The sequence below is a fragment of the Sciurus carolinensis genome, chromosome 7 (genome assembly GCF_902686445.1).
Source record: "Sciurus carolinensis chromosome 7, mSciCar1.2, whole genome shotgun sequence".
Lineage (NCBI taxonomy): Eukaryota > Metazoa > Chordata > Mammalia > Rodentia > Sciuridae > Sciurus > Sciurus carolinensis.
Genome location: NC_062219.1, coordinates 154,501,267 through 154,625,732, shown reverse-complemented (window position 1 = coordinate 154,625,732; position 124,466 = coordinate 154,501,267). Strand labels below are relative to the sequence as shown.

Here is a 124,466-nt window from a genome sequence, read left to right as displayed (position 1 = left end):
GACCTTCCCTCTTTCCCGCCAAGCATCAGGATGCGATGAGCACCACCTCCCTTACCTTACCCCTACCAGACCCCTTCTCTCTACCTCCAGGAAGGAAGGCCTTTTCCCTTGCCAGTGATATTGACACGAATCTCTTATCTCCCCAGTTCTCCTTTCGTTCCACGAATTCAGTGTCATTATTCTTTAGGAACTTAATATTACTTTCAATTGCTCATCATGATTGTATTCACCGGTGGAGTACGATGTGATGTTTTGATATTTGTTTGCTTGTTTTAAATGCAGATCTAATCCTGACATCAAATGCAAATGTCCTGACAGTCAACTGTGCCTAGTGGCCCAGGTCACACTGACCTTCCTCCAGGTCCTTAAGTGCTTTTGACTCCTCTCACCGCAAAGCCTTTGCCCCTGCCATTTCCTCTTTGTCCTTTGCTGCAGGAATCAGACACTCCTCTTTCAGATGACATGGAAACAAGACCCCAGTTCCTCCAAGGCAGCCTTTCTTGGGTCTCTGGGCAAGACCCTCCATTTGTGTGCTGCCTGAACTTGGCTTTCTGCTCTCCGTCACTTTTCCCTAGATCACCTACACTGTGGAAATGCACTGTCTGACCCTTGCCCACTCTGCATTAGGACTGCATGCTCAGTTAGGACTGGACAAGTCTGTGTATTTTTTTGCTACCCCTACTGCCTAACAATGTGTCTGGTACATAGAAGGCACTCAATAGTTGTGGAGAAAGGAGAGGGCAGCCTTTCCTGTGGCATTGCAAAACACCTTTAGCAAGCCAGCAGAGGTGGTGGTGCAGAGGCTGGGGCTGTAGCTCAGCGGCTGTAGCTTCCCCAGTCTGTGTGATGCTTGGGGTTTAAGCCCAAGCACCAAAAAGGGAAGGAAAGAACGGCAGCGAGGTGCAGGGTAGCGTGCTTTGCTCAGGCACAGGGGAAGCCACCTGCTGTCCAGGTCCCCTGCTCTTTCCTCCCTTTTGCTTGACATGTACCTGTGCACTGAAGGCCTCAGCCAACTTTCCTTACTAAGGACACACTCAGTGACACTGCTTTTATGTTACTTGGATCAATGAATTTGTGACATTTCTTGGCCCTGTCTTTGACCTTATAAAGAAGTGAGAAAAAAGGGTTTTATCCCCAAATGGGAAAATAGGATAATTGTCATAAAAAAAAAAATCAAGCAGGCAGTTTTTACTTTATTGTATTCCTCAAAGATATGAAGTTAGAGTTCTCTGCTAAAATTGCACACAGGCATTGAACAGTATTATTTTCTATGTCTTGTTCCACGTGGTACTGTCTCAGACTGTTAGTTTTCTAGGGCTGCCAGAATCCTGTGTGCTTGTGTCCCGATCTCATCAGTCACTGAGACAGGACTGCCCACAGACCTCATCTTACCCTTTCTGCTCTTTAAAGACCTTATCTCCAAGTACATTGCTGCATGCCAGGACTTTGGCATGTGACTCGGAGAGTGGGGAATTCAGTCCTTGCCAACAATGAGGCTGGGTGTTGCTCTGGGGTCAGGGGAGGTGATGCTGCCCAGTGAGTTACGCAGTAAGTGTGGTGCTAGCCTCTCTCCAGATTTTATGTCACTCCTCCATTTTCCAGAAAAGCTGAAGTTTGCCATAATAACTTATTCAAGGTCATATCTAAAAAAGAAATAAACCAAATGGGAACTTAGCTTTTTCTAACACCTGATCATGTGACTTTAGCAGTTACGGGTTAAAAGGAAAATACAATTCAATCATCACTTTCACACAAATACAAATGAACCTGTGTTTTATTTAATTCAATATTGAATGATTAACCCATGAAGTCCCAAATTTTCAATTCTGTATTTCAATGACATAGATGCATTATAATATGTCAGAAATCATACCAAAATCTGCAGCTTATATATCCTTTGTTATTAAAAAAATACAGATAATCGTACAAATGGGACCCTGGGACAACACAGTATTATATATATATATATATATATATATATATATATATATATATATATATACATACACATAGATACCTATATATAAAAGCTCTCCTATAATAACACATTACATAATTTACAAAGAAGTGAACTTGGGTCTGGGGATATGGTTCGGTTGGTAGAATGCTTGTCTCACATGCCCAGGGCTCTGGGTTCAATCCTAGCACCCCCCTCCCCACAAAAAGAGTCACCTTCATGACCTGTTCAGTTCCTGTTCAGTCCAATTATTTCTGGAGGAGAGGAGCAAACAGTTCAACAGAGGTTTACATTTTGACAAGATGTGTTTTTGGTTTCCCACAACTTGGCTTGTTCTGATATCCTTTTCTTGTCATTTGAAAACAATGTGCCTCCTCATGTCAAATGTGGTGTCATCTTGGACCAATAGTAGGTATGCAAATATATGCTTGCTTCCTCCTGGCAGATTTCTCATTGTATCTTTGACTGCATAAGCACATGTCTCTTTTGAAGTCCAACAAATGCACAAGATCTTTCTCGTCTTTATTCACAAGTTTGTGCATAATCCATGCATTGACAACATACATGTCAATTATTTGCGTGAACAAAGGCCAATACCACTGTTTTGCCTAACAGAAGTGTAATATTTGGAAACCATCCAATTGCATTTATCCACAACACCACTGAGATTGTTATAGGTCCCACTGTGTTTGCTTGGGGCATGATGACTCTAGTTTCTTTTCTCCACTGTTGATCTTTGCCAAGTGGTTCCACTGCCTCATAGTCCATTTAATTTAACCATTTTGCCATGAGAATTTCATTATTTATATCAGATCTGTAATTCCACAATGCCCCTGCTTGTTTTTTTCAACAGTGTTGTTGGTTTCAAAGGACACTTGTAAGTCTGTTTTCCCTGTGGTGCTGGTGGCTTGGAATCCAATATTTCAAAGGTGTATTAACGAGTCACAAACAATGAATAGACTGTCAAAAAATAAAACAAAACAAAAAACAAAAGAAACCCAGAGTGTGATTATGGATTCTCTGCCACTTTAAGCATTTGTAGAGCTACCTTACTCTCAAGGAAGAAAAGGAAAATGAATTTTGAGTTGCTAACTAGAAATATCCACCTCCACATTTGGTTTATCCTTATTTCAACGTTAGGCATGAAATGCTGTTTGCTCATGTACCTACCTTTCTGTGAGACTATTTCTCAAGCGCAGTGCACTAGCCAGGGCCTCAGCAGCAAAGAAGGGCATTCAAAGGGGGTTTAAAGAAGCAGGATACAGAATGTGTTTGAAGAGGGTGCAAAGAAGTTATTTACCAAGGTGTAGACAGGATGGTGGGACCTCACCAGAGATGGAGAAGAGCTAGGTATTGCCTCCCTCTAGAAGGTGGCGATCATTAGCACCTTGTATCAGCTGCTGGCAAAAGCAGCCAGCACTGAGGCAGGTGCTGTGGCTCTCGGCAGGGACTCGGCCTCAGCCCCTCAGATAACCTGCAGCCTGTGACATGGGGTCATGGAGAACAGACACCCTGACTCTCATCTCCTTTCTGGCTGTGCCTTCCACTGGACAAGTCCAATAGGAAACCAGACACGGGTTACAGTTCTGATTGTGTCCCTAGAGGCCAGCCTCCTAGGACTCAAGGCAGGGTAGAGGCCGGGTAGAGATGAATTTCCATGTACAGAGAGTAATGAGAGCAGGTGCCTGTCATTTCTGTAACTGGGAACATCCAGGTGGTACCCATTGCATGTCACTATACAGTATCCCCTGTTTATAGGACAGCAGTTTTCTGCTATTGATAACTTGAAATGCTATGCTTTTCTCCAAATACAATGACAACCTAGCTCTAGAAAATACTTTCATGAACGCATTTCTTATGTCAGTTGTACACATAAATATTTTCTTCAATTGGACATTTAGTATAAGTAACTTGCGCAGCAAAGTTACCACCTTCTTAAAGTCTTTAAGAATATTTTCAGGTGCTCTAATCATTCATCTATTACTTTTATCAAACGAATAGGCCTCTAAACACATGATGATTATTTCAAAGTTATAATACATGGTATATTTATTGTTCAACTTAAGTTTTTACAGATGTTTTACATCTGTGAATGATGGGACAAAATGAATTATTCATAGGCTGTTGTCACCAATTCAGAGGAGTATGGGAATGTAGAACAAATGTATAAAGAAAAATCAGACTGGCTCTTTCCCACAGGTTGACGATCACTTGCATTCCATGTGACAGCTCATTTGTATTTCTACAGAAAGGAATAGCTTGCATAACTGAACATTTTATACAACTTAGAGTTGAAGAACTGGTTAGGACAATGATGGGTACAGATTCCCAGAGAATGAAATTACCTAAATATGTGCAGGGACTACTCACACAGGTATTTTTTTTTTTCCCTTTGGTCCATTTCAAAATCTTTCACAATTTTTTCTATATCAGAGAGAACGTACAGAATGGGAGAAAATCTTTACTAGTTACTTTTTTGAAAGAGGATTAATATTCAGAATATATAAAGAATTAAAAATAATTAACTAAAAAATTAACTCAATTAAAAATAAATGAATTAAACAGACATTTCTCAAAAGAAGAAATACAAATGGCCAACAGATAGATGAAAAAATGTTCAACAACATTAACAACTAGGGAAATGCAAATCAAAACTACACTGAGATTTCATCTCACTCTACTCAGAATGGCAATTCTCCAGAATACAAATAATAAGTGTTGGTGAGGATGTGGGGGAAAAGGTGCATTCATAAATTATTGGTGAGACTGCAAATTAGTGCGACCATTCTAGAAGGCAGCATGGAGATTCCTCCAAAAACTTGGAATGGAACCACTGTATGTCCCAGGTATCCCACTCCTTGGGATTTATCCAAAAGAACTAAAATCAGCATACTACAGAGATACAGGTACATCAATGTTTGTGGCAGCACAATTCACAATAGCCAAATTGCCCAGATGCCTGTCAATAGATGAATGGACCAAGAAAATGTGATATATATATATATATATATATATATATATATATATATACACACACACACACACACACACACACGCAACAGAGTTTTACTCAGCCACAAAGAAGAAAGAAATGATGGTATTAGTCAGCATGCTCAGTAAAATAAGCCAGACTCAGAAAATCAAGGGTTGACTATTTTCTCTCCTTGGGAAAGTTAGCGCAAAGTAAGGGAAAGAGGGCAGTGGGAGGGGGACTGGATATCAGAGAGATAGAGGGAAGATGAGTGGAGTAGAAGGAGGAGGAGAGGGAGAGAGGAAGGAAAGGAAGGATACAAGGAACGGACTTAACAAAATCATGTTAGATGCATATGTGAAGGTGCCAAAGGGAAGTTCACCTTTACATATGTGCAGAAATTTCCAATCAGAGATAAATAAATAAGGGAGTAAATGGAAGATCAGTAGAGCAGAGGAAGGAGAATAGTGGGAGGGAGGAGGGGAGGAAAGCGGCGTGAGGTGGGACCCCGGCGAAATCAGATTCCAAGCACGTATGGTTTTGTCAAAATGAAGCCGACGACTATGTGTAACTATAACGCTCAGTAATAACAAAGTTTAAAAGAAACTACGCTGAGACTTCATCTCACCCTAGTCAGAATGGCAGCCATCATGAATATGAACGACAGTAAATGCTGGCGAGGACACGGAGAGAAGAGGACACTGTGACACTGTTGGAAGGACTGCAAGTTAGCACGACCACATGGCAAGCAGCGTGGAGGTCCCTCAAGAGACTAGGCATGGGGCCACCGCGTGACCAGCTTCATCTCTTCTAGTAGGCATTTACCCTGAAGAGTTAGGTCCTCATCCGAGAACGGTGCGTGAGCACCCGGGTTAGAGCAGCACAATTCACCATCGCCAAGCTGTGCAGAGGCCCAGGGGTCCATCGACAGGAGAGCAGATGAAGAACGTGTGGTGTGTAGACACAGTGGAGTTTTACTCAGCCATGAAAAGAATGGAAGGATGTCATTTGCAGGAAAAGAGATGGAACCAGAGATCCTTTTGTTAAGCGAAATAAGCCAAACTCAGAAGGTCAAGGGTCATGTGTTTCCTCTCATATGTGGACGCTAGAGAGGAAGAAGAAAAAGAAAGGTGTGTGTGTATGTGGGGGAGTCTCATAAAAATCGGAGGGAAATCAGTAGAGTAGAGGAAAGGGACTGGAGGGAGGAGCAAGAGAGGGAAAGGGAAAATACTGGGTATGGTGCTGAGCACGTTATGTTGATATATTGTATGCTTATATGAACATGTGACAACAAATTCTACTATTAGGTACAGCAATAAAAATTTGGGAAAAAAGATAAACAAAACACAATTTTTTTTGTCAATATTGAATTTTTGCAACACAATACAGATTAACATGTAGGAATCACCTTTTTAGAAATCAACTCGGTCATCAACCTTTATCATATTTGGATGAAATATCCATCAGGATGACCTATTTTCTTTTCCTCTGATGACACATTAGACACTTTAAAAATGGCAAGGATACTTCACTCAAGTGACTGCAATCAGGGGAGAGACTTGGCACACACCTGAGCACACCTCCACTCCTTTTTTTTTTTCTTGTGACCCTGGGGACCAAGCCCAGGGCTTCATGCATGTCAGGCAACTGCTCTGCCACTAAGCTGCACCTCTGTCATGAACACAACTCCAAATAATGGATTTCAAGAGATGGAACCCAATTTCCCTCCCTTGAGTGTGGGCTGGGCTTAGTGACCTGCTTCCAGAGGACAGAACAATGAAGTCACACTAAGTCTCTTGAGGCCTTGGCATCCTTGCGGCCCCTCGATCGCTGGATCTGCTGCATGTCAGCAGCCCATTCAGGATTTGTTGGGGGACCATGTAGAGAACACTGTGGTTTCTGTCCAGAAGTCAAGGGACTGAGCTTGAAGAGAAATTCTGCAGATTCAGGTGACTTCCACTCCATCAACAGCATCTCCTTTCAACCTAGGGAGAGACCTCTGCCCAGGGAGGCCACCCCTGAATTCCAACTCCCAGGAGCTGTGATGGCAAATGTTTGTTGTGTTTTCACACACTAAGGTTTAGGACCATTCATTACACAGCAACAGACAACAAGTACGGCAGTGCATCTCAAATTCCTCTCCTGGCTATGTCTACAATCCTAAAATATATTATGATCCTTACCAATCATACCAAAATGCCTACTTTGACTCACCAAAACCCAGATTTCAGAAAGTTCAGTCAAAAGCTCAACTCCTACGGGTCCACATTGTTAAGATTCCTGAGTTAATGTTCTCCTTTGCCTAGTAAACTCAACTCTGTTCTTTCTGTGGGACTTTTGGTAATGTTTTGGAGCCGGTATTTGATAAATAGCAATAAAATCTGGGGAAGTAGAGTGAACATTTTAAAGATTAATTTTATATCATTCACAAAGAATATACTTTGAATATTTGTTCTGGAATAGTCTGCATTATGCCATCAGTTGAATACAACCAATAAGAGTGCCCACTATGTACATTATAATGAAGAGTTCTGTAGAAACAAGGGGAACTACCTGACTTCCAGAGTTTCATTAAAGAGTGACATAAAGAAAGCGTTGGCAGCTAATATTATCTGTTGCCTTGATGCCATTTTCCAGACACTTTTGATTCACTTTTATAGCTGGCTCCCTGAAGAGCGCAGGTCAACTACTCCAAGTTCCATTTACAAACAAGTGAATGAGAAGTAACACATGCGACTTGACCAATTTTGGGGATGTTTCTTACTCTGTCCGGTTCTTCTGTTGGTAGGATTCAGAGAATCCTAGTTTATCGCCCAAATTCTTCTTTCAGGAAAACCAGTCGTCGCCTCTTTAATTTGCTCTGGCAGCGTCCTGCCTCCCTGCAAGGCTTCCAGTCACAGCTGCAGACCAGTCCCCTCCCACGGTGGCTCCGTTCTGAAGTGACCCAACCGCGAGGCCCGAGTGAGAGGCGGGGAAGCCTCCGGGCCTTCACACGCTGTCCTCGACGGTCCGAGACCACTGGACTTCTGAAATCCAAGCCCTGGACTTCTAGTAGAAAGAATCTGGTTTTCATGGTTGGCCAATGGCTTCCTTCCAACCAGCTGGACAATCTTCATGAACAGGGGCCGCGTTTCTTTTGGATTTGTCATTTTCGGCAGTTCAGGCCAGCAGGGTGTCTGGACGTTTGAGCGGAGCCTGCCTCGCCCTCTCCAGGACCCCGTTCACTGGCCCTGCGTGGTGGACGCAGGCCGGTCACGGCCGATCACTCTCTGAGCCGCGTCGGTGGATTTCCAGGCGCCGCTGGGCTCCGGGGCGGGGCGGACGCCTGCCGCGCCCCCCGGGGCGGTGCTCCAGGGCCCCGCCGGCCATCCTGGCTGCCCGGCCGGCTCGCCGGGAGTCCCTGGACCTGGCGCGGCGGCGGGTCGGCCGCTCCCTGCACGGGAGGTTCCCGACTGCGCCAGGGAAGGGCTGGGGTGGGACGGGAGACCTGCTGCTCGGTGTTCCTGGCGCTGTCCTCTTGTCGGCAGGTTCCTCGTCTGTCCACAGGGTTTCTGAGGTTCGAGTTCAGGGTTTTTAAAACCGGATCTGGGAAAACAAACAAAAAACCCCAACATTCCGAAAACAAAACGGAGGCCCCCGCGCCTCTCTGCCGCCATAGGAGCGCCCGGTAAAGAGGCCGCCATGAGCATTGGTGGTTCAGTGGTAGAATTCTCGCCTGCCACGCGGGAGGCCCGGGTTCGATTCCCGGCCAATGCACGTCCCTTTTTCCGTCTGGCCGTCACCTTCAGGTGATGATTTCTGCTAACGCCGACGCATCCCTCCCGGCGGACCGCGGGCGACTCCGGGCGCTCCAAGCGCTGCCTTTTTAAGTCCGTGTGGTCGGCCTGCCTCTGGTTATCCGCTAGCCCTAAGGAGTCTCCGCCCTGCTCGCCAGGCCACCTCTGCCCCTGGGTCTCCTCCCTACCAGCCTTAAGCCCCAGCCCGGAAGGTGCCCACGGGGAGCAGAGTGGCGCAGCGGGAGCGTGCTGGGCCCATAACCCAGAGGTCGATGGATCGAAACCATCCTCTGCTAGACCTGCGGCTTTGTTTTGACCGAAGCGCAGGCATGAGGGAAACGGCCGAGTTACGACACTAAACACCTGTTTTTCAGAGTTTTGGGGGCCGGAGGTGAAGGCGGAGAGTCCCGAAGGAAGACTGAGAAGAACCGTCCTCTTCTGCGGTGGCGCCCCCGGCTTGGCGGTCGGCAGCGCGTCCTGAGCCCTGCTGCCCTTGGCGGTCCCTCCTCCGAGCGCGCCCCGCTCTTGGGCCTGTCATTCTCACCGCGGTGACAGGCACTTGTGTCGCCAAGGCACCCTGGAAGCCGGGGAGGAAGATACTACTCCTCAGGGGAACAGTGTCGCGGCCGCAGCGAGTAGTCGTGGCCGAGTGGTTAAGGCGATGGACTTGAAATCCATTGGGGTCTCCCCGCGCAGGTTCGAATCCTGCCGACTACGCAGGCGCGTTTTCTTGGCTGGCCGCCCGCGTGTGCGCGGCTCTTGTTTTCTCCTCCCGCTCGGAAGCGAGACTTCTGTCCCTCTCCTGCTGGACGCGCAGCAGCCTTCCCGCGGCGCCCCAGGAAGTCACCGGGAACCGGGAACGCGGAGGCGGCCCGGCTCCGACCCGCCTGGGGCTCTCACGCTCCGAGCTCCCTCCCTCCGCCCCGCTGCCCCGCGGCTCCCCAGAGACCCGACGCGCCTGCGCGCTGTGGGCTCAGCGAGCTCTACCGCCCGGACCGCATCGCGGGCGGGCGTCCAGCCTCCACCCGCCCGGCCTCCGCCCTCCCCGGGGTTTGCAGAGGAAATGAGGGGGAGTTTTCAAAACGGCTCCTAGGTTTCCGCTGTCCTCTCTAAGAGACCGTTTTGCTATCCTAACCCTTACTGTTCCCGACACAGTTGGCGTAATGTGAACGGTGTAATGTGAACGACTGTTGGTGTGATGTGAATGATTGTGTAATAACTGTTGGTGCAATGTAGATAACTGTTGGTGCAATGTGGGTAACTGTTGGTGCAATGTGGATAACTTGGTGCAATGTGGGTAACTGTTGGTGCAATGTGAATATCTTGGTGCAATGTGGATAAGCGTGGAACAAATACGATCGAGCCATCGGGAAAGGCGGAGGAGGAAGGGAAGGAAGTGAAGACGACTAAAAGCCTCCCCTTGTGCTCGGCGCGGCGTGGCCAGTCGGGCCCTCTCTGCTTCGCGCTCACCCTTCCTGCGCCCGGGGCCCTGAGAGGCTGGTCGGCGCTGACACCGTGCTCGCCAGCTCGCAGGCAGACAAGCTCCGGTTGCCCAGGGAGCGCATCTAACAAGTGCGCGCTTGTGGTCTTGCAAGGGTCTGCTGTGCTTGTCCTCCCGGGCGACGCCTGGAATCCCGGACCGTGTTTGCGGAGAACTTGGACTAGACAACCTCTCGACCAAGGCGATGCGACGCGCTGCTGCTTGCTGTCAAAGATCAGCCGGGAAAGGTTCCTCTCGCGGGCCCCATGGTGTAATGGTTAGCACTCTGGACTTTGAATCCAGCGATCCGAGTTCAAATCTCGGTGGGACCTTCCCAGCTTTTGGCGCTTTCCCTCCCTCCCCGTCCACCCTGCGTACGTGAGCCGACACCTGAGCACGGTGCCTCCTCCCTCCCCTACAGGACGGCTCCGGTTCCCGACTTCGCGGGAAGTCGCTCGGCCACTTTTGTTCCTCCTGCCTTTGGGTGTAAGCGTTGCCCAGGTCTTGAAGACTGGCCTCCCCTTGTGAAGACCACTCATTGGCTTCCAGTTCAAAGAACGTGCGGCAGGATCCTGGTCCCGAGGAATTGGTAGCACAGGAGAACCCGGCGTCTGCTGTCCGGGATGCAGTCAATATCTATGGATTATCTAGACCAGGGTTCCCCAGACTGGACAGAATAACGCGCCTCACCATTTTTGGTGTGGATATCCCCGGACAGACCTGTGGGAGCTGGCCCCATGGTGTAATGGTTAGCACTCTGGACTTTGAATCCAGCGATCCGAGTTCAAATCTCGGTGGGACCTTCTGTGGTTTTGGTGACCTGTCCTTCACGCTTATTTCTAACTGTCCCCGAATCTGGATCCATAGACTCGTCTTCTCCCTAGCCCTTCCTTCCCCAGAGGGGTGCAACTCCTTAGTTTCGCTTTTGGTATAGGGAAATTATCTCTGTGGCCTGGTTCTTAATGGTTCATGGGACAGAATTTTTTCTTCTTTGGATCCCCCTTCAAATATATTTTTTGAATGCAAGACTAACATAAGAATTGCAGTAGTAAGCTCATCACTTACATGGACTTCATGGGTTGATGGTTGGTCACTGGCTTCTGGATTCAGGAAGCTGAATCCCATCTCCTGGGAACCTCAGAAACATCTGGTGACCTCCCTCTTGTGATTCTCCTAAATTCTTTGCCCACTTTCCAGCTGCATGTGCCTGGCTCTAAGTGCTGTCAATTACTTTCTCCAAATCAACCTGGATTCTTTGGCCCGGTGGAAACTGTCTTGATCTACTTCTGGATTTCAAGCCCAGTCCCACTTTCACTTGATGTCCATTTTTGCCTTTTTGCCCAGAGTTCTTCAGATTCTGGTAATTTCAACTCTGGGTAATTTTTTGTTTTACAGTCTCCAATTTTCGTTTTCTCCTTTCCTGGAGCCTACTGGCCTGTAAGCACTAACACTGGCCTGGGAAAGTCCCAGCTGCAATAGCTGTACAGCTGTGTATATGTTAGTTTCTCTACTGACTGTATCCAGTGTGAGCTCCATTCAAACACTTTAAGCTAATGTGTGGCTCCCATTATTTGGAAGATTAACTGTTCTTTTAAAAGTACATATAATGAGATAAATTGGCTCATATTTTAATGGCTATCACCTGGATTTCAAGTCTCAATGGACCTGGATCAGCTCTGGAGACCTTGTCCTTAAGCTTGCCCAAACCGGGAATACCCCTGGCATGTATAGACATCCCCTCAGACTCGCACCTCCTCTCCTCGAGCAACACCCAGCTCCTGCTCTTTCCTCTGGTCACTGAACGTTGACTGTCCCTGTCTCCTATAATTCCTCCTTCTGATGTCTGTTTGCTTTGCTGGTGGATCGAGTCCATCAAGTTGTGAATCGTATGCTGGGATGATGGCGTGTCCTAGTTTAGAAGCCCCACCTGTCTTTTCTTCTCTGGAGCTTTGTAGGTCAATTCTGGACAGAGACATTAAAATGATAGAATGAAATCCCAGCCATCATAGTCGCCTGAGAGCTTATGTGCTCTCCACACACGACTCTCTGCCAATGCTCCTTGAATTGAATCTGTGCCAGAAATATTCTAGAGATCTACAGAGCAGATGCAAGAATAGACATGTTTTACTGTGAAGGTTTGTTATGCAGAGATCCCAGCACGTAACAGTTAACATTCTGGACTCTGAAAACAGCGATCCTGATTTCTTCTCTTGACTCTGCATACTTCAAAACATTTTCTGGTGCTCTCAATGACAGCAAAGGATCCCCAGGAGTTACTCTGGCCCCTAAACTTTGTTCTAGAAAAGGCCCTGTAGGGTTGTAACTCAGTGGTAGAGTGCTTGCCTCACGTGCGTAAGGCACTGGGTTTGACCCTCAGCACCTCACAAAAAGGTATGGATAGATGTATCCAGCTACAAAAAAGAAAAGACCCTGTAAGCTCCCTTCTGCTTATTTATCTTCAACCATGGATGAGGACCCATTTGGGGGCCATCGTTCAGCTAACACAGCTTCTATTGGTCCCAGCATGACCACTAGATCAAATCTAAAGCCCGTTAACAGCAAGTTAACCGGGTCTACCTCAAGCCTCCCAGTCTGCCGTCCTGGTGCTGGCTGGACTGCAGCTGTCCCCAGGCTTGGCAGGGGAAGGACTCACTTTCAAACTCCTGCCTTCAATGGCAGGATTCCATCCCTTAGCAGTTATTGGGTTGAGTTACTTGCTGCCCATTGACTGCTGCTCATCTTTTGTTCCTGGCCACAGGGGCAGGCCTTCTCAGCATGCCAGGTCATTTTATCAAAGCACAAAGATGGAAGAGGCAGGAGTTCAAATCTGCAGGTTAGGCGGGAGTCACAGTCTTTTCTAACCTAACCCTTACAGTGACATCATATTTTTGGCATTCTGTAGGGTAGAAGCAAGTCACTAGGGCCAGCCCACACTAAAACAAGGGGATTGCACAAGAAATGTGGCCACCACACTGGGTTTTGAACACCCTACAGAGCCTGAGGCAGAATGAGCACAGCTGACTGACTTTTTGCAGGTCTATCCTCATACTTAGTCAAGATTGGCTGTATGGAATCTGATTGCCAAGGCTCCAATTGGAAAATGATCTTGTGCCTCGTTTTTTTTTTTTTTTTTTTAACTGCTTTGTTTGTTTGTTTTCCTTTATTAATTAAGTCAGCACTGAAGAGCTTGTCTTTTGCTATTCTAATATCAGTCCTGGACAAGTGAAACAGAATTTCTAGGGATGATGGCCTGACATGAATACTTCTCAAAAATGCCCCATGGTGGGCTGGGGTTGTGGCTCTGTGCTACAGTGTCTGCTAGCAAGTGTGAGTCCCTGGGTTCCATCCTCAGCACCACATAAAAATAAAATATCGGGATTGTGTCCACCTACACCTAAAGCAAAAACATGAAAAAAAATCCCTCATGGATTTAAATGTGCAGCATGGAGTGGGAACCACCCACCATCCCTTCCAAGGCACTTACTGCCTTCTGACACATTCTATATTTTGATTTTTAAGTTATTAACTGTGTATCTCTACATAACAAGGTATCACCATGGTAGGGAATTTTGTGTGTGGTATATACTCCTGTCCTTAGAACAGTGTACTTTAAAACATGCAGCTTTGTATAATTTACCTGTTTTAGTTTGATATGTTCTGATACAGATTGATATTTAATAGTTAATATTTATTAAATCATCTTTTGATATGACCTTTGATCCCTGATCATTTTCCACATTTCATCTTTTTTTTTCTTCATTGTTATGTCATGTTACAACATACTCATGCATCACTTTTTTTTTTTTTATTCAAATAATGATATTGAACGTAAGTGAGAAAGAGAAAAGCGGTCCCTGGCATCTGGGAGCCAGACTGACAATTCTCAAGGCCTGCGTGTTGTAGGAACTGGCCTGGTGCTCACCGTTCTTCTGTTGCAGTTGAACAATCTCACACAGAACAGCTACAACAGATTGACCTTTCTGATTGTGATGAAATGAGATAAAACAACCAAACATCAAGTGTTTCACAGTCTCTACTAAGTACATAGTGAAATAGTCATGGTGCAGTCCACAACACCAAACTGCCCCCCGCCTACCCACCAGTTAGTATGAGAGGTCACTGCTTTTACAGCTTCAACTTCATTGTATTTTGCCTTCTAGAAAAAATTCATTCAGGTACCCAATTACTAAATTTTGCCCTCTCTTCTTGAAGGCATCCAATACAGTGCAGAGCCCTGCTTCCTTGTACCCTCCCCCAATCACCCAACACAAGCACAATTCTATAGTAAGTTCTCTTAAAACACCTCCTTATGGGATCCTCCAAGGTTTCCCATGTGCATTCTTTCTAGTTACAGTAGCAACAAAAACAACTTATTCAACTGCAGCTGTATTCCTGGTGGTCTTTGGCTGGAGGGCATAGAAATACACAGTAGTAACACAAAATGGCAATGCCACATTATCATTTTTGTTACATTTAGTTGTACAAAATAAACAATGTAAAGTCCCCTCCGTTAGCCCTGCAATTTTGCAAGGTAAAGTCCAAATTCTTCCGTCTTATTTGAACCAGTGACAATTCGACCTTCATGCACCACTCCAGCTTCACTAGTCACCACCTGGTATTCTCGGAGAGGTGATGATTATTTCTTCCCAGCACTAATGGCAGGTGGTAGCATCATTTTGAGAATATTATCTAGCAGCTTCCAGGTAGGCGACATGAACTGGTTTAATTATGGTGTTAATATATGTGGCTTTGCAGAAGGGACAAAATCCAATTTGATTTAAAAAGCAAAAGTGGTTATAAACTCCATTCTTCCTCATTAACTTCTCCATGTCCCCTGTAGGAAGTGTACTTTGTTATCTTTATTCAGGTCCAGCTCTCCTCTTCTTCGCTTTTCCCTTCATTTGTCAAAGGGAGTCATTTCTGAGAGCAAAGGCATCGTTTGCATCCAGGAAGTCATAGGTTGAAACGATAGAACCTGAGAAATGAAACTGTACCCCTAGAAAAATAAGGGCGGGAAACAAAAGGGTAACAGAGACGTCCATAAAGAAATAAGAGACCTAAGCAATCTTGAGCAGGTGACGAGGTGGCCGAGTGGTTAAGGCGATGGACTGCTAATCCATTGTGCTCTGCACGCGTGGGTTCGAATCCCACCCTCGTCGGCTCCGCGGAGCTGAGGTTTTATCTACGGTGAGCTTCGGAGCGACTCCGCACTGTACCTATGAGCTCCAGAGCACCCCCCATTTTATACAGGATGCACGTGATTTAAGCCCAGCCGCCCTCCCGGGGGCCTCGGCCTCTCTCCAGCACCCACGAAGCTCTCCCCGGCTGCGCAGCCCCTCTCCTTCCCCAGGTGGAGAGCCGCCCTCCGCGCTCGCGATCCGGGTCTCTGCGCCTCGCCACCCATCTCGCCCCTCCGCCGGGTCATTTCTCCCGCGCTTGATGGTCTTTGCGCCAAGAGTTTCAGCTGCCTTCTGGCGAAGTCCTCCCCACCCCAGATCAGATGTACCCCTCACCGCGAATCCCCACTCTGTGTTCTAGTCGAATTACTTCAGTCGAAGACCTTTTCCAAGCACTGCAGCTTCTACTCATTTCTCCCTCCTACTAAAGAGCAAAATAAACACACGAACGGGGAAAGAGGTGAGCCTCTTGTTCCCTCTATAAAATGTCCAGAAGCAGATCACTTCTCACTGAGGCAGGAGGAAGGGCTCAAGTGGACAGGCAGGAAACCTGGGCTCTTTCAAGGTCAGGGCTGAGAAAATGCAGACACGAGCCAGGCCTCACCAGGGTCAGGCTGACTCCTGTGGAAGCAGAAAAAACCGTCAGTGAGACACCTGCTGTCTGGTACCCAGACTCCCATCAAAACTGGGGCGAGGTAACCTGATGGGACCCAAGAGTGCACGAATTGCTAGTGGACAGAGTGCCTCACGTGGGATGCTGAGCGGATGGGGACTCGCTCCGTTAGCCCTGCAGTCTCTTGCAAGTCCCCAGACAACAGACACGTCTGGTATCCCTTTTCTGGGGACCCCTCTCCATCAGCAGCTCTGCTTTCTTTCTACTACTCTAATAAACCCTCTTGCCCTGCTGGCACCCTTGGGTCCCTGGATTTCACTCTTCAAATTTGCCAACAAACCCAATTCCACTCCATCACTACTTCTACCGCTGTGACTGTCAGGGAGGCCCAGTTGCCCTTCAGGCCACTGTGACCTGGCCTCTTGTTCCTCTCTGAACGTCCCACCCTGTTCTCTCATAATCCATCCTCAACCCAAAATCACAGTCTACAGGGATGCACCACTGCACCCAGCTAACAGGATGGTCTTTTATCAAGGACATAGTGTATATGCAGGTATTTACTGGCTACAGGAACATATAACAGCACTCTATCTCATAATAGTCAGCAACATCATATGTGTGTGCTCATAAGGGACTAGTTACACATACTATATTGCTCCTGAATGAGAAAAGATCTTGAGATCTTAATATTTCTATTGAATAAAGAAATAATACAGGAAAAGATTGATAAAGCTACTAAATAAAAATTAAAGGCTGTCATTTGGCTCCCAACATCCCATATCTAAACAAAAATGTAGCAATATAGTAAATTGCAAACTGAAAAAAATTTGCTATACTGAGGGCATGCAAAGATGGTCTTCAACTTTTTTTTTTTTTTTTTTTTTTTTTTTTTTTGTGATGCTGGGGATTAAACCCAGGGCCTTGGGTTTTGTAAGGAAAGGACTCTACCAACTGAGCTACCTCCCAGCCCTGGTCCTCAACTTTTTAACTCGTCTCCTCTTGATTTGGTTTAGTGATGGATAAAGGGGAGGTATTATAAAAAAGTTAGCTGCCTCTTTTTCTGTGATGAAAATTCGAGATTGTTGGTGATCTGTGGCCAAAGAACAGCAGACACACAGCGAAAGCTGAGTAAAGTTGTGCTTGTTGACAAATCGCAGTGAGAGAGACAGAATGTCATGGTGTGCCACGAGTTGACTCGGTCTCCCTGATCGGTCATCCTGATAATCATTACCTAACAGGTGAGAGGACAAAGCAAAACTGCAGCTAAAATTGGTATAGAAGCAGGCATCACGGGTGTGATCCCGGAAGGAGGCGATGTTGGTCATTTGAACCATCTTGTTTCCATCTTGCTTCATCATGATCGGAGTGTGGCCTTACCTGTTAGTGGTGACCAGTTCTCTGAGATTGGCTCCATCTCAGGAGATGGCCGGGCCTTAGCGTGAGTCGTTGGCCAGCTCCAGCTGCACCAGGGCCTAGTCATTAATGCCAGGCCAGGTCCTGGTTGTCAGGACTGCTTTTGCCTTCTTCAAGATACATATTAATTTGTAAATTTGATGAATTATTTATAATATGAAATGCAGCAAGGTTTAACATAATGGAAGGGGATTCAGAATTTCTAAAGTACATAAATCTGTATTGACTCATGTGATTAAAATACAAACCTGAGTTTTTAATTCCCTCTGTAGCTTTCCTAATAACTTTACAATGCTTCCCTAGAGATGGGGTCTCCCTCCCTTTTCCTTAACTTTGGGTTTGGGCATGAGGATGTTCTTGGTCAATGTGGTGTCAGTTGGCCTTGGTTGCCTAGGCCTTTGACTCTTCCTGCATGAGTTTTCCTCTGACTGACTTTGTCCTTTACCCCTTGTCCGATATAAAGAACGTACTTCAAGTCCACCAGAGCTCTGTGTGAGGAGCAGAGGCAGCTGACCAGAGGGCTTACCCTAGACCTCAGGCCTTTAGCCACACATGCAGGTGATTACCCTCCCACGGTTTTAAGTGTTTGTTTCCTTGTATGTTATGGAGTAATAGCAGGTGTAAGCACAAGTCTTTGTCCCTTCCAAGACATAATGAAATGCCTAATATTTTTGCATCATAACAGGGGCAAAATTTTGCCTCTATCTTTTTAGAGTTTTTGCCTCACTGGGCCTGAGAGTTCAACTGAAAGGAGAAAAAAATCTTAAGAATAAGATGAATATTCCAAGGTGAAGTTAGAGTGAACACTTTCAGTGTGAACTGGACAGGGAATTGTCAATTACAACAACGTGGCAAGGCAGAGGGGCTTGGCTGAGGTAGTTACTTTGGTGGAGAATCAGCCAGGAGCACAAGGAGGAGTGGAACAGGTGGGTTTGTACAGATGTCCCTCAACCTTGACCTTTCTCCTTGATGGGAATGACACTTGTCCTTCTGCTTGCGGGAAGTGGGTGGGGCGCTTTTCAAATTTGAATTTCATCTCTGGCCCTTGAGAAACACGTTCAGAGTGACCGTCTGGCGCGAGCTGTGTTGACAGTGCCCCTAACTCAAGCCCGTTAATAGGCCAGAGCCTCGTCCTTGTGGCGCCTCCGGACCGCCCTCTTCGAAGCTGTCATGTCGTCGCTTGCTCATTTTGTTTTCCGTCTTGCCTCCCTCCTCCACGCCCTGCCCCCAAGCCTTTCAGGAGCTAGAGTGTTGCTTATCTGCTGTGATCCTAGATGTCTAGGTCGGCGGGGCGCGGGCACGGCCGGCCGCAGGGACCCTTCAGCAGGTGCCTTCTCTGCAGAGCAGGGCGGAGATGCAAAAAGGACAGTGGAAGAACCAGGGAAGGGCGATGGCTTGCTTCTTGGTCGGTTTGCTTTGTGTTCGGTTTTAAGAATACAAGGTACTGTTATTTTTCAGGAGTGTTCAGGATCCGGAGGGAAAACCTCCAGGAAAAGCAACTAACCACGAAGGGATTCGAACCCTCAATCTTCTGATCCGAAGTCAGACGCCTTATCCGTTAGGCCACGTGGTCCCCTCTGGGTGCTGCCAGCGGTGACGCTTAGGGAGTGTGGCGGACTCTTGCCCAAGTCCAGAGGCGCCGCCCAGGACTCGCTCCCTGGAGAGTGGAAATGGCCCGCCTGGGGTCGCCCGTAGGCGGCTCTCGTCGTACGTGGCTGCTCCGGGGAGGACGCTGCCGGCGGCTCCCCGCAGGGGAACTGGTTCACGGCCCGGCGCGCCGGCCTCTGCGGCGGCCCTGGCGCCCCGCGACCGCCCGGCTTGGCCTCGGCCCGCAGCGCCTTCTCGGCGGCGGCGCGGGCCGGGCGCTTCCCGCAGCGCGTGCGCGTCTGAAGAGCAGCTTCTCGGGGCGTCGGAGATCCAGGCGCGGCTTCGGGCCTTCTGTGCATCCGTCCAGGACCTTCACCGTTTCTGGAGGTGCGAAGGCGCAGGAGGGGCGTAGGAGAATTCCGACTGCGGACACGTCTACGTTATAAGATCAGAGCGGTCCGGCCTTGCGGTGGAGGAGGCCGTTCCCGGGTCTGTGACCTTCTGGAGCGCGCAGCCCCGCGGCAGGCTGCAGGCTGAAGCCACGCTGCGGGCGGCTTCTGCCCGGACTGGTCGGGGTCTCTGTGTCCACGTTCCAACACCAGGACTCTCCTAGATCCAGGCCCTGGCCGACCGTGATGGAAGGGACTGTTCTGAGTCCAGTGTGGGTGAGGATCTATTCGTTTAAGCGTTTTTCCCCCCTTTTGGCACTGGGGATTGAATCCAGGGTGCCTTAAAAATCACATTCCCAGCCCTTTTTATTTTGAGACAGGATCTACCAAGTTGCTTAGTGCCTTGCTAAGTCGTTGAGGCAGGCTTTATGAGCTTGTGGTCCTTTTGCTTCAGTCTCTCCAGCCACTGGGATTACGGGCTTGCAACATCTACAGCGCACCTGGCCGGTTAAGTTTGAATTATTTATTAAACGGTAAGTGGAGATGACCAATGTGAGGTGGTCAGACTTAGGTGAATATAGGTCTCATAGTTTAGGAGGGAATTGTTTGCTGACGAATAAACTAATCGAAGGCTAAATCAAAACCATAAAAATTCCAGAGATTTTTTTTTTCAAACAAGAGAATCCTGTCATATTCTTTGATCACAACTGGTAAGTGGTTTCCTGTCGCCTATAGAAAATAGAAGTTAAACCATCTGCATTGGACAGTGACTCCCTCTGTGACCTGCCCTTTCTCTATCTGCTCTGCCATAGCTCTAGAGTGCATTGTAATTCTAAAAATTCAAGAGCTTCCTTGACATTTTTGACCCTTACAGAGCCCCTGAAGACCTAACCACAAGTTCCGGGTCTTGCTAGATATGACCCCATGAACAGGAGAGTCTCGCCATTGGTCCTGTTCCCTTATTAGTGTCCCTTTCAGTTTCTGACATAATGGATTTGGTTCTCTTGCCAGCTCCCTCTGCTGTAAAGCCTGCCTATCACAATCCTGCTGGCTCCTGCTTCTGAGAAAACCTCTCAGAGGTGCTGGGTGGTGTGTAGGGCCTTTGTCTTCTAACTTGTACTTGTGACCAGTACATTGTTACCAGTCTCATCTATCATGTGTCATGTGTTTGACCATTTCATATATTTAGGGCAAGGACCCTCCTTCACCAGTGGGTGAACTGGAGGTGATTCCAACACAGCCACTTCACTACTCTCCAACTCCCTCTCCCTCACTGCCATAATCTGTTACGCTGACTTATTAATGGTTCCTAGCAACTCTTCATTATCATGCCTCCTTGGTTTTTTTTTTTCCTGTTGCCTACAGTGCTCTTTCTGACTGTCTAACAAGGACTTATCCAAGTTTCAGCTCAAAACCTGCCACCATTCCTGAAGCAGATCATTGCCAGGGCAAAGTTACACAGCAAAAGTGTTTTATTCAATTTTCATTCAACTTGTAGTAAGTGCCTTCGTCACACTCTGAAAATAAATACTGGAATGTCCACATCGTCACTGGGTTATGATGTTATTCTATATCCCTGAAGCAGTGAATCACTATGAACCAGGTTGTCAGTGTATTTAAAGCAGACATGAAGATTCATGATGTGCACGGTGGCTGGTGCTGTAGCTAGGTGACCAGCTCCCACTAACAACTTTGATTCCATATTCAAGTGGACTTTGCTTGGCAGGTGCAATTGACAAATGTCCTTGCAGTTCACAGCCGGAGAGAAACCCACAAGTGTGATCACTGACTGACAACAGAGAACAGGAAACCTTCTCCAGCCTTCAAAGTGTGCATTTCCCCCATGATTTTCCTGCATTCTATCCTTTGTTATAATACAGCTCAATTGTTAATCTGTTAATGCTGTTTTAGAAGTACTTCCCCCCAAAACCCTGAACTAGTGGATGGCCATGAGTCTGCAATCATGTTTCCCTTGTTCCCACTGCACTCAGCACATGATCGTTTTAAATAAAAGATGTTATAATAAAAATATTTCTTTCTTTAAAAGTAGATCTAGGCTGTAGGCTACTTAAAGTGTTTGAACTTCTAGAATAGTATTTGACACAAATATCTGAACAGGAATCCTTTCTGAAAGAGAGAAAAATAAAACAACACATGTGCTTAAAAACAAAAAAAGCACAGAGAATGACTGTACAAGAGATATTACAGGAAAGAAGAGATTAGAGACACATTTACCAGCGTCAGGGGCAGAAATAATTTTCTTAGGACAGAGTTCAATGGTAGCTATCCAAACTCCACACCTGTTTCAAAGTGCCACTCACTCCTAAGAATGGCTCTTGTAGTTGCAAAGAACCCGCACAGTGACTATCCACTGAATGTACAGTCTATCATCCTAACCACTCGGCAAGAAAGGCTTCCTAATTATTTATGAAAAAACAAAACCAAAAAACCCCAAAACCCAAAACAACCACAAAAACCCCTACATTCCTGTGTTCCTACTCTGTTCTTGTCCTTAGCATTCAGTTTATTTCAGCATTTTCCTGGCTTCAGAGGCAACACAGAATTGTCCTGGCTGACAACTATGGCACTGCCATTTTGGCAGCCAGAAGAAATCGGATTCATCGTGAGAGGACATATTATAATGACCCTTGGGTGTCCATGAAAGATGTTCTGTTGATCTGCAAAGGTGGTAAAACAGTTGTATGCTTTTTTTCCTAGAAATCTTTTTAATCTCAGGACTTTGCCCCCTAAAACTATGGATTCAGCTTTCCTTTTTTTTTTTTTTTCCAATTATCGTGAAACTAATCTACAATATTTTTGTGTTAAAAAAAAAAAAAATGCAAACTAGCAGAGGATGGTTTCGATCCATCGACCTCTGGGTTATGGGCCCAGCACGCTTCCGCTGCGCCACTCTGCTGCACGTCGGTAGCCTCCTAGTAACCCTCTTAACGCTGCCCGCCAGCGGTGTGCTCCGGCCTTCCACAAGGAAAACCCTGTAGGAAATCGCCTGCACATAGCTTTCGCGCCTCAGACAGTAGTTTGTTTGGAGCAGCGCTGTTACCAGAACCAGAGCCCGAACTCAAAAGGGAAGAGCAAACGTGGGCTCGCCGGGGTCACTGGGCGCAGACCCGAAGCAGGGCCAGGCTTTAACAATCAGCACTTTCGTAAACAGGGGGACAAGCAAGCCGGGGATGGACTCCGGCCTCCGCACCGTGGGCGTTACACCACCAGCCGAGGACCAGCCACGTCTCTTCCTTCGGAAAAAGACGCTTTTGTTCAGGTTTTCGTTGGAGCCGTGACGTAGCGGCCTCGCTGTTTCCCGCCTCTAACGGAGGACAAAGCCGGCCACCTGCAGTTTTGTGGCGAAAGAAGCTGCGCGACCGTTCCGAAGCCCACGATCACCATTCAATGGTGTACATTTCTTTAGTTTGGCAGTTGCTGAAAGGTCGTAAACTTCCCCTTTCGGGACAAAGGACCCGCCGGAAAGACCTGCGCAGGGAGCATGCGCAGACGGGCGCACTCGGTTGTCAGTGACGTCATTCGGGTGGAGCCCTGAGGGGCGGGAGGAAAGCGTGCGCGGTTTCAGTCTTCAATCAGGTCCGAAATCCGTGCATATAAGGGAATTGCTCCTGTGCTCCTTCGCTTTTCTGAGGCTTTTCTGCAGCTCGTTCAGCATGTCTGGTCGCGGCAAAGGAGGCAAAGGCCTGGGTAAGGGTGGCGCTAAGCGCCACCGCAAGGTGCTGCGTGACAACATCCAGGGCATCACCAAGCCCGCCATCCGCCGCCTGGCCCGCCGCGGCGGCGTCAAACGTATTTCCGGCCTCATCTACGAGGAGACGCGCGGGGTACTCAAGGTCTTTTTGGAGAACGTGATCCGCGACGCCGTCACCTACACGGAGCACGCCAAGCGCAAGACGGTCACGGCCATGGACGTGGTCTACGCGCTCAAGCGCCAGGGCCGCACGCTCTACGGCTTCGGCGGCTGAGCGTCCAGGTTTTCATCTTCGCTTAAAATCTCAACCAAAGGCCCTTTTCAGGGCCGCCCATGGCTTTCCTTAAAAGAGCTGCCGTACCAGTTAAAACTAGGCATTCGTCGTGTGTGTACCGTGACGCCGGCCTGTCACTTAGACTAACTACAGGCTTGCGGTAGAGTGTCTCGTAGTGATCGCGATTCTGTCGCTTGCAAGCGATCGGTTTTGGGGGCTTGGGGCTCAATGTGACTCAACGTACCCAGCGGGTGGAGGCTTCCCGGCCTAGGGGTGAGCAGTCTCTTGCCGAGCGGCCTGTGCCGGGCAGCAAGGCTGGCGAGTGTTCCGCATGGAACTTAAGGTTTACGCCAGGATGCAGTGTGGAGAGAGTGTCGGTGAGCAGGAGCAAACGAGGTAAATCTAAGTGGGCATTTTTAAGTTTAAGTACAGGCATCAGTGGACTCACCTAGCTCATGAACTATTTCACTCCTACAACTTCATGCTGGTAACTAGTTGAAAACCAGATCCTCTCATCGCTACTCAATTTGCGTAGGAAACAACCCAGTTAAGGTTTGCTTAGAACTAGAACCACGTTTCTGGTTCTGTCTCCGATCTTAAGTCCGTCCTCTCGCTTTTCTTTACTGATTTGTTTAAGACCAGTTCTATAGAAAGTTCGTGAGTTTTTGATGGGAATATTTTCTATATCTGTCATGTGAAGTAAAAGTGATCTTGTACATGCTTGCATCTATCTCATCAGGGGCACATCATGTTTGCTTTATCCAAATGCAAGATAATAGGTCAATTGTTGGCTTAAGGCAATAGTTCCATTGTAAAATAAGGCCTTTTCCCAAGCAAGCAATCTGTAGGGTAATACTGTGAAGTCAGGAAAGCCAACAAAGTTATTTTGAACCTCATCTTTTAAAAGATATGGATTCTTGTGTATAAATATGAAAGAATCATTTTACTGGAGCTAAGGCACTGATTTGAGGAGAAACCTCCAAAAAGATGTTAAGGCAAAAATTAAGCACATGGGCATTCTGTGTTCTGATATAGCATTGCGTGGCAGTGAAAAAAACCAATATTCCTATGTTCATTCCTGGAGTTTGTTGGGTGTGGACATGCAAACAGGTAAAACTGTTAGGTGGTGTTAGGTGCTATGAGATTACTGAAATGGAGGAAGGCACAAGGAGTGAAGAAGAAGGTGACGTTTAAATGACAGGGACATAGAAATTTTTTGACAAAGTGATGGGAAAGAAAGACATTGGGAAAGTGAGGTGGTGTTCCAAATAGCACTGCCTGGGGTGCAGAGGAGGGGCTAAGGCCTGGGAAGCAAATGGAAGTGAATAGTCCCATCTGGCCTCAGGCTGTTGTGCAACTACTTTCACTTTGACTTTGAATGAGGTGGGAACCACTGTACAGTTTTGAGCAGAAGATTGACAAAATCTGGTTTATCTTTCAAAATGATCTGTCTGCATGTCTGGTGGAGAATCGACTGATAGGTCTAGGATAGAAGCAAGAAGACAAGTTAGGCTACTACAATAAGTCAGATGAGCGATGACAGTACCCTGGGCCAACGTGTTCGTGGTGGAGGCTGTGAATAGAGGTCAGAGTTTATATATTTTAAAACGTTAAGGTCTTTTTATCCACACCTCTGCCCCCAGCCTAAGCTGTTGATATAGGGGATCAGAGAAAGAAAATTCACAGTCAGTTCTGCTAGGTCCTTAGGCCAAAGTAACTGCAGTTTGAAAATCAGCACCTGCCCACCCAGGCATGACCTTACTGGTAGCCCCAACTCCAAGAATCCCTAAGTACCGAAACCACAGCAAAGATGCCAAATAACAGTCACGGGGTCAGACCAGTTATTTTTTAACCACTCCATTGTACAGGACTATATAGTTTAGAAGTTTTTCCTGGAGGCTGCTGTGCCTTGCAGAGGGCAGCCTGCACACTCTCTGTCAATCAGCCTTTGCTGGAACTCAGAGCTGTGTCTCTTGTGGATATTCATGCCAGCTATCCTAACAATTCCAATGATTTTTAGCCATAGCAACTAGGATGGATATACCAATTACTAAGATGGGGAAGAATGAAAAAGAAAGGAGTTTCAGAGACAATTACAGTCTTAGTTTTGAATATTCAGACAGTTTGAAATGCCGTTGCATATCTACGAGGAAGATATGAAATAGGCAGTTGGACATACGAATCTGGAGTTTAGGGTAAAGGTCTGAGTTGGAAACGACATTGACAGCTGTAAGAGTATCAGTGCCATGGAAACTGAAAAGCCACAAGATCAGATGGAACTTATTAGGAAAGAAGGTTGATAATGAATAGCAATTCAAGGGCTGAGCCCTGGTTAAAAGACATGAGTGCTTGCTCTGTTTGTGACATGTGAATTCCTAACTTCTGGTTTTGCAGGTACTTTCTCCATTGAGTCTCTCTTTCTCCTTCTCAGAACAGAATACATATTATCTCCATTTTGTAGATGTGGAAGAATGCCCTCAAGTTATAAATACAGGTAATTAAATTGGAAATTATACTCAAATAATCTATTAAATTTAGAGCTATGCAGTGATTATTGAGGATTCGATACATATGCACACCCTTTTCAAAGTGCACCTGCTCTCCTTACATATTTTGCAAACAACTCTAGGGAGTTCTTGGGTTTCCTGAAACCCTATTGTGACACTCAGCTCAAGAGTCCTATATCTAACGCCTTTTCTCTTAGCTTTGTTAATCTTTATAGTCCTGTGAAGATGGATATTGAGAATGAAAATCTGTGTTGAACTGATGTCTCCTTGTTGCCATGGAAATATTATCTGCATGTTGATGATTTGGAAATTAAACCACAGCCTGCAGATTTCCCTTGAACTCCAATATCAGAAACCATGGTACCTATTTAGCATCTATGCTTGAAGTCCAGTTAATAGCCACCTCCAACTTAACAGTCCTCAGAAAGCATTTCTGACATGACTTCTGCAGAGCAGCTCCTCTGTCTTGGATTTGGTGAATGGTGATTCTAATCTTTCAGCTAGAGTCATATATATATTTTTTTTTTCTTTTTTTTCCAAAATTCTGCACCCAATCCATCAGCAAGTCTTAAAAGCTCTACTTTGAAAATACGAACAGAATCCAACTGTTTTTCATTCTGGTTGTTGAGGCCTGGTCCAGCCCCACTGCCCTCTCTCACTACTTATTGCAGCACCCTCACCACCTGGGTCTGTTCTTGTTCTCTTTGCCACAGCAGCCAGATGGATTGCAGTAAAGGGCAAACTGGACCAGGTTACTTCTTTGCTGGAAAACTTCCAATGACTCTCGTTCCAATGTAAAATCCCAAGTCCTTTCATTGACCCACCGAGGCCTTGTTGCTCATGTGACTGCAAATCCCAATACTTTTCCCAGCTTCATTGCCCCTGGAGCTCTCTTGAAGCAATGTCTCTGTCTGTTTCAGGGACTGTGCACTGACAGTCCCCGCTGCCAGGGCCACTCCACTCCAGATCTCTGAATTACTCCCTCACTTCCTTCAGGTTTGCATTTAAACCTCACCCTGTGGGTGAGGCCGTGCAGCACTGCGATTTCTCTGTCTGCCTCCACTCCCTGCTCTCATTTTCTTTGTGGCTGAGGAGCTGACAGTCTACTAGGAAAGCAAAGCACACCCCTGTGGAAAGCAAAAGGGGTGGACTACCCTGCAGGAAGTCAGAAGAGGGTAATTCAGGTCACTCTTTCCTCTTTCTGGAGGAAAAGGGAGATTTCATGAAGAATCTTTTAAAAGTCAGGTATGGTACATGCCTGTAATTCCAGCGACTTGGGAGGCTGAGGCAGCAGGATCACAGGAGCCCAAGTTTGAGGCCAACCTGGGTAATCTAACGATATCCTGTCTCAGCAAACAAACAAACAAACAAACAAACAAAAAAGGCTGGTGATGTAGCTCAGTGGTAAAGCACCCTGGGTTCAATCCCAGGTACCACACAAAAAGAAAGGGAGGAAAAAAAAAAAAAGAATCCTTTAAAATAAGTCTATTTTAGCAGCAGTTTTTGCAAAGTTAAGTTGTGATTTTCTTATAACCAAATTTCATAGGTCATGCAGGTTCTGCCTTTTTATGGAAAGGAGTTGACTTTCCCAGTAATATACTTGTATGTTCTTATATCTTTGTTAGCATCACAATTATAATTCTAGATCCATACACAAGAGTACATTAAACACATAGACAGGTTGTAAAGGATAATATGATGACCACGTTTGAAGCCAGTTGACAGGAGTAACATAATACCAATGGTTGCTTTGACCTCATCTCATCTTTCTGCTACTCATCAGAGGAAACCACAGCTCAGAATTTTGAATTTCCATCTTTTTTGTCTTAAAAATTCCTGTTTTTCTGCCCCTTATATCCATACTACACAAAGTTTTGCTTAACTCTCTCCTTTGTTCCTCTTCAACTAAGGTGGAGCATTCTTTTATAAATAAGAACCATATGCTTAGCATTGCAGAGCTATGTGGTTTGCAAATTCTCAGTGTTTTTTCCTTTTGTGCTAGACACTTTATTTTTCCTTAATAATTTAAAATTGTCATTCATTTTTGTATATTGATATAGCATAACACTTGGTACTGAACTGTTACTCAATAATTATTTGAATACATTTTCTTTTTAAAATAGGACAAAGAGACTTGAAGAAGAAAGATCTGAAATAGAACATTATCTGTTACACACACAAATGGAAGTTTTGGAGAGCGTCAAATGGAGAACATTCTCTTCAGAGGAGTTAATCCTTTTACCTGGAAAAAATGCGACAGTACTATTCACATTTTGGGATGGATTCTTCTAATGCATCCCACCCCTGTTCTGGACTGTATTTTGTGTGTGAATAAAATATAAATGAGAAGACACTTTTTGGCAACTTTTCTTATCCCTATACTACCCCACAAACATTCTGTGTTTATTTTTGTCACAATGATTTTAATGGTTGTTACAGTATTTTATTACAGACAAAATTCATTTTTAGCCAAATTCTCAATTTCTAGTTTTTACAAAATTTGGCAGAAGCATAGAGCATGTTTAAAAAATTAGAAGATCAATAGGATTTTATATATTTTTAACTATATGAACAAAACGAAAGGGAATATTCTAGAATAAGGCCAAGATTTCAAACTTGAATATGTATGAAGAGAGTATAATGAAACCACTCTGGGTAGTATCAAGAAGCATTATCATTATACTTTTTTTTTTGGTACCAGGGATTGAACCCAGGGGTACTTCACCATTGAGTCACATCCTTAGCCTTTTTAAAAAAAAAAAAAAAAAAAAAAAAAAAAAATTTTGTCGATAGACCTTTATTTTATTCCTTTTTTTAATATGTGGTGTTGAGAATAGAACCCAGTGCCTCACACATTTACACATGCTGGGCAAGCGCTCACCACTGAGCCTCAGCCCCAGCCCTCACATACCCGCCCTTCTTTATTTTATTTTTTGTTTTGAGACAGGGTCTTGATAAATTGCTTAGGGCCATGCTAAGTTGCTGAGACTTGCTTGGAACTTGTGCTCCTCCTGTCTCAGCCTCTGAGTGTCTGGGATGACAGGCGAGGGTCACTGCCCTGCATCACTATATGTCTCCTTATGGGTGGAATTTTATCTGTCCCAAATTCATATATTGAAGTTCTAACGACCTTGGAAAGGCAGGAGATAGCCTTCTACAAGCGAAGAGAGAATGCAGAAGAAAACTGCTGCAGGGTTGATCTCAGGCTTTACTTTCAGAATTGTGAGAAAATGTGTCTTAAGGCACCATCCTGTGGGACTTTGCTATGGCAGCCTTAGTCAACCAGAATGCTTCTTAAACATTTTCATTCTGATTGTTTTTCTCCGGATCTTTTTAAAGTTCTGCCTGCTTCTCGTCCTAGAAAGAAAAGCACATACAACACAGATCCAACCCTAAGTTGTTGTACAGAGGAAACTATCTTCTCCAGTAAGAAAAGGTAAACAAGAGAAACACATGCACACTCATTTAAGTTTTACATGACATGAGAGCCTTCATAAGGAAATAAGAACCTGAAGAAGCTGTTAAGCCTGTTTTCATGCTGGGGTCGATAAAGTGGACAGTCTTGGAGAAATGTGGCAGGACACAAAGAAGATGACAACATTAAACTAGGGGACAACTATCAAGGCCTGCTGAGTCCTATTGGGGCCTGCAGGTCTCATGAGTCTTAGGATGATGTGCTTCAGAGGAGAAAACTGGGACAAGGTCGGAGTAAATTCTTTTATCTTAAAAAAGTCAGTATACCAGGGTTCTACATTTTGAGGTAGTGCATTCTGAACTTCACTTATGTATATGCTGTTGAGGGTAGATGGGAGAGTGACTTTTGTTATTATTACCATAAGAAGGACAGAAAGGTAGCAACTACCTGAAAGAGATTAAATATGTTACCTTTACTTTGAGGGTGAGGGGTTCTAGAGTTCCTCATCATTTTAGGTACAGGAATTTGCACGTTTCCTCTTAAGTGACCACTGTCAGTGGGTTCAGGTAAGCTAGGTCTCCTCAGGCAGTGGTTCTGTTTCAATTAAAGAATATACTTGTAATGCTGCATAAATCCACCTAACAAGCAGGTATATGAGGTTTGTGGGAATATGAGGGAGACCTGGTATATAAATGGAAGGGAAGCATACGTAATGAGGTTAATAAATAGAGCAATAGGCAGGGGAAGAGAAAAAGATTCTAAAAAATTACAAAGCAATTCTTACATGAATCTCCAGATCTTTTCTTAAACAACCTGACCCATCTGAATGTGATGAACTTAAGATGAATTCCCAAGAAGGGGCCCAAGTGGTTAGCTGGGTCCAAATTCAAAATGCAGCCTAGCAGACGTTGACTAGAATAACACACCTATTTTGTGCTCTTGTAAGAACTACACTTTGAGCTTTGAAAACTTGCCAGAAGCATTTCCTTTGAGCTGCTAGGATCAACAGTCTCTGGATATTCATTTTGTAGCCCAGATTACCAATGAATGCTGTCCTGCAATCAGCCAATCAGATCTGTGTCATTCATACTCCTTTAACCCCTCATTTGCATAGAGGACCTGAGTGGGAACCTGAGCGGGAACTCTGTGTACGTCCATCCCTTTGTTCTTTCAAAGGGCTCGGCTAAGGAGCACCATACAAATGTGAAGATCTTGAAACCTACTTCTCTTAAAATGCAATCTCAGGGCACTGAAGTTGTTTTAGAAATGATCCATATCAGGTTAGGAGTTCTTGGAGACCAAATCAAGAGGCTCATGGGGGCAGGGGTCCTTTTGGACTACCTGTCCATCACGTTGCACACATTCACTACCTAGCGCTGGAAATGTTCACCTTTCCTTCCCATAGGTGTTCTTAGTTGCCTGTCCCTAAAATCAAGTGTCAAGCTGGGTAGAAAATCCTAGCGGACATTAGAACTACCTACAAGAGTTGCTTTTGTGGCCAAGAGGTAATGTTTATATAAGATCATTAATGGTCACATTTTACTTCTCTGTCCAGTTACAAGATACAGGAAAACATACCAAAATCACTATCACCTTGTCCTAACGATTTCTTTCACTCTTTCCAGTTACAGCTCTTTAAAAGATAAAGTTGGTGGCTCTGAAAAGAGCCTTTGGGTTTAGTCAACGCAGCCTTTAGGACGTTTTACTTGGAACTGGTGTACTTGGTGACGGCCTTGGTGCCCTCGGACACGGCGTGCTTGGCCAGCTCCCCGGGCAGCAGCAGGCGAACGGCTGTCTGGATCTCCCGCGACGTGATGGTCGAGCGCTTGTTGTAGTGCGCCAAGCGCGACGCCTCGCCCGCGATGCGCTCGAAGATGTCGTTGACGAACGAGTTCATGATGCCCATGGCCTTGGACGAGATGCCGGTGTCGGGGTGCACCTGCTTCAGCACCTTGTACACGTAGACCGAGTAGCTCTCCTTGCGGCTGCGCTTGCGCTTCTTGCCGTCCTTCTTCTGCGCCTTGGTCACTGCCTTCTTGGAGCCCTTTTTCGGGGCGGGAGCGGACTTAGCTGGCTCAGGCATAGCTGCACCGCAACCACCACAGACCAACCTTGGTAAACTGCTAGTAGAGCGCTAAAACACTCTTAATATTTGCTTCCGTGTATGCAAATTAAGGATTGCAAAATGACATTTATGATTGGCTCTCTTAGTATCTTAACCTCCCATAGGCTATTTTTCAAATCGAACTCTTATTGGCTCCTCTGGTAGCTCCACCTTACTTTGAACTTTCATCTAGCCACAGTTCATGTAAATTAGAGGCGGTCTTTTTTTTGTGATCTGCTTTTTAATTGGCTAAAATTTCTCCTCAACGCAAATCATAGGTTCTTGTACAAAACTTCCAGAGAGTATAAAAAGGTACCTGCTTGTGCGTTTGCAGGCTGTTTTTGCTTACTATTGCTTTCTTTGGTAGTTGGGCATGTCTGGACGCGGCAAACAGGGAGGCAAGGCGCGTGCCAAGGCCAAGACGCGCTCTTCCCGAGCCGGGCTGCAGTTCCCGGTGGGCCGGGTGCACCGCCTGTTGCGCAAGGGCAACTACGCCGAGCGCGTTGGGGCAGGCGCGCCAGTGTATTTGGCTGCGGTGCTGGAGTACCTGACCGCAGAGATTTTAGAGCTTGCTGGCAACGCAGCCCGCGACAACAAGAAGACGCGCATCATCCCGCGCCACCTGCAGCTGGCCATCCGCAACGACGAGGAGCTCAACAAGCTGCTGGGCCGCGTGACCATCGCGCAGGGCGGTGTCCTGCCCAACATCCAGGCCGTGTTGCTGCCCAAGAAGACTGAGAGCCACCATAAGGCAAAGGCCAAGTGAAGTAGCCTTATATCAGTCTGTGTAGTAACCTTTCTTAAGACCCAAAGGCTCTTTTCAGAGCCATCCACGTTTTCATTTAAAGAGCTTTGCAACAGGCTGCAAGCATAACTTTTGCTTAGCACAGATCAGCCTTGTGAGTTTTACACGACCATAACCCCTTAAACTCACTCAGTACTGAAAGAATGAGACGTCCTGGAAACTATGAGGAAAGGTCAGCATTGCTTTCAATTAACGGTGGGGACATGAAAAGTAAGTCAAAAATTTCCAAAGTCATACAGGTTTTCCAGACAAGCTCACTCATTTTCCTTTTAGTGCTTTATTTCTTTAGAGAGGGAAATCAAAAGTGAAGGAATGGTTTGAATTTGTGGAAAACGATCCCGAAGACGTTACCCGGAGTGGTATTCGTGTACTATTAGCTCTGAAAGCAGCGCACGGTAGGATTCTTGGAAAGTGAGTCCGGGCTTTCACATTAACCTAGAATACCCGGCAAAGCTCCATTCCATTTGAGCCAACTTTCGCAAGTCGATTTACATTTGCCCAGTCACTTTGGGGTATGCACTTGCTGGTAATATCCCAGGTACTCCACCCAAGAATCTCATTTATAAAAACCAAAGGTTTCACGAGATGAAAGTAGTCCAGGTGCGTCAAGAGACCCACCACTAACCAACAAATGCGTCCGTCCTTAAAGCGTGTTCTTCGGTATCTAGCTCCGCCATACAACTAAATGAGAAGTAGCACCTTCAAGACCTTCTAAAGCGGTTCGTTATGAATAGTAGTTTGAGAAGAGCGGAACTGGATATCTAGGACATTAACTCCCTTGGTCCCAAGCAACAGCGGAGATGAGGAATTGGAAGGCTAAGTAATTCATCCTATCAGATGAATTACTTGAGAATTCAATCAGAGCATTCAGCAATTTACCAATCACCTTGTTGAGTTGCCAGCCAATGGCTTTATCGCGCGCGAGTTTTGAAAAGCAGTAAGACCAATCAGAATGTTTCTGAGTGTATATAAAGATAATCTCTTGGCGCTCAGCTTCTAAGCCTTTGCTGTTCTCTTTTGTCTATTAGCATGGCCCGCACCAAGCAGACCGCCCGCAAGTCCACCGGCGGCAAGGCGCCGCGCAAGCAGCTGGCCACCAAGGCTGCCCGCAAGAGCGCGCCGGCCACCGGCGGCGTCAAGAAGCCGCACCGCTACCGGCCCGGCACCGTGGCGCTGCGCGAGATCCGCCGCTACCAGAAGTCCACCGAGCTGCTAATCCGCAAGCTGCCGTTCCAGCGCCTGGTGCGCGAGATCGCGCAGGACTTCAAGACCGACCTGCGCTTCCAGAGCTCGGCTGTCATGGCGCTGCAGGAGGCCTGCGAGGCCTACCTGGTGGGACTGTTCGAGGACACCAACCTGTGCGCCATCCACGCCAAGCGCGTCACCATCATGCCCAAGGACATCCAGCTGGCGCGCCGCATCCGCGGGGAGAGGGCGTAAAAACTTTCTTGTCTTTCAAATCTAACAAAACGCAAAGGCTCTTCTAAGAGCCACCCACTTTGCTAAAAATGGCTGCGATTACCTTGGCTCCTTAGTCCTTGCATAGTTAATGTGCTAAAAAACCTGGTTCCCAAATTGCTTGACAATGTCTTTTGACCACAGTGCTTTAGATGATTAAGTACATTAAAATAACCATCACTGTTAACTTGTCTGAACTCAAATCAGACCCCCAAGGTCTGTACATTTTCAATCCTGTGTTTCTCCACTCGCCACATGTTTATGCTTTGGTATTTAGAATACCAACCCCCTCCAGACTAATCTGCTCCATGAGTTCTACGTATATAGCAGGTTTACATGAGAACGAGTTTACCATGTCAAAGGCAGCCTACCAAAGAACCCCAGGAGTGACCTGTCAGCTGAAGTTTTATAGAACAATACTATCTGGTGCACATGAGACCCTGAAGATCGATTTCATTATAGCTTGGTCTCAATGTGACATTAGTCATTTGGAACTTTTATGAAAATGCCTTTGGCCTCCCCACTTAGAATTAATTTCACTGAGGAGTGTTGGATAGGCTTAGGCAGTTGCACATTAAAACTTCGGCTCTACTCAGTTGGTACGGCTGAGACAATGCTGAACAAATTGCAATAATGTGAGTAGTTTCTGTTTTGACTTCAGTAGCAAGGGCCTAGCCAATTGAAGCCAGTTTTCCTATAGTTTTTCCTCTGAGAAATTCTGGTCTCCAAGAGCACGGACTGTCAGGTTTAGGTGACAATTGCTTACCTCACTGCAACAGTCAAATAGCACTGAATTTTACAGCAATTTTTAAGGAAAGCTAATGCGTCTTGGGAGACATAGTCCTTTTCAGTGATTGGCAGTTTCAGGTTTTCAGGAATGTTAGAAGGAGGGACAGACACCATGGTCCAGAACATCTTTCTGTTTTGCATGGGACTTTTTCTGTACAAAGTTCCTGTTTGGGTTATCCAACTGCTTCCTACTTTATGACCTTTATTTATTAATTTTTTCCCAGATATTTCCATTTTAGAAAATGTATTGTGGACATTTCAGAGGTATGGAAAGCAGGTAAGAAATGCATAACATTAAACAGATGAATCTTAAAATTTAATCCAATGTTTTTAAAATGTATGCATTGGGAACACATCTGGAAAACAAAATTTTTACAGTTGTGGGCTCTTGTTGGATAGACAACAAATAAAGCAGGTAAGTGAGTATCACATGTAATGTGTAAGTGATGAGGAGAGGGAAAAAGCATGAACAAGGAGTGAAATTGGGAGCCCAAATTTACACAAGGTGACCAATGAACACCTCATTAAAATATTTCACCATGAGCTGAAAAGTGAGAGAGCAATCCCTGCAGATGTCTTCAGGGAGGAGAGAATTGACAGAGGTAGCAGGTGGGGCTGCAGTGAATGAACTGGGGACCAGGGGAGAGGAAGGCTGAGAACAGAAGAAAGCCAGATCTGCAGAGACTTGTGGATGGAGGGCAAAATAAGTTTTTCTTCAACACCCCTATAGGTTTGTAGTTGGAAAAGACCCCATAACAAGATAGATTAAAAGAAAATCAAACAAGTTTATTTCACATATACATGGGAGACATCCAGAGAATTAGTAGTTCTTAAAGAGTTGGTTTTGATTTCAGGTTTATACAGCACCTTTAACAAAGAACAATAAATTTTTAGAGAAGTGACAAAGTAACCAGAAGTCCTGGAATAGGAGACCTCGAGACTCAGGATGAGTGGGGTTCTTGGGGAATGCTTGAACTTTGAGGAATCCTGCCTGGGAATATTATCCTAGAAATGAATTTAAGGTTGTGTCAGACACAGATTATTTAGGAAAGCAGCCTCACATTCAAGGGAGAATGTGATCCATCTCCAGAGTGAGACATAGATTTGGGGTCCTAGGCTGTTCTTTTAAAGGAAACTTGGTGAGGGGCAGGTATGGGAAGCTATTATGATTTAGATAATTTTTGTCCTCCAAAAGATCATGTTTGAGAATGTAATAAAGTTCAAAGGCAAATGATTGGGTTAAGAGAGCCTTAACCTAATCAGTACGTTAATCCCCTGATAGGAACTGACTGGGTGGTAACTTTAGGCAGGAAGGGTGTATCTAGAGGAGGTGGGTCATTGAGGGTGTGCCTTTGTGGTTTATATCTTGTCCTTGGGGAGGAGAGCTCTCTCTGCTTCGAGACTGTCATGTCCTGAGTTGCTTTCTTCTACCACACCCTTCCGCCAGGTGTTCTGCCTCATCTAGCGCATAGAGCAATAGAATCAGCTTTCTATGAACTGATACCTCTGAAACTGAGTGCCAAATAAAACTTTTATTCCTCTAAAATTACTCCTGTCAGGAATTTTAGATACAGCTATAAAAAAGTTTACTAAAGCAGAATGTACCTGAGAATGACCTCAGTCTGGTAACCACAAGAGGGTTCACAGTCGTCTGGTCATCCTCAGGATCCTTAGGCTGATGTGGTTTCTATTAACTGAATAGTAGGTGATGTTGGAAAGTACTTGAATATTGCATCACTTTTTGCTTAGCCTATTTATTATGTGTACTAATTGATGGTGTGCAAGGTAATTTTCATAAATGGGCATATTTACAGTAATTCTAAGATTTACAGATTGCCCATAAATTTGGGAGTGACAGGTGTGGGAGAGAGAACTGGCTTGGTAAATGACAGGCCTTGGTGAGTGACAGACCTGGGAGGAAAAGGATGCAGAGCATCCTTTTAGTTAAGCATAATGTTTTTAGATGAAAATTATATTCTCCTTTTTCTTCCTTTTTGACTCTTTCTACCTATTTTTTTTTTTTTTAAATCTCTTATATCTTAATAAGACCAAAGGAAAAAGACTGTGTCCCTAGGGGTTGACAACTAAGAGAAAGGCCAATAAATGACAGATAAATAAATAACAGATAAAGGCAGGTTAGCAGAGATTGGTGAAGTCTATTGTTGGGTGAATCTCTGTGCCATCCAGAGTGAGAGTTGTCTTCAGTGGTTAGCCTCTGTTTTCCCTGGTGGAAGGATGTGGGGTGTGGGGGCACAAGGGGACTTCCTTATTATATTGGCAAATCTGTGCCTTTTACAGAAATAGAGAGGGCTGAGTGGTCTTGTTTCCTTCTACTCCTCCCCCTCCTCCTCCTCATTCTTTCTTTCTTTATTTTTGGTACTGGGGATTAGACCCAGGTATGTTCTACCACTGAGCTATATCCCCAGACTATTTTATGTTTTTATTTTGAAACAGAGTCTCTCTAAGTTGCTTAGGGCAATGGCTAAAAATTGCTGAGGCTGGCCTTGAACTTGGAATCCTCTTGCCTCAGCCATTGGAGTTGCTGGGATTATAGGTATGTGCCACTGCACTGGACCAGTATCTGCTTCTTCATTTATTTAATTTAACAACCTTGCATATTTGCAAATGGCATATTCTGATCTTCACGTCGGCTGCTATCAGGGATCTGACTTTTGCTGAAATTGATATTCAAGGTCCTGAAATGAGTCAAACTCAAGGGTCTCTGTATCTGTCTCTCATTTAAGCAGCTTCTTTATTTTTAGTCTCAATTGTACTCCAGTGTAAAAAGTAGGACTTTGCTTCATTTTGTGTTTTTCGGATTTTGAAAAAGAAAGCTGATCTGGAACTCTTTTATAGTACGGGAGACCAGAATATGCCATTCTAAAAATATGTTCCTTTGGCATAAGTATTGTTGATATGAAGGCAATTGAGAAGCAGCAGATGAAGGAAATTCTGCTGCAGCAGATGCGGAAAAATTCTGCTGCTCCCTTTTTTCTTGTTTTGGCACTTCTCTAAAAATTTACTATTCTTTGTTGAAGGTGCTAGATAAGCCTGAATTCAAAGCTACTTCCTTAAAAACTACTGAATCTCTGGGTGTTTTCCATGCATATGTGAAACACGTAAATTAGACTTCTGTATTTTTTTCTATTTGTAATCTGACTTTTGTTATGGGTCTGTTCCAGCTAAAAATTTGAGAGTTAAGGAAAACAGTATTTTTCCTTCCCTAAAAAAATAGGGATAAAGCTAACGCCTATAAAAGTTAGTATTGGGTTATATTTCATTCACATTGATAGTATTTCAGATTGCCAGATTTATAGTCACAGCCAAATTCTTTGACCCTAGCAAGACACTGGATTTATATGACTTGCACACATAATGTCTTCAGGGTTCAGGTAAGCATTCATTGAATAGGGACAGTGGTGAGCCACCAAGCTCTATTTCACTGGGTCTCAGTCAGTAAAAGATCTGGTTGAATCCAAGATAGATCCCTGATTATCACTTACAAGCTCTGTGTAGCTGTTTGCTCAGTCTATTTGTTGACAGCCTCCTTGTAAATCATCCAACGTGGTCAAGAATTAATAATTTAATTGTTCAAAGTTATGTAACTTAGTGTCTATTGGAGGGTTTCATATGGATTATTTTATTAATCTGCACAGTATCTCCTTGGATTGGAGGTCATTATTAGACCCACTCTAAAGATGAAGAAGGGGAATCATTGTGCACTGAAGGGCCTCACATAGGGACTCATTTGGATGATTAAGTCATGGTCTTTATTTCAGGGGTAAGAAAGATGGACATTATGTTCTGTGCATTTTTATTTTCCTTAATTAATCCATGCACTGAACAAAGATCTGCCATACCACTGAGCTATACCCACAGACAGCAGAAACATTTTGAGTACTTCCCCTGTGTGCAGTATTGCTCTAGGTGCTGGAGGTAGAGATATCAGCAAAGCCCCTCTGCGTGGAGAGTTCTTGGTATTGTGGGAGACAGAAAATAGACCACCCCCCCAAAAATGTGTGTGTGTGTGTGTGTGTGTGTGTGTGTATGTGTGTGTATTAGTAGGTGAAGAAGATGAGGAATGCATATAAAGGATAGGGGGAACAAGGACAGTTGGAGGTGCAGTTAGGTGGTAGACAACTGCAATTCTAATCAGAGTGCGTGGAGAAGATCTCATAATGAAGAGGAAACTGGGTAGAGGCCTGAGATCTGGAAGGGAGCAAGGTCTTCACACTTCTGTAGATGATTAGTCCAGGAAAGAGAGACCTCACAGAGGCCAAGATGGGAGCAGTGGTCTCAGTTTTTATAACCTACTGCATAAAACTGGGGTCCTATTCCATTTTTTTTTCCAAGATGGAGTTTATGGGTAACTCAACTCTGATTTATACATGTTAATTTTCAACTATTGTTCCAGGTGCCCGAGGACCCACAGTTAAGATAAGCAGCAGAAGCACAAGCAGCAGCACAAGCAGCACAAGCAGGACCCACAGTTAAGATAAGCAGCAGAAGCACAGTGAACCAAGCAGCAGAAGCAGGAAAAGAGGAGTGTTATTCCCATGGAGAACTTTCTGATTCAGGGATGCCAGCAGTTTGGGAGACAATATTAATTAGGTGATAATTGATTGAAAATAGAAAAGAGATATCTGAGGTTCCACAAAGTTAGCATTATTATTTTCTCAGAAGAAAATCTAAATGTAATATTTCTAAAAAGGTTTCATGAACAAATGAATTTTGAGAATCATACTAAATATGTTTGAGTTTCCAAGTACAAATAAAATCTGCTCATTCTATTACCATTAGAACTCTATAGTAAAAGTTTCTCAAGGTTATAATATGATGGCCAAATACATAATTATTGAAATAAAGCAAAAATAAATTAAAAAATTATTTCTGATGAAGATGATACATATTTCTCAACAGCTGATCTTGATTCCCAGTCAAATCTTGGCAGAGGCCACCTCCCTTCTGACCCCTTCATATTGGGTGAGACTGCAGTCCAACATGAGATACAGGCATTTCCATTACAGTGTGTGGAATATCAGTTATTTCCACTTTTCTTGTAAGTGGTATTGCAAGAACAGGAGCCTGTGAGCCTTCAGGATTTGTCTAGATAATTCTTGAGAGTTTTGTGGTACACTGTTAATTCCCTAGAATTTCCATATTCTTTTCTTGAACTTTTCTAATTGAGTCTAAGCAGTAACATATTTAAAACTCTGCCTATCTTTATGGTATCATACAGTTTCCAAAGATCATGGGACCTATTGCTGATGGAGGCCAATACAGTTTCATCTTCTTTAGTTAATTTTTGAGGAAAAATTCGGTCACATTTTGTTTTGTTTCTGTGAAGGTTAATTTGAGGTCTTAGCCTCACTGAACTAAGGAATACTTACGCAACTGATAAAACATATTTGGGTGTGTCTGTGACAGTGTTTCTAGAGGAAATCGGTGTGTGAGTCTGAGAGGAATAAGTGGTGAAGATTTGTCCCACAATGTGGGTGGGCACCATTCAATCATCTGGGGGCCCAGGTAGAACAAAAGAAGAGGAAATGTGAACTCATTTTTTCTCTCCTGGAGCCAGGACACTGCCGCGTCTGGGCATCAGAAACCTAGGATCTTGGGCCTTTGAACTCCAGGACTTATACCAGTGACCCCTGAAGTCCTTAGGACTAAGTTGAGCCATCCCAGCATCCAGGGTCTCCAGCTCGCAGACAGCCTATTGTAGGACTTCTCAGTCTCCATAACCACATGAGTCAATCTCCCTATAAATCCTCTGCCATCTGTTTCTACATATCCTTAGTATGGTTTCTCTGTGACACCTGAAAACTTATCTTTCTTCTACAGATGGAGCTTCTTGACCTGAAGATGCATCTGGCAATAAGTGACTACATTTTCTTTTAGAAACTAAGGATCTGGACTCTGTTTTGATACAGGATATATTATTAAGAAAATCCTCAAGCCTTAGTAACAAAATACAAGCCTATTTTCTGCTGAAAATGAGGTTCACAATGGGTGCTGTACTGCAAGCTGCTCTTTCTTCCATGCAGTGGGTATGGAGTGCAAGGGATTTCTGTCTTTGTGGTTTAGTCAAGGCATCCCTATTTTTGCTGGGAGGGGGAAGAGTATGAAAAATCCTTAATGGAAGGTTATTATGCCCAGGCCTAGAAATGTTAAGTTTTATTTTGATTTACATTTTATAGGGGTAAATGCAGAGGAAAGGCCACAACTAACTATAAAGGAGGCTGGGAAGTGAGCTCTAATAAGGAAGAAAGAGATCAGCAGCCAGTGAACCTGTATGTCTGAAGGTTTATAGAGTTTACTTGGGGCCAAGTGAGGGCCAAGATTTAATGTCATATATCTGTCATTTTAGATAGCCTCTCTTACTCTAAATTCCTTTCCAGATTTCTAGGAAACCCTGTCTTCTATAATCTGTATGCCAAAAGTCCTGTTCTTTCTTGAGCAGTGAAACAGAAGTCGGTACTCTGTCAGACCTAGCTGTAAATGAGCCTGAACAAGTCACCTCATCACTATGAACATCACTGTAGTATCTTACTTAGCAAATGAAGAAACCAGCGGCATGGTTTGCATGTCTAAGGCCACCTGATGGCAAATGTGATACAATGTTCAACTTGGGCTACAGACTTCAAAACTCTGCAACTTTAAGTACATTCCATTGCTGTCCTATAGTTGCATTCATTATCAGTTTCCCAATGGGACCATGTTTCATGTTGTAGATAACAGGGACTGTGGGGGGGTCCTCTCTGCCACATCCTGAGTGGAGAAGGAAAGGATTGACTTTCAGAGGAGAATGTTGGCTGTTTTTCTCTATCTATTACCCCAAAACTTATCTACTCAGTAAACACTCTTTTTATGAGAGGGGGTGTGACAGGTCCAGCCATACCAACTCTGGCCTCTTTACAACAATCGAGTCACCCAACTCTCCTTTATTATAATATGCAGGTAAAAGGGGGCAAGGAAGGACTGGGAGGTGCTTCTTCTGTAATGGACAGGATAGGGTAGAGTTAGGGGAGCCATCCTCTTAGAGGGAAAATTCCAGAAGGAGACAGGGAACCACTCCCATGCAGCGCCACATACTTCTCAGCAGTTCCTAGAAGCCAGGTCTCTGCATCACATGGCTCAGCCTCGTCTGCTGAATAAGGACGGCTTCCCACAGGGACCATACCTGGATCATCTCTATGATTTGACAGAATGATAGACATTTGAGTGAGGTGGGCAATTCAGATGTGGATAACTTTGAGAGTCATGGAAGAGTATCTTAAAATGAGAGAACTGAGTATTTAGTGCAAAAAACAAGGCTGCACATTATGGGAGATGGTCAGTGCAATCAGGGTTCCCTGGAGGAACAGAACTGATAGGGACCCCCATACCCCCGCCACACACACACACACACACACACACATGCATTTATTAGAGTGGCTTACACTACCAGAGGTTGGATAGTCTCATAATGGCTGTCTGCAGGCTAGAGAACTGGAAACCCATAGCTGCTCTGTCCAAGAAGCTGAAGCCTTCAGAACAAGACGGAGAAAAGATGCAGCCCCAGTCTGAGGTTTAAGATCTGGAAACTCCCTAGAGAATTGCTGAGGTGAGTCCATGTGAAAGATGGAGGAAGCTGGAGTTGGGTGTCCTCAGGCATCAGCAGCTGCAATGCAAAGCCTGCTTACAGGGACTGGCAGGCTTCCTCCTTCATCCAATTTTGTTCCGTCTGGGCCCCCAGATTGTTGGAAGGTACTGCCCTCAGTTTGCTGTCGCACACACATACCGATGGTGTCTAGAAACACCCTCACAGACACGCTCAGAAGTGCTTCACTAGTTTCCTAGGCATCTCTCAACCCAGTCATGTTGGTAATTACGATTGGCTATGACAAGCCCAACTCTTGTCACCTTGTGACCCAACTACATACCTCTCCTTAAACTGTACTCAATCTCCAAATCAACACAATTCTGCCCAACATGATACAACTATCCTTAATATACCAAAAATGCATTAGATTGTTCCCCAGAATAGGAGGAAAAGTTTTTTTTTTTTTTTTTGAGTGATGTTTACTATTCTCAACATTCCATAACTTGGAGTATAAAGTAGATTTAATGACAGATAAGTATAATAATAAATAAGTAAAGGTTAAATGACAAAAGAATGAGAGGAAAGATCACAAAGATATCAGTTCACTATATTTATAGACATGCACAAACATATGCCTAACAAAATAGGAAATATTTTTTATAATATCATTTGTATAACTGGCTATGTTGTAGCTGTTATTTATAGTCACCTTCTTTACTACCCTTACTACCTTCAGCAAAACAGTAGGTATTGGTTCTTTACCTGGAATGGTGACCCCAGCTACATTCCTGAAGGGACTCGGCCATTTCTCAATCTGCCTGGATTGGGTTGTCGTAGTTTCCCATTGACCTTAATAAGAGGACATGGTAATACCGAGACACCCTAAGGGATCTCTGGCACTCCAGGAGTACTCTTCCTTATCTCAATTATGGAATAATAGTCCAATTTCCCTGTGGTAATCTGGATCAATCACTCCTGCCAACACCATAATTCCCTTCTTAGCCTGTTACTCAGGAAGTCCCTCCTGGTGGAAGTATTTCCAGTTCCAGAACTAAGGCTGCCAGGCTAGCAGAGCATAAGGGTGTGGGGACAGGAAGCAAATATTTTGCTTGAGGGTCATTTGGGGTCACAGTAAGTGGTCCCATTCTGATTCCCATCCCTTGATGTGAAGCCATCCTTATTGAACAGAATCAGATGTGGTTGAGCCATGGGACACAGAGGCCTGACTTCTAGGAACTGGCAGCCACAGAGGACTGTCCCAGATCGCCAGGGCATATGGGGTGCTGTGTGGGAGGGTTTCCCTGTCTGGTTCTATGCTTGTTTCCCTGAGCAAATGGTCCCCCTAACTCCACCCCATCCTGTTCATCACAGAAGAAGCCCCTTGTGGTCTGGGCCCCTTTACCTGTGTGACTATACATAAAGAAGAGGTGAAGAACTCAATGTGGTTAGAGGCCAGATCTGGTATGGCCCAATCCATCACACCCCTCTCATTTAAAAAGAGTAGGGGTTCTTGTGTGTTTATTTATTAGATAAGTTTTAGGGGTGAGTGATTGATTTATAACCAACATCATCCTCTGGCAGTTAACCCTTTCTCATCCACCCGGGATGTGGTAGAACCCCCCCCCCCCACCTCGAACCTGGATCTGTGAATCTATAAGCTATATAAGAGAAACAGTACCATATTACAGTAGGTGTTGGTTTAGAGCATGTGCACTCTTCTGGAGAATCCTGCCCATCCCTGCAAGGTATGGCTGCCTCCTGGAGTCGTAACCATGTCTTAACAGGGCCATTGCACTAGTCCTGTTGAACCAGTTTCTTCAGAATGATGAGGAACATGGAAAGACCAGTGAAGCCCATGAACACAAGTCTATTGCCACGCTTCTTTGTGAAGAGTTTCTTGTCAAAAGCAATGTTGTCGAACACCATGAGAGTGGCTAAGCCTTCTGTGATCCACAGATGGTCGTGTTGCCAGAAATGTCATATGCAGGTGAAGCAAATCCATATTCAGCATAAGTGCCTATCCTGGGTGGGACACAGTGCTGCCCCTCTGATGGAAGTAGTCCAAAGAAATCAACCTTCTGCCACGTCACTGGCTAATCACCCTGGGGAATGATTTCATATTAGGAGCTTAGTGTTAGTGTCTCTGCTGGCAGATTGGACACTCAGTAGTGGCCATAGCCAAGTCTGTGTTGGTGAGTGGAAGTCCATGCGGCTGAACCCATGCATAACCTTCACCCCTGCCATCATGGCCACTTTGTTCAAGAGTGCATTGGGCAATAACAGGGGTGACTGGGGGAAGGTTGACTGCTATCCAGACTGAGTCATCCTATGCACTGGATTATTAGTCTTCCTCTGCTGAGGTCACCTTTTGATGAATATTCACATGGGACACAAAAGTCTTCACATCCTTCTTCATATGAAGAGATCAGTTTACATATCTCTTCCCCAAATGTCTTTGTCACTCATTTTCCAGTCATGTTCTTTCCAGTCCTAAACCATTGGCAACAGCCCATCAACCAGTGTATAGGGGCACATCTGGTCATTTTTCTTTCCAAGCCAAATGTACTCAGGTGCCTTTTTTAAACATGCTTCACAGTCTCCTCATTTGTGATTCATATTCAACATATGAATTTTGAATTTTGCTACATCTCAAACTTCTTGCTTACCCATTTACACTTCTTATAAGTTTCCTAGTTTGTGTAAATTGCTTCACAATTATGTCTCATCCATCCCATTGGTTGTAGTGTTGATTCCCCATGAAAGAACTCAAAAGCAGAATACATCTGAGAAAAATTCAATAATAAAAAATACACTCCTTTTTAAAAAATTGGGTCCTTCTAGTTATACATGATGTTAGAATACATTTTTATATAAACATACAAGCATGGGATACACGTTTGCATAGGAGATGAGTTCCCTGAGGATACCATGGTCCCCATCCCAGGCCTGAGTTAGGTAACTTTATATGAGAAATACACTTTTATTTTTATTGATTAGTATCCATTTTACATAATCACTTCCAGGGGGTATCTGAAACTTAAACAGGTTCACATTAAAACAAATTTTAAAAATAAATTAAGATGAATAAGGGACAAGACTAGTCTTTATTATATTATATTCTATACTTAACGTTAGGCACTAAACTAAGGACCTCTGTGAACTTTGTTGATCAAACATGGCCCTATTACAGCATAGATGGGTGGACCTTGGCTGTAGTCTTGGGCCTTGAACTCTGGCCGTACTTGCTCACTCTCTCTAAAAAAAGCAAATCAGTATAGTCTCGCTGCCTCTTCTTCCCTTGTCTCTCTTGCTCTATTCTCATTCTAGAATTACTTCCAGAACTGAAATTTTTTGGGTTTGTCATTTTGGATTTTGACATTTTAAATTCAGCAATATTAAAAGCCAATACTTTTTCTTTTAAGTGACTTTTAGACTGATATTTCCCCCTTATTAGTTTGTGAGATTATTATTTATGTATTTTAGACTGCAATCCTTGTTAAAGATTGGGGTTAAAATAGCCCTTGCTCTATGGTCACATCCATTTCCTCGACATTTACCAAAACAAAGGCTTACAGTTGTAAATATGCATCATTTGCAGCTCAGAAGCATCTTTCAACTGAAGAGACATTGTTAGTTCAAACAGTTCCCAAGGAATAACAAGAAATGCTATTTCTGACAATTACTAGATAGTAATCTCACCTGGGCTAGTCCCATACACAAACGATGTGCAGTTTTAGTTCTTTGACCTTGTTCCTTTCCTTGCTTTTAGTTGATTTAAAAAAAATCACCTATTTTGGAGGTCACATGGTCAAGTATTAGCTTTGCTGTAGATGATCTTAAGGTAACATCCTTAGGTTACTTCACTTTTTATAGAAACCACCTACTTTCTTGCACAGGGGTCTGGTAAATGACCTTTTTGTAAGGCTAAAAACTCCACCCTCATCTTGCTGACACCATCTTTGAATTTGAAGATTTACGTAAAACCCACGAAGGCTGTTTATCCCTATGCAAAACACTTAATATTAGCCCTTCATAAACTCCACATAAATACCAAAAAGCCCTCCTTTGCTAGGAGTAAGATTTAAAAGTTTGAGAACACAAACAGACTAGGATGTCTTGCTAACATTATTTTGCAAGTTATTTAAGCTTTGGTAGCGACAGGTCTCGTTAATGTACACCTCACTCGATCAGTGAATCAAATTCCAGCCCACCCAAACAACAATTCCTTGTAGGGTGAAAGAGCAGTCAAGTATTAAAGCTCTCATTTGAGATGTGAGTGGCTCTGAAAAGAGCCTTTGGATTTGATAATGCCTCTGAAATCTTACTTGGAGCTGGTGTACTTGGTGACGGCCTTGGTGCCCTCGGACACGGCGTGCTTGGCCAGCTCCCCGGGCAGCAGCAGGCGCACAGCCGTCTGGATCTCCCGTGAGGTGATGGTCGAGCGCTTGTTGTAGTGCGCCAGGCGCGACGCCTCGCCCGCGATACGCTCGAAGATGTCATTGACGAACGAATTCATGATGCCCATGGCCTTGGACGAGATGCCAGTGTCCGGGTGCACCTGCTTCAGCACCTTATACACGTAGACCGAGTAGCTCTCCTTGCGGCTGCGCTTGCGCTTCTTGCCGTCCTTCTTCTGCGCCTTGGTGACCGCCTTCTTGGAGCCCTTCTTCGGGGCCGGGGCGGACTTCGCTGGCTCAGGCATGACGGATATCTGTTCAGAAAAGAAGACAATGCTGAGTACCTAGCACCGAGCGCCTATTTTTGTAGGTTGTGTATGCAAATGAAGTACAATCTCCCACCATCCGTGATTGGACCAAATCAGCCAATAGAAGGTTTTATACAAATAAGGAAAAAATTCAAATTTGCTTTCTGATTGGTTAGCTATTTGAAACCTGTCCTAAATTATTTAAAACACTATCAATAAAGTTTTCATTTTCAAAATACTTTAAAACGAATGAATTTGCAGTAGTATGTATTTGGGAACTCTGTCTCCCAGGCTCCACGTCTGAACATGCACGCAGGATAGATAAAATCCATACGCATAATACTTGTACAATACGAGTAAAGTCCGCAGCAATCTTAAAGGCTTTTCAAAAAGCGGAGTCAGCACGTTCCAACACTGGTGTGATTTTAATGTCCCTTAACAGTTTCCGGAAGTGATGCCAGGGTTGGAAGGCTGAGAAGTACGAAATAGAATGCTTGTGTTGATAAGACATTTCTGTAAAGTCTGGAGTTTTTATAAAAGATCAAAGGTCACATTAGTTGGATCAGGCAGGTTCAAAAGCGAACTTGTTTAAACCTCCCAGGAACTGCCGAATGTAAATTTCCGGGGGTTCTCATTCTCAAAGGAAGGTTCAAATAACAAGGCACGTAATACAGGCTGCCGCGTAACATAATTAAGGCCAGGAAAAACAGTATCGCTGACTGAGCACCTTTCAATAGGTCGATGATTTCTAAATCGAGACTCGGTAGCCAATCACAAGTCCGATGGAGTTATTTAATTCATGGCGCGGAATTTGAAGAATCCGACCAATCAGGAGGACGTTACCTTTATAAATAGGAGCAACAACAACAGCATGTCCAGTTGCAATTTCCTTTCCCCATGGCTCGCACCAAGCAGACGGCTCGCAAGTCCACCGGCGGCAAGGCGCCGCGCAAGCAGCTGGCCACCAAGGCCGCCCGCAAGAGCGCGCCGGCCACCGGCGGCGTCAAGAAGCCGCACCGCTACCGACCCGGCACCGTGGCGCTGCGCGAGATCCGCCGCTACCAGAAGTCCACCGAGCTGCTGATCCGCAAGCTGCCGTTCCAGCGCCTGGTGCGCGAGATCGCGCAGGACTTCAAGACCGACCTGCGCTTCCAGAGCTCGGCCGTCATGGCGCTGCAGGAGGCGAGCGAGGCCTACCTGGTGGGGCTGTTCGAGGACACCAACCTGTGCGCCATCCACGCCAAGCGCGTCACCATCATGCCCAAGGACATCCAGCTGGCGCGCCGCATCCGCGGGGAGAGGGCGTAAAGCATTCTTAGCAGCATATGAAACCCAAAGGCTCTTTTCAGAGCCACTTTCACTTTCGCCTTAAAAGAGCTGTTCTCCAGTGACTTGTTTTCATTGCAAAAAGGGTTGTGAGCCCTTGATTTGAATCCAGCTGCAAATTTTTACCGTACTCGGCATGCCGAACTTTCTACCTTGCACTGCGTACAACGTGTTGCTTTCCGTTTTACATCTTTATTCCAGGCTTTTCCCTGCATCCTGCCTTTTACCTATTTTCAGCCTCTTGCCAATTTGTGAAAGCCCTGGCCCCAGTATGGTGCCGCTGGTGAACCCGTTCTTGCTAGTGCATGTGGTTCCTTTGCCAAGGCCGTTTGTGACCATCTAGATTAGACATCCTTGTTGGAACCATTTCAGGTTTTAAGTGGACTAACTGCACCCATTCCAACTGTACTGTTAGTACATTTCTTTTTCATGCTTGACTTGAACATAGGAGTCTTCAGGGTGGCAAAGCCTGACAAACGGCTACCTGTGGTACATTTACAAACTTTTGGAGAATGTCACGTCGTGTGCTTTTTCCCTGTGTTTAAGCATTTTGCAAGAACAGTCCATCGTAAGAACTTAAAATGACAGGTGTCATTTTGCTTACGACTCAAAGCATATTTTCTCCCGATACGGTCATTGCGCCTCTGATAAGCAGGCTTATCATAAAAATTTAGAGCAGCCACGCAGATTCCACAAAGCTTGGTTTTCCCGTTTGGCTCTATGAATGAGTTCCTTAGTTTCTTGGAATTTGGGTCTGTTTCCATTTTAGTACTGCGAACAGAGACTGCACATGAAATTAATTTTTACGTGCATTAAAGAAGCGACGTACTTTCCTTACTGTTGACACTTTAGTGATTCCTTAAATATCAATAATTCTACCATCCCATTTTTAGTACGTGGCCTGTTCAGATACAAAAGGGAGGGGACTCGATAGCGTTTCCCGCCTCTTCCGGTCTTTCAGTTTTCAAATAGGTCCGCATCGTTCTTCTAAAAGAGGCTAGAACTTGCAGTATTTTCGATAGTTGTCTCCTTTGTGTGTATTACTATGTCGGGTCGCGGGAAAGGAGGCAAAGGCCTGGGCAAGGGCGGCGCTAAGCGCCACCGCAAGGTGCTGCGCGACAACATCCAGGGTATCACCAAGCCCGCCATCCGCCGCCTGGCCCGCCGCGGCGGCGTCAAGCGCATCTCCGGCCTCATCTACGAGGAGACGCGCGGGGTGCTCAAGGTTTTCCTGGAGAACGTCATCCGCGACGCGGTCACCTACACGGAGCACGCCAAGCGCAAGACGGTCACGGCCATGGACGTGGTCTACGCGCTCAAGCGCCAGGGCCGCACGCTCTACGGCTTCGGCGGCTGAGTGACTGTCCTTTCCCTCAGCTTTTCCCAAAGGTCCTTTTCAGGGCCAATTACTTTTTCTCTGGAGCAGTTGCGCACTTTGGCAAAGTATTCACTATTGTTTTAACTTTGGATGTTTTCGCTTAATACTGTTCCTTAGGAAATGTTTGCTATTTTTATTCCCTGTGCTTACTAGGCTAGTCACGCCGGTGTCTCTAGGTCCATGGATTAGTCTCATGTTGGCTGCCTTTAGATACCATGCAGATTTAAATAGGTGCACTGCCTTCAACCCTAAGCCTCTAAAATCTAGTTCGGCTTATGGTACCCATTGCATTCTTAACCTTTTACTGGTAAATTTTCCTCCCTTTGACCCTGTTTTTTATAAAACTATGCAAAAACCTAAAATGGTGATTCGGGTGCGAATTGTCAGTGAAAGGAGAAAAACTGGAGAGCGAAAGTTTGTAAGTGATATCCTAAGATGGTGCTAACATGTTCCCATGTATTGCTGTTTACCAAGGGTCAAAGGTGTGTCCCTTGTAACCTGAAGTCCGCCAACTTTACACTATTAAAAAGTAATCGGTCTGCAAATGGGTGCTTCTGTCTGTGGTCCCTCAGAAGACCCACTTTGATAAAGGTGTAACTGGAATCTAATGATATCAATGTGCTGTTCTGAGTACTGAGGATAAAAAGAGCAGTTAAATACAACAGGAGAAAAAACCTGGAAGCTAGAATGTGGAATATTGTGTAAAACAATTGGATTGCTTGTTAAAAAAAAAAATTCAGTTTAAAAAAGGGAAGATTGTAGAAGATTGAAAGAGACTAAACCAATATAGCAAATGTTATAGTTCAGTAGAGTTAAACAATGTTGATGAGGCTTTGACTCTGAGGAAAAAACTAGTGAGTATTGTGACAATTGAGGAATCTGGAATGTGCACTGCTTATTAACTCATTTTAGGGACCATCTTTATATTTTTATTTTTAGATTTTATATATTGAGATTACATGTATAATTGCTTTATTCTTAGGAGTTATATTCTGAAGTTTCAGATGTCTGACACTTTCAAATGGTTCAGGCCTGGAACAAAAAGACATACACAATAATCGTACAAAAAGACATACACAATAATCGTACAATTGTATTGAGGTGGGAGATGATTGATAAACCTACCTTTCATTCATTTTCATTGAATAGTGTTATAATGAAATTTTTAGAAAAATCAAACAAATGACACAGTATGTTAAAAACTGCTCTGCTACCATCATGAGACAGGTTCCCCCAACAGTGAACGTCAACCCCTGTCTGCTATTACAGAGGTGGAAGCAGCAGGACCAAGATGCTCATCATTAGCATGTGTAGAATTCCCCTGCTCTAGATTCTTACACTGAAGTTAGCCAAAGGGAAAAGATGTTGAAATAGGCATTTCAAGCAATTTTGGCAAAGGTTCAAAGTGTAAGATACAAGGGCCAAGAGGTAGTAATGCCAGAGACTGGGAACAGATACAGGAAGAAAGAAACAGGTATGGCAGTTGTCTGTAAGGAGGGTACCATGTACACTGGAAAACTCAGAATTCACTTCACGTGGTGATATGTGTGCCAGCCAGGTGTGACATGATGCAGGAGTGTCACGTCTACTGCTAGCAATCATGAAAGATTTACAGGTTAACTTAGTATCTTGTAAGTAAGGTAGGATTCCAGAGTCTTCACAGATCCTCATTGTCACCAAAGATGGCAGAACGAGACCTGCATTTTATTCCAAGTCAATCTTCACTTGCTGCCTGTGTCTCATGTTGACATTATCAGGCCCAGTTTGAATGTTATGCTTTTCAGTCTCTGAATCTTTTGTGTTTTAGTCCTGTGCAGTTGTTCAATCTCTTAGGAAATAGTCACCCACACTTTGAAGAATTTATGAACAAGAATACTAATGTGTTGACAATAAAATGGATGTATATCTGGAATTGTGGACTTGGAGCCGAGGATTTCAGAGACTTGACCAGAGGTACAGAGAAAGATTGACTTGTTTTAGGTCATCTTGCTGCACAGTAATGAAGTTCAGGTGTTCTGAGAAAAGATTGGGTTCTTTCTACTAAATGTGTGCTTAGCTGGTAACTGTACCTTTGCTCACAGATTAGGGTTAAGTCTAAGCAGACTCAGGATTTGAGAGCTCATGATTTTGCTTTTAACTGCTACACTGTATCAACATTTTTAGTCAAATACTGGATCCAACCTGATTATGGCATTGTAGTAGGAGAGATTCAGGAGAAAAGATTTGGGTGTCCTTTGGGAATATTTTCCCTATTTTAATTCACACACATCTGCCTTTAATACCCACTTTGTGTTAGTACTCTGTTTGGCACTGGTGTTTCAGTGACCAGCTGGAAAGGGGCCTTGTTATAAAGAGTTTGTTCACATGAAAGAAGATTGAAGATAGAAAATAGATGCATAGAGTTGGTAATTTCAGTTGGTGAACAATGGTGTGAAGAAATACACAATATGATACAAGGTTGTGTCATACTCAGTAACTGGGGAGTGAGTGGGCTGTCATATTAGACAGGGACAGAGGAGCTGGCATTGGATTCAAGATTTGAGGTAACGTAGGGAGCCAGGACAAAGATATCCCAGGATATAGGACGTACAAAACAAAGTTGAGGTGAGAGAATATGTTTTTGTTTCAGGAACAAAAGGCAGCCAGTATAGCCTCTTCCTATATTTCCAAAATGCATTACAATCTGTGTTTACCTTGTCACATCTTCAGACTGACCCTGCAGCCATCTTGACCAAGATGTTTATGATTATTCTGACCTACTCAGGCAATAGAGAATCATCTCCTACTCTTCAAATTCTTAATTCAATCACATCCCCAAATCCCTTTTAACACACAGGGAAACTTTCTCAACGTCTGGAGATTAGGACATGAGCATCTTTAGAGAGAAAGAGACATTATTCTGTCTACAACTATTATGGGGCATAAAACCTTTTATCATCACTGTTCAGACAATTCTGAATTCGTCAAGTACACAATCCTCTACCAGAAAGCAGTTAAAACTTTTTTCTAAAAAAGGCTCTGTATCCTTAGTTGTAGGCTGACTCTGATTATCATATGTTAGAAGAAAATGTTTAAAGGCATACTGATATTTAAAGTTAGTAGTATTCTTAGGAAAGTCATAGATCCATGTCTGAAGGTACTTCCAGAATAAAATTCAAAAGGGTGCTGCAGAAGTGGCCTGCTGCTGCTGTGTCACACTTGACCACTTGGAAGTCAGCACTGCTGCCACTGCCCCAAGCTGGCTTTTCTCCCAGGAGAAGCAGAGGCTCTAAGGAGCATGCTCCAAAGAGGTATTTTAGAAGTGTGAATGATTAGTGGAGTTTATGACACATATCAGCACTTTTGCTTCATGGGAGATTGACAACTGGAGTTCTAACAAGGTTTTTGACACAGAGTACCTCACCTGGGAGTTTCACCAATTTATATTGAAGATATATGGACCAGTATTTTTCAAATATTTGTCCTCCAGATTCTACAAAGGGAACAAACAAAAGTGTATGCACTTAAAATTTTATTTTCTGAAAAAATATTTTCATTTATATGAAATGTTTGATAATTTATTTCATTTTTTTAATGCTAGTTGAGACCCATTAAACTGTTTTCATTTCCCGTAAGTTTACAACCTGCATTTAAAGACATTTGCATTTGATGGTTGGCAGTCTAAAACCTGACGTGTAAAAAGAAATGGTAGAGAAGAAAATGCTAGGGGAAGAGTCATTGTTGAAGGGAAGTGATCTGTGAAAGTTCGTTAGTGGCCAGATGCTTAACTTCATTGATTCATTCAGTCATTGCATTAACATGTATGAAATGAATGGTATGTGCTACATAATTGTTTTTCAGTCCTGAAGACAGTAAAATGAAGACATTGTTCAAGGCTTCAAGAAATCTTGAGACAAAAGGAGCAATAATCACCCTGTGTCCTTAGTGTGCCATGCCTCTGTTCCTAAGTGAATTGTGAAGTTGGCCCAGGGACAAGTGTGCAGTGCAGTTTGTAGAGTAGAAGAAAACTTTGGGTACTGATTGCACCTGGGAGAAACAGGTAAAGGAAAGGTCTCCTGAAGGAAACTCTTAAAGAAACCCCCAAAGAGTTGAGGGCTATGTGTGGAAAAAGGAATTGTACATAAAAAGGATTCCTTTTGATAAGCATTCCAAGTAGTCTGGTACATTTAGCGGCAGAATCCATGGCTGGGGACGAGATTGTGGAGGTAGGCAGATGTCAGATAAGGTAGTTATAGAACCTGTGAAACTTATTTTTGCACAGATGAGTTTGTAAGTTGCATGAGCTTCTGATTGCAAGGTGGTTAGAATGCAGGTGATCTATAAGGACTGGTCACTCCAGGGAACTGCCTAACCGGGTTCTAAGGGTGCATGCATGAAAACCCCACCTTTTATACAACAGCACACTCTGGAAGATATATAGTACAAAGTGTTAAGGTGACTTCAGTTCAAAAACCAATAGGATCCAGAAGACCAAACAGAATTGAGAAAAATAAGATCTAAGTTGGTAAGAAGAGTATTACACGATCTTAATTAAGGTAAAGGTACTAAACAGCCAGATACAGCAGAGGTTAAATCCTTAGCCTAAATTCTTAGTGGACCTTTGGACTTGATAATTTGCTGACTCGCAACCAAGGGTAAGGATATTTCAGTTGAGTGGTTTATGACTTGGAAATGGGTAGAACACAGGAGGCAGGCCATTTATACCTTAAGCTAGACCTGTTAACGCTGACCTGTATGAACGCTTTGTAGTAGTCGTGGCAAACACCTCAATGCCAGGCTTATGAGGTACGGGAGCAGCAAAGGAATCAAACTCTTGCAAGCTGCAGCCAGGAAACGCAAGCGCTCTTGCTCTTCTCAGCCCCTCCCAAAGTTTAAGCAGAGCGCTTTTCAACCTAACTTATCAAGTCATTATCCAAAGCCGGTCAGTTGTCTAACAGCTCTGCTTGTGACGATATGGGTGGCCCTGAAAAGGGCCTTTTCTGAGCTTTGGTTGACTACTAAGGTTCAACCTCCAAAGCCATAGAGCGTGCGGCCCTGGCGCTTAAGCGCGTAGACCACGTCCATAGCCGTGACCGTCTTGCGCTTGGCGTGCTCCGTGTAGGTGACCGCGTCGCGGATGACGTTCTCCAGGAAGACCTTGAGCACCCCGCGCGTCTCCTCGTAGATGAGGCCGGAGATGCGCTTGACGCCGCCGCGGCGGGCCAGGCGGCGGATGGCGGGCTTGGTGATGCCCTGGATGTTGTCGCGCAGCACCTTGCGGTGGCGCTTGGCGCCGCCCTTGCCCAGGCCTTTGCCTCCCTTACCGCGACCCGACATGTTACCAGCAGGCTGTCTTTGGAACTGTGCCGCTGGCGCCCCCTGCAGCCCCTTATGTAGCTCCTCTGCGGACCTTTGAGGAAACTGAAAGGGCGCGGGCGGGAATACCGGCCTCTGTTGCCGCCTCTTTTCTGGCCCTTGAAGGAGACAAAGGGGCTTTGAGCGGAGCGGCAACGCAGCTGTGTCCGCGTCCTGTTTTTGTTAGTGCCGGTGCAGAGTCGTCCAGGATTGTGCCTGTATAGGTTCTAAGATGTGATGTGCAAGTCCAGACTTAAGATTTGTAAAGAGGCGCCTCTAGCCCTGAACTTGAATACACAATGAGAGTTGCCAGAATAAAATTAATTTTTCAATGGAAAGTTTCTTTAAAAAATTTTAACTACTAGTTTAAAAATGGTTTTTCTTTGACGGTACTGGGGATTGGGATTGAATTCAGGGATGCTGTTCCTCTGAGCTACATCCACAGCTCTTTTTTTATGTTTTTTTTTAATTTTGAGACGGTCTAGCCAAGTTGCCAAGGCTGTCCTCAAATGTGCAATACTCCTTCCTGTCTTGGACTCCTATGTCGCTGGGATTACAAGTGTGTGCCACTGTGCCTGGCAATAACTGTTAACTTTTATACTCCACTGATGGTCATTACTAAACTTGGTCAACACGGTATGTTACATTTATCAGAGTATACATTATATATTCTTACATTGTTTTCAGTACTCCTGCTAGGCAGCTCTAGGACAGGGAGCCAGCGGTGTCTGCATTTCCATTCTTTGCCATTTTGTGAAGTGATGTCAGCTTTATAAAGATGAGGGGTCCCAGGCTTGGAAATCTGATCCTCTTTGCCTTAAGTGGTTTTGCAGGGTCTGATTCGTGAATCTCCTGACCTTCGAGCCTTCTACACCAGGAGAAACATCTAATAGTATGCCATGATGAGTGACACTTGCAAATTAATATTTAAAGTAAATAATGTTAATAAGTTGTGTGGAATACCGTCCAAATATAAATTGACCACAGTCTGTTCTAGTCAGATCATAGTTTTGTATGTATTGTAGGCAAATTCTAACATTTGCTTCCACATTGGTCCCATTCACATTCGGTGACTTTCATACAGTGGAGATGTGATCTGTAAAAATTCCTTCTCTGTGGGTGTTACTTTATAAACAGACCAATGGTCATCTCCTGAACCCAAGAGTCTACTTGGAATTAGGCTCGGTTATCTACAGGGTTAGGCAGGAAGTATAGGCAGGACTCTATGCTCTCCCTTTCTATATAGTCACCGAAATATATTATTCATGAAGGTCCTGTTACTTGTCAGGAATGGCTTGCAAATACCAGGTTAAACAGACAATCACACTTCCCTTCTGTCAAAGAACTCCAAGTCTATATAAGAAAAACGCTCAAGTTGAGGGATGAGGAGTCAATTCAGCATATTCCTAGTAGCTTTGTGGTCTGAATAGGTCAAACAGCTATATTCCAATGGCTCTGACATCACTCTGAAACTTGTTAGAGAATTCAATCCCAACCCCAATACTCTTGAATTTTTGTGACATTTTTAGCAATATCTCAATGCTAGTGGTATGTTCATTCAAATTTGAAAAGTAGTGTTCTGAACTGTGATATTCTTACCCTCTTGCTTTATGTATTCCTGTAAATTTAAATTAAAAAATTTTTAGCTACTGTATCCACTATTTATTACACAGTGTAGATAGAGAATATTTTCTCTTTGCTGAAACTTCTTCTGGTCTGTGGCTTGGGTGATAAGTGATTTCTTGAGCGGAGCTTCAGTTGTAGCCTAGGAGAATGGTGTTTGACAATGGGTCTCAGCGCAGGAAGTGAGGAGGTAGAGTATTTCCTCAAGTGTAATAGACATAAGCCAGTTTTGGGATGCATCATACAAAACAGGTTGGAAAGATAGACATAAAAAGGATTTGAGAATTTGAAAACAGTAGTGCTATCTTTAGAAAATAAAATTAATATACTATATTTAAGCTTGCAGGGGAGTTTCTAGTGGCCAGCATCCTCATGTAAGATCATCTGATAAGAAGTTACATTAGACTTGATTTAACATTTTCCTATAGACCTTTTGAGCACATTTTATTCTAATAATGCCGTATCTTCCTTGTATTCCTTGTTTTGCTCCTTTTGGTATTCATTCTATAGAATAACTGACATCTTGAAATCTCTGATGTTCATTGACTTTTGGAATGTGTAAGCATAACCCCTGTGGACTAACCTAATAAGCAATACTTTAGCAATTCACCATGGCAGTGACTGGTAGTGGTGAAATTAATATAAAGTTGAGACAACAAGAAGCCATGAATTTGACACCTATAGCTACAATTTATATCTATAAAAATTAAAGTTAGTGTAAAGAATAATCCATCTTTTTAGGATCTGTCAACCTACTGAGATAAAAAAAATACATATGTAGATTTTGGTTTCAGAATAGAAAACACAATTAAAAAAATTTTTTTTTTTCTTTTTTGAGGCCTACCCTATTAAAGTAATAGGTGAAACGTTTTTTGACTTCAAGTTTATAATCCCGTGTGTGATTCAGCATTCAGGAAACCTGTCCATGCTACAGTTAGAGAGAAGCAACTATGTCCTATGCAATAATAGAGCAACTATATTCCATACAATATCAACCTTCTATAAACATGTGGATAGGACCTTTGCTAGTGAAATCAATTCTCCATGAAGGGCAGAGATTATGTACCAAAAAATAAAGAACTGTCCCTTAACCCCAATGTTTTCTCATTTATAAGGAATCTAAATAACCACAAGAACCAGTAAGAGTTGCACAAAAATGAAATGGTGATATGTGCTCATTGTTAAGTTCTTAGGTCAAAGTAACTCCAGTTTGAAAATCAGCACCTGCCCATCAGTCATGATCTTCCCCATAGGTGCACCCCCAAAAAGTCCCTAACTACCAGAACCACAGCAAAGATGTCAAGTAACAAACTCAGGGCCAGACAGGTTATTTTTAACCACTTCATTGTACATGACTATATAGTTAAGAAGTTTTTTCCTATAGGCCGCTGCACCTTGCAGAGGGGCAGCCTGGCAGACTCTCTCCATCAATAAACCTTCACTGGAACTCAGAGAAGTGTCTCTGGTGGATATTTTTGCCAGTTATCCTAACACTCATGGAATATGTGAAAAATTCCAGTATTTATTAGACAAATCCTGTTATGACTACACGAATGATCTGAATTTTATTAGTGTTGAACTCTGCATAATATAAATCACTGTATCTAAGAAGAAAAGTGCATATGTAATATCTCTGCCTATTGCTGTTGATGAAAGATGCTACAGATGGTGACAAATAGCCCCTTTTCCCATACATCCATAAAATATTTCCTAGAAGCATTATTGACTGCTGCTGATCCAGTCTTATTAGCTGGCATCCTTTAGAAGCAGTATTTGTATTTTATGTTATACACTATGGTCTTAGGGTCCCAGAGATTTGGTTCCAGTCAATAAAGTCTAAAAGGAAGACAAGTTATTTTTATGGAATTGGTTAAGTGTGAAGCCGTGGTGTCTGCAAAGTCGATTATTCTGTGTTGGATTTACAGAAGGAAATCTTCAAATGATCATTGAATATAGGACAGAATGACTTGGGTGTTGGAAATATGAATGTTTATTAAATTAAACAGAACACTAAAATAGTTTTCCTATTTATTTAACAAACAAGGGATTTCATTTTGATGACTATTTGATGGAAGCATTGCTTTTGTGCTCAAATAATGACCTATTTATATCAGCTCTATTGTATTGTCATCTAAAGAGATTCATCAGTATAATCACTCATGTTCGCATTTAAATATTTGTCCAATACCTCAGGTGGACACACATTCAGTTATTTAAAATTAAATTAGTTGTGGCAGCCTAATTATGAAATTTCACAAAGTGCCTTTTCTAGTCCTCGGTGCTCATATTTTCAATGCTGAAATTCGAAGTAGCATATTTTGAAAAATAGGAAATGTGTACATTCTATTTTAAAGATCAGAAGAGAAAGTTGTATGACAAGGTGCATGTCATTTGATTATATTCTAGAAGTGGGACAGGGCATAAATAATGTGTTGGTAAACCATGTAGAACCGTCATTCTACTACTTCATGATTCAGTTTTCTATTTCTGTGGATGGGTGGTCTTTAATGTTCATTGTATTTGAAAACTCTATTTAGAAATGTATACCTAGAAGACGAAGGGAGGTGCCTCGCCCCCATGTTTGGAAACTGTTTAAATCACTAAAACAGATTCATCAGCTCAACTTATACACAGGTTTTTAACTTGCTTAAAAAAATCTATTTTATTTTCCTAAAATAATCTTCCCTGTTGTATGTAGAACTTTCTATCCCAGTGCCAATTCCTAGAGCTTGATGCAAACAGCTCGCGGGAGTGCCTGTGCTATTGCTTCGGCGAAAAAACCGAATTTCCCTATATAGCTGAGTAAAAATTAGTTTATTTATATAATCTTGAGAAGATGAAAATGCGCAGAACAATGCTCAGAAAAAAAGATTTGCAAATGAAGCCGGGAGAAATAGTATTTTTGAGGAAAACCTGAAAGTTGTCTCAATTTGAGTGAAGTTAGAAAGAGAGTTGGGGGAATCAGGAAAGTTTCATGGTGTCGGTTTTGAGAGTACTAGTAGAAAATAAGGCAGGAATGAAGGCTGAAACCTCTGGGATCCGTTTCCCCCAAATCCCTAATTGTTTCGTGCCCAGGTTTCTTTTATTTTTATTCTTTTTTGAGGGGCAACAAACACAGCTGCCCGGCAGAGCGGAGGAACCCTCTCCACTGCGCGGCGCACGGCACTGGGAACCAATCACCACGCAGCTTCTCTCTATATAAACCCCAGCCGCCGGCGCCCAGCACTCGCCGTTCTGACAGTTTGAGCTTACTTTTAGCTTTTTCTGGCTAGACAGGAACATGTCAGAGACCGCTCCCGTTGCTCCCGCCGCGCCCGCACCTGCGGAAAAGACACCTGTAAAGAAGAAGGCGAAAAAGGCTGGCGCCGCCGCTGGAAAACGCAAGGCGTCTGGCCCTCCGGTGTCCGAGCTCATCACCAAGGCCGTGGCCGCCTCCAAGGAGCGCAGCGGCGTATCTCTGGCCGCGCTCAAGAAGGCGCTGGCGGCCGCGGGCTACGACGTGGAGAAGAACAACAGCCGCATCAAGCTGGGCCTCAAGAGCCTGGTGAGCAAGGGCACCCTGGTGCAGACCAAGGGCACCGGCGCCTCGGGCTCCTTCAAGCTCAACAAGAAGGCGGCCTCCGGGGAGGCCAAGCCCAAAGCTAAAAAGGCGGGCGCTGCTAAGGCCAAGAAGCCTGCCGGAGCTGCGAAAAAACCTAAGAAGGCGACAGGCACGGCCACCCCGAAGAAGACCGCCAAGAAGACGCCGAAGAAGGCCAAGAAGCCCGCGGCACCTGCAGGGGCCAAGAAGGTGGCCAAGAGCCCTAAGAAGGTGAAAGCGGCCAAGCCAAAGAAGGCTGCCAAGAGTCCATCTAAGGCCAAAGCCCCCAAGCCGAAGGCAGCCAAACCCAAGACGGCTAAGCCCAAGGTTTCAAAGGCCAAGAAGGCGGCCCCCAGGAAGAAGTAAGATTGGAGCGGGACGTCCTGCTTTAAAAGTCTCAACGGCTCTTTTCAGAGCCACCCACAGATCTCACTTTAAAGAGCTGAGCTGATTTTAACTTTGTTAGTAATGTGTTAAATTTTGATATCAACTTAAAATCTGCAATTGAATTGAGTTCCCGCCTTGCCGTGTGATTGGCTATTTAGTTCCCTGGCCAATACGCACGGCGCGTGCGCAAGCGCGCATGCCTAGACTTCCAAGATGGTGCAGCCTGTTTGCCTTGCTAATAAGGGCTTATGTGTGCGTCGGGTTGTGCACTTAATGGCCTGTGCTTTTCGCCATATCTGTGATGTTTATGGTCATGTAACATCTTGTAACTTCGCTGCTAGACGGAATTGGTTTCCACGACTCGAGGACGCCTGATGAGGGTATCGAGCGCCGCTACCAAGGGCTCTGGCAAGCGATAGCGTCTGCTCCCAGCAGGAATGCAAGCATTATGCGGGACCAGGAAACCTAGGCTTCAGCGCTGTTTTGTCCCTTGCACCCAGGTTTGTTCAGAAAGCAATAAGAGAAAGTAGTGTGGCAGTCGCGTAGAATTTGATTTCCTTTTTGTGTTGCTGGGCTGTTCCGAGATTTATCCAATCAGAACGTGCCTTTTGTCATGCCCGGGCGCGCAATGGAAAGTGCACCAATGAGGTCTAGAATCTACTTGGTGCATGTAAACTAGGGGTCTGTGGAAGAACCTGAGGTAAAGATGAAATTCTAAAGACTGCTTAGTGTGGTCATTTTGTTTATGTCATCAATTATTGCACTCATAATGATGCTAAAGTTTAGTAGAAATAATAAAGAGCATCTCTTGTTCAGAATCTACTCTTTTCGTTCCTAGATTGCTTCCTCACTGGTCGTTGAGAATCTAGGAAGCCAGGGATAGCTTATTTGGTTAGTAGACAAGGAAACAGGAGAGCAACACAGCAGAAACCTTTGAGCAGGTGGTACAGTTTGGAATTGCTGCTGTGGTCTTCACGCATTTAGAAAATAGGCTGTAGGAAGATGAGTTGACCTGGATGGTCCATTTCTGTTTTATTCCCATGCTTTAAAACTTTTAGAAAATTCACTTATAAAACCTGTCAATACCAGTATGCCATAGATGTTTTTGTGCTTCTGGTAGGGAGCAGCTACATTTTTATTTTTACAAACCCTGGGTTCATTTTACTAATTCCTTCAATTATGAATATAGATAATAGTGGATCTTGAAGTACCTGTGACATTTTCAACATTGTTAATCGTAAATATTTTCATGTCATTTCAAAGTTGTAGCAGGTACTGGCTTGCATTCATTTTGAGTTCTTCAAGCTCACATTCGGTGTTTTGCCTGATTCTAGACTTTATAATTTGATATGTTATCAAACATTAAAGTTTTGATGGTTAAAGTCACTAACTCTCATTCTGTATTTATTATTATTATTATTATTATTATTATTATTATTATTGCTATTATAGTAGTCGTACTGGGGATTGAACCCAGGGGTACTTAACCACTGAGGAACATTCCCCCCCTTTTTATCTTTTATTCTGAGATAGGATCTGGCTACATTCCTTAGTGCCTTGCTAAGTTGCTTTGGCTGGCTTTGAACTAGTGATCCTCCTGCCTCAGCCTTTCAAGCTACAGGGTTTATAGGCGTCTGCCACTGTGCCCAGCAACATTCTGTAGCAGGTCCAGAATGTTAAATTGGCGGGACTAAATCTCACAAACCCCTCATGATTAAAATGCCCTCTTAGTCTTATTGTTTATATTCCCATATTTGTGAATACCTTATTAAACTTTACAATCTATTTAAACTTCTCAATTAAAAGTTAAGGATATAAAGTGTATCTTTCTATTATTTTAAATCTGGAGTTAACCTTTTTTTTTTTTTTGAACCCAGTCTGCATCATATAATTTCTTTTTTCAGAAGAAAGTTAAAAATCCCTGTCCCTTCATGACAGTGGCTTGGTTGAGATTTGAATCAATGGAGACTGTGAAATATTAAAAAGCAAATATGAAGATGGGATGTCACATTAAATGAAGGCAGTGAAAACAGGTATAACAGATCTCTGGTTCATCAAGGTTTATAAAGAACTCTGTAGTTGCTTCCCTTGGGTTTTACTATAGTGCACTGATATTAGGTAGAGTTAAAATTCTTGTTTGAAAGTTAAGAAAATTGTGCCTTGGATGGAAGTAATCACCATAAGTGAGCATTTGTTGTCAGTAAATGAAATGAACCTGGGTCTGACAAGTTCTGTAATCCTACTGTCATTCTTTCTCTGATCACCATCTATGACAGAAAGAGTAGAATTTTTTGTTTTTGTTTTTCTTATACTGTTTAAGCTGAGAAAAAAGTAAGTTCACATATTTCTATTATAGGTTCATTGGAAATTATTCGAGTCACAATCCATTTGGAATGCAACTGAAGCAATTCAACATGACCTTTGATTTATGCCAATTTGTGTCCTATTCCTAGGTCTTGGAAAGTGTCTTGTTTGTAAGGTAGTGAGAACCTGATTATGTCTTCTTCCATTTCCCAATGTTTCAGAAGTAGTTTAAGTTGGCTACAAGAAGCATCTTAGAATAGATGCATAAAGAAGACCAAAGTAGGCTTAGTATGGAAAGCATGAGGGGTATTTTGATAATTTTGATATTACCTTAGATGATGGAGGATTCTGATGAATGTGTTGGAAGTCTGACAAAGTGATTTTTAGGACCATTCTGAAGTTAGCACTTCCTCTCTTCTGCTTAGTAACTGCTGGTTTCTTTAACTATGGGGAGGCAAAGTTACTATATAATAACTGTGGAGGCCTTGATTATCCCTCCCTGTTGGTCATTAAGTCAAGGTAATTTTTAAAGATTTCTCAGTGTCTCTTAAATTTTTTTCCCCATATTTTCTCTTAATCTTCATACAGGGCTGGGGAGATAGCTCAGCTGGTAGAGTACTTGCCTCACAAACACAAGGCCCTGAGTTCGATCCCCAGGACCGCAAAAAAAAAGAAAGAAAAGAAGAATCTTCACACAGATGGGATGATTTCATTGTTTCCTAGTTTCCTTACTCTAGTTTCTCCTGCTCCAATTCCTAAATTCTGGTTGCTTATGGGCAAAAAGAAATCCAAAGTGTACTTGATGAAATGATCACTGGCTCCTAGCTGCCTTTTGTTGAAGTGAAAGTGTGGTAGTCTTTCATAAGAGTATCTTCTGCTCAGACCAAAGTGCCCTCCTAAGCACTCCAATTAGATTATCCCTTCGCCCGCAGCTGTGTTCACCTGTGAGTTCCTCTATTCTTTACTGGGAGAGACTTTTTAATACTTCCAATTCCATCTCAAGCTCTGTCTCCATGAAAAAAAATCTGGTTACTAGGTGGAATGGTAAGTTATACCTTTAATTCCAGTTATTTGGAAAATGGGGTCATGAGGAGGTTAAGTTTAAGGTCAGATTGGAAAACAGAGAAATCCTGTTAAAAAAATTAAAGGAAAACAATCTTTCTCTATGTTCTCTTGTGAAAATTGAATAGTTGGGTACCATGATTATCAACAGAAAAAATTTAATGTGACTCTTCTTTCATTACCACATTCTAGGGCATTAATCTTTGTTTTGTTTTCCTCTGCTTTGTGTTTCTATTTTAAATTGACTGAGTCTCAAAAAGGCCATCAACTGGGTTAAATTATTTCCAGAAGTTAATCATATTCAGTGTTTTTTTTTTTTTTTTTTTTTTTTTTAATACAAGAATCTAAGAGTACTATAATTCTCTTGTTTTTTATGACACTTTTATTCATGGCCTGATTTTCTGCTTCTCTTCTAATGTAAACTATTCCAAGATTTTGGGGTTAGGGTTACTACAAAAACAAACAAAGTATAACAACAACAATAACAACAAAGAAACAAAAAATATTTTGGTATATGCAGTAAAAATCTGCAGACGTAAAATAGTAATAGTTTTGGGGGGCTAATGAGGCAGGAAATATATGGAAAATTAATGAAATAAAATTTCTGAATTGTCTTGAGTTTTACCTATTATTTCCATAAGTCAAAGCTACTGGTCATTCGGATTACATATTTCTTTTTCTGTCTTTTTTTCCCTTTTTTCAGTGATACTGGAGTTTGAACCCAGGTGAATTTACCACTGACCTATATCTCTAGTCCTTTTTATTTTTTATTTTGAGGTAGAGTCTTGAGAATTTGCTGAGGTGGGCCTTGAATTTACAATTCTCCTGTCTCAGCCTCCAGAATCACTGGGATGACACGCATGCACCACTGTCTGGCTATTTGTTTTTTAAATTACATGTACTGTAGGGGAAGAAAGGTGTGATATCTTTCGTTGTCCATCATAGTCATTATTGATATCACAATGACAAAGATAGGTAAATAAAAAAGATAATTAATTTATTGGATCATAGTTTACATGACATAGGAATTTTCAGAATGAAGTTCCAGAACATAAGGTAAACTATTTAAAGCATGGACAGACATGTAGAAATATAAATGGACAAAGGGTATGATTTAATGATAATAGAGTATGTGGGGAAACCCAGCAAGGCTCATCCAGATTCTTCCTGACCTCCCCGTGGGACAAGACTTGCCCCTTGTTGAGGAGCAGGGATCCTTCTGAACTTGGTGAAATCTTATGAAAAATCTTGTGATACACTATCACACAAGGCAAGTTAGAGAAGTTTATAATGACCAGAACCAAGACAAAGAAAGGTGAGGGGTTATCAGAATGGTATTTTTAAGCTTCATGGCTTTGCTTTAGGGAAAAGTGGCTCTAGTTTTTATTCCATTGGTGAAGAGAATCTAGTTTCAGTGACTTCCTGGGGGTGGGGGAAAGAGGACAGTTGAAGGTCAGGAAGAAATTTTGGTTTTGAAACCATCGCTTTGGGGTATTGCTTTCTATGCTACAACAGTACTTATAGAAGGCCCTGGAATGAATGTGTAGTGTAATGTACCAACAGGTATGTGTAAAATATTATTACTAGAATTTGTGATATTCCCCAAGCAAAATCACAATTCATTTGAAAACCATCTGCTATTAACCACTACTGTATTTGTGTAAGCCTTTTAAAATTAAAAATGTACAATTCCTTGTGTGTGTGTGTGTATATGTATGTACCTAACACATTTAGAGTATTAATGACATATTAGGCACTGTTGGTTTTTGACATAAAATCTAAAACCTGCCAATGTTATTTTTTATGTGCATGTATCAGTTACATTTTGGGACAGTTTTCTATATTATGACACAACAGAACTTCATTCTCACATAGAAACCTGTTATTTTCAAAATTCATGCATTTATTTTAAAATATGCAATATGAAATAATTAAAATTCTACCAATGAAAACATGCCAATCTTCCTTTGACAGCGTTTCCAGGTGAGATCTCATCCTGAATTTTCCAATTAGCCTTAGGGAACTGACGATAATTATGCTGATGCTGTTTTAAAAATTGAAATTCTTAATGGGAAATTTTGATTTTATCACTTATCTGAAATTTTCTTAGTTTTCTCTTCATTTTAGTACTTGTATAATTGTCATTATTTGTATAAACTAGTAGTGAACTGTTGAACTCATAGTTTTGAAGATTTCATGTAATGATGCATGACTTCTGTCACATTGAAAACACCCAATAAATGTTCATTTTTCTTATTTAGTTTAACAAAAGTATACATTGAAATTACATAAGCCCTATTTAATTTTCTTATAAGCAGGAATTCACTCAATGGTAATTTTGATTGCTGAATAATCTTTTATTTTAAATGTTAATTTGATTAAAATGTTTTCTGAGGGATTGTTTTAGGCAAAAGGCCTTGTTAGGTGTTTTAGTGGATTTAATGGCATGTTTTATGTGCCAACTAGATCCTCATGCCTCCAAATCCAACATTGTGACAGACAGTTGAACAAATATATAGCATAAAGACATTCAAACATGGACTTCCAACATGGTAGGGGTCACTGTATTATAAATATCTAAGATTCTAGTATTTTAAGTATGGACTGTTAATGTTTCTTCCAAAGATATTCAAATGCCTTGCGTTCACAGCACCCCAATTTTAATGTATGGCAGACTTTTCATGATTATAAATGTCTTTTATAAAACTGCCAGTATTTACCATGATTAACTTTGCCTGTGTATCTCTAGAATATTGCCAATACTGATTTTTTCACACAATAGCATATCTTAATAACACTTTATTCTTAAATATTTATTTACTGTGATATTGGGCATTCAACCCAGCGAGTTCTCTACCATAAGCTACATCTCCAGCCCTCCTACCTTATTTGAAGAATATATATTTTGAGACAGGGTCTCATAAAGTTGACTAGGTTGGACTGGAACATGAGATCTCATCCTGAATTTTCCAATTAGCCTGCCTGTCTCAGAACAGTATTCCTACATCCCTTCAGAACCAGTTTAGACATAAGTTTTTTTTCCATAAGACCCGAATAAAGGGCTTTGTGATATAACGAATATTGCAAACCAAGAGAATTGGCTGGCTGGACTACATCCAAAATCAAGCCAGAATTCTGAGGGGAAGCAAGAATTTAAATTGCTGTGGAGTGCAAAAAGCCAGAAAAAAAAGTTGGCCAAAATAAATCTCTATCAATCAGAAAGCCCAAGCTAAATTTGTGTATTTATAACCAGGGCAGAAAACCAGCAACAGCACAGAGAAAGCTCTTGGTTTAAAAGGGTAAAAAAGGACACATGCATACGCATTATTAATTGCACTTCAAAAGACGTCCAGAAACCTTTAGGCAGTGCAAACTCAGCTCCCGGTTATATGTAGTCAATTCCTTTTGCAAGTACTACAGCATGTTCCATTAAGAAAGTAGTTGGCCCTGAAAAGAGCCCGAGTTTAGACAAGCACTCGGAAAAAAATTTATGCCCTCTCCCCGCGGATGCGGCGCGCCAGCTGGATGTCCTTGGGCATGATGGTGACGCGCTTGGCGTGGATGGCGCACAGGTTGGTGTCCTCGAACAGCCCCACCAGGTAGGCCTCGCTCGCCTCCTGCAGCGCCATGACGGCCGAGCTCTGGAAGCGCAGGTCGGTCTTGAAGTCCTGCGCGATCTCGCGCACCAGGCGCTGGAACGGCAGCTTGCGGATTAGCAGCTCGGTGGACTTCTGGTAGCGGCGGATCTCGCGCAGCGCCACGGTGCCGGGCCGGTAGCGGTGCGGCTTCTTGACGCCGCCGGTGGCCGGCGCGCTCTTGCGGGCGGCCTTGGTGGCCAGCTGCTTACGCGGCGCCTTGCCGCGGGTGGACTTGCGCGCCGTCTGCTGGGAGCTGGCCGGGGCCTACGGGCAGCTCGTCCGAGCCCGAAGTTCTGCGGGCTTCCTCCCTTTGTGGAACCGAACCGCCCCGATTGGGTTGTGGACAATGCGACGTCTGCATTCCGGAAGTGCTCGAAGCAGTTCACTCTGGGTTCATCCTTTCAGTGCAGGTTTTGATCGGTAATTTTAGTTAAATACCCCTTAAAAATCATTTTCTAAACAGCCAATTTCTTTGAAAATGCGTCACATCCTCTAGCACTATAGATAAACAATCACGTAACAGTGGTCTTGAACTTTTATTGTTTGGCTCTACAAAACAATAAATTGCTTTAGAATTCCAGTTTTCAGAGATACTGTTTTTTCCCTTCATTTCTGTTGCATTCGGGCGTCCTTATCCTCCTATTTAAAAGTGTCAGCGAGTGGCACAGTGCTTACCTATCATGCGCGAAGACTCTGGGTTCAATCCAGCACCGGTTTAAAAAACAACAAAAAAGCACAAAAAACCCAAACCCATTATTTACTGTTTATGTACCTTTCTCTGAGTCTTAGTTCCATCATATTTGCTACAAGTACCTAAACCGCTTAGGCATAGTCTTCTATGATGTTCGGTTTCAATGTGAAGAATTTCGTCTCCTACAGGTACACGCAGCACGATCCCCACTCCTGAGATCCATGGCCCTTTGACATCGGCACTGACCGTGACAAGGTGATTATGGCAAGGCTCCTCGTGTCTAGGCAGCAGGGACGTAGGCTCTTAGGATTCCTGCTGGAGAGGCCTGAGGTGTCCTACACAATTTAGGACATCAGTGAAGCTGTCAGAACTGGATCGATCCAGATAACAGAATGTCTTTCTTTGGTTTTTCACATTCAAATGCCACAGCCGGTATTTTTTTTCAAAAAGGACATTAACCGGGAAAAATTCTTAGTACATAAAATTATGATATGACAAGAAAACCAGCTTGTTGGGTTCCCAGCAAATTCGTTTTTCAGCCAATTAAAAGAAAGCAGATTTGAAATTCCTAATTTACCTACTCTTAGTCTACTGGCTAATTTGGTTCATGCAGAGTGTAGCCTTGGAAGTTCAGGTTTGCATATGACTGCTATGTAAGAGAAGTTTGAGTGCCTGTTAGTGGAACTTCATTTGTCCGTGCTACTGATTTCTTGTAATGCCAGTTTGCAAAGCCCAGACCAGTTTCCAAAATGTCTGCAGCTAAGACATAGAGGAAGGATTGCAGTGCACCCCAAATCAAAAACAAAACCCTACAGAAAGGACTGCTATTCCATGTAGGTATATAAGGTGCTGAAACAGGTCTACCCTGATTGTGGCATTCAGTACAACTCATGGGCATCCTGAATGTGTTTGAGAGTATGGTAGACACCTCCTGGCACTTTATTAGAAGTGCTCACCCATCACCTCTAAGGAGGGTCAAATGTCTGTGTGCCTACTGTTGCCAGGGGAGTTTACCAAATACAGGGTGTTTAAAGTTGTCTCCAAGTTTACCAGCTACAAATAATTGTTTTGTTTTTGTTTTACATCTTACCAAGTAATTTTATCAGAGCCACTCACTTCTGCATGTTGAGTTGCCATATTAAGATATTTCTACTGTGCTTTGTAAATATATATATTTTTGTTTTCAGATTAGACCTGTTCTAAAGAAGCAAGAAACACCATATCTGTGTGTGTAGTTTACTTGGATTTAGATCATCTTGAATAATATGGAGCAAGGGCTGTGTTCTGCATCCACAGAGCACACAACGATGTGAATGGAAATCCATTGGTGGCATATGGCTCATGTCTGGAACGTTGACCATTTGTTTTTGTGCTGGTCAAAGTGAAATGACCTTGATAAATTACATTTGAGCACATGCCAAGGATGAAATACTTTCTATTAGAATAAACCACCAAGCCATGACAGATGTCTGCACTTGTCCTTAACTTGATACTTGATATATATGTATAAATGGTGGCATACTATTGAAACAGAATATTCATGATAGGTTAGTATTTTTTTTTTAAGTGAAAGTCTTCCATTACATAAAAATCATAGGTTCTGTTCACATTCAAGGGTAGAGGCCACCTTAAGAATTACTTCACTTCAGTACTGTCAGGAAAAATAAAAGGCATCTTAAGAACAAAAAGAAGTTTGCCTGTAGGATTGCATCCAGTCCATGGTAATGTGATTGGTGCAATTAGCCTGTAGGCAGGAATCTGGTGTAGAGGTGAGATGAAGGGCACCAGGAAGTCTTTAGGTGTCTGTAGATGGGCTACTGCCAGTGACCTCTTGTGAAAACTAGGACAGGAGAAAAAAGAAAAGGAAAACAACAAAACAAAACAAAACTAAACAAAACAAAAAAACCCCAGAGAAACCCATTTTATTTTTAAACTTCTCTTTTCATGGCTAAAGTCCATGTAATGAAGGGTTGTCAGGAGGAAGGTGCACATTTATTACATGACAAGGGACACCTCATTAAAATCAAGACCCATAGGTGCAGGTAGAATTGAATGCTTAAATATTGAACTTGACAGGATAGAAAATTGCGAAGACATGACAAGGAGGTTTGTGCTAAGGCTGTTAATAGTGGAACAGTACTTTGGATGTTCAGTGTTAGTTCAATAAGGTTTGTTTGTACAGATTTCTCTTCACCAGGCCTGTCCAGCTCTGGTGACAAGAATGATACCATCATTCTGGCATAGGGAGGGCATCTTACATAGGGAGGGCATCTTACATATGGAGGTTTAAAACTAAAGGTGAGGTCAGGGTGCCTAACACCTGGTTTTGTGTGTGTGTGTGTGCGCGCGCGCACGTGTGTTTCCAAATTTATTCTAAATAATCCTTGTGTGTGCGTCCAAATTTATTCTAAACAATTTTGTACCCACATGGCATATTTTGGGGTGGCATAGTCTGCTGCCCTTCAAAACCAAGACACAGAAGACAAACTACCTGGTTCTTCTCTGGGAATATTTTAAAAAATTTCAGGTACTGATTACACTGCATTAAACTTGTGCTATGGCCTAGTACCTAAAATATGTTATGTATTGTTCCCTTTCTGCTTTTATAGGTGATTAAAAAAACCCACAAAAGCCCCAAAAGAGATGAAATCAAAGCTGTTGCCTGTATTATATAATAGCACGGAGCCAACGTGAAACAACCTGTGGATTAATAATCTAGGTCATTCAGATCTAATTCTTGAAGGATCAGGTAAGGATGTTAGGGGAGGTAAGCTCCACGCTTCCTAAACCGTGGAACTCCACAGTTAACCTGAACCTTCTACTGGTATTATCAGGAAGTTCATACAATATTGGATCACCTATAGACCAATTCCATTCTGAGACTGATTAGCCAGGGAATCACTCCCGAAAGTGAGTGCTCATAACAATGAGAAAATAGTGTGCTGAATTTTAAACGGACAGGTTTAAGTACGAAGTGTATCGCCAAATATACCAAAAAGCAGGAAATGGGTGCTGGGAACCACAGGTGTTTCCAATTGCAGACCAAGAAAGAGTAGTTTACTAGCCCTTCATAGTGAAAAGATAAGTGGCCCTGAAAAGGGCCTTTGACGGAAACTTATTCTGGACAGTGGGTAATGAAGCTCAGCCTCCGAAGCCGTAGAGCGTGCGGCCCTGGCGCTTGAGCGCGTAGACCACGTCCATGGCCGTGACCGTCTTGCGCTTGGCGTGCTCCGTGTAGGTGACCGCGTCGCGGATGACGTTCTCCAGGAAGACCTTGAGCACCCCGCGTGTCTCCTCGTAGATGAGGCCGGAGATGCGCTTGACGCCGCCGCGGCGGGCCAGGCGGCGGATGGCGGGCTTGGTGATGCCCTGGATGTTGTCACGCAGCACCTTGCGGTGGCGCTTGGCGCCGCCCTTGCCCAGGCCTTTGCCTCCTTTGCCGCGACCAGACATGGCTAAAACAGACCGATGTATGACCCAGACAAACGTGAATCTTATATTTATAATTCTCAGGCGGACCTTATTGAAAACCACAGAGGAGGGCGGGAAAGAATCAGAGGAGGGTTCCAAAGCCAGTAGTCGCCGCCCACAAGTGTCTCTGAAAACCCTTAGGCAGAGGGAGGGGAAGACAAAGACTGCAGTGTTTTCCTTCTTGTTCCCTGATTTCAGTCATCTTTTAGGGCGGTTTACACATTTCGGGGTACCCACAGGATCGAAGACACCTACCAAATTCGCACATATCTTGAAAATTTGAGTTGCTTAGGATTGTGGATGAATTTTTGAAATATACTTGGTCTTGCATTTAAAACGCATCCCCAAAATGCATGATTTGGTTGCTTCTCTCCCATTCAAAAGGATTTGTGCGCTCTGAATTACAGTGGGAGGGTTAGTGACATTGGTAGAATGCTCTAGGAGTGAGGACAGAACTGAAATCCACCTGGTAATAGAACAGGAGTCTTCGGGCCCACAGATAAACTTCCCCTGCAGTGCGCTTGAACCTCTGCCTATGCAGTTTTGCAGCCTGGGCCTTCAGTTGCTATTATAATTCTCATCTCTGTGTTTGTGTAAGATTTTTACACAATAAAAATGGATGTTAAATATATTTCTATGAGATTTAATTTGACTGGAGTAAAGACAGAATGAAACATAAAAATTACTCATGTGGTAAAAGTGAGGTTTGTCAAATGTACCATTACTCATCAAGGCAAGGAAAATTGACAACCAGATAAATTATTAATATTTGAATTTTTCAAAGGAAGTGTGTTAGTTGGAGTGTACTTGGAATTCTGTGCTTTTCCCCTTGAAAGTATTTTTTTGAGGGAGATCATCCAAAACTGATTCTTTAAACAATTGGTGTCTGTGAAAGTTTAATATGTCCATTATATTGTATGTTCTGTTGGTTAGAAGTTGTCCTTTTGGAAGTACAAAGGCATTTGAAGAAACAACAAACAAACAAACAATGCCTGAAACTTTGTACTATTCCTGAAAGCCAGATAATGGCCAAGAATGAGATAAGAAAACCAAGTCAATTTCTCAGGAGTCTAGAAAGAATGAAAATTTAAATATTGTGCTGTGTGCTGAATGAGTATAGTAAGAATATCAAGGTGCTATACCATGAGGATCCATAGAAATCTGTATTGCAGGTGTTCCATCTTATTTTTTTTTTTCTAGTAAAGATTCAGTGTGAAAAAAAAATATTAGACTTGAAAGTAAGTAAATGAAGGTACCATGATGTTCAGTATCATAAAAATGTCACATAAGAGTTGCAGGAAAATGACTTCCCTCATTTTTCTATTTAATATAGATTGAAAAAAATCGAACAGTGAAGTTACTTATTATATACTGGATTTTATCTGGTAGTAATGCACATTTCTATTTAGAGGAACAGATGTAACTGCAAAGATTGATGGATTTTTGGACAGTAATCGATTTTGTTTTGATGAAGTTCTGCAATCTTATCTTAAAAAGTTCTTTGTAAAAATGGGTATATGGGCAGGGATATAGCTCAGTTGGTGGAGTGTTTGCCTTGCCAAGCACAAGGCCCTGGGTCATATCCCCAGCATTGAAAAAAAAAAAAAAAAAAAAAAAAAGACTATAAAACATTTCATCTTCTTAATTATTCTGAGATTATATACCATTCATTGTTAAATTTAGTTCTTTGCTACTTGTTCATTTTATATTTTCTAAGTCATGGTTTTACAGTTTTAAAATAGTTGACGGTGCTGGGAGTGTTGTTCAGTGGTGTCTAGCATATGAGAGACTCTGCAGCTTTACCTGCCCCCTTGCCCCGCCCCCCAAAAATCAAGAAGTATCATGTGAATTAACTGGCGATAAAGAGATGTTCAAATTTGTACTGATCCTTTCACATTCTCAACATGGGAACACTTTTTCTGAAGATTATGTGAAGACATCAGTGGTAAGAATGTGATGGGAAGATGAAAGTGAAACTAGGAATCAGGTTTCTCAGCAGGAGTGGCTCATTAAATATGTGAATGTAAGGACTGATCCAGTGAGAACAACTCTGAACCCTTTTTAGAAATAATCAAACCATGGGATTAAGGCGAAGAGATGGATTGCATTTCCTTTCATAGTCATATGAGTGCATAGGCTAAAAGGCCTTCCTAAGGGTTTAAAAAAGTCTTCTGGTGGAATGTGCTTCTGTTTGACTGTTTATTACGGTCCCATATCTGTGCATTTAATTGTTAACGTGTAGGATATTGATGACTGTAGTGATTTTTGCCCATTACAGTGCAAACTTATGTGTGTGCAGTACAAAATAACTCAAATATACACCCCCCCTAAAAAAAACCTCTATTCATTATATATTGTCTTATTATTTTAAATTTTACACCTTGATAACTGTCATAACGATATAAAAGATCACTTTTTTTCCTTATGAAAAATAGAAGTACTTGCTTGTTAGTTTTCTGTGGCATATGCCGAAGTTTCTAGGTCTATCAAGAATTATGTCCCTCTGATTTCCACAGTTATTAACCACAATGATTTGAAATTATTGTACATGTTACATATTTTTTTCCATCGTATGTAAAGATGTCAGGTACAATGCCTTCTTGTCAGCAATAGAAACCTTTCTTTAATAATTAATGCTTAGAAACCATCACACACATCACTGAGCATTCATCTTCAAATTCAGCTAATTTGAAAGAGAAATCTTCCAAAGTAAAAAATATAGATTTCCTAAATATATTTGCACACCATCACACTGTGGACTCATAAACAGGAGCCCATCCTAGAAAACCAATGTATATATTTATCATTGCAGTTTGTAAAACTTCATGTAATTTAAAAAAAATTTTCCCCCACCATAGGAGGTAAAATCGGCAAATGTTACAAGTTTTCACTGTCAAACAGGGATGTCTCTGAAGAACTTTTTAGATTTTAATTATATTTAATTATGATAGATTTTAATTATTCTCTCTTTTCAACAGATGCAGCAAGCATTCTAGATGTCCTTGGGTATGACTGTACATGCTTGGAGTAAATAGTACACAGATTTGTGTCCTGGATGAAACCTACCAGATAGGGAGCATGAGGAATTGGCGCCCTCTTCTTGACAATTCAAAAAGCCCGCCCTGCAATGCGATTGGACACCTTTTCTCTTTGTTCTCCCTCTTCTTGTGTGCGTATTTTGGGTTTTTTAATTTCTTCTCTAACAATAAGGCTTTGACTCTGAATGTATACACATCCCCATCCTGGGCAAAACAATTTGTCAACAACCTGATGCACCGTGGACCTAATTCACACCACCATTCATAACATTGTCTTTTTGCACTGATAAAGAACTGCAATTGCCCTGAAGCCTCAAATCCTCCTGTGCATTCATAAAGACCCTTCTCTATAGGAATAGGGAGCACAATTTGCTTTTTATGGTGCACAAAGTAAAAGCAACGTTTTCAAAGAAGCAGTAGATTCAAAAATGAACCTCTTTCCTTTCAAATGCTTAAAACTTGTCTGCTAATGTTCAGAAAATTTTGAAACTCGCATGTTTAAACATCTAGACAACGTATTCCAGCACTTTAGGGAAACAGTGGGTGGCTCTGAAAAGAGCCTTTGATTTCAGAGAATAAGGGTCACTGTAGGCCTTCCAGTCTTCTCACTTTCCCTTGGCCTTGTGGTGGCTCTCGGTCTTCTTGGGCAGCAGTACGGCCTGGATGTTGGGCAGGACACCGCCCTGCGCGATGGTCACGCGGCCCAGCAGCTTGTTGAGCTCCTCGTCGTTGCGGATGGCCAGCTGCAGGTGGCGCGGGATGATGCGCGTCTTCTTGTTGTCGCGGGCTGCGTTGCCCGCCAGCTCCAGGATCTCGGCCGTCAAGTACTCCAGCACCGCCGCCAGGTAGACCGGCGCGCCAGCCCCGACCCGCTCGGAGTAGTTTCCTTTGCGTAGGAGCCGATGCACACGGCCCACTGGGAACTGCAGCCCGGCGCGAGAAGAGCGAGTCTTGGCCTTGGCGCGCGCCTTGCCTCCCTGCTTTCCTCGTCCAGACATTATGGTTTGGCAGCTACAGAGCAAGAAACAATCACGGAAAAAGCAAGTCTAAAATGGCCTAGAGAGAGGGACAAGAAGCTACTTATAGTCGTAAGTGGAATTGCAAATCGCGAATTTGGATTGGTTAAAATTATCTTTTGTTTTTTAGCCAATAAGAAAGGAGATATGATGTAATCAAATTTGCATATATTCCGTCACCAATGCAGTTTCAAATCAGATCTGAAAGTTCTTGAATCCCTTATTTGCATATAAGCCCTATAAAAGAAGAGGTTCCAAACAAACACCATCAGTTTGCATCTGTTATTTTTTTCTTAGTGAAATTAGTTCCAGAACAAATGCCTGAGCCAGCGAAATCCGCCCCGGCCCCGAAGAAGGGCTCCAAGAAGGCGGTCACCAAGGCGCAGAAGAAGGACGGCAAGAAGCGCAAGCGCAGCCGCAAGGAGAGTTACTCGGTCTACGTGTACAAGGTGCTGAAGCAGGTGCACCCCGACACCGGCATCTCCTCCAAGGCCATGGGCATCATGAACTCGTTCGTCAACGACATCTTTGAGCGCATCGCGGGCGAGGCGTCGCGCCTGGCGCACTACAACAAGCGCTCCACCATCACGTCGCGGGAGATCCAGACAGCCGTGCGCCTGCTGCTGCCCGGGGAGCTGGCCAAGCACGCCGTGTCCGAGGGCACCAAGGCCGTTACCAAGTACACTAGCTCCAAGTGAGCAAGCTACTTGCTTCAGAAACCAAAGGCTCTTTTCAGAGCCACATATGTCTTCACTCAAAGAGCTGTAATGTGTTTAGCTTTCCAACTTTGAGGCTTGTCATGTTAAAAAAAGATCTAACCATGGTTTTACAGGACTCAAGTGTTGCAGTCTGTAGTATGTGGAATGCGCTTGTCTTCACTCCTTAATGCTTGGTAACAATTATTTTCATATCCCCAGACAACCCAATTAACAGATTTTTCCTGTTCTTATTCAACCCTTGCAATTTTTTTGGTGAAGATGACGTTGCTTGGCACAAAACACGAATCCATATTTATTTTGCATGTGTGTATTAAGACATAATGTCTTTTATTGCTAAGGGGAATCTAATAATTGTTTCATCATTTCTGAAGAATCAATTATCCAAGTATGTGTAGTTGTAGAGATTGTTTCATTGCCCTGTTTTTTATGCTAATCCCAGGTTGTCATGAATATTGCATCTTTTAAGTATGGGTCTACTGTTGTCTTAAGACCATTATTTCCCCCATCACCTTCCTCTCTTGCTATTGCTTTTAATGTGTTTGTAGCCATCCTCATGGTTTTAGATATAACTTCAATATTGATATGTCATGTCTAATGTCCCAGGCCCCAAATGCCTTTGTGTGTTTGCATGGGTGTGTGTGTGAGAGCTGGGTTTGGGGGTTGGAGATAACAGTCATCTGCTTACTCCCAAATCTTGTTGTTTTCACCTAAAATTGTCATCATCCACTATGACATAAATAAATTCATACATAGGATAAAAGTTCTTTTAAAACTTTTCCCTGCCCCTTTGATATATAGGTCAGCAGACCACACTGGTTATTTGCCCCAGTGGCCTATACACAGGACACCTTGAATGACAGCAGTGAGTAGTAAAGGGAATCAACAGTTTTGAAAGAGTCCTAAAATGGCATTGACCACTTCCACTGCATTTTATACACTAGGGAACATCAAGGGAATTGTGCAATATGAGCCTTAATATCAGGAAACAGATTTTCCACAGATACATATGAGGCTGTTGACACAGTGATGAGCAGAATGAAATAAAAATACTGGCATGCTGTTTCCAAGATTAGGTTGGAAAAGACATGACCCTTTTTGTTGGTCCCCTCCCTGTCTGGAATCACAAGCTGTGGGGAGACAAGCTACCTTGTGAGCAGTGGACAGAAAGCCCATGTGTCGGTAACTTAGATCTATTTCTCTGCTTCTACATTCTCCCACCTTTTTACAATAGCTGTATGGTGAATACACTGTGCACTGCAACTGTACCCCCCATCTGAGTATTCGTTCAGGGTTTTTTGTTGGTGGTGTTGTTGTTTTAAGATGGATGCTTCCTAGGCTATGAAAATAAGCTGCTGAAAATGGGCAGGTGAGAGAGGGAACTCTATCATGATGACCCTTTCAGTGGCATCAGTAACTGGTCTCAGCCCCCAGGTTTGTTCTCTATACTCCTAGGCTTAGCATTCAACTTTTTACTGTTACCTCTTACGTGTGGCTTCTGCCATTGCCAAATGTGTGGAATACCTCGTCAGCTTTTGCCTTTCATTCTTCAAATACCTGTAAGTTTTCGTATATTTACTTCATGGAAATAACATAAGAACTGGGTAATCTTGACTAGTTGTTTGCTAATACACAGCAAGGATTTCCTTGATTTAAAAGGTCATTCTACTTTACATTTTAATGTAATGCCTCTGAACTTTTTAAAAAAATAATCATAATCATAATAATCGTCTTCCCTGTCTTAAGGAAGTAATTTAGGATAAAGGTTTGTCACTACCAGTTTTTTACAGACCCATAAAAATATTCTAATAACTACGGACTGCAAAATTGACTTCTGTACAACCATGGTTAGATCCTTTTTCACATGACAAGCCTCAAAGTTGGAAAGCTAAACACATTACAGCTCTTTGAGTGAAGACATATGTGGCTCTGAAAAGAGCCTTTGGTTTCTGAAGCAAGTAGCTTGCTCACTTGGAGCTAGTGTACTTGGTGACGGCCTTGGTGCCCTCGGACACGGCGTGCTTGGCCAGCTCCCCGGGCAGCAGCAGGCGCACGGCCGTCTGGATCTCCCGCGACGTGATGGTGGAGCGCTTGTTGTAGTGCGCCAGGCGCGACGCCTCGCCCGCGATGCGCTCAAAGATGTCGTTGACGAACGAGTTCATGATGCCCATGGCCTTGGAGGAGATGCCGGTGTCGGGGTGCACCTGCTTCAGCACCTTGTACACGTAGACCGAGTAACTCTCCTTGCGGCTGCGCTTGCGCTTCTTGCCATCCTTCTTCTGCGCCTTGGTGACCGCCTTCTTGGATCCCTTCTTCGGGGCGGGAGCGGACTTGGCGGGCTCGGGCATAACAGATAAAAGATGTGTTCTCAGGTTAAAGAGAAAAAATGAACCTTTCCTGCGTTGGCGGTAGTAGTTGTAGTGTTCTATGCAAACATGGATTTTAAAGCGTCAAGGTTTGATTGGATAACTTTCCTGAGCAGTTTGGTCGTATGCAAATGAAGGGAATTCTATTCCAACGTTCCAATTGGTTAAAAGTATACACATTGTGTTAACCAATCAAAACGCGTGAATTATAATCCGGTTTACAAGTATAAGAGATTCTCAGTTGCCATGAAATTGAAAGCAAGTGTTTCTTTTTCTAATTGAACAGTTTTGTTGAGAGATTGAATATGTCTGGACGCGGAAAGCAGGGCGGCAAGGCGCGCGCCAAAGCCAAGACTCGCTCTTCTCGCGCCGGGCTTCAGTTCCCGGTGGGCCGTGTGCATCGGCTCCTACGCAAAGGAAACTACTCCGAGCGGGTCGGGGCCGGCGCGCCGGTCTACCTGGCGGCAGTGCTGGAGTACCTGACGGCCGAGATCCTGGAGCTGGCGGGCAACGCGGCCCGCGACAACAAGAAGACTCGCATCATCCCGCGCCACCTGCAGCTGGCCATCCGCAACGACGAGGAGCTCAACAAGCTGCTGGGCCGCGTGACCATCGCGCAGGGTGGTGTTCTGCCCAACATCCAGGCCGTGCTGCTGCCCAAGAAGACCGAGAGCCATCATAAAGCCAAGGGCAAGTAAACAGAAAGCTGGAAAGTTCGATCTCGAGGCAGTAATAACCAAAGGCTCTTTTCAGAGCCACTTATGTATTCATTCAAAGGGCTTCCACTTTACTTTGAATAAGTAATCCTGAATCTAGTTTGTTGGTTGACACATAAAGAAAAAAGGCATTCATTTTGACGTTGCAAGTGAATTTCAGTAGTCCAAAGTATTGGAGGTAGTTAAATTATAGGTAGTTAAGTCCTCTTCGTGCAAGATTAAATAGCCACATTACTCGTTTCGTCGTCATTTAGATGTCTGTTTCGTGACAGCAATAAAGGTGCAGTTCCAATGCTGTTTTAGAACAGCAGGAGACAGTCACCTTTAGTCAATTTGGTGCCCTTGGCTGTTAAAATTGGAATAGAATGTTTCATTTTCAGTGGTTACCTTAAAACCAAACTTCAGACTGATTAAAAAACTACATGTAAATTTGAATTTAGGGTGTTTAAAAATGTTTGCATAGGTCTTGACTGAAATCGTGGGTGCTATTAATGAAAATAGTGAAGTTATGGTACTGTTAAACTCCCAAGCTCACATACAGAATTTTTATGAAAAAAAATTTTTCTAAAAGATATACTAAATTGTCTTGAAAATCACATGTGCGCGCCTTTTCAAAAAGTTGATTGAAAGAGTTTCTGGCGCTAAAATTTTACAATTTTGTTCAGTAATACGCCGTCCTAATGCCGAGAAAAGTGAAATCATCTTTTTAAAAAAAGTTGTAAGGACAGTATAGGGGAGCAAGAGTTGAAAATAGGAAGAAGTTAATATTGGGTTAAACGCTTAGGTTGTTCATGTGATCAGGAAGTGAATGTCGCCACCAATACCTTTGCCGCTAGCTGCAAGGTAAAGACAGCGTGGCCCAATCAGAAGGTGCCTCTCCTTATATATACACAGGTAGCCAGTCGCAAGCATTCAGTTTCCTATTAAGTCTGTACGTTTGCGTTTGTAATGGCGCGTACCAAGCAAACAGCCCGCAAGTCCACCGGCGGCAAGGCGCCGCGCAAGCAGTTGGCTACCAAAGCCGCCCGCAAGAGTGCGCCGGCCACCGGCGGCGTCAAGAAGCCGCACCGCTACCGGCCCGGCACCGTGGCGCTGCGCGAGATCCGCCGCTACCAGAAGTCCACCGAGCTGCTGATCCGCAAGCTGCCGTTCCAGCGCCTGGTGCGCGAGATCGCGCAGGACTTCAAGACCGACCTGCGCTTCCAGAGCTCGGCCGTCATGGCGCTGCAGGAGGCGAGCGAGGCCTACCTGGTGGGGCTGTTCGAGGACACCAACCTGTGCGCCATCCACGCCAAGCGCGTCACCATCATGCCCAAGGACATCCAGCTGGCGCGCCGCATCCGCGGGGAGAGGGCGTAAATTTTGTTCCATACAAGTTCTAAGCCGAACCCAAAGGCTCTTTTCAGAGCCACCCACCTTTTTCCTGGAAGAGCTGAGCAATGGTCTTAAATGTTCCCTCAAATTCTTAACCCACGAAAGTTATAGTTAAATGTCTTCACTTTTTTCTTTTTAGTAAATGCTTACAAGGTTATCCTGACCTTTTCTAGAGGTTTCAGAGGCAGAGTTGTGGGCAGGGGGCGTGTCGGAAATTTTAAATTTGACATATGTCAAGAGAACCCAAGACTTGAAGCGGATAGGCCTGGAATAGGAAAATGCATAGAATACCTTTAAGTAGATTGGTTCCTATCCCAAGGTTGCAGCTTCTCAGAAGGAACCTCGAATTTTATATTAAGGTACAGTGTGATTACTAAGGCTTTGATTGTTTGTTTTTGCGTTTCCTCTTTTATGCTCCGTTGTCTTGTTGCTGGGAATTCAATGCAAGACCTTGTGCATGGTAGACCATCCTATCAACACCGATCCAAAACGCCAATCCTAGATTATATTTCTCTCCCTTTTTAAATTTTTTATTTTTGGAAATCTTGTCCTATGAGTTTGTCAAGACTCTTCACATTATCAGCTCCAAGAGACTACATCTTTGTTTAAAATCTAAAATATCTTTTTGTATTTTCAATTGATTTCAATCTAATTATATCCTCTTCTTGACTTCTCATGAATTCAACTGCTTGATTCTTTTGATCTTATCCAGGAAATCTGTTGCATATTATGGGCAGGGACAGGCTGTTTTGGGATTTCTCCATTAGAACAACAGTAGCAGATGTTTGGAACAATAGTTCATCAGTTCAAGTGAGTCTTTTTTTTAGGCCCAAAAATCAACATAGTGGTGTTTTTGGGACGTTAATTTTGGGAGTTCAAGTGTTCATTTCTGTAAGGAAATGGGAAAGGGAATTGCCAGTAATCTTCCTGAGATTATTGTTGAAACAGTAGTTGATTTCAGGGGCAATTAAGTGGAAACCATAAAGGAAAGAGGAACTTTTATGAGTTCAAAAATAATTCTTTAAATTGATTTTGTTTGGGAGAATTAGCTAGTGAAATGTTTACGACCCTTTGCAGATCAAGATCTGTAATGTTTGACATGTGGAAGAGACCTTGACAAGGTGTTCAGGTATAGGATTAAGAATTCCTCGGCATACACACACACACACACACACACACACACACACACACCTTTAAAAACAACTCCTTTATACTCAGTACATTTCCAACTAATCCAAATTTTGAGGGAATGTGTTACAATTTAGCTTCAGCAGAAAGTTGTCTAATTTTATTCATTTTCTTCACCTCTTATATGATTGTTTTTTTCCCTCCCCATAATGTTTATTTTGAAGTAAGTACAAGTCTGTGTTTCATTAGGAGTGTGAAGGGAGGAGCTAAGCAACTCAGTGAGACCCTGTCTCTAAATAAAATACAAAAGTAAGGGTGGGAATGTGACTCAGTTGTCAGAGTGCCCCTGAGTTCAATCGCTGGTACCCCTCCAAAAAAATGCTGGGTACAAAGTTCAAGAAAGTGAGGGTTTCATGCTTGTCCTTGATCCCATCTAAATCAACAAATGTCTGAATACTTCAGGTAGCTGACCCAAATTGGACTAGGGAAAAAATAAATTTTAATAAAAATTCAAAGCAATTTAAGTGGTTGAGATGAGAAATCAGCTCATTACAAATCACTTTTTGAGAATTTATTCACTTGTTGTGGAGCTTATGTTTTCCCATTGTAAACTGATTTAACTCATGAGAATTGATTTTCTTCTGCAGCAACAAAGGAAGAGTTGTCCCTTCCCAAAGCAGGAATTATCCAGTGGCCTACCCTCCTTACCTTCCTTTGATTCATATATAAGTTGTATGTGGAGACTATAGAAGTCTCTTCCTGCAGTCCTGTCCTCTTTCCTAATGCTGGTTGATTTCTGAGTACCTGTTTCTTCATCTACATATATCAGACTCCCAAGATCACCAATTTTATCTAAGGAATAATATTATAATTGGCTTCCCTAAAAGTTCTGCTAGGCATACATTTGTTTTCTTTAATTGGCACTTCAGTTCCTCAATTCTTCCCCTTCCTTTGTTACCACAAGAAGCCTGTCACCATGTTTGATGAATTCTGTCTGAATTCATCTTCTTTCATTTTCCCCATCATGGTTCTGATTCTGGCTCTTTTATTTTGTAACTGAGTATTTTCTTAGCCTCCTTTTTTGGCTTCTACGTCTCATCTCTATGGACTTTTATTCATCCTGTTCATTGCTATGGGACAGCTTCAAATTTATATGACCCATATTCCTGTAGTTTTAGGATTTAAGAATTTCACTTTTGTAAGGCATTCAAAGTCTATTCATGTGGCCTCGAATTGCCATTCTGGCACTGTTGTTTAGAATGATCATGGAATTTATAAAAACACTGACCTGTATTTGAGTATGGATTTGCCTCTTAAGAGCTACATGGTGTTGGTCATATCTCCTAAAGTTTCACTGTATATTTTCTTCAGTTCTTTCTTCCTTTTTTGCTCCCCACGCTAATTTAAAGTATATTTCAAACGAATCTAAAAACATACTTTGAAATGTTTATATACGTCATTTCCCATCTCTCAGGATTTAGTCATACCACTTTGAATTCCTACACTGACCAGTTTAATGACCATTATAATCTAGTTCACAGTATCTGCATATTGGGTCACTTTTACATCTTCCTAGGTGATTGTAAACAACCAAATATGAACTTGGTCATATGAATCTGGCGTACAATTATGGATATGAAAATGTTTTCCATATGCAGAATCTGGATTCGAACAGAAGTTATGAGTCTCCTGAAGCCCTGTTTGTTGCTTCTTCTGCCTCCATGGCTACTTCCCAAATGCTCGTTTCTGCACAGTTTGCCTGTGCAGCACTGCTGACATAGAAGAGCTTCATTCTTGCTATTTCTTTTTCACTGAATGAAACTCTCATCTGTTGGGGCCTTTACACCTTTGAAGATAAAGAGCAATTATGAAAGAAGTAGTTTTTTCCAGTTTCTACCATAACTCTGAAATAACCCATACTGTCTTTTTTTCTAAGACTTTTAATCCAAATATTAATCCTGACATATAATTCAGGTTCAATAACCATATAACTACTTAAAATCAGATGAGATCGGGCACGTTCAGGGTAGTATGGCCATAGACAATAACTACTTAAAATCAAATAAAGTAAGATGAACCCTATGGGACTTTCACATTTTGGAGAAATAATTCTGGTAATGAAGTGATACATCTGTATCAAATAGAAGGGAGAAAACACACCACTTATTATTGAGTAAGCATGAACTGATTTACATATATGTAAGGAAGTACAAAAGAACTATACATTTGGGACAAAAATCACACACATCTTAGCACAGTAAAATGCACAACTTCTTGTATCCTCAATAGATGAGCGCTGCAACTTCAATCTCCTGTATAAATTGTGAAATTTATGAACAAATTTCAGAGGTGCATATAATCATACCCAGAGGTTATTTGGCCCATGACTTTGTAAATTGCCAGCTGCAGGGTCTCTGGCACAGTGGGTCCTTTAGCTCATACAGATCAAAAATTGAATATCCCTAATTAAGAGAGGGTTACCAAGAATTATTTATTATGTTAATTTACATAGCTGGTCGCTACTCCCAATTCAGAGTAACAAGGGAATCAAGGGGTGAAATTTTATACAATTTGTATGAAAAATGAGCATTCTTAAAATATATAGCAATCTCTCATGGATCCTATGCCAATTTCCAAAGGATCAAAAATTTTCATCTCTACCCCCTGAGAAAATCTTTAAACATGAAAATATATTTAAATGACCGTGTCCTTTACTTTTGGGCCAGCTGTTGTAGTCAGATCTGCCTGCACAGATTTCATGCTCCTCTTGCTCCTCTTGAATAATGACTATGGTAGGGAAGTTCCTTTTGCCATTCACAGACTTAGGAGTCCTTTTCTTTCCACAATTCCTGCCTTTAGATTTAGCTCTTTACTCCTGCCTCACCATCCCAACTGCAATCCCAGCTATTTGGGGGACTGACACAGGAAGATTGCAAATTCCAAGCCAGTTTGGGCAATTTAGTCACACTGTGTCTCAAAACAAAAGGAAATAATTTTGTGAATGAGGACTTGCCTACCAACCTGTGTGAGGCCTTGGGTTCAATCCCAGGTACATCCCTATCTTCAAAAGGGAAAAATGGAAACTGACTTTAATCCCTCAGACAGTTTTTCTCTGTTTCAACTGGTTAAGAACAGACTATTTTTCAAAGAAAACTCTGTAAGATTGGAGGGAGGGAAAATAATATTTTTTTCTTTTATTAAGAAGAAAGGCATTGCTGTTTACCCTTACATATTTCTATCAGATTATTCTGCAAACACTGTTTTTATTCAATCGTTCATAGAATTTAATACTCCTTTCTGAACATTTGTGAAGCTCAGACACTTTCACTCTTGTAGGATCCTCTAGAGGAGGAATTCTTAACTCTTTAAAAGTCAGGAATTTATTTTGTTGTCTTAATCTTTTGGGTCCCTTCCTGGAATGTTTTTAAATGCTTAAGAGATTATACATGGAAATACAAAGGGAACTGATGGATTTATCAAATTATAGAACAATCCAAGGTAGAGAAATATTAACATTTGCCTCTTTATTAATATATTTAATCCTAATCAACCCATATGTTCCAGAATTACTAGTGCAAGATTGATGTGTTTAAATGCTCTTTTGGGATATTGACAACTGCAATATGATATGACGAGTAATACATATCCTGCTAATTTTGTTCACAGGTGGAGAAAATGCTAAAGTTCAATTGGAAAAATAGTAAAAATAAAGATGGAAAATTTCTTGTGGTTTTATTTTCGAGTCCCCTTATCCTGTGATTCTGTAGCCATCACACAGTTTTATTTCCCTCAGTCGGTCTGCCTGCTAAACAGCCCTGCTTAGGTGTGCAGGCATCCATAAGTCAATAAAAAATCATCCCAGAATGTTAAACAACAAATATGTGAACTGATTAAAATTACATTTAAATCTACTTATAAGGAATAACAGCATGTATTTTTTCATACTGCTGGAAATCTGAGGGGCAAGTGTCAGCTTTCTCTGTGGAAAGTATGTAGGTACATCACACTCACACACACACACACACACACACACACACACACACACACGAAAAAGCATAAAGGAAGTTGCATTTTCATATTCTGCAGATGCCTCAGGCTCTTCCTGGTCGGGTCTTGAGAGCCAGAGCTACGATTGCGCAGAAGGGCGGGTACTGACTGTAGTTCCCGCCCCTGCTCTTCCTGTTTTCAAATAGGTCCGCCTCGTTATTATAAATGCCTTGTGGCTCTTCGTCGATTGCATTTTGGTGAGAATTCGCCTTTGTTTTCGCCATGTCTGGTCGTGGTAAAGGAGGCAAAGGCCTGGGCAAGGGCGGCGCCAAGCGCCACCGCAAAGTGCTGCGCGACAACATCCAGGGCATCACCAAGCCCGCCATTCGCCGCCTGGCCCGCCGCGGCGGCGTCAAGCGCATTTCTGGCCTCATCTACGAGGAGACGCGCGGGGTGCTCAAGGTCTTCCTGGAGAACGTCATCCGCGACGCGGTCACCTACACCGAGCACGCCAAGCGCAAGACGGTCACGGCCATGGACGTGGTCTACGCGCTCAAGCGCCAGGGTCGCACGCTCTACGGCTTCGGCGGCTGAGCGTCCAAGTTTTCACCTTCGCTTACGAATCTCAACCAAAGGCCCTTTTCAGGGCCACCTACCTTCTCGCTCGAAAGGGTTGCAGTACTTTCCAGTAGCAATTTTGTTCTGTCTTGAAACACGCGTTGTCTTCTGTCTCCATGTTCGTATGAGGCCTTGCGGTGTTTCCTGGGGCTAATGGGGAGTTTGGGCTCAGGATCTATACGAATGCTGGGAGGGCCCCGTAGAGAAGCGGTTTTGCAGACCGTTTGGACTGATAATTAGCTCTGCCGCTGTGCTTTTGCAGGAAGGAGCAAGTGGAGACTGTTCCTTTAGAGAACGTGAGAGCAAAAGTTGTGGCGTGTCGCAGCCTCGTGTTCAGCAGTTGGGCCACCTAGTGTAATGAGGTGCTGCCACGGGTCTTCGCCACCTGGGTCTTCACTCATCTCACGTTTCCTCCCGAGTCAGGAAGTGAGATGTGCATTAAGTGTACGCCTACTGTTAACTTTGCAGTCTGGGACTGTGGCGCTGTCTGCCATAGTAGTCTTTCTTGTCTTACAGGTGGGCTTGTCCCGTTAGAACTCTTGTACTGCTATGTAGGTGGCATTTTCCCAGTGAAATTTGCCTGTTTATTCAGAAAAGTGTGGATTATATACCCAGAGGCAACGTTTTCTGGCGACATGAGGCTAGATTATTCCTGAGAAATGTGAGAAATAAGTCACTCAGATATGGACTTTAAAAGTCTTGAGGGTTGTCTCTTCAGCCTTCCACCAGCTATAGTGCTGAATCTTCTGATCTAGCAGGGAACATGAGTCAAATGATTGGACACTGAATTGAAAGGAACAAGATCTCCAGGTGGTGGATCATTAGTTGAGTTGCTTTACAGAGCTGGGTAATCGAAGTAGATCTGTTCCATGGGACTAAAAAGTCTTCAAGCTCATTTATCATCAAGTCTCTGTGTAGTAAGTTAACTTTACCATAAAACGTGGTTTCGTTTTCTCACTGTTTATCCGTGTGCAATGTCTTTCCATTGGCATAAGAGCTCTTTTAAGTAAAGTTGATGCCATGGGAGTTTTTCTTGGTAACTTCTGTGGTTAAATTACAGGAAGGGCACATTGAAGCCTGTTGTGTGTTAGAGATTAAATGAGAGATATTTTAAGTTTATAATCTGGGTGTTTCAAAGTATTCTCTCCCCTTAGAAGAGTAGTTCTTAATATATGAATCAAAAACTCTGCTGAAAAGAATGTGTTTAAAAATACATGTATAGATATATACATTTCATGAGCTTCTTTTATCCTTTGAGTCTCAAGGGACTCTCACAGCTCCATAGATTTCCTGTTAACAACCTGGGTTCTATGATGTTAGGGCGTAAGATCTGGAGATTTAAGGATAGAGAGAAAAGGGGAGACATAATATTGGAAAACATCTTGAATAAGAGTGAGTTTATTTTGTCATTTTTCTGAGTATGGATGACCTATATATTCTTAAGTAGTTAGATGAATTCTTAATAGTTTATAATTCAGAATGTAACAGCATCCATTCTGAAAAAAAATTCTCACAGACCTGAAGGCCTGAACTGAATCTCACAATATTATTTTTAGTCTGATTTAAGAAAGACGACTTTAAAATGCTTTTTATCTTGAGGCCCTTTTGAATTTTTCTTGTATTGATTGATCTTCTTAGTAATTATATTTAATAATTCGTAAATAGTAGTCTATGTAATTAAGCAAACCATATATTAAGTTGTTAGGAAACAGTCTCAAAACTCTTTAAGGTTTGGGAAACTTTGTACCAAGGAGTTCTCTTGTTCAAGTTTCTTAACCTCTCTGAGCCTGTTACCTCATTTATGAATAAGAGTACTACCTATCTTATAGGTTTGATATTGAATAAGATTAAATATTTGTTAAGCATTTGGACCAGTGCATGGGACACGATAAACCTAATGTCTGTTATTGTTATTATTGCTATAACTGTTTTCACTTCTCATGACATTTGAGAGTCCTACAGAAAAAGAAGTTGGCATTGGAACCATAAAGACACGTACTGCTATTTTTTATCATTGTGATCTGTGGTGATTTACTAGGTACTGTTGTTCCTGGGTCCATAATCCAGGGTAACTTTAGGTTGAGTTCATCCCCCTTTCTCTTTTGCCCTGTCATCTTTTGACTTGAGAAGGTACAACAGATGGCCCTCGCCAGATGTCACTTCCTAGCTTGTAGACCTATGAGGAATAACTTTGTGTTCATTATCCATTACCTACTCTCCGTTATTCTGTTTCATAGAATAAGACACATAATCCCTTATCCATATAAAGGGCTCAATAAATTCAGCCACTTGATTCTTCATCTATACAAGTCAATTCATCAATTATTTTGGTTTTCTCCTGAATCTAACTGTAATAATTTCACCCTGATTATTTCCAGTAACCTCTCAATTTTTTTCCTTCATTTCTTGCTACTTTCAATTTTATTGAACACATAGCAACTTAAAAAGTGTTTAAAATTCCGATAGTGTGCTATGACAAAACAAGTAGGTCTTCTTTTGGCATGTTTATTTTCCACATGATCAGTTTCTTGTTTCGCTCACAGTCTCATAGTTTAATGCTTCTTTTGAGCACTAACGTCCAGTACATAAACCTTTTATTACTTTAGCACAAATTCCTTTCTCTTTAGAAATTTTTTTGTATCAAGAGTTACCTTGTTGCAGGACTTTTACTTCCTAGATTTTTGGTTCCTTTCTCTAGAGTGCCACCTAATCACTCTCATGACACTTGGTTCTATTTTATTTCCTCATAGAACTCAGAACTATTTGAATTACCTTGCTCAGTTGTCCACTTGTTTACTATCTCTCTTCTTCTGGGACTGTTAGCCTCGTCCCAGGAGAGCTGTTGTTTGTATGTCTTGCTTGATGTTGAATCTTAACACCTGGCACAGAGAAATTACAACAAAAACCTGATAAAATACTCAATGGGAACTGTTAAACTGCTCTCGGATGTATTTGCTGTATCCACTGCCCTATTTCTGCATCTATTTCTGTAGTTTGAGCATTTATCCTCTTTCACCAATATTTCTCTTCAATCCATATAATATCCTGCTACTGAAAGCAAGCTGATCATGTTATTATCTGCTCAGCATCTTTCAGTAGCATTTTAATTTCTGAAAAATCAATCTAAACTTCACTGTTTGACATGTAGACTTTGCTCTATTTATTTATTTTCAGTACTGGGGATGAAACCCAAGGTGCTGTATCATGGAGCTACATCCCCAGCCCTTTTTTATTTTGTATTTTGGAACAGAGTCTAGCTAGGTTGCTTCTAGCCTTGCTAATTTAGTGAGTTTGGCCTTGAAATTGCCATACGTCTGCCTCAGTCTCTGGAGTTGCTGGGATTATAGCTGTGCATCACCACATCTTGCTAGATTTGTGAAAAGCCATTACTTCATCTTGACTGCCAGGGAAGCTCCAGCTGGACAGGGGCCTTGTTAAGATTGCTCTTCTCTATATCCGCTATTCTCAAATGTACTCCCAAATAAGCACATTTGTATCCCCTGGGACATTTTTAGAGAGGTGTAAATTTCCAGATACTGCCCCTGGTCTAACAAAATAGAAACTCTGGGATTGGGACCAGCAATTCATTCTTTAACAAGCTCTTCCACTGGATTCTAATATAAACTCAAGTTTGATAATCACTCTTTTATATTCTACATAACTCTGTTCTTGGTCCTTGAAAGTTTGGTCAGCCTTTAGTCTGCTGGATGCGCCTTCTGTCTGCTGGGAATGTCTTCGAAGAAGACTGCGTAATGCCTCAAGAAAGCCATTTCCCTCTTTCCTTCTAATGCAACTTTCATTTTGTACAATTATCCCTTTGACTTCTGCCTAGTGCTCCCAAGAAGGGAGAGTTCCTCCAAGACTTAGGTATCTGATCCTGATTCAGTCCCACCAATCCTGAATGTCCATTGGTTTGGGATTGGGTATTAAAATCAGTTTGGGGCTATGAGAACCTGTGACACTGGAGACCACATTCTCCAATAATAACGATAATTTAGCTAAGATGGGAGTGTTTGATCAACCAAATAATGTGTGTGTGGTTGGGGAGGTGTGTACAACCAGGGGCAATTGGAGAAAGAAAAATTGCAAAGGGCTAGAGGCTGGGGCATCATGGGAATTTCAAAATCTGGAAAAAGAAAGAAGAGAAAAAGGAGAAACAAAAAACAGAAAAATAATATTCTGAGGTTGGGTTACATAGATGAGGCCACATTTTGTGGAGGTGGAGGCCACAGCAGAGTTCTGATTTTATGCTTAGAGCACAGAGGCTCAGGGTAGGGGTGACACATGATCATATGTCCTTTTAAAATGACATCTGTGACTCTGAAATGACAATCAGATTCACTATTGACCAGGGAGTTTCAGTACTACCTGAAATTAAAACCTAAATGAGTAGTATGGAAATGCACTTGCATTTTGGCAAATTTAAAATACTTGCTCAGTCAGAGAAAGAAGTTGTGTTCCATTTGTGTAAAATGTGTCTAAATGCATTCTACTGTCATGTAAAAGCAATTAGAACAAGTTTTAAAAAATTTTAAAAAGGCCTACATACAAGACTATGAAACATAATATTGAAATAATGGAAGCAACTCAAATATCCATGAGTTTGTAACTGAACAAACGAGTTGGAAATCCATATTAGGGAATGCTGCTTAATGAAGGGGAACAAATTACTGATCCTTGGAGTAAATGGGTGAATCACAAAAAATAAAATATATTTGTTAATCTTTGCATTTACTTTATCTTGGAAAAATAAAAGGCAAAATGGTTAGGAAGGCTGACTAGGAGTGTTTCTCAAGGTCCTTCCATAGGTAGCAAAAGTGTTCTTAGGTGGACGTGGTATTGCCACTAAGAGCTCCCAGCAAAACTTTTTTTGCCTACCTCACCCTCCATAGCCTCTACCCCACAGTGACTTGAGAAATGAGGAAGGGAAGCTCATCTATTTCCTGGGGTTTAGTCTGTTGTATATTAAGTGATCACAGATTTGTAGACTTGCAGACCTCAAGGTCCAGAAAGTGCACCTTAAGAAGCTACACCTCATGACTGGGAGTGTAACTCAGTAAGAGCACATGCAACCCCCCTCAAAAAAGAAACAAAGAACAAGAACACTACTTCTACAATTATTCTTTTTACACTATGACCTGCAGAGGGCCCTAGGTCCCTCCTGTTCACCTCACAATGAGAGGTCATTGGGAGGCAGAGATCGAATAGGAACTTGCTACTAAGTAAGTGACTTAGAGGTTAGGGAGTCATTCCTATAACCCTCCACCACACTGATTTGGAAACTAGTGATTTGGAACTAGTTTGTTCTAGCAGGGAAGACAGCCGTCCCCAACCTGTTAGTTGGTTAATTAAAAAACATTCTCAAAGGAATCCGAAGGCAGAGAGCAGAGCAGCAAAGAAGAAAATGGGAGCGAAGGCATGCGCCTTCACATGGAGGAACTTCCACTTCCAATGTTCTGCTACTGGTATCCAGATGTTTGCCATTTTCTATTAAGAGGACCAGTTTCATGAAGAGCTGACACTGGCCCAGTACTACCTACGCGGATATTAAAAGCTCAAATTCATATTCGGATAAGTGCTTTGATCACCTACACAGCTTAGTCACTCACAAAAATAGCACCCCCCAAACCACAGCTAGTTGCCACTCGAGACGGGACTGAAAAACTGCATGCGGCCCGGAACCCATCCCCCATCAGTGCACAACTCATTGAGAACAGTTGAGTGGCTCTGAAAAGAGCCTTTGGGTTTAATCGGTAATGGCAGGGACCAGTTATTTGGAGCTGGTGTACTTGGTGACGGCCTTGGTGCCCTCGGACACGGCGTGCTTGGCCAGCTCCCCGGGCAGCAGCAGGCGCACGGCCGTCTGGATCTCCCGCGACGTGATGGTGGAGCGCTTGTTGTAGTGCGCCAGGCGCGACGCCTCGCCCGCGATGCGCTCGAAGATGTCGTTGACGAACGAGTTCATGATGCCCATGGCCTTGGAGGAGATGCCGGTGTCGGGATGCACTTGCTTCAGCACCTTATAGACATAGACTGAGTAGCTCTCCTTGCGGCTGCGCTTGCGCTTCTTGCCATCCTTCTTCTGCGCCTTAGTGACCGCCTTCTTGGAGCCCTTCTTCGGGGCTGGGGCGGACTTCGCTGGCTCAGGCATCTTCGCTTCAGCTGCTCAGAGAAGAAAATGAGACTCCAGCGTTCTGACTCTGCTTATTTGTAGACAATCCTATGCAAATGAGGCATTATTGTCGCGAACTCTGGTTGGCTCACTTATGTTGGCCTGTAAGCAAGGAAAGATTCTAGACCTAGTCTCCCATTGGTCAAATTCTGAGAGCAGTTTTTCAGCAATCTGAGCAGCTCCTTTAACCTAATGAACATTTCAGGCAGTAGATTTTTTTTATTGGAAACAATCTGGAGGTGGCACATGCCTGTAATTGCAACGGCTCCAGAGACTGTAGAATGGATAGTTCAAAGCCAGCCTCGGCAAAAGCGGGGCGGTAAGCAACTAAATGAGGTCCTGTCTCTAATAATACAGAACGGGGCTGTCGATGTTTTTCAGTGATCAAGTTCCATTCGTGGCACACAGCCCCCTACCAAAAAAATAAAATGAAATAAGAAATATATTTCTCTCTCAAGAGATGCCACAGCAGCGAAGCTGGTTGTACAGTTAACTACGAATTTACAGACCCATTTAAGAGCCTCTGGAAATGCTGTATTTTCTATTTATACTTGTATTTCATTTTAGACTTGCCTCATTCACTTTACTTCAGATTTGTGTTTGTAATTTGGATTTATTTCATTTTTAATTTTCGATTTATATTTTTATATTTTTAGATTCTAGACTGGTGGGAGGGAAAGGAGGAATGGTGAAGAGCTAGGGGATAGGCAGTCTCTGAAGACAAGGTGGCCTACAGTTGAAGGAGTGCACAAATAAAGCGGGAAAACTACGGGAGCGGGAGACATTCCAGCGAGTGAGAAACCTAGCACTGCTTAAAGGGAGGTAACACCGAAGAACTTTTTAGCTACTATGGCCAAATCCTTCCTGTTGGAAAACAAGTAACCTAGTCTAGCCACAGAGTGAAGAACAGAAATCAAGTGACTGAACGCAATTAGTGAAAAGATGAAAAGGAACAAGACTGAAATGGAACAACCTGGCGTTTAACAAGTTTGCTTTCAGTTCATTATTGTTTTCTTTTCCTGAATTTGGTGATTGTCGCGAGTAGTAAGAGAGGAATCAAGTTTGGTTCCAACAGGTGGATTTTATTCATGCAATGCACACTCAACTTAACATTCCTAATAATAGCAAGTCACAAATACATTGAAGATTCACTCCCTTGTTCACCTAGAGTCCAATCCCCATGGACTTACTGAATGCAACGTCTCTTAAGACAAGAAGTCAGTCTGCAAGACCGAGGGGATTATTCTCAGCTGTAGCCTCTCTCAGTTCCTCGGATGTCTTTGGATGTACTTGAGTGTCCAATAAGCCGAAAGCTGGGTGTCAGCCGTCTGGCCTCGGTGACAATGGTTGATCAGCAATCAGTGATGGAGTGGACAGCAGCCGGGGCAGTCAAGAGACAGAGCGACATGGAGTCCTCAGGTTACGGTGTTGCTGACAGTTTGCTTCAAAAGTCCAGGGGTTTAAGTAGTGATTTTCAGCCCAGTCATGCTCTGGTCTTCATTGGTAAAGACCAGAACATGACTAGACTAGGAGCCACCACTCAAACCATAGATAAAGGTTCATATCGGCATTGCTCAGGAGTGTCATCCTGCCACACAGCAAGTTTGTCACTAAGCACCTTTATTTTAGTTTTACAAGTCCAGGTAAAGACCAAATACAGCTTATTATTACTGTATAACACACAACGATAGCAATTCCTATTATTTCCTTGTCTCAGTACAGCGATGTGCTAATTCTCTCCTTCCTGCAGGGTGCTTCCCAACTCTCAGTGCTGAGTTAAACCTTCCAGCAGTGCTGCCCTTGCCATAGTCCTGGGGTGGGCAGCAGGGCTCTTATCACTGCGCCTTCCCCTGTGAAGCAGGATGGCACCTAATGGCGGAGCACTGGGAATTTAATCAGTCTCCTCTTTTTGTCTCCACAAAATAATTCATTTTTCTCACTTAAGTGAAGGAAAACTTCTTGAAGATGTATTCACGTCTTTACTTCCTTCTTACAGAAAGGGTATTTGGTTCTCAGTGTGAGATCTTTTGCCTCAATTACTATAGCTTGTAAGCCGTAGTGAGAATGTCAATTTAGGCAGAGAGAATGCTTGTGTTGTTCTCAGTTTAAAAAAATTTAAAAAGTAAAAAAAAAGATTATTATACAGTATACTTATCAGACAAAAAAAGAAAAATGAGACTAAATTAAAACTGGATTAAGGGGAAAATGGCAGGAAGACAGAAAATGACAATTGGAAATGCAGAGGAAAATAATGTAAAAGACTAAAGAAATTCACCCAGAGAAGATGAGCTAATATTTTTAGTCACAAAGTGTACTTTTATAAAGGTACTGAGAGAGAAGGGTCCAGTGATACATGTTTCAATTGTAGAAGAACAGAGATAGGAGTGCAGAAGTGTGACCAAAGCACCCACATTGGAGTTCTGACTAACAGGACTAAGAACTTTTTTCTCCCCTACAGTGCTGGGAATTGAACCCAGGGCTTCAGCACATGCTGCGTGAGCACTCTAGCATGGAGCAACATCCCCAGCCCTTGGATTTTATCTCGGATAGGACTTGCTGAATTGCCCACGCTGGGCTTGCACTTGCAGTTCTCCTGCTTCAGACTTCTAAGTAGCTGGGGTTACAGGCTTAGCCCCCTAACCCAGTAAGACCCATTGACTGACTTTGTTTGATGAAGTAAGATTGGCATTTGCGATTTTAAGAGTTACAGTTGAAGACTTTCAAAGTTCTGTACTTTTATATGTTTGAATAAAAATGGTGATATGGTACATAGAAAAAGATATTGGATATTTAAAAAATGGCAAGAACTATCAAGTAGCCTTGAGATTATTTAACTGATTGAAGTGGTTTGTAAAATTTTTATAGAAAAATATCTATACAAAAGTTATTCAACATAAACAAGAATTTTAAAACAAATACCTGGTTTTGAAAAACCCTCTCAAGAATATCATTAAACTTTGCTGGGTGGCCCACAACCATGATCCCAACTCCAGAGGCTGAGGCAGGAGGACTGAAAATACAAAACCAGCCTTAGCAACTCCCACAAGACCCTTCCTCCATATAAAAAATAAAAGGTGCTGAGATTTGGTTCAATGGTTAAGCACCCTTGGGCCCAATCATAAAACAAAACAAACAAAAAAATTGTGTATTTAAAAATATTTACTTTTTGTCCTGTAGTTTGAATCCAGGGCAGTCTCCCACTGAACAGTATACACAACCCTTCTTATTTTTGAGACAGGGTTCCACCAAGTTTACCCAGACTAGCTTTGAACTTGAGATCCTCTTTCCTCAGCCTACTGGTGGCTGGGATTATCGGTACACACCACCATGTCCAGCATTTGCTGTTTTTCTTTATATTTCCAGCCTCTACATATAGACCTATATATTGTACACTGCTTCATTTTGCCTATTTTTGTTGTCACCTAAGTAGAATCATATGCTGCATATGAATTTGATTTTTTCACTCCATCTGAAGTTTTTGAGATCTGTTGATATTTACTACAGTACCACCATTATGTAGCTTTGGTTTGCTCGATTTATTGTAATAGTTTGGGATTACTGAGGTCAGTTTTGCTGTGAACACTCTTCCATGTTTCCTGGTGTAGATATAAAAACATTTTTCTATGGTGTATGCAAAAGGTGCTTACATTTCCCCCGCTCTTATCAGTTGATTCATAGTGTTCTTATGTTCATAGGAGAAGAGGTGTCTTTGAAGGGTCCCAGAAGTTCCAGGAGAGAAGGGGAAACTGGACTCAGCACAGCAGGGTACTGGCTTATGTGACAGAAAAGAATTTCAGTACACACTCGTAGGAGGTATAGACAGATGTTTATTTAGAAACTGGATACCTACTCAAGGGAGAATGCAGGTGATCTGAGAGACACACGCTTATGAGGTAAAGTAAGGAATACTCATTCCAGGAAGATTGTAGGCCCACTCTAGAGTGAGACATGTTTTGGAGTTCCAGGCTCCTCTTGTACAGGAACCCTGGTGAGTGGCATATGGAAAGGTATGTGGGGATGACACGTAAGGTAGTCTGGTCATTCTCAAGATCCTGAGGCTAATGTAGTCTTTATTATGGTCTTTTTACTCAATCTGATCAGTAGGTCATGCCAGAAAGTCCCCCAAATTATAGGTTCTTAAAATATTGTCTCTCTTTAATGAATTTATTGGGAGTTTAATTAACAGTACACAGATAGAGTTATAGATTTCTCTGGAATGTGGGAGTTATAGGCCTGAAAGGGAGATAGCCTTCAAAAGTGACAGCCTGAAAACCGTATATGGAACTTCTAAATTAAAATCCTATTTTCTCGTCTGTCGTCTATGTCTTTCTACCCATTATTTCTTCAATCGTATTAACATATACTTTCTTGTGTTTTAATCATTGGGCTTTTTTAAAGACCCTTTCTCTTTGTCTGCAAATATACCTTGTATGGTGCTGAGACACAAGGATGCCCGAGTCCAGGAGTTGCAGAAACCCTGTCAAAAAAAAGGCAGCTTTTAAACTGGCAGTTAGTATTCACTTAGCAAAAAAATCAATGGGTAACTCAGTGAATCAAAGGAATACAATTAGCTACAAGGAGAATCTGCATTGAGGGAAAGGTGTCTACCTGATCTGAACCAGAGGAGCTAGTGGGAACATTTTCAACCTGTCCTATAATTCCACCCTTTCTTCTTTTTTTTTTTTTTTTTTTTAAGAAAACAAGGGTTGCTGTGTTGCCTAGGCTGATCTATAACCCCTGAGCTCCTCTGGAATAGTTAAGACAATAGCTGCTGGGTAACTACCTATGCTGATAAACTTGATAAATTAGATGACTTGCTTGAGTTACACTGCCTAAATTGATCTCCATTATTTGCATTCTGAGTTTTCCTCAATTCCCCGGTAACCAATAAACCCCTAGAAAATTCAATATCTTCTCTTCCCTGTTTTTCTCCACTACTCTAATAGAATCTATTTTTTGATTTTGAAAGTTAACAATCTAATTTTTCTCACCCATGTAAGGTAGGTATTTGAGGTTTTCTTAGTAATTATTTTAGTATATTTCACATGCCTATTTAACAAACTTATTAAAAAGTCTCCTAGGTATTGGAGAAACAAAGGAGGAACGGTTCATGAATTTGAGTCTATAGATTAGAGGTGGGTCATCACAATGCTTCCCACTAGTCACATGAAGCTACTGAGCACTTCCGGGTGAATACAGCTACAACAAAGCTAAATTTCAAAATACTGTTTAGTTTTTAAATTAAAAAAAATTTTGATGCAATTGAAAAACATTAGTAGTACAACCTAGATATGTAATTTGATTGTAAATTTTTATGTATGTACATACAGATCAAGTATTTCCAATGAAAATTAAACATTAAAAGAAATGTGGCTGGGTGACAGTAACACCAATGACTCAGGAGGCTGAGGCAGAAACAGTACACGTTTGTGGTCAGCCTGGAAAACTTAGATCCTGTCTAAAAAAAATAACAAAAATGGGTGGGATTTAGTTCAGTGCTAGACTGGTACCCTGGGTTCAATTCCCAGTACCACAGAAGAAAATCAAAAAACTAAAAACACCAAAAACTGAGGTGCATTTTAAGTCTAAATTACATAGCAGATCTCAGCAATTTAGTATTAAAAAAGGACATAAAACTATCATTAATTTCTTTATGGGTCACATGTTCAAATCATAAAATTTTAGCCCTATCAGAATAAAAGTATTATTAAATTGAATTACCAGTCTCATATGATTTTAAAGTGTATTCACCAAAGGGTTTAAAACCTCCATGTGTGGCTCATATTGATACCGCCGTTTACCGGTGACGAGTTCTGCTTCTTCTAATGTTGAAGATTAAGCACTAGAGAAGCACGCCAAGGCAAGCATATTAAGCAGGTTTATTTAAAGGGAATAATACAGACTTCTCCCGGCAGGGAGAAGGGGGCCATGGCTGATGTTCTAAAGTCCCAAGAAGTGAGCGCACCCTACATCTTTTATAGGTTAAAGTCTCTTTTGTTCTCCAGTTCTCTCCCCCCTTATCTCTCTCTCCTTCCTGCCTACGTGACTAGGCCCGGTTTTGCATAAGTGAGAAGCCAAGGGCAGGGGGAGGGCCAAGGTGATTCAGGCAGGTAAGGGCCAGGGGGCATTAATTAGCAGCTCCTTGTTTGCAGTCCTTGATAAAGGCAGGTAAATTTGGTAATCAATGGGCTCTGGAGATCTTTGACATTCCATTCTTCCAGGGGCAGTCTCCAACTTCCAAAGGCAGATGGCTTCATGGCTTCATTCCCTCGAATTGACCCGATTCCCTATTTCTACACTAACTACCTGTCCTTAATTCTGGCTTCAATATTACATACCTCAAGAACGGTGCTGACCTTGGGTGTGCTTCCTGCTTTCCCGCAGACCTGCTGGATGTGAGGAGGGAGGGTGGCCGTTTTGAGTAAGGGGAGGGGAAGACTCTTCCAGGGTCAGGCTCTGGAGTGATGTGTTGACTCCAAACAGGGTGAGGTTGGCTGAGACACTTTTAGGGAGCAGCCCAGGGGGAATTTTCCACTCATCAACACATCTAGAGCTGAAGGTCAAGGTCCGGCATACCAAAAGACAGGGCACCATTCACCTCATGACACTTTGTTGTGGAAAGCTTGTGCCTGATGCCAATTCAATAACAAGGACATGGTTTTGCCAAAAAGAAAAAAGAAGGTTTATTATCACTTCGCTAGCAAGAGAGAAACACAGGGGACTCTTGTCCCAAAGACTGTGATTCTGCCCATCAGGAGGAACAGGGAGATTTGAAAGGAGCTCTTCAAAGGCTACCAGAGGGGTGCCCTGAAGGTGTGTTTACATTCGCTTGTTAATTTGGGAGACAGTCATCTCCCAGATCCTCAGCAGGTATCTCCTTCCTGTGGAGAACAGAGAGTTCAGGGTAAGCTTGTCCCCAGCCCCCAGGTGAGGGAGGGGGAGAAAAGGAAAACTTGTTTCTTTTAAAAAATAAGCCCCCGATCTATATTCAAAAGGGCTAGTGGACCACTGTTACACATTGACTTGTCCCCAAGTTTTAAAAACTGTTCTTAACCCTCTTGCCTATCTTGATGAAAGGCCACTTTTCTGCCAAGTGCTCAGACCACCTTCAAAACTTTGAAACTATCCTTGACTTCTTATTTCCTCTTATGTCTCACATCTAGTCCAAAAATCAAGTAAAAAAATGAATGAACAGCTACTTCAACAAGAAAACTGAACTCAAAGAACAGTGGTAAAGGCAAGAAGACAGGGCTGCAAAGAAATTAGTAAAATAAATGCTTCCAATATCAATATAGTGCAAAAGAGATGTGTACCCAAATTTGCATTGAATACACATTTTCCAATGCCTGAGAAATTTTCCTTGAAGAAAGGAATCAACTCAGCTTTATGGTGAAGGGTAGTTCCTTGCAGGAAGACATTTGTAGAACCGAAAATGGTGGCAGTTTTCCAGGCTCACAGGACTCAGATTGTAACAGTGGTTTATTTGCCCTTTTGAATACAGCTCTGAGGCTTATTTTTAAAAGGGACAAGTTTTCTTTTTTCTCTTCTCCCTCTCCCTCCCTAACCTGGGGGCAGGGAGGGGGAGAGGAAGGTCTGTGCTCCACAGGAAGGCGATGCCTGCTGAGGACTATCTCTCAAATTAACGAGTGAATCCTAACCCTGGAACCACAGCACACCTGGAATGTAAACCTTGAAGAATTCCTTAAAACCCGCCCCGTTCCTCCTGAGGGGCAGAACAGTCTTTGCCTGTTTCTCCTTTGGTAGCAAAGCAATAAACCCTGTTCCTTTTTTTCCAAAACCGTGCCCTCATTATTGAATTGGTATTGGGGACAAGGACCTAGGTTTTTGGCAACAAGATGGTGGTTAATATCATCAGCTGTAATCAGGAAAATCTCATTTAAATCTTGCTGGGTCTGATATTTACAGGGAGGAAGGAAAGAGAAGTGCTGATCACATTTATTATTTTAAAGTGATCTAGTATATTGAAATATATCAGCTACTTGTAGCATATATATTGCATACCAAGAAGATGGTCCAAATAAAGCTCCTGAATTCAGATTGTTCTAAACTCTTCTGAGTCAGTTATTATTTGATAATGAGCTAAAGGTTATTATCTACATCAAAAGAATACTAGCTTAAAAACAAAACTGGCTGTTATATTTATAAATAAGTAGATTTATCTTACAGTTCTTTTTTCCAAAACAATTCTCTCCAGATCAAAAAACTGATATTTTAAAATTCAGGTTTGCATAAAATAGAACTCTAAAATAATGGTATATATTAAATTAAATGTAATATCCTAAGGTATATTGATGCTTGTGAAATCATTTGCCTTTCTCAGAAAAGTATTACTGCTCTGGAATATGAGCAGTATTTGGTTCTTTTATGACATTTCTATTTTTAAATAGAGCCATTAAGTGTATGCAATAAAATGTTTCTCATGGCTCCTCTTGTTTCAGAACAGATTACTGAAATTATATTTTAACAAATATATTGGTCTGAAAACAAATCCTGCATGGATTTAAAAAATAATAAAGCTGTAATTCCAGTGGCTGGGGACGATGAAGTAGAAGAATTCCAAGTTCAAAGTCAGCCTCAGCAACTTAGTGAGACCCTGTCTCAAAATAATAAAGATAAAAAAGGTCTGGGATGTGGCTTCAATTCCAGGTGTAAGAAAAATGCGGCTCTGCTCGGTCCCAAGGCAACTCAGACCCTTAAATCCAGGGGAGCAGGCACTCTGGGTGCCCAGTTTGAGTCGCTGTCCAGCGACAGCACCCAGAAAGCCACTAGGACACGGGAACTCACACCAGAGATTTTATTGGGCGGACGACTAGAGCATCTGCTCGGGGCTGGAAAGAAAGGAAAAGGAGAAAAATGGCGCAGGAGCTTTTCCTAAATATTGGAATTCCATGGGCTAACAAGGGACCAAAAATGGAGAAGGAGACTTGCAGGCTGACTGATGAACCAGTGGCTAGCTAGGATGTTCACAGACTGACATCTAGGTTGTAAGATGGGAGGCAGGAAATGACTGCAATGTAAAGGGCCGGGAGCAACTTTATATTATACCTGGTACCAAAAAATAAATCAATCAAGCAATTAAAACAAAACATAAAGATGAAGGAAAAATATGCCTGGACAATGTTTAGCAAGAGAATGTAAGTAAAGCAGTATTAATATCAGACAAAAAATTTAAAGCTAAAAGTATTACTAGGAATAGAAAGGGACATAGTAAAGGTGTCTATCTGCAATGTGGAAAAGTAGGTAGCCTTCAATGTTCATCTAAAGACAAATATGCAACAAATATGAGTACATCCTTGCCCTGCTAACAAATAGAACAAAACAAACAGAAACCAAGGAAAATTCCCTGGAACTGCCCAGAATAAAAAAAAAACAAAAACAAAAAACAAAAAACAAAACAAAAAATCGTAGAATTTGAAGCTAGATAGATATACAAACCACTTAGGGTTTTCTGGATTTAATATCATTATCAGAAGTTTCTCAGTTCTTAGAATTAACGTATGTGTCTTGGGAAAGAGAATTCTAGGCTTTTAAATAGAACTAAGATATCTCCCATTAAGCCAACACTCTGGGAAAGAACAAGATGGAGGGGGATAAACCAGCAAAAAGTTCTGAGGAACAAAATTTGTCTCTACAAGGTTCTGCAGAGGACAGCAGAGGAAATCTGACCCAAAATTTAACTAAATTCACTTGGTCTGGGGATTTCATTAAAAGTGACCTGGAATTAAGGTGATTCAGGTGAACAGCGCCATCTACTGCCTTACCAAGAAAACTCCTCCCTTCAGAAATCCATTCAAAGCGGTTTATAGATCATTATTCCCCAGGTAGGAACAATCTGGAACCCAAGTTCTCTAGGTTTACACAGGCTATTTATTTATTTATTAAGCAGTTATTCACTGAGCTCCTATTATGTGCAGGACACATCATCAGGAACTTTGAACAAATACAAACATCATAATAAATGTTGCCAAATTGAAGAGAAAAAAATGAACAGTATGGAGAATCAGGCTTCCCAGCAAACAAGAACTATCAGAGACTACAAAATATCTATTTACTAAATGTTCAAAGAAATAAAACCTGAAATATTCAGTCAAGGAATGAGACCATCAAATTCAGAAAATGAACATAACAGAACTTCCAGAAAACATAAACAACTGTTGACACAAAATACAGCTCCTCCCCAAAGGAAAGAAGGGATTCTTTATTCCGAGTCAGATATGATTGACCAGTTCTGGTATCATGGCATGACGCCACCTTGAACAACATGCTTCACCGAAGAAGAGGGTACATGAACTTTTAGAGAAACAGGAAAGACATACATCAAAGCATTCAGCATACACATTGGTGAGGGCTTCAGGTAGGGATTGTTGCAGCAGAGTGGGGAAACTTCTTCTACAGGTTTCAGAAGGTACAGCATTTTTTAGCTTTCCAGTAGGTAGAAGTTAGAATTCTGCTAAGCTTAAAACTACACTCCCAGAGTTTTACTTAGTAGCCACGAGAATATCAGGTCTGATACAAAAGTTGGTAATAAATGGCTATTAAAAGGGACTAAAGATAGTCCAAGATCATTTTAGCTCTTGATCTGCAACATTCCATCTTTTCACAACCAGGATGCTCTAGTCAGCAAACAGACTGCAGGATCGTCAATATGAAGATCAGAGAACTTTGGTTCACAGAGTTATGTCTCATAAGGATAAAATAAATATCCACCAATAAGTTGTAACACTTATGACCTTAGATGTTCCTGACCACAAAACTACTATCTAAGGCAACTGGCAGAATTAGGAGAATGTCAAATGTCAAATTTACAATTGTAGGATAACCTTTTAATACACTACTCTTAGATATTCATATAGCAAGAAAGAATGCTTATGGTTACAGATGTGAACAACAGCATAAACAAACTCAATCTATGACTCTTGTTCTCACAGAACATCCAATTTTTTTTTTTCCAAAGCACACTCTAAAACTTTTGAAAAATTAAATCCTGGCTTCAGAGAATGTGATAACATATGCCAAAGAATACATTTCATATACACTGCACTAGCACTATTTTATTATGATTTAACCAAAGAGCAATAGAATTTTTTTGTTAAGATAGGAAAATGTCAATCTTCCCATACACTTGGAACGAATAACATGGATAACTGGAAATCACAAGGAAATAAACATGAATCAACAATATATATGAAGACTGCAAGATGTACCTGAAGTGGTACTAAAAGGAAAAAATATAGCAGAAAATACAGTATAATGTTAAATATATAACAATAAAAACATGCATTAGGAAAAAGAAATGCCTAAGATACACAACTACATATTCTTAAAAGGAAGAAGTGGCAGTAAGATACAATGTAGTAATAAGGAAATGTAACAACAAAAAGGGAGACACACAGACAAAAAAGAGAAAGCTACAGATAACTTTACAAATTAAAGAACAATACAAAACAATAAGAAAAAGGAAGAAAAAGGAGGAAGGAGGGAAGGGAAAGGGAGAAACTTAAAAAAAATATGAAAAAAAAAAATGAAGGCAGAAACAGAAGGACAAGAAACAAAACTAGTCTCCTCTCACTTATCTGAAAAAAGACCTCTTTAAAACATGAGAAAATAGAAACCAATAGGCAGTATTATTAAAAAAAAAAAAAAAAAAAAGAAAGCACAACATATAGAGTTCATTCCAAGAATACAAGAAAGTTTACCATTATAAATCTTCTGATGTAGGAGAATAACAGAAGAAAAATTCTATGGTCATCTACATAAATGCTGAAAAAGCATTTGATAAAATACAACATTTATTCATCATAAACATTTTCAACAGCCTACAATGACTTCGAAAAAAGTAGCCTCAGTGAGCATAACACTTACTGGTGCAAGTTTGGGAGTATTCTCATAGAGCCAGGAGCAAGAGGACTGTGGCACTGCGCCTACTGAACATGACACTGGAGTATGGCCAACACCATGAGACTAGGACAGGAAGACAGAACAGTAAGAACTCAACAGGAAAAGACAATTATCTTTGTTTTGGAAAATAATGTACTTGTCAATGAAAAGGTCCATGAGAATCTATATGATTAAAAGAGACACCTCTGGAGACAACCTGTGTCAGAATGCCTTGTCATTTAACTGTGTGACACTGGGCAAGTTATTTTAAGCTTCATTTGATATACTCACGAGTAAAACCGGGATAACAGTCCACAAGTGTGCTGGGAGAAATTAACACATGGAAAGCAACTAAAATGTGTCTAGGTGTTATGTTAGTTAAAAAAAAAAAAAAGTATACGAATAAAAGCCTTTTGGAAGAGATGTCTGCTATGCACATCTGTGGTTGCATTATATTCTGATCCTGGGCACTCTTGTCTTCGTGGGCCCCTTTTGTTAAAATAACGGAAATTTATTGAAAGATTAAATACATATGTTATATATTCTAAGGTTTTCTTCTACCTGAAATGTTATTTTTCTGATTTTAAAAGAAATCAATGCCTTCGTGTGCTTCTAAAAGTACTGCGGGCTTAGGCACTGTTGTCCACTCTGCTTGGTGGATGTCGGCGCGTGCAGGTGAAGAGGTTGTCAGGAGCACACTGCTGTCCACCTGGGAAGCAACCAGCCGCACACGCACACGCGTCCCCGCGCCAGGGCCTCCTTGCAGTCTCCGCCGCGGAGAGGAGCGGCTTGGCCCTACTCCTCGATCTTCAAATGTCGCAGTCAGTTTTTACTTGCCAATCCCGACGACGGAGAGTTCAGACTCACCGGAGGGTTAGCATGGAACCGGAGCCACTGCCAGCAATCGGTAGATAAAGCGCGGGAGAGCAAGGCAACCAGACTGCACGAAGATGCTCGAGCCTAATGGCGGACTGTGGGCAAGGAGCGAGGGGTGTGGCGAGCCGGCAGTACCACAGACCCGGCGTGGGGGCGTGGTGAACGGGATGTACGACAGAACAGGCGTGAGGGGCGTGGCAAGCCGGCCGTAGAGGAGAGCCGCTGTGAGGGGCGTGGCGATACTGCCGTAAGACAGAACGGGCGTGGGAGGCGTGGCGAGACGGCCGTACGACGGATTCGGCGTGGGTGGCATGGCGAACAGGCAGTACGACAGTAGTGGGGGGCGTGGCGAGCCGGCCGTTAGAGATAACCGACGCGGGGGGCGTGGCGAGCGGGCCCTAGGACAGAAGTGGGGGGCGTGGCGAACCGGCCCTGATACGACCCGGTGTCGGGGCAAGTGGCGAGAGGGACGTATGTATGACAGAGCCGGTGCGGAAGGAGAGGTGGGCTTGAGATTTGCTGCTCCTTGAAGAGCCGTGTCCAGAGTACCGCCTTTTCGGTTTTTCAGGATCTCTTCCCCGCCAGCTAAAAACAATTTGGGGTTTTGTGTGGCTGTTTGGTGGTAGCGGTTCAGGGTAGTTCCGTGACCTTTGAAACAAAGTTATCCAGGTGTGGTTCCGGGACAACCAGCATCAGCGTCACTTGGATAATTTACAAGTACTTTCAAGTCTAATATTAGACCTGACAAATCAAAAACTGTGAGGGTGGCGCCCAGCAATTTGTTATTAAATGTGTCAGGTGGTTTTGGTAAACCCTGAAGTTTTAGACTGCTTCAAAGTATTGTTTCCTATAATTCAGATACAGGTGTGAGCTAAACTGTTTACCTTCATGTTTGTCACCAAAGCCAAAACAATGCTTAAGGCTTCATCTATTCAGACCTTGGAGCTGAAAAGTCGTGAAGATAGGTAAGCAGATAGGTGGGTAATGGGAAGATAGATATCTAGAAAGGAGACCTTCAGAGAAATATTTGAATAAAATGAATGCAGAATTCCAATTCTCCACAGGTTTTATTGTGTTGTTTCTTTTATAGACTATCTGCCATCCTCTGACTTCCAGCAAAGGCAGTCCATGATAGTGAATTACCAATAACTAGTCCTGTAACAGAAGTAAATTGTTTTTAATAAATCAAACGAAAAAGAAAAACGAGAATCTAAAACATCTTGTTTAATCTCTTTGGCTTAGGCAGTGATCTTTTGATGATTTATTGAGTGGTAAATCAGGATGGGTTGTATTTGCAAGTCAGTCATTCTCAGGCAGATCAAACTTTTCATACTTCATACCTTATGGACAGATTCATGTTTTCATTTACTTTATGCATTCATTTCTTCTCTGCATTCATCTCTCTCCCTTGATTGAAGAAATAAAAAGATTATATTTGTTAGGTGTCATTTTGCCAACAGCATTAATATTTGCTATATAAAGAAGAGGGTTCTTTTTACATGTGCTTGTATAATGTTCTATTAGGAACTCCTGTTCAAAGTTACCTGCTTAATAATCAGCATTAACAAATTATAGCTCAAATCACGTTTTGTCAAGAGAAATATCTGATTATGATTTCAGTTTCACATACCTCAACCACTCTTCTTGGGTGGGAATCTGATAGTTCAAAAGCTCTTAATCCTTCCCTTTAGGTTCTGAAACAATTTGACCACTTTGATTTTCATTTTAACTCAGAAAGGTAAAATAATTGCCAACAATTGTGAAGGCCTTACCAAAAGGCCACCACTGTTTTAAGAGCTTTACTGTTTTATCTCACTTTATCCTAAGATAACTCTAAGTGGTCCACACTTATTCTCTTTGTAGAGCTAAGAAAAGTTAGAACCCTTTACTGGGTCACTCATTCCATTGAACCTCTGTGACAAAACTCAACCTTGTCTTCTACCCTTGTCGTTACATACATATATACACTTAAATAACGTAATTTATTATGTCAACTTGCAGATACTTTTTTTGAGTTTGTTACGTGTAGAAGAACCTTAAACATGAAGGAGTCACCAGCAAAAAATATGAAGTCCCTACCCTTATGGATCTTGCAATCTTGAGCAAGAGAAGTGGGAATCAAACAAAAATAAAAAGTTCTGTTAGTAATAACTATAATGGAGAAGAATGAATAGGGGAAGTTAAGGATGAAGATAGAAGGGTGCCAGTTTACATTTGAATGTTAGAGAAATCCTCACAGATGTAGTGCCATTTTAATCAATTCTCTCAACCCCCAACCCAAGAAATATGGGGAGTAGTTTGGTTAGTATAAAACAGGTATTATTCCCAGCTAGACACCAACTATGTGACAAGGTTTGTCTACACAGCTCACTCTTTTCTCTCTGCCTTTCTCCTTCCACATTCTTTTGTAGGCTTTTCTTTGGATTTCTAATCTCTTTCTTCTCTGTTTATGGTTGGTTTACTTTTTTCATTCTTTTTCTGAGTCCTTAATTTCTGCCACCATTCTTTTTCTCCCTATATTCTTTCTTTCGCAAAATTTAGTTGACTGGATATTTATATTGTTTGATATTTATAAATTACAGGTAAACACTGTCAAACTTTTAAACAAATCCTAAAACAGTTTCTATTTTTCTACAGTTCTTGTTCCTTGTCATGGTTTACAGGAGAAAAAATATTCAAGTTATGGCTGCTCATGTAAAGAAAAGTTCCCCCCACATCTTTCTATTTAGCAATGAACATGCATACTACCACCAGAATGAAGTCCAAGAACTCCAATCAAAGTTGATATCTATCCCTGAATATTCATTTCTTGTAGTCAGCATCCAGAGGGGAATTTGGGAGTGTGTAAATCAAGGAGGATACTGCTAAGGTTGTTCATCTGAGTAAAGTAGAAAACATTCTTCAATGAGAAATCTTATAATTTCTGGGTCTCCAGTTGATTTAAATATCTAAAACAATGTAAGAGAATAATCAGAAAAATCAAATACATGTGGAACTCAAGATATGCTTAATGATAGATCTCTAATTAAAATTTTTAATTTAAACATGTTTTTCCTATGGGAGAAAAAAAAAAAAAAAAAAAAAAAAAAGAACTAAAGTTACTTTTGCTCACCTGAAAAGGGCAGTAAAACGTATAGTAAAGAAATAACATTGTCCAAAGAGTGGTATGACCTTGTCCTAGGTGATCTCTAGGAATGTCAGGTCCATTAGCTTATTTTTATTGCCAGGGGTAGTTTTATTGTCTGGGCTAGTCCAGACAGTTTAAAGATGTTGGACCTTGCCACATCTGCCCTACCTCTGAAGACTGAGACTAAAGGTCAGTCAGCATATTATCTCTGTTAATGTGACCAAGGCCATATTAAACAGTCTGGGCACCAAGACAGGTTTTCCAGTTGTTACTCCTCCTTGTGTTGATAATGTATTTGGAACAACTTACATTTTGCTCTTTGTTTCTTGCCTGATTTTAATCTCTGTCCTTTTGCTGAAATAAATGTAATATTGTGTATAATAGCTTTTATTGGTGTCCTGCAAGTTCCTACTAGTGAATTATCAAATCTGAGGGTGGTTTTAGACATGCCTGAGCATTGAATTCGGTGTCAGATGTAAGGGTAGTTGAGACTGTTTTTAACTTCACAATATGGCACAATGGTGTTACTATTACTAGATTTCGACTAAAGTTGAGATGAATACTTTAATGAGTTTGGCACTCTGAGTGGGAGCCAAAATCCTTTGACTTCCTCTAGATTTTCAAAGTCTGAGAAACACTTTTTTTTTAAGACAGATGAAGATGAAAGTAATGATCTTTAAGTCTTTCTGAAGGCTCGCAGGTCAAGGACAACCTTATCTCTTTATCTCCAGTGCTAAGGCTGGTGACTTGCCCAAAGACATTCAATGACACCTCTTGAGTCAACCGATTATATAAGTTAACACTCTGGAATGATAGTTATACTTCAATTTGCCGGAGAATTTGGACACACTTCAGGAATCTTTATAATCCTCAAACTCTTAATCTTTTATATTTTACATATAGAACTTAAAAAAAATCAGTCTTAAAATCTATGTTAATTAAATTAGCTTTAATTTCTTGTCCAATTTTAAATTTCATTTGTTTTATCAGAATATTTTCTTGTTTTCATATTCCACAGTACTGAGATTTTAATCTTTTACTTTTAGTATTTTTTTCTTTAAAAAGTTCAAAACTATTTGTTGAACATTCCAACAACAGTCACATGCCAGAGATTTGTTTTACAGATTGCAGTTTGGAATTTTACAGATGAATTAATTAAAAATATGTAATACTTTTTTTTTAAGTTCCTGTGATGGGCCAATACTGTATAGTAAATACAAAGGCATTTTATCTTTTATAATCTCAGGGAAATGTCCATCAGGAAAATCATGTGGGGAATTTATTGACCTTTCTGGACAGTGGTAACTGTAACCTAAGTTATAATTCTGAAAGGTGATAAAGACCTGATATCTTTATTAGGTATAGGTGACATTACAGCTGATTACTATGTGGTTATTAAAGCACAAATATTTTTACACTTTAGTACTTAAAAGCGTAAAACATGATGTGATTTTAAAAATGTTAATAAGATCTTTTTCTATTCTTACCTTAAAAAGCGGAACATAATTTCCCTTCTGAGTATGCATTAGATTTAAGTGACTTGCTTATAATGAATAGACTTGCAAAAGTAATATGTATGGCTTTTGAAACTTGGTTACAAAAGACGTGTTGCTTATTCTCTTTTTGAGGAAAAGCAGCTACCATACTTTGAAGATGGTCACTAAGACTTCTGGAGAGGTTGTGTGGCAAAGAACTGAGGCATTTGATCAACAACCATTTGAAGCTTGCCTGACATTCTGGCATGTCATCAAGGTTTTGGATGACCACTGTCTAAACTTGACCTTAAGCTCAGGAGAGAACCTGAGCTGTAACCACTTGTTCAGCTCCTGACCCACAGAAACCAAAAGATAGTAAGTGTTATATGTTCATTGATGTAAGCTAGCTGCTCAATTTTGGGATGATTTGTTACATAGTAATTTGCTAATAGATGGAGAGCCCCACAAGTTCATGGAGATACCAGACTCATAATGAAAACAGTGAAGTTAAACCCAAAAGGGAAAAATCAGGGAATGTTTTTATGTATGCACAGAAATGGGGGAAAAAAAAAACATAGAGTTAACAGAACTTATCCTGCCCATATTTAAGATAATAATACAACATGAACAAATAAGATGTGGCCTACAAATGCAAGTGTGGATCAATCCTGGGAAAGCCATCTTGGCTCCACTGTAGTGTTTACAGGAGGAAAACCCCATGATTTCATCAGATGCCAAAAACGCATGGGAGAAATCATTCCTAACAAAAGGTTTAAATAGAGGCAGAAGGAAAATACATCAACACAGTAAGTACTACACATATGCAGAAAAAAAATATTATAAATCATGAACTACTATAGTCAATTCTTTGAAAAGGAGGAAAAAGATGACTGTTAATGTTTCTAATGTGGGATATTGCTTTTGACTGTAATTGACATAGAATAAAAGCAATTAAAATAGTTACTGGAAAGAAAATACTTTTATCTGCTAATAATATCAAATGAAATAAAGCACTCCATTAAATATTGAATGAAATTAGCAGAATTCGATAAAGTTAGCTAGATGTAAAATACAGATAAATCCATTGTTTCATAATATAACATGCAGAATTTAAACAGGGTTTAGTTTGATGCATCTGTCAGTATGGAACAGAAGGCACAAACTGAAGAACAACAATATTGTATCTGTTAAGAATTTATAAAACTTAATTCACAGCAGCACATAGTAACCCCCTTTTTGTTATAACATTTTTCAGTTCACTTATTTTTAATTGTACTTGAGTCCATCAATTGTAAAATTCTCACACATGATCTTTTAAATCTTACATCTGCCTCATTCTGATACCATAGTATTACAATTACATGGCAATTGTATTTGTTTGCTTTTCAAACATGATCAGCTATCACTAAATTACAAGCCAAACGTCAGATCATTTTGCTATAAATCTAGATATCAAAAAACTTGCTTTTATATTTTCTCTACGCACTCTGGATGATTTCTTTATATAATTTTACATAACCTGGCTATATAGTTCATTAAATTTCTTTTGTTGGGTTCATTGAGCTTTTAAACCTGTCCATTAAACTTTTAATTTTAATCTTATTATAACTCATTATAAATTTGTTTATTTTCTAAAATTCCTATTTGGTTCTTTTCTCAATTCTGTTATCTTTGTATTTTCTTAATTCGTCAACATGTTTTGAGATGTTCTTTTAAAGACATTAAAGCTTTTTTGCTTTAATACATGAAAGTCTGCTTATTTCACCTTTTAGTCCTTTTGTTCCCATTGTTTGTTGCTCCTTTCTGGTCATACTTCTTTGTTTCATGGTGTGTTTTACTAATTTTTCTTGCGAAGCTCTGTTTTTTTGTTTTTTGTTTTTTTAAAGAATATTTTCTGTGGGGATTTGTTGAGGACTAACATGAAACTTGTTCCTGCAGAGATGATTGATATTTACTTCTACCACATGGTCAGGGGCATACAAACAGCCTGGCTACCCCCAGGGTAAATTCTGTCTAACTACTTTGAATTCTGGTGCACATGCTGAGGATAAGCAGGCAAGGCTGGCTGTGACCCGCATTGGTGGAAGGATGGATTCTGCTGAGCACTGAGTCTGGAATTGACTTTCTTACCTTGCAGTCACCCATGGGAGGCTTATGTGCTGTGACAGTGAATATGGTTTCAGTTCCTCCTTCTACACTGACAATAAAGGGGTCCACTTCATGCTTTGAGTACGAGCCCTGCAAGTGACTTATTTTAAAACTGACTCCCCCACCCCTTTTCTTCTTTCCCAGCTCCTCTTCTGTAACAGCCTGGGAAACACGACTAACATTTTTCCCATCATAGGCTAAGTTAAGCTATCATGTCCTTCACTGCCCTGAAGAATGTCACTGCCTGCAAAAATAAAGAAACTCCAAACCTAGGAACTGGAGCAAGGACTCTCTCAAGGACACTAATTTTATCTACTGATAATATTTATCTCCAGACTATGGTATTTCTCTTTAAAAACCACTTTGTTCCCTCTGGCAGAGAGAATCACAGCCTCTGGGGCAAGAGTCCCCTGTGTTTCTCCTTTGCTAGAAAATCAATAAAACTTTTTCCTTTTCCTTAAAAACCTTGTTCTTGTTATTAAGAGGAGGTAGGCTTTAGTTTGATGTCTCGGCTTCCCAGATGATGATTTCTTATCAGGCCCCACACCATGATCAAGCCCCATAGAACACCCTAAAAAGCAAAATTCAGGTTTGGGTGAAGGGCAACTGTAGTGCTTGGACTGGTTTTCACATGGACCATGTTCCTGGGCCTGAGTTTGTTACTTTCATAGCTAATTTACACTGCTTTTTAAAAAAATTTAAAATTTTATTTAGACTTTTCATTATACATCCAAGTACCAAGCTTGCAATATAATACAAAATCTATCACCATAATTTATAAATACATTTGTTTGTGAGGACACCAGTTTCTAGATTCATACTTCCTTCTTCCAGTACCATCTTCCTAAATTCTCTATCCTGAAGACCCTTCACTCCAAGGTCACCTCACCTGTGTCACACATCCTGTCCCCTCCTGGCCCCCCTTCTATCTCTGCTCCTCCTCCACAAGTGGGAACACCCAGGAAAGGGTGAACCATGCTGAAAAGGGAATCTCATTGCTGAGGTTACTCTTGTCCATCAGTGGCAAGGCACCTTAACAGGTTGACTTAGGTTTCTCCTGTCACCCAGAGGACTTTTAATCTGTTGCCAAAAGATAACAAACTAAATAATTTTCTGAGACGGTATAGTACTGACAAATGGAAAGTGTTTCAAAGATTGCCTCCCTTGATCTCCTTTGGCACCTTTTAGAGAGGTTTCCCTTCTTGCTCCACCACTTGCCAGCTAAGTCACAAACACAAATTTAGCTCCAATGCACAGAAAGCATACCCGGAAAACCTTCATATTTTTACTAAGATTTAAGTAATCGGGTCTTTTCCAGGGTCAGGTTATCTAGATGGTAAGATTTTAAGGAAAAGGGGGAAGGGGTAAGCTCTGAGCAGAACGAGGTCGTCAGAGCATGCTCTTTTGTGGCCAGAGCCAAGTCATCACCGAGTCATGGATCACTTCACAAATTGGAGACCTTTGTATTCAAAACGGAGAACTGCATACTTAGCGTGATTTTCCGTTCTTATTAGTATGCGGTTGTGATTCTTTAACTACACTGAACTTGTTCGTGCATAGAGTACTTAATTTCTGGTAGCTATTGTTACCCCTCGTACATTGTAAGTATTTCCTATGCAGCACTGATGTAACCTTAAAGATGGGTAAGGTAGCTTTCCGTCTAGTACCACAAATCCAAGAATTGTTTGGAATTTAAGAATCACAACTCATTTGTGGAATTATGTGTGGCTCTTAGAAGAGCCTTTGGGGTTAGGTGTAAAAACGCTTACTTGGCAAGTTCACTTGGAGCTGGTGTACTTGGTGACGGCCTTGGTGCCCTCGGACACGGCGTGCTTGGCCAGCTCCCCGGGCAGCAGCAGGCGCACGGCTGTCTGGATCTCCCGCGACGTGATGGTGGAGCGCTTGTTGTAGTGCGCCAGGCGCGACGCCTCGCCCGCGATGCGCTCGAAGATGTCGTTGACAAACGAGTTCATGATGCCCATGGCCTTGGAGGAGATGCCGGTGTCGGGGTGCACCTGCTTCAGCACCTTGTACACGTAGACCGAGTAGCTCTCCTTGCGGCTGCGCTTGCGCTTCTTGCCGTCCTTCTTCTGCGCCTTGGTGACCGCCTTCTTGGAGCCCTTCTTTGCGGCGGGAGCGGACTTGGTGGGCTCAGGCATTACGGCTTAAAAAAGAAAAAAAAAAAAAAAAAAAAAAAAAAGCCCAAAACCAAAAACCAGAACACTGATGCAAATACCTAGGAAAATAATCACTCCCCGTTAGGTTACCTACATTTATAGATTCGGTATTTAAATGAGGTTAATAAGTTTTCGTTTATGATTGGATTAATTTTAGTATGTCGTCACAAATGCCAATGTTAACGACACTGAAATTCTCTCTTTTCATTGGCTATTGTGTTATTTCACTTTCACCCAATCAGAAAGCCCAAACTGGATACCCAAAGCTACTATAAATAGGTCTCTTCCAGCACGAACGTTACATATTTCGCGGAGCACAGTGAACTTTTCTTTGGGTACTTACATTAGGCTGGCGAGTCAACCTTCGAAGTCGCACTTAAGTCCGCAAAGATGGACACACACGAAGTAAAGCAAGCACACTTCTCGCTCAGCGCCCCCCACGGCGAAGACTTATCACTAGAAACCTCCGCAAGGTGCTGAGAAATCAACTTTTAGAAACGTCTAGTGTGGAAATTACACTTATTACCCACCACCAGTAGAAAATGGGGACGTAATCTCCAAGAACATAGCTGTGTACCTTAACCAGACGGGACAAGGCCAAGCGAAATGAGCTTTTGACCCCGTAAAGAACGTGTGTACGACCACCTCCTCCAAACACGCCCTAGGCAGTGCAGTCTTCCTGGCACGCGGGAGCCTAGTTACCTCCCAGGACCTTTCCTGCTTTAAACTTCCGAAGTTTCCATCAAGCAGGCAAGGAGCGCCCCAGAAACCCACCTCTCCCCCGCCTCTCCGAGGAGAGCCCCGCCTTCCCTGTGGCGTTCCCACCCTGGCCACGCCCCCAGAGTGTGCAACAGCTCTTTTACTGAGATCTGTGGGTGGCTCTGAAAAGAGCCTTTGGGTTGTGTCGAGGTTCTAAGCAGTTGGCCGAAGGAACTTCCTATTTCTTCTTGGCTGCCGCCTTCTTTGGCTTGGCTGCCTTAGGCTTGGCGGTCTTTGGTTTAGCCGCCTTGGGCTTCACCGCTTTCGCTTTTGCTGGGCTCTTGGGCGCCTTCTTCGGCTTGGCCGCTTTTGCCTTCTTGGGGCTCTTCGCTTTTTTGGCTCCCGCAGCTGCAGCCGGCTTCTTCGCCTTCTTTGGGGTCTTCTTGGCGGTCTTCTTCGGGGTGGCCGTGCCTGTCGCCTTCTTAGGCTTTTTCGCAGCTCCGGCAGGCTTCTTGGCCTTGGCAGCGCCCGCCTTTTTAGCTTTGGGCTTGGCCTCCCCGGAGGCCGCCTTCTTGTTGAGCTTGAAGGAGCCCGAGGCGCCGGTGCCCTTGGTCTGCACCAGGGTGCCCTTGCTCACCAGGCTCTTGAGGCCCAGCTTGATGCGGCTGTTGTTCTTCTCCACGTCGTAGCCCGCGGCCGCCAGCGCCTTCTTGAGCGCGGCCAGGGACACGCCGCTGCGCTCCTTGGAGGCGGCCACGGCCTTGGTGATGAGCTCGGACACCGGGGGCCCAGACGCCTTGCGCTTCGCGGCACCTGCGGACTTGCGGGCCTTCTTCTTCACCGGTGTCTTCTCGGCGGGGGCCGGAGCTGCGGGCGCGGCGGGCGCAGTCTCGGACATGTTGAAGGCGGGCGTGGGGAGAGCAATTCGAGCCGGAAGCAGAGGCACTGGCCGGGACTCGGGCCGCGGCGCTGCGCCCGCCCGTTTATATAGGGCGGAGCTGCGCCGTGATTGGTGCGCTGTCCAGCCCGCCTCGCTGGCAGCCGCAGAGTGTCCTCTCGGATCCCGAGTTGTGTTTGTTACACCTCAAAAAAAGCCAAAAATTTCAAAATTCTCTACATCGAATTGTCCGATTTTTCTCACATAATGATCCTCGAAGCCTCAGGCTTCATGCAGATCTCAAATAATGAGGATAGCACAAATCCTTGTGCCAAAAACTAGCAATAGTTCCCGCCGTGCTCGGCAAATTTCAACTCGGAGAAACAAAACTTTCTATTTTCTTCGTAAATTATAAACTGATCTTTCACGGTGGAGTTTTCTGACCTCCCAAATATGATTCTCCAAGTGGTTAGCTTCTTATGTATCCAAAAAGCATGCTACTGGCATTAAGATTTTTATTACAAATCTGCGCTTAAGTGAGGGAAGTAACACAGGCTCCTCGGAGAGTCCTGCCTATTGAGCCGAGGGCATTTGAGTTCATCAAACTGGTTTAGTTTAACGCCAAACAAATTATTCCTCATTTGGGGTTAAAATTTGGACCCCTGGGACATCAATCTATGCAACCATAGTTTTATTTCTGTTCGCTGCACCTGGGTTTTAAAATAATTCCTTAGGATAATTTTCCTTTTTGCTCCCAAGGGTTGGGGGCGGGGCTGTTGCTTCTCTCTTCCTCTGGACAACTGCTCCATGTATTGAAATACCTTGAATTCAGGGTATTTGGGAAACAAGGGACAGTCTAAAACACACCCAGGGTACAAGCATGAAAAAGGATTAATTTTCAAATAGCACACAAAGGACGTCAATAAAGTCGCTGAAGTGGAGATGCATTTCTCTTGGAAGAATTTGCCTTAACCTCGCTCACTTCTTTTGGCATGTTTCTGAACCAGATTGTAATATACTAGTTAGATCTAAAATTCAATCATTGATCGTGAGAGAAATATAAACAAGACGTGTAGATTGGAACATCATTATTTCTATTGTTAGAGAAACCCAGACCCTGTTATTACTGAATATCTGATGAATGACTAGTCTACCCACCATGGATGGTTTCAATTTTACTGAAGTTTATGGCCTAATGCTTCCCAGAGCTCCCTGAAAAGAAAGTAATACATGGAAACTGGATGACAAGTTCAAATTTCAACTTCAGAAACACAGCTTTGAGAAGTTATATAATCCAACTCCTTACCTTCCAAAGACATCCTTTGCAAGGTGCCAAAAGAATAGATTTTCTTAGCTAGTTACCCACTCAAGGAAAAGTTTCAGTGAAAGCCCAGTGAAAAGAATGATTTCTTGGAAGGTCTGGCTGAAGTTGTCTTTTAAACATTGGAAGACACCTTCTAGAGTGACAAGATATAGTATTGCCCAGTGCTATAAGGGGATATGATAGTATCCTGTGGGTATAACTGTGGATTTGGTATTGAACATAACTTTAATTTTTAATTCCATTTCTCAAGTCTTCTCCACACACACAACTCAATAACAATGACTCAAAGATAACATTAATGAAATGTTTTATGTACTACAGTTTAAATTAATGCTGAATTTGGTATAAAAGTGATGTGCATTATCAGTATTTCTTAAGTCTTAATGTGTAAATATTTTCAATGAAATTCGTGAATGTTAGTGTAAAATGAATGTGTCCTTTGGTATATAGTAAAATAAAAAAGAAGCCAGGTGTAGGTGGTACACCTGTAATTCCAGCTACTCAGGATGCTGAGGCAGGAGGATCATGAGTTTGAGGTCAACCTGGGCAACGTAGACCCTGTCTCTAAATAAATAAGCAAATAAATGAATGAATAAAATTAAAAAATACAAGGGGGAAAGATAAAAAGAGAATAAAGCTATAAACACAGAAGAGAAATTGTGACTATGGGCATTTGGGGACAGAAGTGTGGGATGATGGCCCATTTTTTAAACGATAATTAAGACTACTGTAAATGATGGAAACTTGCAGAACATATTGAAGTTTGCTCTCAGGTGCCTTTGTTTATTCTCTGTACATGCACTGCTTCAAACTTGGATGAACTTAAACTCTGTGATCTTTCAAATTGCCTCTCCTTGTCCCTTGTGGTGTAGCGTGCTTCCTGATGAATAAAACTGCTTTACTAAAGAAGAAGGCATTGAAGCTGGGCCAATATTAAATCAAGTATTTGAGATTTTATGTGATGAAATAGGAGCGATACCAGAAGATTCCCTTTCTCATTGATCTTCCAACAATACAAATGTACCAGAAGTATCTTTATCCATGTGTTTTAAGTATAAATTCCAAGACCTTGTTCCAGATGATTCTGATATAATAAATCTCCAGTGGGTTCTCAAGAACCGAATATTTAGCAAGTTTCTTATGCCACTCTTATGCCCAGGTAAGTGTAGAAATCACTGCTGCTCTCTTTGGAATTGACTGACAGAATAAAAGTATTTCCTTTCATGTGAGTGTTTTTGTGGATTGCTGGGCTTGCCTGTGAAACCTCAGAAGAGACACCTAGGCTGGATGTGACCATATGCAGTAAGGGTGGGGATAGCAATCCAATATCATGACTTGTTTGAATTCACACTTGCCTAGTCTCTATAGTGGTTTTAAGAAGGAGAAAGAAGAGTAAAGTGTCTTCTGGTTCCTTACTTTCCCTCCACAGAAGGTAGCCTGAAGCTTCTGCCCATGGACTGCTTGAATTCCTTCGTACAGCACCTCACTCCTGACCCCTCTCATTGGTGTGCTCCCTGCAGACTCTTTGTACATATGACAATCCTCTACTGTAGCTGCTAGCACCATTTTACCCTGGAGGAAACAGACTTGCAAAGGTTCAGGATTTTCCAGAGAAGACGATTAGTAAAAGGTACCATGCCAATTCTAGGTTATAGTGGTCTGGCTTTGAAGCACGCACTCCTATCAAACAGTGTTTCTCAGATTGCAAGTTTTGAATAAACATTAAAAGTTGCAAAATTATTGTAGTAGTTGCAAGGCCAATTTTAAAAAAATGAATTAGAATAAAAAAATAAGATACCAGAGCATAGTGGATGTAGTTTACTATATATACATTCCTTTGTGTGCTGAGCTTCTCACATAAATGGCATTTTCCTAACTTGCTGTCTCATACATCCAATATGTCCAGTATGCCCTTCTTGTGTGATCCCTTGAGCTCTCACAACCATGAAATATTCTCAGGTATGCTATATCTTTAATGAGTCAAGAAAGTCATTTCCTATTACTGACATTTTAAGCCTCTAGGAAACCCTGAGTGATAGAAGTGGAGACACTGATCATTTCCATCTTGGACAAGGAAACCGCTTTACCCAAAAGTGTAATGTGATTTGTAGAAAAGGTAAAAGGAAAGAATCTCACACTTGGTTCCTTTAACTCCACAATCAGGATTCTAAATATTTAATTCTGGAATTCTCTATCTTATCATGATGTTACCATGAGTTTGGGGAGAGATGTTTCATGCAAGAGAAAATGCCAACTTCCTATCTTAGATATTGTTTTTCTTTTTATTTATGTCAACAGCTGAAACAGGGTTGCATGCCCAGGGTTATTCATTGCAAACTGTTTGGAATCATGAAATAGTGCAAGCAATCTTAATGTGCATGGAAAACAGAGTGGTTGAATAATATTCACACAATGGAGTAACATGCAGCTGCAAAAATGACTGGGGAAGCTCTCTATGCATGAGTGTGGAGTGAATTCCAGGAAATAAGGCAAAGCACACAAGAATGCCCATACCTTGATACTCGTGGTGTGAGAAAGAAGGGATACAGGAAAGCATACTTCTGCTCATTTTTAAAGAGAATGCTTGCCTATAGGAGGTAGGTGAGAAAGAGGTAGAAAGAAGGAACAAAAGGAAGAGGCATAGCATAGCAAGGATGAGAGCAGTGGCTTTTTTTTTTTTTTTTTTTTTTTGAGTAGACCTTAGCATATAACCCTGACCCTTAAAGCTCTAGTGATATTTTAATGTGAACAAAATAAACTGTTACACAAACAAACTCTTACAATGCACAGAAAGCCACATACCGTGCTGTGTACCTGTAGGCCCCGCTACTTGGGAGGCTGAGGTAGGAGCATGGTGGGAGTCCCGAAGTTCTAGGTTGCTGGCAACACAGACTCTGAAAAAATACAAGCCAGTTAAGCCTGCAGGGTGGCATACTTTCATAATCCCTGTGATTTAGGAGGCCGAGGCAGGGGGATGGCAAACTCAAGGCCAGCCTGGTCTCAAAATAAAAATAAATAAATAAAAAGGGCTGGGGCATAGCACAGCGGTAGGCCATCCCTAAGTTCAAATCTCAGTACCACAAAACAAACCAACAAAAAACCCAAACCCCAACAACAGCAAAACAAACAAAAAAGCCAATAAGAATGAGTGGGGAAATACAACATAGAATACAAGCACTAACAAAGGAATCAAATTGTATGAAATTAGCAACATAATAACACTGAAAGGAAGATAAAAGTTAGCTTAAGTAACTGTGCAAAACAATATTGATTGGATACTGTAAGGCTGAAGACACAAAAGATACACACATACATGTAAATATTTACTGTTATCTAGTAAAAGAGTTTCTTCAGGGATGTGAGTTATCCATTTTGAAACTATGTGTACATTAGAACTGAACAAGTAATTACAATTATCTGTGTTGTGGATAATGAGTTCCAGTGTTCTCACTGACAGAAGTATTCTGATAAACAAACCTCATAGTCTTGAATTAGAATCAGAGGTATTAATATTAATTCATATTTTAAAGTATCCGTACAGTTACATAGAGCATAGATCTGGGTGTGTATTCTCATGGGTCAGTATTTATATCTCCTTGCTATGCCAACTGAGAGAATCTAGAAGTAGTTAAACACAGTAGCTATTTGCATACTGGCACACCCAGTCTGTACTTTTTAGGCAGGATTCCCCTGGAAAAAGAACCCAGAGTTCTTTAGAGAAGTAGTTTTTCCCAAGGCCTAGGTAGGGAAAATACAGGATGGTCCTGGAACATCTTATGGTGTCAGAAAACAAGGAGATGGTTTAAATCTCCTAAGGAAACTTGTTGGAGAAACTAACTAGCCAGTCTCAAGGAACTCCTAATGGAGAAAGCTGGTAGTATTTAAACAAAATAAAAAGTGATAGTAATGGATTTTAACTAATAGAATAAAAAATGTATAAATAAACGAAACTAGATAACTCTTCTTTATAGTATAATTCCAATTAGTAAATTTGGAAGAAAAGAGAGAAATAGAAAATGACTGGAGTCAACACTATTGTAATTTTACAGACAAAATCCACTAATGAATGCGAAAATCAGAGGACAAAAGTTCAAGAAGAGGTGCCTTTGTATAGTCTTGATTATCCTCCCCCCAAACACCTGCCAAGTATAAAGGGAAAGACAATAAGTATGTGTGAAGCACCAGGTAGACACTGCCAGCAAGGTAACTCAGCCAGCAAGGGGAACACTGGAAGGGGTGACAAGTGTGAGCTCCTGGCTGGGAGAAGATCCTTCATCATTTTGGTGGCATTTCCTGATGAAAATGCATAGGCTCACTCTAGACAAATTCAAATTGAGGGGTGTTCTTGAAAATAACTGATAAGCACTCTAAAAGTGTGAAAATCATAAAAGACAAAGATAGATTGGAATCTACTCTAGACTGGCAGAGACTAAGGAAAAATAAGAACCAAATTCAATGTAAGATCCTGAATAGGATACTGGAACAGTAAAAGAACACTAGCGGAAAAGTTTGTGAAAGTTGAGTAAGATCTGAAATTTAGTTAATGTTTTATCAATACCTATTTCCTAGTCTTTGTATATTGTTAAGTAAAACATTACAAGGAGAACAAGGTGAGGGAAATAAGGGACTTTTTGAGCTACCTTTTGGAATAAGAAGCATCCTAAAATGTTTTCTCTTTCTATTTCACCATGTTGTAGCATTTTCCATTGATAAAACATAAAACATGATGTAGATTCCATAGTGGTGGAAGCATAGATGACTTTTATTGTTGTATCTAAATTCATAAGTATTTTTGACATTTCTATCCAAAGTCTGGAGGTTTTATTTTTGGTAAGTAACATGTTTCCCTTAAAAACATGATAAAGATTGTTTTTTAAAAGATATGTGCTGTTTTCCAGGCATTCAGATACTGTCCCCCTTTTTCTCTCCTGCCTATTATCTGGACTTTCATTGAAATTACTTTCTCACAGATGTTCCACCTACATATGTATTATAATGTGCTGTAATTTTTCTAATTTTTGAAATTATATATATGAAATCACAGAGTATTTATTATTTTGTGTTTAGCCTTCCCCCTCAACCAGATTCTTCGCTGTGCTATTATATTGCTGAAGCTCAAGTTTGTACATTTACATTGCTGTTTGATATCAGAACTGTGCCTTGCATATTTGTTTATCTAGACTGATCCTCATGACCTGCCTTATGATTATACAATGTGGCAAATCTAATTTTGCTGAAATTCTCAGGCTTGGACTTCTGTACAATCTCAGAAGAATTTTAATTATTTTTAGGCCATCATACTCTGAGAAAGACAAGCTTCCTGTGGAGACCATGCTTGGTTGCTCTGCTTAGCAATTCTAGGTTTTGAACCATCCAGTTCAAGGACCATGATATGAAAGAAGGGGTATCCTCGTGTTTTCTACTTCCAGTGGTCAGGTCTTCTTGGCTGAAGTCTGGAACATCATGGTGCAGAGACAAGCTAACTCCACTCTGCCTTCTGTGATTCCTGATGCACAGAATCTGTGGGCATAGTAAAACAGGTGTTCCCAGACACTAGGTTCTGGGGCACTTTGTGAGCACGAATAACCTAAATAGTAATAGTTTAAATTTATTTTCATGAGCTTATTTGCTGACTAGGCATTATTTTTTTTCAGAAATAGTTTTGGCTATAACCTAAATAAATGTTTACAAAATATGCTCACTCACACTTATGAATGCATACCATTAATTAAAACAGAAGTTTTAGAAAGTATAGCTATTACTTTTTAATGCAATTTGATCTACCATTTTCTCCTCTCTCCCACTCTTTCTTCTCTTCTCTACTTCAATAAAACTGATAACAACCAACTCAATCTGTTTCATGAGTGATGGGTCTCAGTGTGCTGCAGAAACATTATACTATAGACTTCATTTTAAGAGGTTATCCTCCTCTGTTTTTATATTTTATGCCTATATTTTTTATACCTTATGCATATGTGTATATACATACATATCTTAAGTTCTAATCTCAGAGTTAAAATCTTCTATATCTAAATAAAGTAGCTAAAGCCAAATAAATAAATAAAGGTAGAAATTTGAAAAGAGTGAATGTAGTAAATAATTCTTAAATTTAATGTGACTTTTGAAGCATATGAAAATCCAAGATCCATTATTACTTCAAGGTGGAAGTCTGACCAGGACTAAGTGACCTTCCCTCTGAGCTGTCAGGAGGAAAATACTGTGGAATCTGGAGGCAGGCTGTGTTCTTGAAAAAGATGCAGGTGGAGAGTGGTTGGGGTTGGGGATGAGATGAAGGATCAATACAGAATTTCTTGGGACAGGAGATCTTAAGAATATAAAAAACAAGTGCACACATACATGTTTTTAAGAGGTAAAGCACAGATCTCTTAATCCTGTCAAGAGAAAAGGAATATTCTCTTCCATTGGAAAGGAAACCCCATGAAAAACAATATTTCCAAAGATACCATTTTTCTACTAATCTTAATATTGAACCATGATCATTTCATAAGCAAATATTTTTAGCATCTACATCTGTTTATTCAAATGTCTTTCTAGTGTCTTCAGCAGAGATAGTACAATGTTGCATTGGACTTCTGTGTACTTTTGTTATTCAATTCTCTCTACTAGTTAGCCTTAGGTTATTGTACTAAAATACCTGAGGCAATCGATTTATAAGAAGAATACATTTTGTCTCACAGGTTGGAGGGTGCAGTCTGGAATTCGTTGGCACCTTTGCTTTTGGGCTTGTGACAAGATAGTATATTACAGTGGAAGCCAGTGGCAGAGCAAGCTACTCACCTCATGGCAGCTGGGAAGCAAAGAGAAAGAGAAAGCAAGAGAAGGGACTGAATTCCTAGTATCACCTTCGTGGGCACATCCTAAGAACCTAACTTCATGGGCACAGTAGACCCTACCTGATAATGGTTCCACCACCTTCCAATAGCTCCATGGGCTGGGGACCAGGATTTCAATACATGCTCTGTTGGGGGACATTCAAGATCCAAACCACAGCATTACCATACTACCCATTATTACTTTTTCTATTTTCCCTTACATTTCCCTTTCCACTTCCCCTACATTGCATGAGTTTGCTGGTTTCTGAATGTAAAGATTATCTATTAAGGAGGATCATTACTTCATATGTCATGGTGGTTTTGCATATTGGTTAAGCAGGTAGACTCTTGTACAGTTATCTATTGTTGCAAAACAAATTGTCCCCAAACTTA

General features: G+C 42.1%; 15 protein-coding genes, 8 non-coding genes and 1 pseudogene across 34 annotated transcripts; 14 read left to right on the top strand and 10 right to left on the bottom strand.

Moving 5' to 3' along the window:
• The first annotated feature begins 8,613 nt into the window (after positions 1–8,613).
• Positions 8,614–8,684, top strand: Trnag-gcc (transfer RNA glycine (anticodon GCC)). Its single transcript has one exon. It is a non-coding gene; the product is annotated as a tRNA-Gly (tRNA).
• Positions 8,685–8,928: 244 nt separating this feature from the next.
• Positions 8,929–9,000, top strand: Trnam-cau (transfer RNA methionine (anticodon CAU)). The gene has a single exon. It is a non-coding gene; the product is annotated as a tRNA-Met (tRNA).
• Positions 9,001–9,339: 339 nt separating this feature from the next.
• Positions 9,340–9,421, top strand: Trnas-uga (transfer RNA serine (anticodon UGA)). The gene has a single exon. It is a non-coding gene; the product is annotated as a tRNA-Ser (tRNA).
• A 1,023-nt stretch (positions 9,422–10,444) lies between these two features.
• Trnaq-uug (transfer RNA glutamine (anticodon UUG)) lies at positions 10,445–10,516 on the top strand. The gene has a single exon. It is a non-coding gene; the product is annotated as a tRNA-Gln (tRNA).
• Positions 10,517–10,915: 399 nt separating this feature from the next.
• Trnaq-uug (transfer RNA glutamine (anticodon UUG)) lies at positions 10,916–10,987 on the top strand. Its single transcript has one exon. It is a non-coding gene; the product is annotated as a tRNA-Gln (tRNA).
• A 4,274-nt stretch (positions 10,988–15,261) lies between these two features.
• On the top strand, positions 15,262–15,343 carry Trnas-gcu (transfer RNA serine (anticodon GCU)). Its single transcript has one exon. It is a non-coding gene; the product is annotated as a tRNA-Ser (tRNA).
• Positions 15,344–18,887: 3,544 nt separating this feature from the next.
• Trnar-ucg (transfer RNA arginine (anticodon UCG)) lies at positions 18,888–18,960 on the bottom strand. The gene has a single exon. It is a non-coding gene; the product is annotated as a tRNA-Arg (tRNA).
• A 3,248-nt stretch (positions 18,961–22,208) lies between these two features.
• Positions 22,209–22,280, bottom strand: Trnam-cau (transfer RNA methionine (anticodon CAU)). Its single transcript has one exon. It is a non-coding gene; the product is annotated as a tRNA-Met (tRNA).
• A 661-nt stretch (positions 22,281–22,941) lies between these two features.
• LOC124988127 (histone H4) lies at positions 22,942–28,200 on the top strand. 9 transcript variants are annotated; one of them, XR_007109367.1, is made up of 3 exons: positions 22,942–23,357; positions 25,786–25,843; positions 27,980–28,200. XR_007109367.1 is itself a non-coding variant. In XM_047557307.1 (3 exons), exon 1 carries the CDS (start codon positions 23,038–23,040, stop codon positions 23,347–23,349), a length of 312 nt encoding a protein of 103 aa, XP_047413263.1. In that variant the 5' UTR covers positions 22,943–23,037; the 3' UTR covers positions 23,350–23,357; positions 25,811–25,843; positions 27,980–28,200. The 9 variants fall into 9 exon arrangements, 1 of the variants encoding a protein (XP_047413263.1); XM_047557307.1 differs by having other exon boundaries at positions 22,943–23,357; positions 25,811–25,843; XR_007109363.1 differs by having other exon boundaries at positions 22,948–23,357; positions 25,744–25,843.
• Positions 28,201–30,924: 2,724 nt separating this feature from the next.
• Positions 30,925–31,376, bottom strand: LOC124988125 (histone H2B type 1-C/E/F/G/I). Its single transcript, XM_047557306.1, has one exon. The coding sequence runs from the start codon at positions 31,352–31,354 to the stop codon at positions 30,974–30,976; it is 381 nt and encodes a 126-aa protein (XP_047413262.1). The 5' UTR covers positions 31,355–31,376; the 3' UTR covers positions 30,925–30,973.
• A 372-nt stretch (positions 31,377–31,748) lies between these two features.
• Positions 31,749–32,141, top strand: LOC124988124 (histone H2A type 1-H-like). The gene has a single exon (XM_047557305.1). The coding sequence runs from the start codon at positions 31,749–31,751 to the stop codon at positions 32,139–32,141; it is 393 nt and encodes a 130-aa protein (XP_047413261.1).
• Positions 32,142–33,200: 1,059 nt separating this feature from the next.
• Positions 33,201–49,868, top strand: LOC124988128 (histone H3.1-like). Its single transcript, XM_047557309.1, has 2 exons — positions 33,201–33,538; positions 49,037–49,868. Exons 1-2 carry the CDS (start codon positions 33,210–33,212, stop codon positions 49,395–49,397), a joined length of 690 nt encoding a protein of 229 aa, XP_047413265.1. The 5' UTR covers positions 33,201–33,209; the 3' UTR covers positions 49,398–49,868.
• Positions 40,377–48,008, bottom strand: LOC124988123 (histone H2B type 1-C/E/F/G/I-like). 2 transcript variants are annotated; one of them, XM_047557304.1, is made up of 4 exons: positions 47,558–48,007; positions 46,335–46,720; positions 41,867–42,087; positions 40,377–41,618 (listed from the first exon to the last, which is right to left on the bottom strand). In XM_047557304.1, exons 1-3 carry the CDS (start codon positions 47,585–47,587, stop codon positions 42,081–42,083), a joined length of 423 nt encoding a protein of 140 aa, XP_047413260.1. In that variant the 5' UTR covers positions 47,588–48,007; the 3' UTR covers positions 40,377–41,618; positions 41,867–42,080. The 2 variants fall into 2 exon arrangements, with proteins under 2 accessions (XP_047413260.1, XP_047413259.1); XM_047557303.1 differs by lacking the exons at positions 40,377–41,618; positions 41,867–42,087 and adding an exon at positions 42,100–44,792 and having other exon boundaries at positions 47,558–48,008.
• A 4,554-nt stretch (positions 49,869–54,422) lies between the features above and the next one.
• Positions 54,423–71,492, bottom strand: LOC124988112 (uncharacterized; annotated as a pseudogene).
• Positions 59,611–63,181, top strand: LOC124988090 (histone H1.3). The gene has a single exon (XM_047557275.1). The coding sequence runs from the start codon at positions 59,656–59,658 to the stop codon at positions 60,319–60,321; it is 666 nt and encodes a 221-aa protein (XP_047413231.1). The 5' UTR covers positions 59,611–59,655; the 3' UTR covers positions 60,322–63,181.
• A 3,155-nt stretch (positions 71,493–74,647) lies between the features above and the next one.
• LOC124988101 (histone H2A type 1-B) lies at positions 74,648–75,580 on the bottom strand. The gene has a single exon (XM_047557286.1). It carries the CDS (start codon positions 75,542–75,544, stop codon positions 75,152–75,154), a length of 393 nt encoding a protein of 130 aa, XP_047413242.1. The 5' UTR covers positions 75,545–75,580; the 3' UTR covers positions 74,648–75,151.
• A 266-nt stretch (positions 75,581–75,846) lies between these two features.
• Positions 75,847–76,899, top strand: LOC124988105 (histone H2B type 1-C/E/F/G/I). The gene has a single exon (XM_047557290.1). The coding sequence runs from the start codon at positions 75,880–75,882 to the stop codon at positions 76,258–76,260; it is 381 nt and encodes a 126-aa protein (XP_047413246.1). The 5' UTR covers positions 75,847–75,879; the 3' UTR covers positions 76,261–76,899.
• A 1,304-nt stretch (positions 76,900–78,203) lies between these two features.
• On the bottom strand, positions 78,204–78,642 carry LOC124988106 (histone H2B type 1-C/E/F/G/I). The gene has a single exon (XM_047557291.1). The coding sequence runs from the start codon at positions 78,624–78,626 to the stop codon at positions 78,246–78,248; it is 381 nt and encodes a 126-aa protein (XP_047413247.1). The 5' UTR covers positions 78,627–78,642; the 3' UTR covers positions 78,204–78,245.
• Positions 78,643–78,941: 299 nt separating this feature from the next.
• On the top strand, positions 78,942–79,342 carry LOC124988099 (histone H2A type 1-B). The gene has a single exon (XM_047557283.1). The coding sequence runs from the start codon at positions 78,950–78,952 to the stop codon at positions 79,340–79,342; it is 393 nt and encodes a 130-aa protein (XP_047413239.1). The 5' UTR covers positions 78,942–78,949.
• Positions 79,343–80,288: 946 nt separating this feature from the next.
• Positions 80,289–81,729, top strand: LOC124988094 (histone H3). The gene has a single exon (XM_047557279.1). It carries the CDS (start codon positions 80,309–80,311, stop codon positions 80,717–80,719), a length of 411 nt encoding a protein of 136 aa, XP_047413235.1. The 5' UTR covers positions 80,289–80,308; the 3' UTR covers positions 80,720–81,729.
• A 4,384-nt stretch (positions 81,730–86,113) lies between these two features.
• On the top strand, positions 86,114–86,498 carry LOC124988110 (histone H4). Its single transcript, XM_047557295.1, has one exon. It carries the CDS (start codon positions 86,132–86,134, stop codon positions 86,441–86,443), a length of 312 nt encoding a protein of 103 aa, XP_047413251.1. The 5' UTR covers positions 86,114–86,131; the 3' UTR covers positions 86,444–86,498.
• Positions 86,499–92,211: 5,713 nt separating this feature from the next.
• LOC124988104 (histone H2B type 1-C/E/F/G/I) lies at positions 92,212–92,620 on the bottom strand. Its single transcript, XM_047557289.1, has one exon. The coding sequence runs from the start codon at positions 92,616–92,618 to the stop codon at positions 92,238–92,240; it is 381 nt and encodes a 126-aa protein (XP_047413245.1). The 5' UTR covers positions 92,619–92,620; the 3' UTR covers positions 92,212–92,237.
• A 13,876-nt stretch (positions 92,621–106,496) lies between these two features.
• On the bottom strand, positions 106,497–114,820 carry LOC124988103 (histone H2B type 1-M-like). 3 transcript variants are annotated; one of them, XR_007109358.1, is made up of 4 exons: positions 114,684–114,820; positions 113,933–114,327; positions 106,754–106,820; positions 106,497–106,568 (listed from the first exon to the last, which is right to left on the bottom strand). XR_007109358.1 is itself a non-coding variant. In XM_047557288.1 (3 exons), the coding sequence occupies exon 2, from the start codon at positions 114,320–114,322 to the stop codon at positions 113,942–113,944; it is 381 nt and encodes a 126-aa protein (XP_047413244.1). In that variant the 5' UTR covers positions 114,323–114,327; positions 114,684–114,820; the 3' UTR covers positions 106,574–106,820; positions 113,933–113,941. The 3 variants fall into 3 exon arrangements, 1 of the variants encoding a protein (XP_047413244.1); XR_007109359.1 differs by lacking the exon at positions 106,497–106,568 and adding an exon at positions 108,165–108,291 and having other exon boundaries at positions 106,574–106,820; XM_047557288.1 differs by lacking the exon at positions 106,497–106,568 and having other exon boundaries at positions 106,574–106,820.
• Positions 114,821–115,142: 322 nt separating this feature from the next.
• On the bottom strand, positions 115,143–115,985 carry H1-4 (H1.4 linker histone, cluster member). Its single transcript, XM_047557276.1, has one exon. The coding sequence runs from the start codon at positions 115,935–115,937 to the stop codon at positions 115,278–115,280; it is 660 nt and encodes a 219-aa protein (XP_047413232.1). The 5' UTR covers positions 115,938–115,985; the 3' UTR covers positions 115,143–115,277.
• Positions 115,986–124,466: the final 8,481 nt, after the last annotated feature.

What these genes read in the sequence shown, in the direction of transcription:
- LOC124988106 (XM_047557291.1), bottom strand. Translation starts at nt 78,626, where the DNA reads ATGCCCGAGCCCGCCAAGTCCGCTCCCGCCCCGAAGAAGGGATCCAAG.
- LOC124988103 (XM_047557288.1), bottom strand. Translation starts at nt 114,322, where the DNA reads ATGCCTGAGCCCACCAAGTCCGCTCCCGCCGCAAAGAAGGGCTCCAAG.
- LOC124988127 (XM_047557307.1), top strand. Translation starts at nt 23,038, where the DNA reads ATGTCTGGTCGCGGCAAAGGAGGCAAAGGCCTGGGTAAGGGTGGCGCT.
- LOC124988110 (XM_047557295.1), top strand. Translation starts at nt 86,132, where the DNA reads ATGTCTGGTCGTGGTAAAGGAGGCAAAGGCCTGGGCAAGGGCGGCGCC.
- LOC124988101 (XM_047557286.1), bottom strand. Translation starts at nt 75,544, where the DNA reads ATGTCTGGACGAGGAAAGCAGGGAGGCAAGGCGCGCGCCAAGGCCAAG.
- LOC124988105 (XM_047557290.1), top strand. Translation starts at nt 75,880, where the DNA reads ATGCCTGAGCCAGCGAAATCCGCCCCGGCCCCGAAGAAGGGCTCCAAG.
- LOC124988099 (XM_047557283.1), top strand. Translation starts at nt 78,950, where the DNA reads ATGTCTGGACGCGGAAAGCAGGGCGGCAAGGCGCGCGCCAAAGCCAAG.
- LOC124988094 (XM_047557279.1), top strand. Translation starts at nt 80,309, where the DNA reads ATGGCGCGTACCAAGCAAACAGCCCGCAAGTCCACCGGCGGCAAGGCG.
- LOC124988123 (XM_047557303.1), bottom strand. Translation starts at nt 47,587, where the DNA reads ATGCTGTTGTTGTTGCTCCTATTTATAAAG. An exon ending in TGTTGCTCCTATTTATAAAG is followed by an intron (nt 46,721 to 47,557) that starts GTAACGTCCTCC and finishes TTTTCTGAACAG; the next exon opens with ATATCCGTCATGCCTGAGCC. An exon ending in ACCAAGTACACCAGCTCCAA is followed by an intron (nt 44,793 to 46,334) that starts GTAAGATTTCAG and finishes AATTTTTCTCAG; the next exon opens with ATGTATTCTGCTTTTGAGTT.
- LOC124988128 (XM_047557309.1), top strand. Translation starts at nt 33,210, where the DNA reads ATGGCCCGCACCAAGCAGACCGCCCGCAAGTCCACCGGCGGCAAGGCG. An exon ending in CTGTTCGAGGACACCAACCT is followed by an intron (nt 33,539 to 49,036) that starts GTGCGCCATCCA and finishes CTTCTAAAAGAG; the next exon opens with GCTAGAACTTGCAGTATTTT.
- LOC124988104 (XM_047557289.1), bottom strand. Translation starts at nt 92,618, where the DNA reads ATGCCTGAGCCAGCGAAGTCCGCCCCAGCCCCGAAGAAGGGCTCCAAG.
- H1-4 (XM_047557276.1), bottom strand. Translation starts at nt 115,937, where the DNA reads ATGTCCGAGACTGCGCCCGCCGCGCCCGCAGCTCCGGCCCCCGCCGAG.
- LOC124988125 (XM_047557306.1), bottom strand. Translation starts at nt 31,354, where the DNA reads ATGCCTGAGCCAGCTAAGTCCGCTCCCGCCCCGAAAAAGGGCTCCAAG.
- LOC124988124 (XM_047557305.1), top strand. Translation starts at nt 31,749, where the DNA reads ATGTCTGGACGCGGCAAACAGGGAGGCAAGGCGCGTGCCAAGGCCAAG.
- LOC124988090 (XM_047557275.1), top strand. Translation starts at nt 59,656, where the DNA reads ATGTCAGAGACCGCTCCCGTTGCTCCCGCCGCGCCCGCACCTGCGGAA.